Source organism: Enoplosus armatus, chromosome 7 (genome assembly GCF_043641665.1).
Source record: "Enoplosus armatus isolate fEnoArm2 chromosome 7, fEnoArm2.hap1, whole genome shotgun sequence".
In the NCBI taxonomy this organism is placed as follows: domain Eukaryota; kingdom Metazoa; phylum Chordata; class Actinopteri; order Centrarchiformes; family Enoplosidae; genus Enoplosus; species Enoplosus armatus.
Genome location: NC_092186.1, coordinates 19,380,444 through 19,523,573, shown reverse-complemented (window position 1 = coordinate 19,523,573; position 143,130 = coordinate 19,380,444). Strand labels below are relative to the sequence as shown.

Below are 143,130 nucleotides of genomic sequence, written 5' to 3'. Positions count from 1 at the left end.
TGTAAAGGAACTTGCGTGAAAGAGATTAATGTTCTATATTATATTAGCAGGCGATACATCAAACCATCAACACGCCATATAAAAATATTCAATACCTTGAGATGTTTCCCCAGTACCACTCTGCATCTGACAGATGGTTGTCAACAGAGCTGGAGTCGCATGCTGCCATCCCTTTGGTTATGTTGTTCTTGGGTTCTGACCACAAACGCAATAAATCTTTTGGTTACAAATACAGAATTACAAAGACAAAAATGCACAGGTTCAAGTGTGCAAAAGTGTCATATTTTTAAATCAAAAAGCAAGGTTAGCAAGTTTTTATTTCATAGTATTATTAGTATTATGAATGTAACAGTGCATGGTCTGCACTGTCTTGAGATATCAGGGCTAATTTTTGTGTCAAAGGTGGCTTTTGCTTCCATTCCTTCCAAGTATAAAAAAAACTACTTATATAAATAAAAGATAATCCATCATAGTCTCCATCCTTTTTATCCCTTTTTCACTCATTATATAACCATCTCCTCCTTCACAAGCAACAGCAGGTAATTTCCAGGTTTCAAGTCTCGATTTTAAACATGAGAAAACTACGAAACAGGAGAGGCAGTAAATGAGCTAGAAATATGAAGGAAAACCACAGTAGTTTGTGCTAACTCGTTTCTCCTAGTTTGGAACAAAAGTGATTAAATATGCTACGAAAGATCTGTAACACTTCTAACAGGCAGAACAAAGAGATGCTAGAGAGTACCTCCTTCCTTGGCAATGTTGGTTCTTAGGGCGTGAAACACATCATCATGATCAACAGGGGAGGAAAGGTCCTGCATGAACGCTGTCAGGGTGCGAGACTGAGCCTCGCTGTTGTTTTGGCCCATCTCAGGCTCCGAGAACTCTGCAACATCAAGCGTACAACGACCCAGTGTTACTCCTGATGTCGGGCCAGTCTGTATGTGGCTATCTGCACTTTGTGGCTGTTCAGCACACACTGCTGGCCCACTGACAGCGACTCCAGAGGGAGATATCGTTGTGTTGCTTAGTCTTGCACCATGTGGGGAGACTCTGTCCAGACTAGTCTGCTGACAGGTGACACTGTCTGACTGCCTAAAATACCAGAACGGGCACTCCTCAATGCTCAGGCACACTCACGCCAGACTCAGTGCTGCTTAGTGCTCGACCTCGCCTTGCCTCGCCTCGCCTCGCCTAACAAACAACAGCTGTCTGCAGCGAGATGCCATGTCAGCCTGAAGGACTGGAGCTGATGTGCCACTGTGTCTGTTTGTGTTTATTGTTCCTGTGTGTGTTAATGTGGCTTTAGGGAAGCAGGGAAAGGTGAGAACCTGTCTGTCAGGCATTTCCTGAAAGCATTACATTTATATGTGAATTGTTTGTGTTTACAAGTATGTAGCTATGCACACATGCGCTGATACATGTGTGTAGTGAGAGGCATGCTGTTAGCAGTTGATGTAAATCATCCCCTCAGCACTGCTGATGGCATGTCTGGAGATGCATTAAATCGCTGCTGCAGACAGAGCCGTATGTTGGAGGAATCGTACTTATGCTGCTGTAAAATTAGAAAGGGCGTAAAGTCATTAACCCAGGGCCTACAAACAGTGAAGCTCTGTCAAAACTTGCCTGGTATAAAAGCATCTAATAAATCTTGAATGCAGGGGAATCTTTCAACTTACTAAAGCCCCTGAAACCATGTGATCACAGCTGCTGCCACTTTCTTGTTCTGTAGAACTAAAACCATCAGTCAACAGAAAGTGAATTGGTAACTATTTCAGTAACTGATAATATTCACTGATATATAAAATGCCAAACTAGTTTTAGCTTCTCAGTTGTGAGGGTTTGCTGCTTTTCTTTGTCTGTTGTCCTAGTGAACGGAATGTCTTTGGGTTTTGGACTGCTGGTCATACAAAATAGTCAAATTTATGTCATCTTGGAAATTGTGATGAGCATTTTTCACATTTAAAACACTAAATGATTAATTGGTGAATCAATAATTAATTAATCGATCATGAAAACAATTCATCCCCCACAGTCCCCCCAGATAATTTAACAGTCTATTTTCAGTGTTATAGCCATTAGTTATAAATGTTTTGACTATGTTTCTGTGAAGTTTAGAGCCTCTGTGACTATTCCAATGGCAACGGTGCCAGCAAGAGGTGCCGATCAGACCTGTGGCAATTTGAGATATCTAGAAAATAAAAAATACTGCCTCATATTTACTGAATTTATTCGAAACTAAACCAAAATAACAACATAAAGAGATTCAAACTGCTGACTATATTAACTGAGTTCTACAAAGTTTAAATTTGGCATCAGTTGGATGTCTTACTGCAATGCTTCTTGGGTGTTGCAGTTAACTTTCTCCTTTAGTTTTTATGTACAGTCCTTGTACCTAGACTAGATTATTTTCATACCCACTCATTTAATATGTTTCATGTCCATTCAGGCCTTGAAACAGTTCCAACTGCCAGTCAACTAATACTCTGCTGAAAGTGAATGTGGGTTTTAGTCCCTGACCCCTGGATGACTGAAATAACTTCACTGCTCGTTGTAAATGTATGACTACCATCCATCACTGATGTTGAGATAAAATATAATTACTGTAAATGTTAACGTCACGGTCTTCTAAGGATCAGAAGACATATTAGCAAAGCCAAAACCTTTTGTCATGAGATTGTTTCTGCATCAGTTTCTCATCTGTTTATTATAATTGTTTAAATGCATTACAATTACTATTATCCGAATTATGAGTATTAATACTTAAGAATATGAAGTATATCGCCTTTAATCTTACCTCGAACTGCTGGTGAAGGTTCAGGCCTACCCATGGATATGTCTGCCTCCTGTTGTGATTGGTTAAGCGGTGATGACATCATCACAGGAGATACAGAATGGGGCTCAGGATTATCCACCATATGGTTGGTGCTCTCGTTGATGACCACAGCCTCGTCCCTGAGATGGAGGGATGCTAGAGATGACGTGGGGAAATCAGCTGGCTGGAGCTTGTTGTCCTCTGCGCTGTCGAAAGCTCTGAGCTGGAAACCCTCTTCTGACATTTTCACAACACAGACTGAATAGTCCAGCTAGATTTTTATTGAGGTGGTGAAGCAGCAGGATGGTAGGTGCCACGGTGCTGTTGATCACATACTATCAGCTTACAGTTACACTCATGGCTGAGGACAGAGAGGGTGACGGTGCAGAGTTCAGGGCTGCCCTGTGTTGTGGAGGTAGAGCATGTTCCTCAGCCTGGACCCCCGGTTTAACCTCATCACAGAGCAGAGCGATGACATTGCCAGTAGATCCTGTGTTTTCACTTTTATATACTCAGTGGGGTTTTCTATAGTCGAGCACTGTTCTGCTTCACAGTCATTCGCTTAAAGGGATTCATACCTGGGAGCTACCCAGAACAACCACAGTTGCTTACTGAACCGCTGAGTGTCTGCTTCATAGACACCTTGACGCTAGTTATTGAGCTGTAAACCCACTGGAGAGTGACCGACTGAAGCACAACTGTCTGATTTCTTCTTCAAGGACTCGTGCGTCATCGCATATCAGAAAGCCTAAAACAAAAAAAGGCACAAAGTTTGAGAATCAGTGCCGTAGAATGGGAAAATAAGCCTTTTTGCATGCGAACATCAGGCCAATAATAATAATCTGCACTGTTTCACAACTCTGTGTCCTATTCTGATGTATTACTGTTATTTTGAAAAGAGAGAATATTGTCACTGTCATTATGATGATCTCTAGGGTTGGGCGATATGATGATGTATGTTGTTGGACAATAGAAAATGTGTCAATCATAAGAGATTTGTCCAGAAAATGTATCCTGTGTTTCATATCCATTTACAAATCTGGTCATATCAGACCATTGTGGGCAATGCTGCAAATAAATGAGCAGCCCTGCTTCATGGCAATATTTGGTGTTTTTTTTGTTTTTTATGTCGTGATTCTGCATGATGAAGTAGCTTTAATTTTCAGGTATTTAATTCACTTGATGAATAAGTAACATCCATTCCTGTTTGTTTTTTTTCCAGAAACAGTTTCTCAATTGATTTGCCAAGAAAATGTTACCATATCACAATATACATTTATATCTAAAATTACACATACTGTACAATGTTTAAAGACTCAATATCACCTGCTCCCTAGTGTTCACTGTGATCAAGAGGAGCAGGTTAATTTCCGAATAAGCTGAATGCAGAGGCTGGTTGTATTGAGCGCAATTCAGAATACTGGTCATTCTGTCTTTTTTGGTACAACTTGTGAGGAATTTCCAATGCTAAAAAAAAAAAAAGAAGACTAGCAATCATCTATCAGAAAAAAAGCTGTGTTACAGCAAGAAAATGTTAAGAAAAATGTAAGAGGTTAATTTGGTAATGAAATATCTGTGCAACAGACAAGATCTGCTCTAACAGAATAACTGGAAACGTATTTAAGCAGATTAAAATCATGTTGCTTCAGCACTGGACCTTATTTGTCCCTGGATCAACATTTAACACCGTGTATGAATGCAATGATGATCGGCACTTTTCATTTGAAAATGAACTCTCTCACAAGGATTTCTTTCTTTACAAAAAAAAGACACCCCAAGTTTATCTTTCCCCAAACATTTATTTTTACTCCTCGAGTGTCGCCATTGAAAATAAAAGGAAAGAAATTTTCTGCATGAAATGTCCAAGAGAGTTTAAGATATTGCCTTTTGGGATTTCCCGGATTCGTAGGATTTTGCTTTTTGGGAAGTCTGCGTCAACAATTTTTTATATAATGACTGTACAGTGTTATATCATGAAACCCATTACATGGTAAAGAATTCAGGGGGACTGCGGTTAAATCCTCTCCGAAGCATCTGGGATTAGTCAGCGGTTTATTATCCTCCTATACCCTTTACAGTGTGATAGCCTATTGAAGGGATGTATCATCTAACTGCTCTACAAGAGGAAAATGACCATAACTTTATTTGAATCAAAATTTATTTTGATGAACAATTTTTTTGTAAATATGATTTGTCTGATCCTATCACAGTGGATAATGTTTTAACAGACAAACGATAGGTCATAGTTGTTGTCGCTCTAAACTGCAACTGAAAAATAAACCGTACCATTTAACTTCACTGACATGTCATTTTTATTTTTACTTCCAAATGTGGACATGTGGTTTTGGATGTCAACGTTCAAAAAGCCTTGAAAATACTGATTATATGACAACTCAAATGTACTTTATCTGTATCTGTATTCTATAGAAAAAGCATATAGTTGCATCTAAATCTACTGAGTGATGCAACATTGCAGATCAAAAGTCGAAGCGTTGGAAATGGCGTCGGCATCAAAATACTTCGAATGGTACGCAGCCATGAAGTCTTCACGGCTCGATGTTCACGGTACATTGTGTCCAGTTCCCGTTGCGACGATGCGAGATAATAAACATGATTTCAAACGAAGTCCTGCGATTTTTTATCACAAGCCCATTTTCTCATGTTTTAATACTTTTGCACCCCCAAAAGACAAAAAAACTTCCAGTGTGCATCCATCTGGGACAGCACACAGCTGCGTTATTTCTCAACGCAAGTCATGAACAACCTTTTTTGGTATCAATATACATTGCTGTTTATGTTTCGTAAGTCAGAAAAACGTGCTGTCCCAAACTAGGTTGTGTTTTAATGATGACCTAATCATAACAAAGTCAATGGTGTTTGTCAGCTCATGCACTATTATTGGATTGGTGGATCCATAAGGAAAATTATTGATGAGAAGCAAAGTTGGAGTCATAAAAATCTCATTACGTATGTTAGATTTTACAGCAGCGCTCTGCTGAAAATGTCACGTACTTTCACAGAATTGAAATCGTCCATCCAACCTTCCAGCAGATAATGCTGAAGGTGTTTATTTTGCCAACGATGACTGTCCTCTGAATGTGGTTCTGTTTTTGTTAAATATTTGGTTGTAGTCTGTTATTGATTAGTGTTGCATCCCAAAAATGGGACGGCTGATGTGCGCCATATTTCCCCAACGCCTTTAAGCTTCCCATCGTCCCATACCTAAGCTTGGAACGACGAAAAGATATGAAGGCTAAACATGCACGGAACTTTCAAAATGGCAACTTGTGGTGTAAATAACAGCCTGAAAAAAATTAAACATCGTCAGTACACTCAGCAGGACGGGACAGTAAGCACCTACCTGGGCCAAGACAGACGGGACCGGGCGGCAGGGGAAGCCAACATTTCATCGACATCCATGAAGCGGCGAAGAGACGTGGCTGGACGCACACGTGGCTCAGATCAAACCAACCACAGGCCTCGGTCCTCACGCCATCCTGTGTCCCTCCACCCCCCCGCCCCCCCACTCCTCCTATCCCGTACTGCCTCTCCTCCTGTGTCCTCCATCTTTTAAAGATACTCTCCACTTGGTTGTTGTCCGTCCACTCTGAGTGCCACATTTTCCCACGATGCCATTCCTCTTGGTATTTCCTCTCCTCTTCTTCGATACACCTCATGTCTTCATGAAAATCAGGCTTTTTCCAAGACATGTCCCACTTTGTTTTTACTTTTACATGCAATGCACAGAAAAAAACTCCACTGATCTGGGGGGGTGCAGTATAAAAAAAACTATAAAAATATAGCGAAGTATGGAAAAAAATCTATAAAAATGATGTAGGTTTTAGAGCTTATGCAGGTAAAGGAAAGGCAAAAGTAAAAGAGCAGCACGACTCTCCGCACCGTAACTCTTTTTCACAGTTTGAGAGCTCAGTGTGGCTGCACAGTGGGGGGACAGAAGCATGAGAATGAGTCGGTGGGAAAAAAAACTCCTATATAAATAAATAAATAAGGGAAGGATGCCACTGTTGCTATACAGAGCGAGGGGCTTAGTGGTCTCCTGAAATCCTATTGGCCGGCCTGTTGCCATGTGCTCGGGAGTCAGCAGAGATGCTGCTAACAAATCAAGGAAATGTTCTAATATTAGACTGTATGTATCTAGGCAGCGGGAGCCCCTGACCTCTCAACTCCGCCAGCGTTACGTTCCACTTCACAGATCAGCATAATGAAAGAAGTGGTGTGGAAGTAACTGGTTAAAAAAATGTTACTGTTGACAAAACAGCAGACGCAGCCCCCCACCACCCCAACTGCCTCCATTATATCCCAGCCAGAACAGTTACAAACGGACAGAGAAGGAGAAAACAGATTCATCCTCTGTTTGGATTTCTGATATTTATGAAATACAGATGCATGTTGTGATTTCACTGTATTTTGGTTCTCTGGACAATTTGTAGAACATACAGTTTGTGAAATATCTCATTTAGATGAAATGTAGCTCATGGAAACAGCCTAGTTCTAGCGATCTTATACTTCTACCTATACAGGTTCTGCTGTAATAAACTAGGTCCATGCATAAAAAATTAAACTGTGACTGGTGAGCGAGAAAAAAAAAGTAATCTGCTGCTTTATGCAATTTTATCCTATAACCTGCATTTGTTACATATATTATGAATACTATTCTGTCATAGATGATCATATTCTCTGTTATAAAGCTGTTGAATTCTTCAGATAAACTGATTTTGTGTGATACTACTAACAGTGACACTATGGAGCCCAGTAGATGTGTGCAGCTGCCCAGTAAAAAAACCCAAAAAAAAACACTATATGTTTATGTCATCCTAGATTCTTCTAAGGCTCTTATTGGAATCTGGCATGATAACGTCCTCCATAAAATGTGTGGAGTTCCTAAATATCTACTGGTAATTCTTCTATGTTGGTAGGTCTGTTAGGCGATGCAGGTTCGATGGGGTCATGCTGTATCCGACTGTTTCTTCTGTCATCCAATAGAGATAGGATGGATTTGGATTTTTCTGTATGTCCATTCTTGATTAACCCGTATGGATGACTTACCTGGGCTGTGGAATTTGATTTACATGTCTTAATTTACTGATTACTATTTTGTGATTATTTCGACAATCAGCAACAACTGAAAAGTCCAATATGTTTACCTTCCAACATAAACACAGCCTCTCTCACATAAATGTGACCAAATGTAAATAAACAAAACAAAGCCTACACCAAATAATCTGCACATTATAAAACTAATCCAAATTCAAATGTACTATCTATAATTATCAAGGTTTTGTCACTAGTTATGTTTCTTCTGTTCGAATGTAAAAAGAAACATTCTGAAATCACGAAGGACACTTTTAGATAATGTTTAAACTCCATCCTCATTTCTAATAAAATATGGATCTTGACATTTTTAAACAGTATTTGCTGTAAAACATTTAAAGGAAAGTAGAGAATGAAATTAATTTCTTTCTCCACATCATTAATCTCTCAATATCCACAGATCCTCTCATCTAAACTGGGGGATGGACGGATCCCCTGGTTTCAGTATGTAATGGCAGTATAACATATCTTACCTGTTACTTTAAAACAGATTATTTTCTAACGTTTTGTTTTACATTTTACAGATTGTGTCTTTGGTAATCTCATAATTACTGATTTTGTTCACAGATGATTTAGTTACATTATCTCTCTGCAGTGCTGGATCTTCAGCAGCTGTTTAGTAAATGCTCCCAATATGGGGGTGACTTAGGCATCAAATTTAATGACATGATAATTACATGTAAAGAGGTCCCCAAATCTACTTAGCAAGCATGTAAATACATTTCACGTGTTCAACTGATGTGCAGGTCTGGCTGTTCAGAGTTCATATGTTTAGCTATATGAGAGTCTTTCAGTTGCTTAAAATGACACCATGTTACTGTATATTAGTCAACATAAATGTACTTTAATGTCAGGCAGGGACACGTATACATGTGCAGATTTAATACGGTAGAGAATTACATAAATGATGCACTGGTGAATCTTTCAAAACCTGCATGTTATAACTCTGACATGAGGCGACTGGTGCCGTGCAGTCTTTTACTTTTTGAAAATGGGTGTTGCTCTTGTGGTTTTAATTGTTGATGCCTCTTTTTTGTAATAATGATAATAATAATAATAATAATAATAATAATATCAGTACAGTACAACAGCACAGTATATACTTTTTTCCACTACTACATTGTATGACAGCATGAAGGGCACGCGATACCATCTAGAATAACAAAGACATTGTCCTTTTAAAACACTAGGAATAAGGATGAGCACAGACAAAAATACGAATAGCTTTATGTTTATTTTCAATAGAAATTTGTGTTGGAAATTGTACTTAAAGCACCATATAGCCTTAACAATAATTAGATATTACCACCAGTTGTTAATTTACCACTATGTGATTTCACATTCCAATGTATGTTTGGTAAGACATTCCTCATATGTGACATTTAAACAAGCTAAATGCATAAATACATTCATAATAATTCACTGAAAATAATCCTGGCAGAGATGCACAAATCAACAAACAATTCCCTCCCTTGATCTGCCTGCTGATATAAAAACTTTTCACTTCCTCATTGTGAGAAAAAAAGTGCCACTGACGAACGGGTTTTCTGTAACGTGTCCTGCTCAGTACATACTTTGATGACAATACAAACAACCAGATTTAAGGAATCCGTCTCAAAAATATGTATGTGTTTATTTTAAGAAACAAATATTAGCCAGTACTTTTTTTTTATCACATCTCAATATTGGCATTTGCCTCAAGAATCCTTTGGCTTTTTGGCTCTGATTAATTCATAATTCGGGAACCCTGAATAATTACCTTTCCAAAGAAGAGCACCAAGTGATGTTCACAGAGTCCTTGACGACCACCACCAATCAAAGATTGCATCGTTTAAGATATCTGTGGACAGACGGAGTGACATTTGTAAGGCTGTAGGGCAGTCACAAAATATATTAGTCATTCTTTGTACACGTGAAAGTCTGTTTGCACAACTGAAAGTCTTGTTTTCAACAAGATAAAGACAACGTATCTATCTTCACCTTGAGTTGTTTCTTTGTAGCCTTTGGTGAGGAACTGCATGGCTTTGGCTGCACGTAGTGGTGTACGTAGAAGTCCCTCCCGACCGATGTCCTCTCCTTCTCTGCACAAACCGTTGTGTTTAGACTCTGAGGCATTGTGATTCTCCATTCTGGCTCTTTGCTCTGCAGGACACAATGAAACAGGCCCAGTGGTACGCTGTTGGCTCAGTGGTCTCAGAAAGGACGTCCCCAGGAGAAAAATTACATGCAAATAATTTTCTGATTTGAGCTTTTGAGTAGGCTTAAACTTACCACACTGGAGCAGCATTTGACTGATCCTGTGATTTGAGTTTTAATAACTAAACTTAAGGCCCATGCTCTGATTTGACTCTAAGACTAGTCTTGAGTGATTAGAACAACCACCACTCACATGCAAGCCTTGACATGCTTTTTAAAGCCTTTGTCTACATGGAGCAGTGCAGTGAAGTTGAATGAGATTCAGCAGATATATCCCTGGACTCCACCACATTTAGCATTGTACGGAAGTGGGGGCCACTCGTAGAAATGTACAGTTAGTTAATAAGATACTAGAGCTACACCGATGAATTGGCCGATATCTGCCAACATACTAACAAACTTATTGCAGATATCAGTGTTTATGTCAGCCAATAAGTGTCAAGGGAAATGCCATGTTTGAGGTCATTGAGACACATTGTCCCCGTTACATATTACATGTTTATTTTTCAACTCTAAAACGTCCCAGACAGCAGATATCTTGATCACAATTCCTTAAAAAATATAAATGAAAGGCTGCTCATCAAAACTGTTTGTGTTTACATTAAAAAACATGTAACATTGTCAGATATTTCAAACTCCCAAATATCTCCCAATATCACTATTGGCCTCAAAAATCGCCTTTAGAGAACACATTAAATTGCCTTCTCAGTCCCATAGTGTGGATCTTTAATGCAAGAATCTTGACTTACTACTGTCACCTCACATAAGAAGGTCTTAGATTTAAACCTGACCGTGCTGGTTGAATTTGAGGTTTGAATACGAGTGTTGATGGTGTGTAGTTGGGATGAATGTAGATTAAATTTGTACTGACAGTTACATTCGTACCTGAGTGAGAGGTCTATGTGCCCTGCTAGACAGATTAAACTGCACAGTAAAGTGTTAACAGTTTTATGCACAGTAACACGCTTCACAGTGGAACATTTGATGTGAAACAATTAGAAATGTCTTTGACGCAGGGAAGCAAATAGAACAAAGATCATGTGCATGTCAACATAGTTCACTGATTCCATCGTCCACATGATTGGAGCATGAGCTCAGTCAGCTCTTTGTTTTGTCTTGTCTGTATGTTGTGACCGAAAAAGAAACAATTTAGTTTTCCACAGATTTACATGGTTTGTGTTAGGCATGTTAATTTTTGTTTCAAAGAAGTTTTACCTCTTTTGCTTCCAAGAATCCCTATGTGGGTAAAACATCACATTCACTAAAGCAGAGAATAAGTGAACGCAAGAGCTCCGTAAGGAGAAATGATATCCCATAGCAGTACACTTCAATGACTTCAAACATGACATCTCATCATACAGATTCCAGGGCATTGAAAAGGAGACTGCCAGAGAGAGGTGGCAACATTGATGAAAGTCTGAATAGAAGACAAGTTTACTGGATAGGACTGAACGGTGAATTTCCATGGCATGTCATGCTCTAAAGAGTTTCTTGGGGTTCATTTAGACCAAATGTTTTTATTCAGTAGATATTGAATTTTTGTAAGTATTAGTGTAAATAGATGTAATTATGTGTTATAGTGCCACATGTGTTCCTGTTTGTTATTTCCTTCTTTTTTCATCTTCCAAAGTGTCACCATCAATTACTGAGAGACACTCCCACAGGAGATTAATTGTCCCACACCTGTGTACTCGGAATGGCAGGAGCATTGCCTATTTAAGGCAATCAATATTATATGAATTGTGTAAAAATACGCTTGACAAATGTCCAGAGGGACCAAAACGTTGTGTAATATGATTAAATTGTGATGCTGAGCAAGAGCAGTGTGCAGGATCTTTTCTAAGGCTTCCAAGAATCCAGAAACACCATTTTAAAGATATCTGCTTGGTCACAATTTTTATGTTGAGATAAAATACAGATCTATAAACATTTGTTGTGATAATTACAAATACAGATAGATAACCTACTAATCATGTTCATATGCAGCTTGTTATAATAGAATTTCAGCCAATGAGTTTGTCCGATAATGCAGAGCTTTGGCTGTGGACGAGAGACGGCACTCGAAACTGGTTCTGAAAGGGGATTTTTGCCTCTCTGCCTTCCTGTTTGCATACGCATACGCCATTTCCCTCACAAACTGGTGTTCATAAAAGAAGAATGTGCGCTCCTCACTCAAACTTCAGACCAGCCATACACACAGTTTTCTAGAGATAGCTCCGATTGAAATGATTTGGGGGGACATGAAATATAAGGTGAGAGATGTAACCTTAGAGTAAAACATTGTTTATTTAGGTCGCAAAGATGGTTTACAGGTACATGCGATGAGCTCGTGACAGGTCTAATGAGTAGTGGAGCGGACACAAGTATCAATATGCAACCAGGTGTTTAACCTAACTAACTGTGCTAACTGTGAGAGTGGAAAGAAGCCTGTACATATGCACCCAGTTCCACAATGATTGAGATTAATAAAACAGAAGCAGGCGTACGTGCAGTTTTCTAAATCTGATGAAAAGAATGCGTATGCATATTTCTGTCTTTGTGCGTACACAGAGTTTTAGTCGTTAATCTAAGAGTTTTATGCATCTGGACCCTGCTGCACAAGCAGAATATAAACTCGCAGAAATGCAACGTCTACTGTTATGAACAAGCTAAAAAATGAATGCCAACTGTATGTAACTAGTTAAATATGTATCTGAAAATGTGTTGGACTCCCAGAGTCCAGAGTCATCAGCAGCAGAGGGAGGAAGTATTCTGAAAGATTCATCCTGGTACCACGTCACTCTTTGTGAGTGCTAGCCTAACCAATAGCCTTGGTGATTTCAAAGATAACATTAATTTATTAGTGAGTTAATGAGGAGTTTTTATTAAATAACACATTGTAAATAACTTAATAGAAATTGTCTTAAAAGGCATGACTGTGTCGCAACACGTCAGGTTCAGCTTGCTGATTGTCACAATGCTGCCATGACCAATGATTTATGAATACATTTTTCATGCATGGCAACGCATGGGTGTTTTTATTGCCATTTTGTTTGTTTACAGGCACTCCTGGTGGCAGGGAATTAAAAGCAAAAAACTGCACACCAGGAGGAGATGCAATAATTACATAGTGTACCAAATAATGTATTGATACTCACTTTGTGTTAACCAAGTGTGACTGTCATCAGACACACTCATGAGAGCTGCAGGGAGAGAGCTGTTACACTGATGAGACCAAGTATTAAACTCAGTGAAGTCTTTAAGTGGGTTACTGTTACACACATATACATATAACTGTTGTTATGTGTTTGTTTAACATATGAAATAGGTTGGTGGTCTATCTCAGTGGTTCCCAACCATTTTGGCTTGTGACACCTTAAAATAAGGTCTTTATGTGATCCCTGATCTCCAGCTGCGATCAAAAAGGTTCAACTAAGAAGTGATCTTTTTCTTTATTTATATTTTCTCCCGACCCCTAGCTTGGGAACCATTTACATGCATATGAAAAACTTTACAGTGAATGTTTCCACATTCTGTAGCTAAAAATATAACAACAGTTAAACTTGAGACAACACAGTGCAATACAATACAATGTGAACCTTCACAAAACACATTGATTCACTATTAAGATCATACACTAGATGGCAATGAAGGGACATTTGAAAAAAGCTCATGTTGCATTGTAGGATAGGCTTTTTATCATTGAGTTTCATGTAATCACACATTTGGTCCTAAAATGGCCAGGATGTCAACATGTAATATAATAACAACAACTGTTTTATGTTTTACTTACTCAATGAGGTGTGAGTCTTGGTGAGTGCTCCTAACCGGCTTTAGTGATTTCCCAGATAGTATCTCTCCATTATGTAATATTGAGCTGAATAGCAGTGTTGCATTTAATATTCTAATGGCATTAAACACGTTTCATTGGTCATGGCAACATGCTGACAGTCACCTAACTGGGACTGATGAGTCATGTGCATTAAATAGTATAATGTAAATGTAACAGATGTATTGTATTTTAATGTACATTATTTTTGACTGCAAAAATGGGTGACTAATTGGGATTTTGGTTGGACTTTGAGCTGTATTTTTTCATCTCAACATGAACAAAATGTGGCTTGGCATATGTATGTAAATGAATTTTTCTGATCTGATGAATATGTCATGTTCTGTGACCTCAAATCAGAGCATGGGACTTCTAGGTATTTACATTTAAATCGCAGGATCAGTCAAATGCTAATCCATGGCATTGGTTGCAAGAGAATTTGAAATTGATTTCTCCTGCATGGGTGTCTTGAGGCTCCTGTGATGCTGCAGCCTGAAGGCTCCACATCAGGGTATAAATACCAGGGGACGTCCTTTCTGAGACCACTGAGCCAACAGCGTACCACTGGGCTTGTTTCATTGTGTCCTGCAGTGTCTGTTGAAAGTAGAGCAAAGAGCCAGAATGGAGAATCACAGTGCCTCAGAGATGAATGGAGTAGTTGCAGAGTACCTGAACATGTGCATCGAGTCTAAACACAACGGTTTGTGCAGAGACGAGAAGGCCTCCAAGGAGGCTGCAGATGCAGACAAGCTGTCTCACATTGAGAACGCTTACACCACCATACTGAGTGAGCTGGGAGAGGACGTCGACCGGGAGGGACTTCTACGTACACCACTACGTGCAGCCAAAGCCATGCAGTTCCTCACCAAAGGCTACAAAGAAACAACTCAAGGTGAGTACGGTCTTATGAAGTTTTCAGTAGTGCTAAACTTGACTGTCCTGGTCTCATAAATCATTATGTCAAATGCTAGATCCTGATTAATACACAGTCAGTCTGTCAACTTTTTATTTGCTCTAACCTTTAATTTTCTCACAGATATCTTAAACGATGCAATCTTTGATGAAAACCATGAAGAGATGGTGGTCGTCAAGGACATTGATTTGTTTTCTCTCTGTGAACATCACCTGGTGCCCTTCTTTGGAAAGGTAATTTAATGACAAAGCTTTTCAAAGTACTTCAAAACTAATATTTACTTATAATTGATATTAACGTATATTAACAGATAATATCGTTATGCATCAAATTTTGTACAAATCATTTTCACAAATATGTTAAATATACTGCATTTTTAACGTAGACTTCATGATTTGTTCCAATGTGTCAGGCTCACATAGCATACCTCCCAAACAAGAGAGTGGTCGGCCTCAGCAAGCTTGCAAGGTAGGTGATTAAAACACACACACACACACACACACACACATATATGTATAAACATCTGTTTCATTCTCTTCATTTTGTTTTTGTTTTTTTTTTGTTTCAGAATTGTTGAGATCTACAGCAGGCGGCTTCAAGGTACAAAATAACTGCAATAATACCGTATACTCTTATACTCTTATGTCTTCCTTTGTAACAACATAATCTTATCTGTAATCTTTATCTTTTAATTTGTTTTATGTTCCTACATCACATTTAATATCTTCCTTTCTCCACAGTTCAGGAGCGTCTAACCAAACAGATTGCTTCAGCCATCTCTGAGGCGTTGGAGCCTGCTGGAGTAGCTGTGGTGATTGAGGCTGCGTGAGTATTCAGCTGTTGTTGCATCCCTTGCAGTCATTATATGCGTTTGGTAAGAATATACTGGAATGTGTCTTCTTAATCTCTCTTGGATGTAGGTGGTTTTAACGTCTCATGGCTACTTTGATAGTGCTACATGCAGTGTCGAACACATTTGCAACATGCCACATATCATTACTAAGATGACCTACATTACATATCATTTTTACATCACACATCCATCTGTCATGTCTATTGTATTATAGCTTAATTGTAACACAATATGTGGATTTATTTGTAACATGCTTCTGAGAAACATGGAAATGCAACTATAAAACTACTATTAGCACATAAGCTGGTGTAGTAGACAGTATTATATGGTCCCTGTGTAAATCAGTATTTTAAACAACCCTCTTTGTGTGTTTCAGCCACATGTGCATGGTGATGAGAGGTGTGCAGAAGATGAACGCCAGTACTATCACGAGTGTCATGCTGGGAAAATTTAATGAGGATCCCAAGACCAGGCAGGAGTTCCTTGCTCTCACAATGAGGAAGTGAAAAGGTTTTACCTCAACAACAGATCAAGAGAGGGAATTGTATTGTGTTTTAACCACTCACATGTTGTTTGAGTTCTCCATATGTTATACTTGTGTTATACAGTGTTCTTACTTGAGCTGATATCTTTGTTTGTGTTAAGTTAAGGCAGTTGAAATATCAGATACAAGGAATGTGAAATTGATAATTGATGGTAATATTTAATTAATGTAATGGAGTAAACAGTATTATATCAGTTATTTTTACCTTGAAGCCTCCTACTGTAGATCTAACAAAGCTATTTTGAGTGTATGGTTCCATAAAATACATGTTTCATAAAGGCAAATAGATGTGTTGAATCTAATCTAATCTTCATAGCTTGAGAGGCATTAATGTGCAGGCCCACGTCAGGTCCAGCTTGCTGACTGTCACAATGCTGCCATGACTAATGATGCAACAACAATGCAAATTTCCCCACTGAGGGATTAATAAGAATTATCTTATTTTAACAGTACTTTTTTAATGCATGGAGTATAATCTGTCTGATTTTGTTTATTTAAAGACATTTTTAAAGTTACAGCAAAACCTGTACACACTCTTAAACCAGAAGTTGATCTCCCTAAATAAATTCAAAATAACCAAATAATGGATTGATACTCACTTTGTGGTTCTTGTGACTGTTGTTCAAAACTAAATTAACCCTGTTTAGTTACATGAGTGTAATTGACGTAAGATAGTTCTCTAATTATCTCATAATTAGAAGATTTACATGCATATTATACTCTCTACAAACAGTCTGTGGAGAAACCACAGTTCATTGACAATCCTCTTCTAATCTGACAGCCCATCAGAGGATCTGCTGTGAGATAAATGTCCTCTAAAAAATGACTTTAAACTTTCAGTTTGCCAAAGTATTTAGTTGCATGATGGCGAATCTACATTTCAATTAAGTGTCCACTGTAAATGGATTTGTTTGCAGTGCATCAGTGTTAAACATGTGAACCGCTAGTGCTGTAAGTACAACTTTTAGGTATTTATACTATACTTGAGTATTGACATTTTATGCTACTTTATACGTCTACTCCACTACAATTCAGAGGGAAATATTGTACTTTTTACTGCACTACATTTATTTAACAGCTTTAGTTACTCATTACTTTGCAGATTAAGATTTGATATAGAAATCATATGATCAGTTTATAATGTGTGTTATAATTAGTTAATTAGCTTCATCTTGACAAACTACAATAGTAAAATGCTAATAATCCAATAATATAATACATGGTAACACTCACAGGGGCAAATTTTCTGAATTACGAGTACCTTTTACACGTACATTTAGCTGATAGTACTTCTGTTCTTTTACTTGAGTACGTTTTTGAATGCAGGACTTTTACTTTTAATATAGTATTTTTCAGTGTGGTTCTGAATACTTGAATGAGAGGGCTTTATTTGAGAACTTATATATAAGTTATATAATCAACAAATAAATGTATTATTATAGGCTAAGATAAGATTGGACTTTATTGATCCCTTCACAACCTACCCATCAGTATATAAAGTAATTAGAATTAGCTCCATCTTTACCAGCTTCAACATTAAAGTGATGTACACATTAATGTATCAATAATTATAATACAATGATATACATTATACTGAATTGGGCCATTCTGCATAATTAGTACTTTTACCTTTGGTACTTTAAGTATATTGATATTAATACTTTTGCACTTCTACTTGAGTGAAATTTTGAATGCAGGACTTTTACTTATAACAGAGTATTTCTACACTGTGTTATTACTAAGTTTTGAGTACTTCTTCCACCATTGGTAACCCATTTCAGACAAAACTTGCTCAATTTATTCTGTGCATATTAAGATGTGTCATTTTCAGCACAATCTATACAATGGCATTGCTTTTTGATTCGACGTAGCCACAAACAAGTCTTACCTTGTTTACTCATCTTTTTTTCTTTTTTTTCAATTATTTATCAATTAACTTTCAAAATGTATTTATTGTCTTCCGTATTAATTACCTTCTCTAATTGTCTGTTTTCAGATGCTTCAGAGAACAAATAGTTCCACATGAGCAACTCATGGGTCCCTCTGTTCAAAGCTCAGGTAGGAATGTAATGTTTGATTTATTCACAATAAGTTTGCTTACCTTAATGTTAGCTTGCTAAATTGTGAGTTTGCTAATGCTTTATAGGCTGGCTAGGTGGTAGAAAAATGTAGAAAACCCACAGGTGTGACGGTGCTCAACATCAAGACTCCAGTGCATAAAACATCTTCTTTAGAAGAGATAGTCTTTGTGAACGCCACCTTCACTCAGTGTAAAGAACACTTGTTTGTAATGCTTGCAGAAACTTTCTTTTCCATCAACTTTTATGTAAATATGTTTATTTCAGACATGAATAGATATATATATATATATATATACATATATATATTTACGTATATATTTATATGAACATACAATGCACGGACAGTTAGTGCAGACTATGATGGTGAAGAGGTTCACAGATCAGTTAACCAAGGCAGGACAGAAAGGGAAGACGAGAGGGCAACACACACGGGCTGTGTCGAGTCACTTGACGCACACTCTGGACATGACATGCAGACAGAAGTAGTCAAGGCAGAGTATCCAGGATGTGCCAATCCAGGCAGTCAATGCGATACATTTTCTGCAGCGTCGACACTGGGATGCACTGTCAGAAAGTGACGTTTCTTGATGCGTATTGTTGCGTCAGTGTGTGTTGCCCTTAACCGTAAAATATTAATGGAGTGCAAATAATAAATGTAAGGTCTCATCTCCTGTCACAGAAGAAACAAGCGCTGGAGACCTCATTTAGACATGCTAGGAGCTCATATTAGTCAAGAACATAATAAAACCATTCACGACTTTTATGGAAAAATAATATTCTCATATTAACAATACTTATAAATGCAGGACATATGGCAATATATAAATACATATATATTTAAGTAAATTCCAGTGGAGCTTTTCACAGCTCAGATCCAGTTATGTTCGCTGGTCTGTCCGCATACACGAGCGGCCATGATCCTCTCAGTCTGAAGGCCAGGGCTTGTGGGGGCTGGTGGGGCTCCTTGGCTGGGCCTTCGGACTCCCCTGAAAGAAACAATGCGAAGAGCAGGGTCAACTTTTATTCATTATTCTGCAAGTTAAGTTTGAAGGGTTGAGAGCCATTTAATCTTGAGGGAAACACTTCTTTATTGTTGGCTGTTATTGGTATGTTCATTTAAGTGTACTCAAAATTGTATTAACGTTGTAATTTCAGATTCATTTCATGGAAATGTTCAGTAATTACAATATTCAGTTTTCTCCCCTCCAACAGAAAACACAATCTACTCGCATCATTTATATTAATGCCTCAAAAATAATGGTCCCGTAATATAATGATTAAACACTGACAGGGCCCATACTGACAAACGAATACTTACACTACTATAATACTTTTAGTAATTTGAGTACATTTTGCTGATAATACTTTTATGTTTTTACTTGAGTAATTGAGTATTTCTAAGTATTTCTACTTTTACTTAAGTAAATGATTTCAATACTTCTTCCACCACTGCCTTGACAGCACCTATAGGGGGCAGCAGTGCACCTTCAGTCAGTGCTGCCCACACCCAAACTAAAGCTGGAGCGCTGCCGTGGAACTGATCCTTCCCTCTTTAAATACAAGAGACATTGCTCACTGTACAGTTATGTTGTGAGTGTGACCTGCGCTGACTTCGCCTGCTTGCATGCCACCTCCCAGCAGATTTAAAGCTGATGGCTTTCAAACCTTTCAGCTTGTGACCCTAAAAATGAACCACTGCCAACTAAAAAGTCAAGTCTTGACTCCAAATGTTGATATTTATTCTTTCTCTCTTTTCAGGCTGTTAAACGTGATAAAAATGGAACCAGACAAGTCTGCATTAAACTGAAGGTGACTTTGCTGTAAGGTAAGCTGAAGTTTGGGACTCAAGTCTGTAACTTCGTTTATTTCACTGTTTTTTTGTCTTCTGTAACATGTTATACTGTAAAATATAATGATTTAATATGACATTTCCTAGCAAAATTGCAGCCATTTTATCAGTCAAATTCACAAAGTGTGACTGCCCTGTCTCCACAGAGGAGGAGGTGGTGTGGGAGGGTAGACTCACCACAGCAGTCTGGGACTTTGCATAGTTCATATGGGCGTAGAGCAGCACAGCTGTGTCGTTGTGAGACGCCTCCAGTGCGATGGACAGAGCATTGCTGCCATCCTACAGACGGAGGAGAGAGGGGAGAACAGAAGAGTTCAAAGTGAGTTCACTGACCCTTCAAACACTTTCTAACTAGAACAGAAAGCTTTACAGTTTGAGATGGACCGCGTGATCGACATAACACATGGTTGTTCCTTTTTCCAGCCGCTTCAACACGCTCTGCACTACAAGGCTGTTCCTCTGTCTGGATGTGTTACATCACTCCTGTGATGGATGCTGGGATCCTCGATTGGCTAGTCATCCCTCCTGCATCCTCAGCATTTTTTTGTACTTACATCAAACATGGCAGGCAGGATACAACATAAATCTACAGTAAGAAAGATCCGGTGGTTTTGACCTTATAAAAGCTATAGTAAGGAGTAATATAGGTTTCATGTAATGTTGGAAAACCTGAAATTGAATCTTATTCTACAGCTTATTCTTCTACAGTCAGTGTAAGTTGCTCTGATTGATAGTAGAGGTCTACACAAAATCCACAGTTTGGTACGTGACTGGTTCAGTGCATTTTCACTACAGTGGAGAAAAAAGAAACACATAAAACAGCATTTTTATTTCTCCACTGTGGCCCGCTCAGTACATAATCTTGGTCATGAGATTTAAGGGTTAGGGTTAACTCAAGGGATCCTTATAAAATGATTGTTAATGTTCGGCGTTTGTGTCAGTCGAGATATTGTTATCCAATTCATTTCTCATTTATGGGACAGCAGGATTTCAGCCGTGTAATAGATGCATTTGTTGAAGCCGTTGGGAATGGTTTAGCCTATTTGATTTCCTCGGTTTTAGAGAAATAAATACACTCAACTTCAGTTCAACGGGTTGTTTTCATCCGTTCCGCTCTTTGACCAGTGTAGCTATAAACAAAAGTTGTGTACCCTTACACCTCTCGTTAAAAGAGTGCATAAACTGAAAATCGAACTAAATAAGGCTCAGCAATAGCCCTACATATAACACATATAACTCCACTTTGTCTTACAGTCATGGTTTATCATGCTGTTCTGTGTTTTCGGAGGACTGGGGAGGTGGGGGCTTCTCCAAATGTTTTCCATCCCCCCTGGTCCATCTCTCGGTCCAGCTGTGCTGCACGGAAACTCAATCCAGGGGCTGCCTGCTCTGAATGGCCAACTCATTCTGGCACAGATGTGAACGCTCAAATATCTGTCTGCCTGGCCTCTCTTCGAGCATCCAGACCAATCCTCTGTAAAATCGCTTTAAAACACACGGCTGTGCAGATTAACAAAAAAAAAACAAGCGAGAACTGTCCCAAGCAGCGAGAAGATTTTCTGCTATGAGAGAAAAGTAAATGTTCCCACTGAAATTTGTTAGGTAATATAAGTGAATTGGTTGACAACATGATCAATCTTGTACAGTCTGGATCCTTCAGTCACTGGTGGACTTTTTCCACCTTTGACTATGAACTATGAACAGTTGCTGCGGACTTGTGTATGGGTCATGTGGTGAAGTATGCAGAGGTCTCATGCAAGAGCCTGCAGGGCATTGTGTCTGAAATCTGCAAGTCTGCGGTTGTGAACAGAGTTGTGGCTTTTTAATTCATCCCCCGGGGGCTTGTGAGTAGCCCAGTGATTGTGTTTCCTGTAAATAGTGCTGATTTCAGTAGAAGGCAGATGACACTAATCTGATCGTGGCTCTTTAGCTCTCTGCCTGTCTTGCTAACAAAGAAAAACACGAAGGAAGAGAAGGAGAAAAAGAGGTGACAAGGAGAGGAAACTGCATAGACCAATTTCCCATGAGGAGCCGTTTCCTGAGAACAGATTAAGCTGAATCCCAGAGAGCCCTCAGATGTTTTCAGCAGTCAGAGATCCAACAGATGGCTCAATCTGTTAGCTCAGGGTAAGTTACTCAAAGTTTGCATCAGCTGAATGACTAAAATGTAAATGCCTTACATTGTCAATAATCGATATGTCGCAACCAGGCTGTTCCAGGAGCAGTTTGACAATCTCAGCACGGCCATGTTCGCTAGCACACATCAGCGCCGTGGAGCCCTCGTCGTCCTGCACGTTAACATCTGCGCCGCACTCCAGCAGCGCCTGCACCATCTCCTGCCGGCCGTGGCTAACGGCTAGCATCAGTGCTGTCTGGCCCGCCTGCAAAGGTAAAGAATTATGAATGTAATTTATCCTCAAGAAAATACAGTTATTACTATTACTATTTATTAAGTGATGAGAAAAATGTATACCATTTACAGATTGAGAAATACAGCACAAAAAATCCTACAGACTAAGTAACACTGACTTACTGATAAAAGCCCTATGGTCCACTATCTGAAACAATGTGAATGAGGAAATTGTTGACTTTAACTTAAGATTAACTACAAAAGGTAAAGCATTTTTTTACTTTTATTCATACAGATAAAGTTTGCTAAGCACACATGCTTTTTCTGTTTTTCAGCACAACGCTACTTCTTTTTTAAAGCCAAGTGAAGTCCAGCACAGTGCAACCAGCTCCTCTGAAACTGTTGTATCTTCAGAGCATTTCAGTTATTACAATTTATTTACTCAACCCAGATTTTCCTCGTCAGTTAAGGGGTTCAAATTAGTGACGTTCCCACAACAAGCGTGCTTCTGTGGCCCTGTGGGCTGCTGCTTCCCCTCAACAGCGCCCACCGTTAGAGGTCGTCCGCACATACAGACTCAAAAGCTGGGACAGCGATATGCTGCTATTCATTGTCACGGTTTTGCAAGGCAGCTTGAGTTAGCAGGACGAGGCAAAGTTAGGTGACCTTTCAACTTGATGGGAGGATTTTTCTTAAGCTTTGGAGATGGTCTAGCCGATCACACTGAAAAAAATTCAGTCACTAATTCAAAGGAAACGTTAAATAAGTACTCCCCAGTCCAAAAGCTAAACTTAAAAACAAAACACCGCAGAAAATAGTATGACTTAAATTCCTGACTCTAAAATTGCATTGCGTGCCTCATGTTGTTGACCACAGCAACAATAACAAGCGGCAGTAATTGGATTTATAGCCAGTGATGCTATAAATTCAGAGTCCTATGACTTGGTAGTGTGAGAGCCTGTTAGGCGCCGTGTCCAAACATATACATTACACAACCTAATTAGATCAAGCAAAGCGATAAAAACCCCTCAAAAGTCAACAGATTCTCACACATGACTTGTGTGTCACGTAAGGCTACACACATTTCCCTGACCCCATCTGACCTATAACCACTTATAACACTTACCCACTGAAATAAACAAAGAAAGGCATTATCCCCTGAACACTGTTTTTCCTCTTTACCTTCACTCAAACTAGAAGATCACTTATAATTTTTCTAATCTGGCTGCAATATGTTTTTACTTTTATACTGCATTTTTTCACGTTAACAGTTTAATGTGTCTAAATCAGATTGAAGTCACTAAACAAAGTCAGCTGAGCAAGGATCGGCTCTTAAGTGATAAAATGCTTCTGGCTGACGGAGCTGATTACACATTCACAGACGCTCTTTGTGTTCTTTTTTTTTTTTGGTCATTCACATTTATCAGGTGATACTCTTTTTTTAATAGAGAACTGTATTCTTTGCATATCAAATGAAGTTATCACTTGTGAGAAATATTTTCACATTTTACAGCTTGGGAACAAATCTTATTTCACCTACAAACTGTCCCAATCCAATGTTAAAACTGTCATGTGATTTCAGAATGAAACCTGTTTACATAACCAGCAAGTTTTTGGTTTTTTTGGACCTGCAGGACCTACATACCGAAAAATGACGCATATGACAGGACTGACTGCAGTAAAATGACTGTGGGAACATGGAAGGAGTAACAGAAAGTGGCACTCTCGAGCTCTGTGATGAACTGAGTCAGACTTGCCTGGCTGGCCTTGGCGTTGACATTTCCCTGACCGAAGAGCTTCTTGACCACAACCATGTCCTCCTCCTCCTTCACAGTAGAGAGAGCAGCCAGCATGATGGCCGTGTAGCCCGCCTTGTTCTGCTTATCCACGCTGCACACACCTGTAGGGAGCACGGGTTAGTTATACAGAGCTCAGCGCAACTTACATATAAATGCACACACATATACACACTCAACTTTATGGTCATTTTGAAGGCTGCAGTTTTTGGTGCTGTCGAATTGTAATGTGTTATACAGAGAGGTGTTTCTGATATTAAGCCTGCCCTCGTTGATGTAAATGGGGTGGACAAAATAATCGAAACACCTGTATAACAAGAGTTTGGGCACACGTGACACTGAAAACATAAGATGTTTATGTTTAAAGGATATAATATTTTACAATTTATTTCACTTGGTTTTATTGGGCTAACATAGGCTAACATCGCCTGCACTTTATATAAGCATTTTTTTTTCTTTCACACCTAACGCACTACAAGAAAGAATATTTAAGTAACAAAACATTACGTTAACACTCCTTAACGTGTTGAGCAGAGAAACATGACTTTTTAAATTTGGTAAAATAAAAAAATAAATCAAAAAGATACTAATGGAAGTGACAGCTCACGTATGGGGACCCTACTCTCTTCCCATTGGCTCCCTAGACATGGGGTCCGCAGTTTGACCCTTCTCAAATAATTGCTTGGGTTATGAACTGGATTATTAAGTGGGTTATTGTTGTAGGCTGTACGGTGACACTCTGTACTGCTGATTACTCTTAGACGGTCACTGACCCGTGTCCAGCAGCAGCCCCACCACACTGAAGTTGGAGTGGGAGACGCTGTAGTGGAGAGCTGTGTTGCCGTTGCCATCGGTCATGTTGACGACGTGCTCCAGCAGCACTGACGACACCTCAGAGAACGCCATCAGGTAGTCTGATACCCGTGAAGGCTGAGCCATCTTGGCGCTAGAGATACGGAACCACTCGAGCTGGACAGTGTGTGTGCTGGAGAGCTGAAGGTGAGGACAGGAAGTCATGATCAATAAGTAATACTTGTAACGAATGAGCAAAACAGCATCTGAAGCAATAATAAAGCTGTATTTTACTAGTGCTAGTTTCTCACCATTTGGTGAAGTTGTGTATACAGTGTATTTTGGCAGTTTATAGCAGCCTGACGTGCCACTGAATGTTAAGGGAAGTCCTTCTGTTGTTAAACCCAACAATAAGCCAGTTCCTGAGCCTTTTCTCTCTGTTATTGTTACATCAAGTTCCTACTGTTTGCAATTAATGTTTGCTGGTGCTGAAAATGTCCCTAAACAATAAAATACAGTCCCACAGCTTTCATCGACTTTAAGTAATTATGATTTTGCATTATTCTAGTAATGAAGTGATGAAGTTAAATGTGTAACTCTGTGATAAAATGGTTTGAAGAAGCATGCAGGGACGCACCACTTCCTTACTCTTCAGTGTTTTGATGTCATCGTTCAGGTGGTTCTTCAGGATGAGGCAGGCTTCACGCATTTTTGAGCTCAGCTCAAACCTGCAACAAACAACAACGCGTGAAGTTGAAAAACAAAACAAGTTGCTGCTTTCTGTACATAGTTCCTCTTTCTCTGCATTACAATTATATGTGGATTTTACAATTTATGTTTTTATATAATGTATATATATTTACATAATACTTCGAATGCTTCCAAATCGTGTTGCATGGCAAAGACGCACTCACAGAACAACACTTTAATCAGGAAACTATATTAACTCATTCTCTTTAGGCTCCTGACGCGTGAAACTGCATTAATCAATGTAGCAACTTACAAAATGTACTATTTCACACTCAAGTAACAGCATACTTCTCTTTCACAGCATCAGATGAATAATTTGTGGCTCTCAGGGTTTCCTCATCAGTGTCGCTCTCGTCCAGGTTGACGTTTCGCTCCTCCTCAGATGTTTCTTCCTCCAGAGCCACCTCATCATCCTCCTCTGTGCTGTCCAAGCACTCGCCTTCTCCACTTTCTCCAGAAGAACTCCCATCTTCCTCCTCCTCCTCCTCCTCCTCCTCCTCTTCTTCTTCTTCACTGGATGTAGATTCATACCTGGGAGAAACACATATTAGCTGGAATACAGAGCAACTTGTGCAGTTCACATTTTAGGGCCTTGGAGGGTGAGGGAAAAGAGTTTTGTTTCTTACTTGTCAAACCTGTGACCTGGTCAAAGTGTTATTTCCAACCTCTAGACCGTCTGCCGCCCTTCTTTTATTTTTACTGTGGTACAAAATAAAGTTAGGTTTCATGTTACTCACCCTCCATTTAGAATGCCAACAAACTGCAGGCTCTTCTTGCCAGCGGTGCGATTCTCTCCGGAGTTACTCCCATCCTTCCTCTTCATGATTGATTTCAGCATACCTGTTACCATAAAGGAAGCAGATGGATCAAACAATAGTTCAGAGTCCAGCAGAGAAACACATACCTCATGCGACACATGATCGCTGGAGGATTGTGCCATCTCTTTAGATGAACTAGTTTTTGTCTTTCCAGTAGAACTGCTTATGAAACTAATTTGCCAAATTTTATTTTATTTATTTATTTATTTTTTTTTAAATTGCATTCCATTTTTTTCATATTTTATATCTGACTGGACAACGCTTTATTTTCTGCAATTTCTGAATAATTTCTAAGACATTTCATGAAAAGAACAACGTAATTTGTAAGTAATTATAGTGAAAAAATAGTGAGTCTTTTAGCCAGTGCACAGCAGGTCAGCTTGTTGAAATTGCCTACAAGTAAGCATTTCAACATAGAAGTGTCCTCCTAAAAAATGAATAATGACTAAATATTGACTTGGTTATAAATGACAGTTATTTCAAGTACATTCCTATTTTCCCTTTAAATTATTACCAGATTACATAGTCTTTAGTTACGATCGAAGAATTTATTTGAAATTATTCGGAAATGATAAACCTGTAAAATGAATTGCTGCCTTAAGAGGTGATATGTACCGTCCCCACTTGATGTGAATATTAAATTATGTTTTCTCTCTACCACGTGCCCCAGAATGCACTTACTAATGATTGGTTGTTATGTTTTTGCACCAGTGTTATAAAAGACAAAGAATTCTACATTTGATGTAATTTGTGAAGAAAAACACCGAGCATGTTTCGCCCTACAGTGAAGGGAAATACCTCGAAGTTCTCACCTGTCTTGATGTTGCTGGCTGCAGTCTTCTCTCCTTGGTCTTCCTCTTTCTTCTCGGCCGTACTGACCACCTCTTCTGGTGAGACCTTGTATTCAGCGATGGTCAACTGTCTCTTCTTTGGCACTGTAACTTTCTGCTCCTCCATCTTTTCCTCAAACAAGTTCTCCCATTGGCACCCAGTGCTGACCACTGCAACAGGAGCTGGTTCTGCAGTCTCCACTAAAGCATCAGTCTGGGTTCCTTGTTCGATCTGATCTGCTGTTAAACTCTCACCTACGCATGCATCGCTCACCTCAGGACGGCACAAGACTGCAGCATGCTTTAACACGGAAGTTAATGTCTCTACCTGAGCATCCGTCGTGTCTGGTTTTGCAAGAACCCCCTTCTCAAATGTGACTTTGGAGGTTTTCTCATCCATCTGGGATTTAAGGATCACCAGGTCTTTGTCGGCCACACTCAACCGGTCCTCCAGAGCCACAATGGACTCCTGCTGGAATTTAATGGTGTCCTGTAAGGTGTCGATCTCCCGCTGTGCCTCGCTGGTCAGCCCAAGTAGTGACTCCATAACCCAAACCTCAGCCTCTTCTGTCTCCACTCTGGCCTGTACTCCCTCCTCATGAACCAGAGGGGCCTCTGTCCCTGTGCCTATCTCACAAACATTTACCCTGGTGCCCTCAGAGGCGTCTTTCACACCCTGGCTGTAGTAGAAAACAACAGAGTCCATTGGTGTGTCGTCCCCAACAGCCACTGATTTCTTCTCAACAACAGACACTTTTTCTGGCGTTTTTACTAAAACTTTTGATGAAGTTTCTGCAGCTTTCTCTTCCTTCCCCTCAAATTTCTCAGTCAGCCTTTTCAGCTCACCAGATTTTCCGAGGCCTCTATGTCCAGGAGAGTTTGGTGCAGTCAGTCGACTGTGGATACTGTGGTCAGTTTGAAGGGTCTCTGTGGTTTGTGTAGAAGACTCTGTACGAGGTTGCTTCTGCTGGGCCTCTTCCATGACTACTTTCTTCTCCTGCAGTGCTAACAGGAGCATGTCTTTCTCTGCACGAAGCTTGGCCACCTCTTTCTCAAGCGCAGGAACACCCTTTACCCTCTCTTCCATCTCCTTTAGCTGTTTCAAAGCTGTAGCCATCTGCTCTCTAACGGTCTGCAGCTGGCTGGGTGGGATTGGAGTCATTGTGGTGCCAGCAGCTGGAGTGCTCAGCCCAGAGGTCTGAGGACTGGGTTTAGTCCAGCTACTCTGCAGAAGCTGAGTGGATGGGGAGGGTAAGAGCTGTTTGGGAGGATCTGCGAGCTGGAAGCGCCCACCGTTCTGGTGCTGGTGGGTTTGTTCCTGTTGTAGCCGCCGGCTAGTTTCCAGAAGAGTCCGCTCAACTCGGGGATTGCGCTGCGGTGGAGGGGGGGGCACTTTGGCTCCGGCAGACAGGGGAGGAACACTGAGGAGGGTCACAGGGGAAAGAGAGAGCACTTCAGAGGGTGCTGATCCAAGGCGGTTGCGTGGTGGCGGCGGCGGAGGAGCTCTGCCATCCTCGCTGGCCGGGGACGCCAGAGACTCTGTGGATGTCCAGCCACTGGTACGTCCCCCCACACTTGGACTCCTCTGGGAGAGTTTGACCCCTCGACCAGAGCGGCGGGAGCCAACAGGTGCCCGACGGAGATTGTGCCCACTTTCTATCTCTTCTACATATTTGAGGAAGTCCAGATCCAGCTGGAAACCATACGGAGTCTGGACAGAGTAGGAGCCTGGCTGGTCAGCCTCCTCCTGACTGGAGTAGATGAATGGAGAGCCCAGATCTGAAGGGAAAAGGACAACATGGCTACATGCTTAAAGATGGCCTGTGGAGTTTAAATGTAAACAAACAAAACTTATGTTTACATACAGTGTTTTTCACTAAAGCGCATTTTGTGTTTCTTTGTGATTAGTTAACAAGTTAACAACAACAAATGTTATGACAAATGTGTTAAATGTATTTCCTCTCTCATGAAACACTTGCGATGCCCGTTTTTGAATTTTAAATCCTGCATTGCTACATCCATGTTTACTAGCTTGCAGTCTTCTTCTTCCCTGCCTTTGTTGGCACAGTATATGTGTGTCCTTACAAACAAAATGGAGATCTACTCATAAAGCACTCCTCCATAACAAAACTAATGGTAAAACTCCACAGTTTACCTTCAATTAATTATGCAGAAACAGACAAATCTCAAATCAAAATATTACTTCTATTAAATCAGATATAATAGTACTCATGTTTAATATAAATCAGCATACAAAATGTGGGATGTTTAACATGTATGTGCCTTAGTGTTGACACAGTATATCTATTACAGCCAATACACTAAAAGCTGTGTCATCATATGTTGGAGCTGATCTGTGGTGTTTACAGTACAAGCGACATAAAGACACATCAAACGATTATAAATATATTTTGTTTCCTGCGGTTAACACCATTGTGATACCATCTGAACAATCTCAGTGTGGTTAAGTCTACCAAGACACATTTATTACAACAATAAATTGAAGAACTACAGCACACTGCAACGCCCAAACCTCATCTCAAAGAGAAACATAAATATTTACATTTTCACAGACACAAGAGAAACTGAGGTGGAAATAGAAAAACAAAGGCATCTTCATGCAGTTTCTTACCAGGCAGCTTTGGGTTAACTTGCACCGACTGAGTCATTTTTCAGGACGGGGACCTTTCAGCACACACAGCTTCAAATCAACACCTGGCTAAAGAAAACACACAGTGACATGAATGCATTAGTCATGAATGTACTTTCAGACCAAGAGGAAGGAAACAGATCTTGAAAACACTGCACGGTAGTTTGGTAAAAACATTGGCACAAGTCTGTCATTTGTTACCTGCTGACTGTCAACAAGTGTGTTGGTTTTATGTTACCAGTTTTTCCTGTAAGCATCAAAATTGCATTCTCCAAATGTTGGCCATCCCATGAACATGTTTTTGTTAATAGGAGACAGCTTGACACAACAAACAACTAAAAGAATAAAACTTCTAGACGACCCAAGCGGTTCCTTGCTCTCACTTTAATGGCGGACATAGATGCGTCTTTATAGGAGTTGTAAACTTACTACAAAGTGCAGAAACGCCTGAAGAAGTTTACGTTTTCTTCTGGCTGGTTAGCACGTGCGACAGCCTGTGACTGAATTCAAGAGAAGGTGAATTCCCTCCTTTCAGAGATAAAGAGGTTTTGTTAAATGGATCTCTTGTTTGCTTTTCCTCTTAAGAGGTGTTGAAGGACGTTGAGCCTGACATCATCCATACCTCAGAGAGAGTGTATGTTTTCTACTTTGAAGCTCTTGACCCCTTTACTTGTGGTTGCTTGACTTTCTTAACAGTAAGAGTCACTATAAATCACTAAGAGTGCAAGATACATGCCTAAAATTCAAATGTACGTTTGTGTGCGAGTTGTATAAAAACTTCTGGCACACGGTGGAGATTAGCAGTGAGGGGAAACACCGCAGAACAAAGTCAACAATAAAAAGCTGCACAGTGTCCAAAAACCACAAGACAGCTGCTCCATTAACAACAGCGTCACACCATCGAACCCAACTGAAAAACCACAAGACTCTTCTCACCGCTAAAACCTGCCAAACAAACCGCTTCACTGGGAAATCTATTATTTCCTTTGGGCATAATGACACATCGGACAGAGTGGGGACTGACTACATTGTAAAACACCTCAATGCAAAATAATAAACATTATGAGACTTAATTTAAAAGATTAACATGGAAAATATTTTAGTTCAAAGAGGGAAACGATTGATGAAAGTCTGACGGACTGAATCTGTTCAAAATGTCTCAGCAGAATAAACTAAAGTTGAGGGATTTTCTTTGTTCAGAGTAGCTATGGCTGATCATACTAACAACCTGGTTCTTCTTCTGTTCCAAACACGACAGGAAATATAAAACGCTTCCTGTGCTTCAGGAGAAGAGCTACCAGTTAACGAGAGTTCCTAACAGCAAGCAGAGCAAACTGCATCAACTGGATACTTTTCTGGACTTTTTGTCTAACAAGTACAGAGAAAAGACTGAAACACTAACTTAAATATGACAGATTGTAACTTCAGAACAGTACAATGAATGTTGTTGTGTTGTGTTGAAGAGACGTTTACCTCTTTCAGCCGCTCAGGGAGCGATTCATGCAGCTGGAGTTCAGCCTGGTTCCCTCCTCCCTGCTGCACACAGCCCTGAGAGAGAGAGAGACGTAAACCATCAACAACAGCACTGTACAACATATCAACCATACAATACACACAAGTGACAAGTTATTGGAGAACCCCGAATAAATAAGGAGACAAACATCATGGACGCAGATACTTGAATGCATCGTGCGCTTTGGACAAGATCTCAACCCAACTGAGCACCTATTGGAGAACGCTCTCCACCACCATCATCATCAAAACACCAAATGAGTGAATATTTTGTGTAAGATTGGTGTTTAATCCCTCCAGACATGTTTCACATGCTTGCAAAATCTCTGACAAGGAGCATTGAAGCTGTTCTGGAGGCACAACACCCTCTGACGATGTATTAAATGTATATATTTATCACAATTTGTCACCTATGTGTGTTACCCAAAGCTTCAATCTGTCCAGATGTTGCTCAGCAGACAATGTTCTTTTTTAATGTTATTTTCCTATCTTTTGTGGAAATATCTTTTCCATCTCAACATTGGACGAAGAGAAACCTCTAGAAGACCAGAGATGGTGCGTGACAAGAGAAGAAGTCAAGCTAGAGAAGTCAGGATGTGCTCGGTTGAGGGAGCAAGTATTAAAAACGCTGCAACAACAGGACGCTGTAACAAGGTGTGCATCCACCTGCTCCGCCACAAACCTCACTATCGCAGGTGTGTGGGTTTTATAGTGGTTGCCGTTTATGTGTGTTGTGTAAAGCCAGTGCGTTATGGACATAAAACTACTTTTAGTGCAAATCTCAAGTTTCTTTTCTACAACAAAAGAGAGATTCATGCAACACAAAAACTCTGAAACATGAACATACAGTAAGTTGTACCCCCCCGCCTCCCACACACACACACAAAACCTCAGTAACTCAATTTGTTTCAAACACACACAGATGTGTTTTCCAGCAGCCTCAGGCACATTCCTAACACATGCTGTTGCAACACGCCGGTCGTCCTTCTAGCTGACTGACTACTGATAACCTATAAAACACACACACGCACGCACACACACATCATCTGTCAGCTCACACTGCAGCAGACAGGCAATTTATTGTCAAAGTAAAGACCACAACATTCAAACAGACAGAAGACTTATTACCACAAATTATATTAGGGGTTATTACGGACAGCGGATTCATTCAAATACACAGTGAAAAGAAAAGAAAGAATCTTCTGTATCTGATAACGACATTTCTGCTCAGTATCTTCTTATCAGTCGCTGCTCTGTTTCTCCTCTGTGTCTCCGTCAGGTTAAACACAGTGAACGTGATGCTGCAGCGTCCCAGCCAATCATACACACACACACACACACACACACACACACACACACACACACACACACACACACACACACGTTACACAAATGACTTCACCTCGTTGGTTTACTTTGGTCCAAACCAGAGAAAGGTGCTTTACTGTACTTTGAGTTTGTTTAGGATCAAATACAAGCTAACCAGAGCGTATAAACAAGTCACATGACTCAAAGTTAGTTTGTTTATTGGGTAATCAGCAACATGTGATCCTGTGCGTGGTAGGAATTAGAAGAGATTTTGAAGTTGAAACAAACCTGGCTTCAGTTTGTATAACTTTAGCTCCTTGTCTGCACTCTTCTATCCACCACCATGTGTGATAGTGTCACTTTCAACAGGTAGGTTGGATTACACTGCTATTTATGTGAAGACCCAGGAAAAGTTTGTGTCAAAGTTGTTTTCCCTCCTTCCTTTAGGTCCTCCCTGGTAGCATCTCCACATTAACCAGTATGAAGTGGTCTTGGTACAGGTACAATAGAGCTGTGTTATGGTTTGTATCAATGATGAAGTGTGTGTGTTTAAACATAAAACAAAGAGCACAAGCATCTGTGTGGCAGTTTCATCAACAGTTGACTGCGTGCAGACGCTCACTGCAGGCACTACGTCATTCATATTTTGATCGAGACACCAAAGTCAACAAAGAATGCCAAGCACATGATGAGAGTTTCACCCAAACATGCTGCAGATCGTTTAAACCAGAACGTATAAAGTATGAAATCGGATCAGAAAGGCTGGAGGTTTGGGAACAGTCACACTCGGGGACATTCGGACTCAAGTGACTTCATCCTGGATAAACTTCAACAAGCTACACAAAGACATCTTGAAGTCCAGTTTAAGTTTCAGTCCGTTTCCATTACGGGAACTTAACAAGCCATAATTTAAAGTGCAGCAATCAACACAGGTTCTGCTTTTGTTTCCACTGCTCTCCATTTTCTTCGGCGCTGCTCATGAGGTGGTCCTAAATCCAAACACCACAATTAATAAAGCAGGAGGTGTGAATATACCGGTGATCTTCTGACACAACAACACAGTGGAAACACAGCGCAGAACCTAGTTCAGGTCTTGGGAAGCCTCCAGGTCGTGGAAAAGGCTCATTAATATTTTGACAACTGAGTCCACATTACACAAGAGACGTCATCTACACCATTACTTTCATGAAATTGTATAAATAAAAATGTTATTACACCGTTCGATGACATGATTATCCACTTTAATTTCCTTATGTGTCATCCACAGCAGCAAAGACAAACCAAGAAAATGAATTTAAAAAACACAACCAAAAAGATGGCTGCTGCAGACTGTAGACTGCAGCGTTTTACTACCAACAACTAAGAAATATTCTGTAGAGCATTATTCATGAAACTGTGCTGCAAAGTTAACTAGTCTCTTCTCCACATATCTCTCTTCAATTGATTCTTTCATTTACACTCCATATCTTTACTTCCTTTCTCCCTTCTTTATTCCTCACCTCCTCCTTTCCTCTCTTCATCTCTACCCTCCTCTCCTCACATGACTCATTTCTCCTCTCAGCCACCACACACACACACACACACACACACACACACACACACACACACACACACACACACACACACACACACACACACACACACACACACACACACACACACACACAAGCTCCTCTCGAGTGTTTCTGTTTTTCTCTCTGATTTGATGACAGACAGCAAATTACAGAGAAGCTGCATTCCTTCCCTCTACACCCCCCCGAGTCCTGACCAGCTGAGAGCCACGTTGTCGAGTCTCTCACACACACGCACACGCACACACACACACACACACACACACACACACACACACCACCGAGTACCAGTGCTCATAATGACACTTGCACAAGCCAAAAACAAAATGACAAAAATTCCCATAAACACGTACACATGAGCGCACACACAGAAACACAGTTTGACACACTTGTGAACTCTGCATAAACACAAACATATGAGAGTAACATCTAGTCTTTTAATTAGTGCACAGCAAGGCGGCTGAACGTGCAAACATGTGAAACTAAAAGAACAATGAATGAACATTTATGTGGCTCGTCTTTTGATGACTTTTCTATTTTCCTTTCAACTAGAAGCAAATAAAGTCATTAGGAAATTACAAACCCTTAAAGTGACGTGTTACCTTGTCATCGTTCTGAGATAACCTACTCACGGTAATCGTTGAGATCTGGGAACATGTTGGCTACAAAGATGTCCAATGAGGAAAGAGAGAGCAGTCAGATGATCAGACAGGTTGTCAACCAGCCAACAGTTTAGCCAAATTTTCTGAACCACTTTGTTTGGAGGTTTAACTCAAAGCGAGCACATCTGAAATGTAAACTGAGCGGCTACGCAGGCCAGTAAAATTTAGACATTTGAATCTGTAAGCTGAGATGGACGTTGACAACATCGTTAGTCTTTGTGTTGTCTTTCTAACAGGTTTGTCTTTCTTGTGGCTGTTTAAAACTTGTTTGATTGTATGATTGCTTGTGTTTATTTCCCCCCCATTGAACTTCTTAATATTCTGTTCGCAGATCTCAACAAGTAACTCTGTAAGTTACAGTTTTATTGTTCCGGATAGAAATTAGGGCCAAACTTACGAAAATAAGACCCGAGATGTAATAACGTGGAATTAAGGGAATCATGTTTAGCAATGAGAGGATCAGAGCCACAAACCAAATGAGCAGCTCACATTACATTTAAAACAGAATATGTTGTCTTTGTTGGAAGTAACACACACATTTATTTCCATGAAAATAACTTAGATAGATTACTACTTCAGTGACCATACATAGGAACAAGTGACGAGTGGAGAAGCGCCTCACGGACGTGTTACTAATGAAGAGAACATTGGGTTGTCCTGCCTTCATGGAAGAGGAAATGTTGTGCTGGTTCGAGGCTCGGGGCCATGTTTTGAAACAGTGACCTCATCCCCACCACCACCCTTTTCCCAAGACGAGAAGCCAGAGAGAGAGAGAGACACAATCTGACAGACAGGGGGGGGAGTGAAAGCCAACATCCTCTCACTGACAGCAACTTTTACTCTCCGACTGCTTTACATGAGAAAAAACCCATTCAGAAATCTGCACACACACACACACACACACACACACACATAGAAACAGAGATAAAAACTAAAAACCACAAATACAGGCCTCCACCCCTATATGAATACTATACTTGTGAGGACATTCACTGATTTCACTTTCAGTCCAACATAAAACCCAAATTTTATCCTGAAACTAACCACTGATCATTTTCCAAATTTAATCCAATAGTTTTATAGCTGAAACGATTAATAAATCAGTCAATCGAAGGGAACTTTATAGGCAATGATATAATCGTTTAGTTTTTAAGAAAGTAAAAATGCTTCTCAAATTTGAGGTTTTGCTACTTTTCAATGTTTTGACTCAGTAGATTGAATATTTTGGGGTTTCCAACAGTTGTTCAGTCAAAACAAGCCATCTGAAGACGTTGCCTTGGGCTCTGGGAAATTGTGACTGGAATTATTCACAATTTTCCTACAATATATAAATTAAAGCAATCGAATAATGGAAAAAGAAATACTGATTAGATCAATGGACAAAAATAACAGTCAGCTGCAGCGTTAAGTAACTTGTGAATTATAGCAATATTTAACTTCTTTCATTTAACTGTGGGGGGTTTTCTGAACAAATAAAATCTCACTTTTGATCATGTTGCATGACCTCCATCAGCAGAAGAACAGCTACTAAATGGACCTCGAGTTTAAATTATTTTCTCAACTTCCATTTTCCAAAGTCAAGAACGAACTTTGAATCTCAACTTAAACCGACAAGAGGTGGTCAGAAAACATGGAAACATGAACATCTGCGATTCCATGACAACTGGGCAAAATGAGGCTCAACGAAAATCATGTGATGCGATCAAAAGCTCCACAACAGCTGCGAAGGTCGGGAATGAACTTCAAACTTCAACTTATGTGAGGCTTTCTGAAACAGGAAACAGTATCTCAATGAAAACGTCCACTTTAACAAACTTTAACTCTCATCCCAGTTAATCTTAAACCTAAAACCAACTGCTAATCCTGAACTTAATCTCTTCTAGAGGCAAGGAGAAGATTTCTTTCATGTCTTGTGTGTCCTTGTGAGGACATTCAGGCCTAATAGACATAGAAATACAAGCGCACACACACACACACGCACGCACGCACGCACACACACACACGCACAGGAGGGCCTCTCTGCTGCTGGGATAAATCTGCAGTTTCCTGATGGGAAGCCCACTACTCCCCAAATAAATCCCCCTCAGCACTATACACACACACACACACATATATACACACAACCCCTTCATGCCCCTGTGGGAGACCTCCCATTGTCTCCCAGTAGGAACTGGAGGGGGGTGGGGGGGTCCTGCCAGGAAACCCATCGGGCCGTCCTGAAAGCTGCTTCCTGAAGGCAGCAGGAAAACACTGGAGAGAAGACAAGCAGAAACTGAGTGCTGAACAAATAGAGCCAGTGTGACACGAACACACACACACACACACACACACACACACACACACACACACACACACACACACACACACACTGCGGCATCCTGCAGCCAGCAGCACCCAGGCCGACATCACATGATGCATCACACTGAGGTTAGATAACATGTTATCTGTTTTGGCCGAAGACTGGAGTGTTTAAGTGTTTGTGTGCTGAAGCTCTCTCACACACACAGTAACACCTCTATGTTCAGGATTCTGCCACCAGATGCCATTTCCTGTCTCCCATCTCTTCAACATAAACCACACTCTGACGTCACATCACCAGCATCATGTGTGTCCTGCTGTATCCAGAAAAAGATTTTTTTTTTTTTTTTAAATCACATTCAGGTTGACTTCAAACATCACATGCGTCCTGCCCGCCCTCCCTCTTCCTTCCAGATTCTCCAGCAAACACAATCAGGCACATTCAGCCTCCACAATGAGGCATTATGCCTCTCTGGTGGCGACGCTGTTTTCGAAAAGTTTTGTGAGGCCTCGTTGTTTTCTCCACACCAGCCCCCCTCCCCCCCCCCCCCGCACTCCCTAACTTTTCCCCGACTGTGTCCAGGTTCAAAATGTCACAGAGTGGATTCAATAAAGTTGCTGGGGAAGTCCGACAGAGTCGCTGAAGCCCCCCCTCTGACTTACAGCTTCTCATGAAGGACAAAAAGGAGACCGCTGTGAATGGATGCCAACATCCAGTGATACCTTTAAAACTTTGTAGCTCCTCCTCTGTCAGATCTCTTCACTCTGATATTCAACTCATTTGAGATGTTTCATGATGAAATACTTTTAGTCGTCCATCACGTTTTTCTCGGCCTGATATTCAGTCGGACATTATGTGCATGTTAGCCAATTTCCTGTTATTTTGGGGGTTATTTTGTTTTGCTGTAACCAGTCAAGTGACAGATCAGTCTTGCAAATGTCATGTTTCGGTCCACCATTTCTGATTGACAATCAAAAGACTCACGACCATCAAAGACATCTAAGAGTTGTTATGACTTTGATTGTTGCTCCAACTGGCTGAAACAGCTGTCATGAGCACGACAACAGATCTATTTGATCGCTGAAATGTGGGCCGTGATTCAGAGGTCTGGAACCAGACTTTGATCTCTTATGTTTCCCAAAAGGAGGAATTTGGAAATATCCTTTAAAAATCATCCCTCACGGCTGTAAAGAGATTCTCTCTTCGAGGATGAAGTGTGCCAGGAACAGCTTTCTGCATCCGTTGGGAAAACTGCATTGTGGTTTTTCATCCAGTAAAGATTCAAACATGGACATCCACAGAACCAAAGACCTGACTGGACATGAATTCATTCTTGGAATGGCAACATTACATATTTCTTTCTGGAAACAATGGTGTTGCAGCCCAGAAAATCCAGATCCAGATTCAGCTGAGGCTGAGGCAGTGCTGCCTGACGACTGGCCGCCCCTCCCTGAAACAAAGCAGAGTCACAAATCGTGTTTTCCCAATTAGCCTGTTTCCAGCTCTGATGTCACGTTGCTGTTTGGACCAAACACACCTTGTTTTCCCTCCGTGGTGAGAAACAAACTCTCCAGGCCCGTTTCCCCCAAACTAAGCTGCTGTTTTAAATACGTATTTGGCTCAAACATCTCCAGCCCTTTTCTCTCAACTGTACAAATTTGTCTTTCTTTTCTCTCATTTCCCTTTTCTCTAATCACTTCAGCTCTTTTGTGTTTTCTAGCCAAGCAAATAACTCAAATAAACCGGCGTAAGGCATCTCTAAGCGTCTCTCTACGTTGACCTAGATATCAGGTCTTCTGTTTGAGATGCGACCCAGTTGTCTCTTTCACAACAGTAGCAACTGGAGTCTCCAGATGTTTGATAACTACAGAACGAGACCAGATGTCAGCCGCTGCTGCTTTCTGCCCAGAAACAACTGAAATATGTGTCTGTTATCATTATCATTTCCTTCACTGGAGGACAGTTCAGCATGTCTTTGATGGAGAGGGTAATGACAAGGCACTGGGTGCACGGAGGTCTTTGAAAAGACCTGACAAACACACCTTCGTCACCGTGGAGCTGCTCCTGTGGAAAATACATGTTTGAGGGCTCTAATTCAGTTTTCCATTATGCTCTGATTCAGTTAGCGTCTCCAAGCATCGCTACTGAAGTCGCACTGAGAGGCAATTTGATGTCTGCCAGGCATTACGAAACTTCATTGAACATATCGATGCCTTGCAGTCGACTCGGAGACGATCTTACAAATTACAAAGGAGACTCCATTCAAAAAGTCTTCTTCTTCTGCTGCATTATTCATTTTGTCCTTACAGTTTATTATGCAACTGTTTTACCTCCTTGTTTTTGCAGTTTTATTGATCAACGCCCTTTATAAAGGTTTTAGAAGTTGTAACTAATGGCTTTATTAATGGTTAATAAATCATTTACTAATGCTTCACTAGCCAGGTTTCCATCCAAATGTATTCACAAAATGTGAATATTAGACGTTTGTTCATGGAGACAAACCGTCCCTTAATGGCTTACAACTGATCTATAAAAAAAGAGTAGTAAATCATTTATTAACCATTATTAAAGCCAGTTACATACTTTTAAAACATTAATAAAGAGCTCTATTAGAAAGTGGAGCCATTATTTTTATTTTACAATATTTTATAAAGCTTTTTCCTAAAAACAAATTGTAATAGAACATTCTATAAAATGACTGATGTACATAAAAGCAAGAGAAGAGTTTACAAAACAAGAAAGAAGAGATAAAAAAGGTAACAGAACATAAAAATTAGCTAGAAACAACTAAAAATGGACGGGCGGGGATGTAAAAAGGAATAAAATCACGTTGGGTGGCTGCAGTGGGAACTGAACATGGCGGCGTCTGAGCCTTGTTCAGGCTCTTTATATGACTTCATAGGGCAGGGGTGCTTTTCCACCAGCACCTCAGTGCTAAACACAGCATTTGTTCCATTATGAGCCAGTGAACAGAGGTGATCTCTGTGCTGCGATGGGTTTGGGAAACCAGAAACTGGAGTTCAAGGCCTCGCTCTCACTTTGCCCTCAGAGACGTTTCTCAGGCACCAGATTCAAAAGCACAAACAGTGAGAACAAAATCTCAAGACGGCGTCAGAGAAAGTTTGAATACAACCACAAACTCAAAAGTTCTCTCTCTTCAGTGTCGCACAAAACTTTCATTGTTCGATCCAAAAATTAAAACTGGGCTCAAAGGTTTGTGGCATCACAGCGACATGCAGTAAACGTTTCCAAAAGCAGTCGTGGTTTGGTTCTTCCAGGGAGGAGCGGTCAGTTCAGGCAGCATGACAATCTGACCTTTTTGGTGCTCGAGGCACACCTCAAACCTCAATTATTACGGCCTCCAAATCGTGGTCAGTGTCTGGTAGAGTAAACAAGCTCACCAGATGTTGCCAAAATGCAGCAGTGTTTGGTTAGTTTGGAGCTTTTTCCCACCCTGATGTTAGCGCACAGAGTTTGATTAGCGCCTCTTTCCCAAGCTCTGCCGGTGCCTGAGAGTTGACGTGGGTATTTTTAGCCCTGTGTTTTTCATTCAGAGTTTCTCAGGCAGTGGAGATAGCAGAGGGAGGAGCGTCTGGCTGGATCACAGTGGTAGACCTCACTAACAATCCTCTAAATTCATACTATAGTCCTGTTTCACTTTCCTGTTAGTTTCACATTCATCAGAACATCAGAAGGCAAACGGGACGTAAACCCTTCACAACCAATAGACCACAGATAAAGAGCCATGAGAGGTCACTGGTGTAACATTATAAACATCATTTACAACATTTTAAAGGATAAATCGGGTGATATTCTGTATTTTTCTTAATGTCAACAAATCCTGTGAAAAGACCCAGGAGTTCTCTTAGTGGCCTGTCTTTCGGGTTTTGGCTGCTGAAACATATTCTTGATTCACAAATGTATTTTACATTAACGGCATGTCTTCTCAATATCGCCTGACCTCGTAGTTTGTTTTTACTTCGTTCTTAAAACTCTGGCAAAATCAGTATGTTGGCTTCATGGTTGGCATGGCTACGCATCAGTGTCGTCTTAAAATGACTTTAGACTCAGGCGGATAGGTTAGGGAAAATCGACCGGTGTCTCTACATAATACATCTCGGGATAATGGCAGCTTTATGCTTTAATGACCTTTTAATTCTTTTCTTCACCAGCCCACTTAAAAGACGCTCCGAGCTTGAGATAAGGAGTCCAGAGCCTCAGGCGAGGGCTGACTGTGGATCCATTCAGAGAGACGACCTGAGGCTCACTGTCCTTTTCCAGAACAGCAGTCAGTAAATGAAAGTACAGAACAGGGTGGTCTGTTAAGTATGGATATCTTCATCTCTTTCCCTCTCATCACCTCTTTCTCTTATTATCTCAAGACATAATGAACATGATTCTGAGATGCTCATATTGTTTTTTTATAAAGGTCGTTATCACAACTTATCTTTGTCTGGGTTTTGCTGAGATCCAGAGTGACCGTCTCATTTTACTGTCCAAGTCTAATAGGAGAGCTCACAGTTGATTGGATTTATTCAAAAGGTCAAGAGGAAAGACTTCACGACGATAATAAGCAGACATGGACGGATAACCAAATTCAACATCATTAATTTAAATTGGTTAAATTAGATTTCTGCCAAACCGTGAATCGGTCATCTTCAGATGAATTGAAACACGTCTGATATCTCGAGATAATAATTACATTCAAAATCAATCTGCAATAATTGTGTCAAAAGCACCGAAATTGTTTTCTTTGAGTTGCATAAGCCATGATGTCGAGACTGACAGGGGAAATACATTATGAGCGACAGAACCGCTCTTGATTCCTGTAAATATCAAAGTGTCTAAAAACTTCACCAAGAAAATATTTGTCTTTTGCCACAAAACAATGTTCTCACCCAGAACTTCCTTTGTTTAACCATTAAATGTTTGTGTAATTCCTATTTATTACATTTTGCTGTTTACAGTTGTCTTGTATTGTAATTGCTCTGTACTTCCTGACTCTGGAGCTATTGTTTTAAAATAATTGTGCATGTTCTCTGCTACAAAAAAAACATAAACTAAGAAAAATCAAATAAAGACAAGTTGTAAAAACTAGAAAATTCGCAGCTGCCTCTTTCAAACTCATCGAGCTGAACTTCTGAAGAGCCTCTCCTCCTTTCAATTTAGAAAAGCCACTCCAATCAGAGAATCTGGCATGAAGCTGAAAGTGGCAATTTCCATTTTCAAAGCCTGGATGCCTGTTAATTATGATGAAAGCCTGCTGCTATCAGGTTCCACGCAGCCCTGACACTTAAAACTAATTGTCGCCTCAGAAAAGAAAAAAAAAGCTTGAACTTAGACAAACCACAGTGACTTTCATAGAGAGAAGATAATGAACACGTGTTTAAACTCTCCTGGAATTATTATTGTGATTGCACTCAGCGGATGTCAGATTAATGTTTTAATAACAAATAAACAACAGGTTCAAAGTTCCTCCTTCAACCTTTAACTGGAAGTTAAAGAAGAAAGAAAACACAGCCCTCTCATTCAAGTATTCAAAACCGCACTGGAAAAATTGTATTTTTTTTTTTGTAAAATTACAACTCAACTCAAGTAAAAGTACACGTAAAAGTAAAAGGTACTCGTAATGCAGACAGTTTGGCCCTGTGAGTGTTATTATGTATTATATTATTGGATTATTAGCATTTTACTATTGTAGTTTGTCAAGATGGAGCTAATTAACTAATTTCTATTCTGTAAATCTATAACAACACATTATAAACTGATCATATGATTCCTAAATCAAATCTTGATCTGCCAGTAATGAGTAACTAAAGCTGCTAAATAAATGTAGTGGAGTAAAAAGTACAATATTTCCCTCTGAGATGTAGTGCTGTAGAAGTATAAAGTAGCACAAGATGGAAATATTCCACTAGTAAGTAGTAAGTACTTCAAAATTGTACTAAGTACAGTACTTGAGTAAATGTACTTTAGTTACTTGCGCTGTTTAAAAGATTTGGCGGATTCTGCAAATGCAACTAGAGGTCGGTCTGTCCACACCAAGCTCCGCTCAAAGTAAGAGGAGAGGACGCCGGAAATAATCCAGACGACATCCAAAACAAGACAACACAGGCTATTACTGAACTAATATGTAAAAGAGGGACGCTTGTGCACACAGCAGTGATTAAATCATCATTTGCTCTTTTGGATTTCAAACCCACCAAACTACCTGTGAGAACGTGCCGATTTAGTTTCTGATGTCAGTATACAGTCAGTGAGTCCAGCTTCTCTCTTTGCTCCCTGTGTCATGTCACCTCACAGTCTGGAGGCACTAAAATTAAAACCTCTCGCAACAGAGCTAAAAATACACGATGGCATGTATTTTATCAAGCAGCAGCTCTCAAGGGTGAGAGAACAAAATTAAATTCAGTTTTAATTTAATAAACTGTCCTCTTCTGTTCCACGGTGTAAACAAGGCGAGAATGCATGAAACAGGAAGGAAGTGTGTATGAAAGAAAGCTTAACAGGACAGGTATCAGACTGTAACACTGACCCCCGACACCTCTCACTAAACTTACACAGAGTCTATTTCTGAGGCGACAGCAGTAAGTCAAACCCCAGAGTCCTGTTGCAGAAAGACAGTTTCCCCTGAGAGCTGAAAGAAAACTCAAGAGATTAACACTTATTTAATTCCAAGTTTCTGTTTATCGTTCTCTTACTCAGCTCATCCTTGTACAGTACATTGTCCTGTGGTTATCAATTTGGGAAATACTTAGGAGGTTTTTTCTTTCAAAAACAACATTGAGAAAAAACCTCCATCTAAAAATGACAAATTGCAGTTAAGAAGAAAGCCGCAATTTAAAATCTAGTTTCATTTTACAAGAAGAGGCCAAAGTGGAAGTTCCGGACATTCCTCATAAACATTCATTGTTTCTCTTTTAGCCTTTTATCCAATCATTATTCCACATTCTTCCCAAACCAGTCAATTTGCCCACCCGTCACCTTTCTCTATGGTTACCATCAAATAATTGAACATCTCTTTTCTCAAACACGACACAGATAAAAACATCTAAAGTGCATGCTGGTGGTCACAGTATACATAAACAATGTAACCAGCACAACTACAGTACTTCATCTTAAAAGTGCAGAGCAGAACTCCTGAGATCATCAAACATTTCAAATCGAATGCTTCCTTCCTCTCCAGTCTACCTGTGCAGACGCCCCGTGTCACCGAAAGAACAATGATATTCAACGATTCTGCGAACACCTGTGAACCAGGATGTTAAAATCCAACGCCGTTATTTTTTTTTATGATTTTGTACAGTGTCTGTGCACGACAACTACAGTATGGTTAAAGATTAGAGAAAGATGGTGGCTATGGAAAAAACTATGGTTAAACTGGCAATAACTGTTTTTTGGCCACTTGGGGGCAGCAGAAACAAGGTGTGAAGACAACACTGACATATTGTCACCTTTTAAACTGATATGTTGAACTTGTTAGCGAACAGCTGCTCATTTACACATCCAGCAGTTACAGACAAGATGATACATTTGGAGTCGTGTTTCTGGCCACCTGATGAACATAAAGTCCAATATTCACTCTCTTTAAGCTCTGTTTTTGGTCTCCACCAACTCCTGAAGGAAATATCTGCCTCTTTAGCTGCTAAATCTCTCTGTGTTCACCAGCTAATCAACAACTCTGTCTGTTTGCTTCCTGCTTTAGCACTGGACGTAAATCGAGAGCTGCAGATCGGTCCAATAAGACCATAAAACCTAATGTTTCCAAATCAGCAGCCTGTGTTCCAGCCACACAATCAACAAGCTGTTCTCAGATCCTCTAACACTGTCAAAGCTCGTCAATCTGTCACGTTAAATGTATTCCTGGAGTCTCAAGTTAAGGTTGTGATTTCCTGCATTTCCCAGAATCCCTTTCCACAACCCCCCCGGCAAGAGGAGTCAGATGTTTCTGTTTTCTTCTGTGGTGGATTTCTCCCTGGATCATTGCTTTTTGATACTTGGGACTTTTCACTGTTTATGTTTTGAATCGCTGACTCATTTTCTGCTCTCAGTCTTCACTGCAGCTTCTAGAAACATCTGGATGTGACCTTTTCTGCAGGTTGACGTGGTCCATCAGACGAAACACGACCAGCACAGCAGCAGCAGAGAAACGTCTGCTGAGACCGACTTAACATCTGAACATCCAACACCACAGATCAAAACCTCTGAGATGAAGTACGTCGTAATAACAGACCAGAGACCAGCCAGGGGTGGGGAGGGAGGACTTAACACTTCTGACAATAGAGGAGGTCGAGGGGGGATTTCCATCCCATGCAGCAGCCTCACCCATTACAGCATCTGACAAATACTTCTTCTAAGTCTGCTCCACATCTACAAGCAATCAAACTAACTTTATTTATGAAGACCCTTCGACAACAGAAGTGCTTTAAGGGAAAAAGAAAAGGGGATCCCAAAAGAACAATACTATGTCTAAATCTGCTGGAAAGATCAGTATGTGAGATTATAGATAGCAACATACGTTTCTTCTCAGACTATGACACCCAAAACACCATGTTTCAAGACACTGAAGTTCAATGTAAGTATAGAAAACGACCTTTGGTTAGGTGTTACTGGAAAAATAAGTTATATATCATATTTAATATCTTTGACAGACTTATACAGTCAATATTTAATACTACAAATCTGATTAAAAAGAAGCTGTATTAATAACTATGGAAGAGACAAAGTCTTACAGTCACTTTTCAGGTCTATCAAAAGCCTAAATAGACAAAGTGGAAATCCTACATGACCTTAGAAATTAGAAAGAAACTATAAGTCTGTATTGAGATATTAAAGGATTGTTTTCATGTAAGTTTAAAACACTATGAAGCACAATAAAATGATAAGCCCACCCCATGTCCTGGACATGTCCTTCTGAGCATCATCAACAGATTTCCTGCAGCCAGCAGTGATTTTTAATGAAAAGCTTTACACGTCTTCCTTAAAGGCGTTGCAGAGACAATAACATTAGTTGTGCTCAGTAATTCACCATGACACTTTGAGGCAGCTCCTAACTAATAACACACTTCGTTTAATCGCTCTGTCGTTTGTTCACAGAGTCGATCATTCGGGCAATAATCAGCTAATCAATACGTATCAGCACCCTGTGTGTTAATCGATCCCTCGGGCTGTTTCTTACCTTCTGGCTTCTCTCCGTCCAGTCACACTGAGGCTTGTCATGACTTTCAGAGAAGGTAGGAAAAGTTTGGGAGGAGAGGAAAAGAAAAAAACCTCCTACCCCTCTGACTGCTGTCAAGGTACATAAACTGTACAAGGAGTTTCCGGTTTTGGATTTAAAAATAAAACACCAATGTTGAACTGGCTGCATTGTTTTTTGTTTGTGTTTTCTTTGTTTTTTGGAAAGAGGGTTTGTAAATATAATGTCTGTCAGTATTATGGCTATTAGTTTAACTTTCTATCAATACTTCTCTGCTGTTTATACATGCATAACCACCCACTTTATGTATAAAGTAATATTTTACATTATCCATTCTATAGTTATTTCATTGCACTATTTGTATTTGTTTACAATTTAAAGAAACACTTGACTTGTATGTAGATGTTGTATGTTGTTGGTCATTGTTGTTTTTTATATATATACTCCTACTTGTATGTACATTATAGTTATAGTTTTTTATAGTTAAATTTATAGTTACATTTTTTATTACCTATCTTGGTTCAGCTTTGTTGTCCTTGTTTTCATGTTTGTCCATTTTTATCTTCCTGTAAATTGTTCTGTATTTATACATAAGCTGATTCTTAATAAAAACATGACCTATTCAGTTTTCTCTGTTTGGATATGCACTTTATATTGATTTTGGTCACCTGCTATTGTTGATAGTTTGAGGCTGGTAAGCTATTTGAACAAGATAATGATTACACACTATGTATCTTAAAATCAGAAGTGTATCAACCACATGATTATTTTTCACATCACAGGCTACATGTCTGATTATAGAAAACTGTTCACACACTCAGAATGACTCTATCCTTCATATGTAGTTTTATTTTCCTGACAGGATGTTTGACTAAAGAGTGCACTTTTCAGCAGTTTGAATAGCCATGTTTCTGTTGGCTAAAAAAGGTCAGTGGATATTTAAAAGTTAATCTAGCTTTTCTTTAACTAAAAAACCTACATCAGTGAGCTGTTTCATCTACCTTTTTGCTGCATGCTTAACATACTTTTTTTGAACAAATGTCATTTTTACTTATTTAGGTACATCTCCCTCATACTTAGGACCAAACAGGTGTTTTCCATAATTTAACCATACACTTTACATATCAATGTATATACTTTCCAATACCAGTGACCATTTTCCAAAGATCTTATAGTGATTTGTTTTTTTTAACATATCACTGATTACAATCCAATAACATACATTATTCTGAAATGGGACGTTCTGCATAATGAGTACTTTTACTTGAATGCAGGATTTTTACTTGTAACAGCGTTTTTCAACACTATGCTTTTGATACTTCTACTTTACTAAGGCTCATCTTACCTCATCTTTCAATTGACCTATTGTGTGCTTTTATTTTGAAGGCAGAATCATGTGTGATCCGGCCACTTCCTGTCTAACTGCTGATTTTGACGCAGCTTTCTTGAGTTTGCCGCTGGTCACAGCTTGAAAGAATCAATGACAGACAGCTGAATCCTCCAATGAGGAACGAGATCTTGAGCCGGGGCGGGGACGTCAGTTTGGTCAAACGGCGCCAAAGTGACAAGTTGCCTCTTTGTATTTACTGGACACAATGTCGATTCAGCCTTACATTACAGCGTATTTCCTGAATAACGTCAGAAAAACACACAACCTTTTAGCCATGTATCTGCTTTTAGAGGCCCAGTGTTCTTCAGTTTTTTCAGCTCATAGTTTAGAGTCTGAACATCTAATATCGATGTGATTCTTCCGGTCTGTTCATATCAAAGTCAAGCAGCTGCTCATACAACTGTTTAAGTGTTTGCTAGAAACAGTTCGAGACAAATCTGTACTTTTAATATGGAAATAAACACCGTAATAAAGCCTCATGAGCTGCATTATCTTCCATCCAACAGCTGAGGGCGCTGTTGTCTCTCAGGTTGAGGGGCGTCAAAGGATTTTTGTACCTATAACAGTCTGCAACAAATTACTGTCTTTAATTTCTTTTAATTTTAAAGAAAGAGAACAACTTTACTTGAGGTTGTTGAAGAGGTTGTGTTAGAAGTGTTAACTAGCATTTTCGTTTATTTAAAAAAAGAAAACCCACCCCACCCTAAAAAAGCAGTAAAATATTTGAAACCAAAATTAAATAAAATGTAAATTACTGGACCTTTTCAGTGAAGTAAATAATGTTATATTAATAAATCAATCAGAGAAATACAGCCACATGGTGTAGACAGAAGTACCTACTCCAACTGAACGATCACAGATCACTTCATTCAGTTTGTTGTCTGTTGTTTGTGGTCATTTATACAGTGCATCCGGAAAGTATTCACGGCGCTTCACTTTTTCCACATTTTGTTATGTTACACCCTTATTCCAAAATGGATTAAATTCATTTTTTTCCTCAAAATTCTACACACAACAACCCATAATGACATTTTTAATAAATTTGCAAAAATCTCAAAAAAACTTTTTTCACGTTGTCATTATGGGGTGTTGTGTGTAGAATTTTGAGGAAAAAAATGAATTTAATCCATTTTGGTATAAGGCTGCAACATAACAAAATGTGGAAAAAGTGAAGCGCTGTGAATACTTTCCGGATGCACTGTATGTCAAATAAAATCCTTGCAGGACTTTAGCAGCTGTTTCATCTTGGACTCACGCTTCCTCAGCAGGGAGGAATGTGAATCTGACTGATGACAAACAGCAGCAGTGATGATTGGTATTCACATCAAGTCAACAGACAACCAACACTTTTTTATCCTGCTGTCACACAAGAAGAAATGTCAATCAAACACAGTGAGGGTTTCATTTGCAGCATTGTCGGGCAGGAAAACTCGGCATTCCGGTGACCAGAGGGAACAATGCAGGGATCAGCAGCTCGCCGTGACCCAGCAGAAACAACGAAACAACTTTTAAATAAATTAAAATGATCAACGTGACACTGTCAAAACACAGGAAGAGCCAAGGGTTCAACAGTTTATTCCTCTCAGGTGTCAAATCGTTATTAATACCAAACACGAAGTTGCTCTGTGATCACGTCTGAAAGACCTGGTTCTGTGGAAGACCTCAAAATTAATTTCCATCCACTAAAATCTTCCACAAAGGAACCATGAAATACTGAAACTAGAAAAATATTTCCATTGAGCTAACTCCTTCCCAAAGTCAGGGGAGGAATGTAACTATGTACATTTACTCAAGTATTGTACTTAGGTGCAATTTTGAGGTACTTGTACTTTACTTAAGCTTTTCCATTTTCTAAAAGTACTCAGATCTTTTACATAAGTAAAAGTAGCAATACTACAGTGTAGAAAGTTGAACTGCTACTTTTATATTATACTATACTATACTTTAGTAGCAGAAAATGGAATTACTTAAGTAAAAACAAGTACCTCAAAATTGTACTTAAGTACAGCAAGTTTACTTTGTTACTTTCCACCACTGGTGTGGGGTCAGAGGTCAACAGCTGGCCCTGAGCTGCTGTCACTTTTCTGTTGGTTGAATGTCATTTAATTTAAAGCTGCACTGATCAATATCAATGGATCAAATAACAACGTGTATAATGTGTTTCCACTCATTGTTTGGGTTTTCTGGTCCACAACTTTTCTGTTTTTGGTTCACTCTCACAACTCTTTTCAGACAAACTACCAAATCTAGCGACTCGCTAGTGAACATAGTGGATCACTGAGCTGCTGACGAGCCTGATATCTGAGCTAAAAGAGAGTGAATTTTGGACTTATATTTGCCAGGTGGCCAGAAATATGGCTTTAAACAAATAATGACGTTGCTCCATATCTATATAAGTTCATATATAAGTTTTCATGCCACTTTAAGACAGTAACTGTTCTTCTGGTCTGACTGCTGCTGCTGTTAGGAGGAGACTGAAGATGACGTTAATGTCCAGCTGTTTGCCCACAGCGACCCTGACGAGCGTGCAGCAGTTTGCACGAGGACAGTGTTCTGATGGAGCGTACAGATGGAGGAAGTTGGAGGCATTGAGACATTTTATGGCCTCTGTTTCCTGCAGGTCGGCCTGACCTGGTCCAGAGGGCCACACTTAAATCAGACCCAAGAGACATGAACACACCCTCATCCCCACAATGCAAAAATAAGATTACATGAGACAAAAATCAACAGTCTTATTATTCTCCAACAATCTGTGTAGACACATTGGTTTTAATTAATCAAGAGTAATTTACGGTACGGTAAGTTTAGAAGAAGTGAAGTGAAAATGTAAATTTTTTTAATTTCACCAATTTCACTTATTTCTACTTCTGGTAGCTACTCAAAGCTGTGTAGTGTGTTGGCCGCTACAACTGCATTTCATTGTGCAAATCCTGTGTTGTATAATGGCAATAAAGCTGAACCTTGAACCTTAAAGAGTTAATTCATCATTGTACCGACTAATAAAATAATATTGAACAGACGTTTGCTTGCTTGGATTGAGAATCAGACTTTTTAGTTTTAACTTATCTTCAATTTTAGTAAAGTAACTTTATCTCGCTCAAAGCCCTTTTGATGAGAAACTCTTTGCATGCGTTGCGGTTGTAAAGTTATTATGAAGCGTTGTCCTATAAGACCTACAGCCTGTACTGACCAATGTAAACGTTGGTAATAAACATCACTTCGTCCTCCAAACGCACAGAGGGAGAACTGGCTCTGTAGCTCTCAGTGTGAGTCATTACTTCCATGAGTGAGATGGTTTTTATTTATAAGAGTGAAACTTTGACAAAGCCAGGAAACACTCACTCTGGCCGCTCCGTGTTTACTCCACACGACCTGACCTGTATGTATGCAGTGCTGTGCTGTGAAGTAACTACTACAAATTCGAGGTACTTCAGTATTTCCATGTTATGCTACGTTATACTTCTAATCCACTACAATTCAGAGGTAAATATTGTACTTTTACTCAACTACATTTGTTTGACAGCCTTAGTTACTTTTCAGATTACAATTTTTCATACTCTTCCTGTCCAGTGAAAAAAATTGTATCTCCATATTTGGGGATTTTGAATGCAAATGTGATAAACTGAAGGATGAAGTATTCCTTCATTGAGAAAATTCTCCTACTACTGAAGATAAATAAACCATTTAAAACCCCTCTTGGATTCGCTAGAAAATGCATTGTCACAAAGCTGAAAATAGGCCTGTTTTTCTTATGAAAAGTTGAACTCTTTAGACATACGTGGTTCTCACAGGAGAGCGACACTACAAATGTATGATTTGTCGTTTAGTGCTAGACAGGTAGCGTACAGCGGTTAGAGGGAACCAAAACAGCTAAGCAAAACAATGAGTTCAAAGACACTATAAAGCTCTGTAGAGCTGATTAATTAACCACAGAGATAATTCTAGTGAGTAGTCTCACATCACATTATTTGCGATAAGTAATTTGATCCATCATTTATATAAAAATATTGATGAGGGCAGCTTTAAGTGGAAAAAAAAAAATTCTACTTGTATCAAAGAAACTGGATTCTGATCCCCATTAGCTACCGGAGCAACAGCAGCTAATCTGGCGCTCACACTGTGTAAATGACGTGTATTTAAATACATCCAACATCCATGAAACACTGCCATGAAAGGGACAGGATAACTCGACAACGCAGAAAAAACACAAAAGATTGCTCCGAATAATACTATCACCTCGTAGAGATTTGAAGTAATCAGTGAAGCACACATACATCCTATAATCACAAATAATGGCTATTAATAATGGTTCTCTCCACAGATTTGATATATTTTAAGAGTAAAACAAGTCCTGTGTTTCTCCACCTCTTATGTAAAAAAAAAATAATAATCTCAACATTTTATCAAAACGTGCTTTAGAACCTCATAAAGGTATGATGCACCATTGCTCATGATTCATTGTTTGTCTTTGTTAAGTCAGTGTAAAGAACACTGTTGTATCTGCTCACAGCTTTTATTCGTTATCTTTGACCCTTCACCTCCATCATCTATCATCAGTTACTTGCTGTGATTTCAGGATGTTAACTCCTGCTGTTGCTCTCACTGTGAGCCACGATGAAGAAGAGCATCGGCTGAGCAGCTCACAACATTTCATGGTAACTTTGCAGAAACCTTTGTACACAGTGACCGACCGGAGAGGACAAACACCAGCAGCTCTTTATCAGAACAAAAAAACCTGTGAAGTAATTTCCCTGCAGAGCAGCGAGTGGTACTGACAGGATGGAGATAGGAGGATACCTGTCCGTCAGCCCTGACGACAAATCAAAGTCCAGAGACGCTGGCAGCAAAACATGTTTTCTTCACTGAGGGCCTCAAGGAGAGTCCAGGCGGGGCCAAACAGGACGAAGTCATAAACACATCTGATCTGGTTTCAAGGCCTCTGAGGAGGGAAACCAGCTCCTTGTTCGGCTTCAGAAACAAGTTTCAGAGGTCAACCAACTAAATGCAACCAACTAATGTTATTTTCATTATCTTTTCATCTGCTGATTGTTTTTCTATATATCTATGAATCATTTACTGTAGTCTGTATACGGTACTGCCACTTGAGCCGAAGGTGACATCTTCAAATCGTTATATTTTCTAATCTTTGACCAACAGCCGCCAAAAAAAGGTTCAGTTTAAAATCACATATAAACTACAAGTTCAATTAAATGGCAGGATTGAGGATAATCAGGGAATCTTTGCTTAAAAAATGACTTCAGCGAATATCAATGATAATCAAATATTCGATATCTGGGGTTGATGATTTTCAATTGCTTATTGTATTAAAACTAATGTTTGTTTATAAATATCCAAAATGTGTTATCAACACAGGGACAGCAGGCTACAACAGCTTAAAGAGTTTCATCTGACCAGCAGCAAACTCACAAAACTTCACTGAGGAGTAGATGAGAATTGTTTGAGATGATTCGAGTGTCCACAGCCACATGTTTTGATCCTGTCTGCAGCTGGAGGATTTAACCCGAGTTACAGTTGTGTCCTCTCTTCACCGCTTGCTCGAAGACGTCAAACAGCTAAAACTACTCTTGGCTCAGTAAAGGTTCCTCTAGATACATGTGATTACAAAACACAACAAATAGAATTTAACTGTCAAAATGTCAGTGTTTAAAACTGAAACATCTGCGTATTTCATGTCTCTTGATGACATTTTTAATCTTCAACATGAATACAAAAAAACAACAGAAGCAGCAGCAAGAATTCAGATTATTTTCTCAGAATTCAAATATTAATCTCAGCACACCATAAAAACTATAAAAAGTAATTCATTGCTAAGAGAAAATCCACAATCAGAAATCTGCCTCTCTACATATGGTTACAAATAACGTCATTATTTGAGCCGAACATGTAAGGGTTTTTTTCACACGCCTTCGGGCTTTCCTCCTGGTTTCTGGGTAAAAGGTGAACTGTGTAAAGAGAGCGACTTGACCCGTCTCACAGCGGAGGTCACAGCCAAGCAGAGCGTTAAGTAATGTGATGGTGGGTGCAATGAACCAGTGAAGCCCCATGTGAGTCAATATCTGGACTCAGACGGAGGTTAATACCTGGTTAATACTGCGACAAAAAAAGGTCAACCTGGGTTTCATTCTCAGAAATGGAGCAGAGGTCGGCGAGTTATTTATACTTCATGCCATAAGAAACTCAGAAATGTTGAGTTTAAAAAGACAGATTGTTTTTAATGTTGAAACTAAAAAAAAAGTATAATTTCTTTAAAAGGTAGAAATGTCATTTTAGTAATGCAGCTCTTATTTGATTTGCTGACGTGGTGGACAAAGGGTTGAGTTTAGCTGAACCTGAATCTCCTCACAGCAGCACGGATCTATAAGCTAGAAGAGGAGGGTGACAAACAGTTTGTGTACTTCCTGTTAAGACGGGAAAGACAGGGAGGTGTCATGTAAAACACACAAACACATCCTCTGGTTCAAAACAGCCATCAGTTCATTTGATTGCAGAACATCCAGCTGCCTATTCAGCATCAAGACAGCCTGTCTAAGTTGTACACTAACAACTGCTCGACTTAGTCTAAACAAGACTAAACATGTCAGTGTGCTTCAGCAGAAGTGCCTGTCGGATGGTTGTACAACACTGGAAGCCTCCTCCTCACGCAAGCCTTTCCCTGGGCAGAACTGAGAGAGCTGCATCTGATCATTTTTGTCACTTTTCATGTTTACACCTGAGTGCAACACTATGAATGTCTTCCAGGAAAGATGGTCTGAAAATGTTATCTGTTATTACCAATCCAAGTATTGTTGCATCCTCTCTGTCATGGCCGACTGTTTACCCTTTGAGGGAGGCTGTCAATAACAGCTATAAACACTTTGCCTACAGACGTACGTCGTTTGTTTTGAGCATACTCCCGCCTTCATAGTCTTGCACTTTAGCAGCTTTGTGAGGCTCTACTGCTCATTGTAAAGAAAACCAAACTGTAAGATGGAAAAAAGTTGAGGTTGAAAGTTTGTTTTTGATCCTTAGCAGGTAAGTAAATGGAAAAAAAACGAGTGATTGGTATGATTTGGTCACAAATCAAAGTGTTGGACAAATTACATTTTTGACCTGAGGATGGCACCAAATGAAAAGTGAAGGGATCACCAAAGTTATTACAGTTCATCCTAAAGGGAACATGAATGTGTGAACCAAATTTCATATCAATCCATCCAATAGTTGTTGAGATATTTCAGTCTGTATCAAAGTGGAGGACCAACCTGACATCACTGTCCCTACAGACAGAAAATATATAAATTACATGAAAAGCTTCATGACAAAAATATGGCTAAATTTGCTAAAACAAAAAGAAAAAGAACAGTACGGTACCTTTTAAAGTGTGGCAGATAATTTAACTCACAAATAAACACAATGAAACTTTAAAATAAGGATGACGATGATGAACCTTGAGTGATGATTTTCTGCTTCAGGTGCTGATTTAATCACCTAAAATTACACATAGTGTTTTACACACACAAACCTCATTAACACTCTCATGAAAACAGGATACAGTCACACAGCGAACCTCTGACTTACAGGACTACACCTCTGTTACACTCTTTGATTAGGGAGTGGATGCCTTGGGGGGAAACAACCTTTCTAGGTTGAAGTGAGCGGGAAAACAAGGATACGGATGCTGTGTGAGAGTGGAATCTGGGTAAAAGGTCAATGTGATGCAAGTGAATGAACGGAGAATCAACCTTTGAATTGTGAATAACAGCTGCTTTTAATCCCCTGTGACATCAACATATGAAGCTGTGGACGAGCGCTACCTTTCACACACTTTTCTTTTCTGCCAAATGTTGTGAACAGCCTCCCATAGACGTTAAAAAACACAAGAGACAAGCAAAGAACCGAAGACTGCTTTACAAAACTTATATTTGCTGTTTGAAATGAATTCATGAACCAACAAATAAATAAATAAATAAATAAAAGCAAAACATATGAAGTAAAATTAAAGTTTTTTTATAGGATTGCAGAAGATTTGTGTCCTTTGGTTAAAAATAAATAGAAAATTTGATAGCACTCTCACTGACTGGAGTTAAACATAAATGTGATTAAATGCATGTAAATAAAATGTAAAATGTTCTAGTTTACTTTCTAAAGTGAATCAATTGAGGAAAAACGTTTAGATTGTTAAAAACAGTGCAAAGCTAAATGTGATTAAAGTGATAGTTTGACATTTTGAAATACGCTTATTCACTTTCTTGCTGAGAGTCAGATGAGAAGATTGATACCACGTTTGAAAGGCAAATATGAAGCTACAGTCAGTTAGCTTAGCTTAGCATAAACACTGCAAACGGGGAAACAGCTAGCCAGGGTCTGTCCAAAGATAACAAAAACTGCCTACCAGCACCTCTAAAGTTCACTAACTAACATGTTACTGTAAAAATGACATGTCACGATTTCACGGGGGTTATGTGCCGGATTTTTTCTTGGCCGGGCTCCAGGAAGTTACTGGTCCCAGCCAAGAAATAGTCCAAGCCAAGTAACCCCCTGTAAAACCACAACGTGTCATTTTTACACTTGGGATTTTGTACGAATTAAACAAACAAGATATAACGTGTTTATTAGTGCGTTTTAGAGGTGCTGGTCGGTGGATTTTGTTATCTTCAGACAGAGCCAGGCTAGCTATTTCCCCGTTTCCAGTCTTTATGCTAAGCTAAGCTAACCGGCTGTAGCTTTATATGTACAGTACAAACACGAGAGTGGTATTGAACTTCTCATCTAACTCTTTTCAAGAAAGTGAAGTGTATTTCCCAAAATGTCAAACTATTCCTTTCATTTTCTGTTGAGAGTTTTATTTCCCTCGCCTTGTGTTGCTGACTGTGTTATTTGAGGTGACTGATAATGACCTCACAAACTCTCAAGGTTGAAGATCCCGACAAAAACCAAAAATAATTTCTGATCCAGCTGCAGCACTTCTGGATGTTTTTGTCGCTCTGGGTTCAGTTTCTCAGAGTGTTGCTCTCCAGCTGTGCATGTCTGATCCTAAACAGAGTCGGGGGAGCAGGTATTTTCTGCCCTCGAAAGGCTGATGCAACATACCAGACATGTGGCAACACCCTCACCTTTCACACACTAACCCAGTGGTGCCTAAAAACGCTGTCTACTCCCACCAGCAGCCCCTCTGTGGAAGCTCATGTACTGTACATGTGCAGATCTGATGGGGCATGTTGTGTTGTCGTAATCTGCACAGTTAAAGTGCCCTCGAGGTTCATAAACAATCCAGGGATGTTTCAGGATGTGTTAGAAGATGAAATCTGTCTCAACCTCCTGCTAATGTGAGAGTGTGACGTGTTGAGATTCATTATCTGCAGATAACCACACTTAATCTGATGTTTTGGAACTATATTGTCATTTCATTTGATATCTGCCGGTCAGTGTCATCCACCTCTCTCGAATCACAGATACAGAAATGCATTTTAAATCTTGTTTTTATGTTATTATTATCATTTTAAAAGTTTTTAAAAAAAAAGGGATATCACTGCAATCAGCATCAACGTATGAACTTTGCTATACTGACACTCTACTGATATTGTAATTAATTTAAAATGTATGTAAGTTTTAAAGCTTGGCAGACCTTAACAGCAAAAACAAATGTTAAATTCTTTATTTAATCCCTACATTTCCTGTCACTGAAAAGATGCCGGATTCAGTGTTTAAGTTTGATTTACAAATGTTTTAACTGATGAAGCAAACTAAGCAACAAACTTTCTGTAGTCACCTTTCATACTGAAAAGACATGTTTTTGGTGGTGCATCACTTTAAACCTGCATTAATTCATTTTTGTGGGCAGCAAAACAAGCTATGAACACATATATATATAGACATATTGTTTTAGAGAAAGAAAATGTAATCTAGAATATTTTTTACAAGTTAGCCAGTTAGTAAAAACTACAATGGATAAACGGTTAAAGCAAGAACTGCCATTTACAGATAATCTGAGCAAAAATACCACTTAATTACAATCTCTCAGAGGAAAGCGAGAGTTTCTGAGCCAACATTTGGAGAAATGTATTGTTTATTAGCTGCACTCTGTATTTGACAGTGTTTTTCAGAGTTAAATGAGTCTCATTAATCAAGGAAAATAAAGGTGCTGTGGCTTATTTTGAGGTATTTATTTTGAAACTAATTTGCTGACAGTGTCAATAAAAACAAGAGAGTCAGCAAAGTAACCTTGAAAAAATGGTCAAAACGGCGTCGGTGTCCTAACTGGTCTCTTAACATCCTGACTGAGGACTCAGTTACTACATTTTGTGATGACTACCACCACAAATTTAAATGAGGCGTGACATTTATTCCAATTTACAGGAAAACGGCTGGTTATTGTAACTCGGCCAAGGCAGGCACATGCGAGCTGCCACGTCCAAGCAAAACCTCATCTCCAAGTGGGACATTGTGTAAGTGAGGATGGAAAACCACCTCGTCCAGCTGATTCAGGACACAAAGCTCACGTGCAGAGCAGCAGCCTGCAGCACAGTTACGTGCCGTGTGCACAGTCGCGTTTGAGGGCAGCGCCCGGACCTTGACAGACACAAAAAGTGATCATGTAAAAGCAGCTCAGTGTCCTGAAGCTATATTAGGACAAAGACGGCCGTCAGTGTTTGCTTTAGTTTTATCTTACTGCACTTTGTAACTGTGTAAAATGCCGTGCAAATATAGTTCCTCTTTGGCTGTCTGGTTTCGTTTTGAGTCATGGAGGTTTTTCTTCGTCTTTTTACAAATGAATCAAAAGTCGCAGCTGGTTTAAAATGCCTCCACGACACCTGACGGGATATTTGGTTTGCGGGCTGAGTCAGAGGTTGAGAATAGTTCATTCTGACGGCAGAGAGGATTTCACTTTCCGTTTTAGTCTTAGCAAAATGGAGCCATTAGTATTTTGTTTTACACCATAACAACAGTGTGTTACTCAGTGACAACAGTCAAACATTAAACACACTGACTATTTGGTTGTTTTTTCACTTTGCTAGCAGCGGCGTACCCTAACATTTGGTTCAGACATTCATGGTTCACAGAGGATGAATCTGTGCAGGAGGCATAAGCCTTCAGGGTTTTCTGCCAGAAAGACTGTCTGTCAGAAAGGCCTGAGGGCAAACGTCTTCCATATGCAGACTGCTCAATGTAAAACTGATTTCCTGTCAGCCTCAGCAGTACTTTGTGTTAAACGCTAAACTAAGATGGTGAACATGGTAAACATTATACCTGCTAAACATGTTTAACATTTAGCCCAAAGCAAAGCGCAGCCTCACTGAGCTGCTGACATGGCTGTAGACTGTAGACAGATGTGATTTAGTTCTTCATGTTGACATTTGTTTTTTTAGGGCTGCAACGATTATTTTATCAATCAATCTGCCAAATATTTTCTCGATCGATTGATTGTTTGGTCTCTAAAATGTGGGTAAAATAACACAAAAACAACAATTTCTAAAAGCCCAAAGTGATCTTTGTGAGTCTTTAAATAGCTTGTTTTGTCCGACCAACAGTCCAAAACCCAAAGATATTCAGTTTACAATCACGAGACAAAGAAAAGCAGCAAATCGTCACAATTTATGAGCTGGAAAAAGGTAATATTTGTCATTTTTGGTTGAAAAAATTAAAGTATTTATATAGTTTATATATTTTAAAGAGTTTACAGGGAATTTACAAGTGCCCTTTTAATCTCACACAATGTGTAACTTCATGTTCTCTGACTGAAGTCTTAAAAATGCTTCTGAAATGTCACAAAGCCGTGGTTTACCAAAACGTACTGCATGTGTGTGCTTCATTGTTTGGCATGACATCTGTACCTCATCAGTACACCACGTGCCGTGTGTCTGGGTGTGTGTGCGTGTGCCTGCGATTTGCTGGATTTTGTTGTCAGGAATGAGTGTGTAAAAAGGCCTGAGGGCTGAACTTTCCCCTACTTCTCACACTGACTCCTCCATCTTTGAATGTTCTCCAGCATTCCTGCTTCATGCCGAAGACACACAAACTGTAACTGTGTCAGCTTGGGCTCTAGGATACTGTGATGGGCAAGGGTGGTTTTACAGAACAAACTGAATTGAGAAAGTATTTGAATAGCTAATGTGTATAAATTAAAGGAGCACAGCTGGAAAAAAAGACTACTAACATGTAAGAAATGTATACCTCCAACAGAAAAACAAAAACTGTATCACTGGAGAAAAATCAGAAGCTGACATCAGACTTCATCTGACTTCAGTGCTTCTGCAGAAAATCTCAGTTTGAGCTTTGAAAATAAAACTGAATCCATGTCACGTCCCTGAATCACTGAGTGTTTAATCAGTAATTCAGACATTTCATTGCATCATGGTCCAAGTTCTCTGAAGGGTGACCACTGTGAAAGACTTTCCACGCCTCCAACCACCCCTCCATCCCCACCTCCAAGCTCTAACAGCCAATCACAGCAGCCCTCTGCGGCAGCACTGAGCTATAAAATCCTCACAATGCCATTCAGCAGCACACAACAGAGACAGAGAGAGAACCAGAACCAGCTTTCATATTGAAAGAGACCACAGATCCTCAGCAGACACAAAGATGAAGATGCCACAGCTTCTCATCCTCCTGTTGACCATTTTGGTGCACGCAACAGCCGGTTTCCCCACCGACAGAAGAGCTCTGCCTGGCCGGGACAAACACGCCTCCTGGGACGACGTGAACGTGGTGGCTCATGGCCTCCTGCAGCTGGGCCAGGGTCTGAAGGAGCACGTGGACAAGACCAAAGCCCAGATGAGAGACGTCAACGCCAAACTGAAAGCCTTCAACGGCACGGTGGCCGAACTGGAGAGGAAGCAGCAGGAGCAAGACGAAGCTCTGAAGGCAAAAAGCAAAGAGGTGGAGGAGAGGGAGAGGCTGGCGGCAGAGCTGGCAGAGGAGGTGAAGAAGCAGAGCAAGGACATCCACTCCAGGATGGACAGACTGGAGGAGAAGGTGGATGAGGTGCTAACAGAGCCGACACTGGACAACAACAACAACAACAGCGACCACGCAGGAGTCCCATTTATCCAGGTGAGAGAAAAATATTGCTTTCATGTTATTTACAAATTACATGAAAAATAGAAGCTTTTCTGTAAGCAAATATCATAAAAAAAAAACTTGCAGAACTTAGTCATGTTGTAAAAGAAGAGGGATGTTATGTCTGAAACAAAGCTGTATTTCTCTGCTGTTTCCAGAGGCTGGTGGCGGCTCAGAACAAACGCATTGACCTGCTGGTGGAGAAAATCAAGCAGCAACAAGACAAACTGGAAAAGCAAAGTCTGCACCTGCAAGCACTGCAGAGCAAGGTGAGTTACACCCCAATCAATCGTACAGTACACAATACAGATTTAGCTGATGTTTAACAGTAAACATCTAACCACAGGACTACTTCAGAGTTAATAGGATTCATTTTCTGTTCAGATACAAACGTTTAGTTTCTTGACCCTGTGACTCTGTGATCCACCAGGTTTCACACAAGAGAGTGAAATCACACAGACGGAGAGATGAAGAGACGGCGCTGAGAGGAGAAGCAGAGCAGAGCAGAAACACATCAGGTAAGAAAACAGACAAACAAAGGTTTAAAAGTGATGGAGACGAGTCGCTGTGAGGGCAAGGGGAAAAAAGTTGAGACTTTGAGCAGTAGTCATTGTGAGAGGGTTGACCTCAACTGAGTTGAAGATCGCAGCAGATTTTAAACCATCACTCAGCAGCAAGTAACCTTTGCCCTCATTTCTTCTTCTTTTTCTGGGCGTTCCTCCTTTAGGTACTTAGGATATATAAACCAAAACAGTTTATACCAACACAAATCACATATACATACAGGTATTTTGAGGTGAAAACACAGATCACATTAAATAAAACAGTTGTGAAACCCGAGCAAATGTCATTCAGCAATGGAGGGAATTTACAGGCTCAGACACATGAGCTATTGATCATCCTAGAGCACAAAAAGTTCACCTTTGCACCTGAATTTATAATACTTGACTTGCTGGCAGAGCAGCTCACATTACAGTCCAAAGATCAGGAGAAAAGCAGCTTTTAAAACACACCTACCTGTACTGTATGTTTGCACGCTCTGATCTCATGCAAGGTATAAAGAAAGAAGCAAGTGTGTGACATTAAACCAAAGACTCATCAACAACTCAGACTGAGGCAGCAGAGTCAGTGATCTGATCAGAGTTTTCTTTGTTCTGGTTTTCTCAGGTTTGGCCAGAGACTGTCACGATCTGTTTGTACAAGGGCAGCGAGCCAGCGGCGTCTACACAATCCAGCCAGAGAGCTCCCAGCCCTTCAACGTCCTCTGTGAAATGACTTCAGGTGAGTCAAACAGGATCCTTCCCTAAGAGGAGATATTTTAGTCCAAAGGATTGTACACATCAGTGTTATATGATGCCCTAGGAGATATAAGTGGCTCTCACATTTTGCAATTTTGGCCTTTAAAAGCGTAAAGTTCTCCATTGAAGCAAAGTGTTCAAAGCCTCTTGAGCTCAACCTTTTCTCTCTCTGCTCTCTCTGTGTAGAAGGTGGATGGACCGTCATCCAGAAACGTCTCGATGGATCCCAGAACTTCAATCAGCTGTGGGAAAGCTACAAGAAAGGCTTCGGCAGCCTGAACGGTGAGTTACAAACAAAAAGCTCAAAAAGCTCATCAAATATCTGCATCACTAAATCTCAGCGGCAAAAATTAATCTGAACATTTCTCGTCCTTTCAGGTGAGTTCTGGTTGGGCTTGGAGAACATCCACTCTGTCTCCAAACAGGGCCAGTACGTCCTGCAGGTGGAGCTCTCTGATTGGGTGGGACAGCAGCAGCCGGCGGCTCACTATCGATTCCAACTTGAAGGAGAAGAGAAGAAGTTCACTCTCCACCTGCAGGAGGAGGAGTCTTCATCTGGGGTTCAGGAGAAGATAATATTGACCGGAGCCTCAGGTCTTCCTTTCTCCACAGCTGACAGAGACAACGACCTCGCTGCGGAGGTCAACTGTGCTGAACTGCTCTCAGGTAAGACCACTACACGTGCCCCTAAAAACTAAGCTGTCGGGACGGCTTAATACCAGGAAAAATTTGAATAAAACTAAAAGTTGGGGGCAGTCTTTTATTAAAAATCCTCTCTTTTGTTGCAGGCGGTTGGTGGTTCAGCAGCTGCGGTGAGTCAAACCTCAACGGCAGATTTTCCAGAAGGCCGAGCCTGCTCAGACGACAGCAGCCCAGAAGACAAGGGATGTTTTGGACGTCCACAAAGGGACAAAACACCTCAGTGAGGACCACTCTGCTGAAGATCGCACCCGCCACAATAAACCAATAAGCTTAGCAGTCTCAGAGGACCAAAGAAACAAAAGACTGAAAGCATAACATGTCTATTTCCAAAATGCACATTAATGATGTCTCCTGATCATTCAGATATTTCTATGCTATGCTATGCGATACGATAACTCGTCTCAGTGGACGTTTTCAGTCATATTGACAGTTGTAACTATATTCCCTTTATAAGGGTTTTATTTCTTAATCTTGTTTTGTAATACTTGCTGTATGTGTTTTTAAAAACATCTACTTTGATAATGTATAGTGTGTTATTTTCAACATGGATACACTTTAAACTTTTTATATTTCATTTATATGAAGTTTTTAAAAAGGTTTAATAAATCTCGGCTCTTTGTTCAAGCTTGGCAGTGTGACAGCGTACAAACACAACGACCACCCAGCGGAGCCTCGCACCATACAGCTGCTCCTGAACATCCATAAAACAAACACTTTAATGTTTTTACTATGTCACAACATGCGGCAATCAAATTTATCTCCATAAATTTTAACATCTGTTCACACCTGAACATAAGTGTAATGTTGGTGTTTGCTGCAGCTGGACTGACAGATTGCATGTTTATGTGCGTGTGTGGTTGCCATCAAAGTTTTAGAATCAAACTGATTTTCAATCAATGGCTCTCGGAGGCTTCCAACACGCTTTACTGGAGTTTGAAAGAGGTCGACCACGATTTGTTTGGCACTACTGCTCCCTGCTGGAAAAAATGAAAAAATAAAAACACCAGAAAACAACTAAATCTCTCACTTTGTTCACATGTTCTGTTGTGTTTTACGTCTGTGCCTGGTCGGATTAAAACATTGCAGGAGATATATGAAGAGGTTAAAACTCTTTAGTCTTACGCAGGAGGCTCAGTTCCTGAGCTGTTTGGGGGACACCTGACATTGACGTCCTCCAGGATCCATATTCTTCATACGTTTAAATCTGACAATCAGGATGACAAAATTATAGATAGACTGTAAACACCCCATTGTGATATTGGGCTTTATAAATAAAACTGACTTGACCTTTCTGACTACTTTCTCATTCTTACTGCTGCTTTCCCTACAGTATAACTGCAGGCCACAAAAACAACTGCTGTATTGAGATGACTCGGGGGGGGGGGGGGGGGGGGGGGGGTCTGAGGATAAAGAGAGTCTCCTGCAGTCTTTGAGGTAAATGTATGATTTTGGGTCATTAAGATTGACTTGAGAGGAGATGTCCTCATAAGCCCCCTGAGGCTTGTTTCACTCCTCCTGACAAAATACTAGCATTTTGTTTCTGAATCTGGCTTATTCATTGAAGTTGGATTCAATGTGTTTAAGTCACTTTTATTCGGTTCCATCTACCTAAAGTCAATCATATATCAAAAGGCCCAAAACTGTTTGTCTACCAATTGCCTGAACTTTTCTGTGTTATTTTGCAAAACAATATATCTGAAATGCTTTTAAAAATAATATATTTAATTTGGTGACAAGACTTTGAAAAAGATTGTTCACTTCTGTTTATTTCTTCAATATCTGAGAGTACATTTACGCATGTACAGGTCATGATAGCTCATCTTACAGATGGTCATCAGACACAGACACACATGAAACAAGGCATTTCATTGTTGTAGGTCCTCAGACAGATTCCCTGATATATATACTATATGAGCAGGTGCTCTTAAACTCTTGCAAGGCACCTCAGACTGCCAACAGTTGTGTCATACATCATCTTATAGGTCAGTTTGTTGGCACCAAGGCAAATATGTAATATGTGCAAAAGTCCTCAGCAGCAGAAGAAAAAGAAGCTCCCCGGAAAATTAAAGCAAGCGAGTGAGTGAAACAGCAACAGGTCGCTACATATTTCCATTTATGAATACATAAGAATCCATAAAAATATGGTTTTTTAATAACACACAATAAAAATGTGGCATGTAACTTTTTCTTGTAGAACTGCCAAAGTGTGGCACACCACATAATAAGTCATCCGATTTCACATGAGAGCAAAACAAAAAAAAAAAACACTACAGAGTAGACGACAGAGGGGGTTAAGAGCTTGCTTGTATGCTCTTATAGAGCTTTACATTTACTAACTTCACTCCAGTGTTTATTCACAGACACAGGGAAATTATAACTTTATCAGTTGGGTCCCAGAAAAACAAAGTGAGAGTTCAATAAAAAAAAAAAAAAAGACAGCACAAAAAATGAGAGAAATTGCTTCCAAAGCAGCAGGTCCACTTCTATACTGTTTGCATTGCTGACAACGTTCTGTTGAAGCAGCATTTTAAACATTAATGTCATCATTGTGTATTTTTTTTTTTTACTTGTTCCACTGTCTGCCACCACCACAATCTCAGAAAGCTTCAGCCCTGTTTGTTCAGGACGAACAGTGCCCTCTGCTTGTTTCGGGGCTAAAAGCAATCCAAATCCAGCAGACTTCCTATCACTGTAAAACACGGTGAAAAGACTACAAGACTTCACTCAGTGATACATGGTGATTATACTACGGTCTGAACATTAATCTTGAAATGATTTGTTGATGCTAAAATACTTCTGCACCTTTATGACTGACAAACAACTCTTGAGGTGTGATGAGGTTTGGCATAGCTTGAATTTAACATAATAAAATCAAGTGAAAGAGAGGTTGATGCAGGTTTAAATAAATGGAGGAATGGGAAGGAAGAGACAAGAAGAGGAGGGGAGGTCAGTGTGTAGAAAGGCTTATCAGAGGTTCTGCTGGAGGAAGTGCAACAGCGTAATCTCGTAATGTTCTCCAGACTCTGGACATCGGATGCTGTGTCGCTCATTAGGATAAACCTGGAGAGAGAAAAAAACAAAGAAAAAAAACACTTTGTCATTGCAGGATTAACTGGATTCTTACATGTTCTTTAAAATTACAATTTGTCAAATGTTTTGAGGATTTTTTTTACAGGCAATTATCTTTAAGTTTAGAAAGGTTTGTAGATTTACTTTTCTTGAAATTATCAAATACGATTTCTAAACTTTTCCACAGCTCTACTGCGGTCTTGCTTTAGTTTATTAAAAGAACAGAAGAGACCCAAACAAGGACGAGACCATAACAGGTTTGTTTAAATTAAGTTTGTAATGTGCTGTATCATGACACTGAAGCCGAAACGTGTTGGTCTCACATTAAAGTTGTTCTTTATAAATGTTGCTGGAGTTTTGACCTCTTCAGACTCACTTTAGTTTATCAAAAAAAAACATCCAGACTCAGTCTTCACTAAAGTCGGTTTATATGATTAAGTCCTCCCACCTGCAGGTTGTATGGCTTCCCTGCCCGGATGAGTTGAGACACCAGGAAGTTAGTGTGGAAAAAGTGCACATTCTCATCTAGAAACCCATGCAGGATCAGCAATCTGTTGGGCCTGTGTTGAGCACAAAGACAGAGTTCTTAGTTTCTCTACTCGTGTTCACATATAAAAATGCAGGAGTAAATGTAACTGATGCCAAAACTAACAGGAAAGCAGAATCAGATTGTAAACTTCGACCTTCTCCTACATACTTCTTACCTGCACCTACAAATGAACTACAATCAATAGAAACCTGCATTGTTAGATAAAAAAAGTACAGTAAAATATTGCATCATATAGTGAGTGTCTGTCACAGTTGAGTGGTGGACATAGCATCTGAATAGCAACTGACGAACATGGCCAAAGACTTGCACTGATCCCCCCCAACACAAACACAAGTTATACGTTATATTAACGTACACCGCCCCTGTCCCCCCTGCGTTACATTAACGCACCCACCCCCGACTGGACACTTTATTTGGTCATTGCACTGTTTGTTATTTATTTTATCTTCTTTTTTTACCTTTATATTTTTACATGTTTGTTGTCAGCACCATCAGACCACATCAAATTCCTTGTAATGTATGTTACTTGGCAATTAACAGTTTCTGATTCTGATTCCGAATTGCAGAAATACAAAAGTCAGTATTTTAAAATGAGAGCTCTCACTCATTGGGGAGTTTGTCGACATGCAGGGCGACAGAACAAGCCTCGTATCCCTTCTGGTTTTTCTCAGGCGTGTCCAAATATCGCTCTGTGTAGCCGGTGTCATAAGCCATCCACAACGTCACTGGAGCTCCTGCAATGGCAACCTGAAAAAAACAACAGGAAGTCAAACAGAAGCATTTCTTGTTTCTTCCACTAAAAACAAAAAGAAGCTAAAAGTGCAAATTGAGTTTAGAGCACAATGTTTCATATTACCAGATTCAAGAGACCAGAAAAAGAAACCCACCAGAGCTCACAAGAAAAGATAACACAGGAATTTCTAATGAAGTTGAAATGGTAACTAAGTAACTATTACATTGCTCGAGTTTAAACACAATAACAGAGTAAACGTTGGTGGTTTTGACCTTGAAGATGTCAGGTTGGTGGACGAGGCCCATAAGGGAGAGGAAGCCTCCGTACGACCAGCCATGGATGGCAACACGACTCATGTCCACAAACTTGTACTTGTCAGCTACGTAGTGCAAACCCTCCACCTGGTCTTCGATCTCCACCTGACCCTGATTGGAGGAGAACAGGGAGGTAACTCACCTGGCATCAACACCCTTTCTCTACCAATTTACATACAATTTCTTATCCAAGGTCACAAAGTCCTAAAGGGCTGCAACACATACAAAAGTGGCTAAATCTTCTCATTGCAGAGAATAACATGTGAATTCTAATTGTAGTATTATGACAGCATGAGGAAGTAGCTCGTTGCAAGTTCCATATCTATATTGCCAAATTTTGTCAGCAAGTTTATTCATTTCTTCTATAAAGACATTTAAGAGTAAAACATGTCAATAAAACACACACTTTCATTCTGCAGACAGATCATTTATGTAATTAAAAAACTACCATTTTGTCCTTCACAGCTCCTTCAAACGTGAGTCCCCGCTGACAGGAGCCCCGCCCATCGATGACCAGCACAGCGTAGCCCAGAGACGCCAGTGTGCTCAGCCGCAGGTACTTCACTCCTTTATAAGAGTTATTCACTAACTGGACCTGGAAGAAAAACATGTTTACAGAAATGTCATTTGGTCAAAAAACTAAAGCTTTAACTGTCTGTTCCTTTGACATCACAGTCACGTTTTCACAAGTCCTTGATGATCTGCTAAATGCTGATGCTAATCTGCATCATGCCTTAAATCTTGTTCTATTACTGATGTAAAGCAGAACTTTCATGATTTTAGAAAACAGGACACAAGAATGTAACATAACAGCGGGGGAGATCAAACCTGCGGACCGCCGTAAACGAAGACGACGGTGGGATGCTTCCTGCCGGGTACCAGGTTGTGTGGTTTGTACAACATGCCATACAGCTCAAAGCCCGACTTTCCTGTAAAGCTAAAGATCTCTGGAGGAGTGCAGTCGAAAGCAAAACCTGGAAAAAAAAACAGCAGACACAAATAAAAAATAAAAACAATATACAAAACAAAAACAAAACTGTCACAGCTGCCAGACAACATTTCATCTGTTAAAGCAGTTTGTTTTCAGTACCAGAGGACTCCATCATGCTTGCCCAGAACTGCGGCTCTTTGTGCAGCGGGTCGCTGTCTGAGCCGTTCAGCTTGTAGATGTGAACACAGGGTGCTGTAGTCAAGCTGCTGTAATGGCTGACAAACATGTCAAAGGTCTGTATGGAAGAAGAAGAAAAAAACAGGGGGACAGGGTTAAACTGCATCCCCAACCATTTAAATGTCTGCAGACATCTGTGGAGGAAAACTCATGGGGTTTTGAAAGCTGACGCAAATACCAATATTTTTCTTTTGAGGGTACTAAAGCCTGATAATTTGTGCCAATATTCTACATAATATAAATGTGTCAGAAACAGGAGTGAAACAGCATTTAAACAGCATGGAAACACTTAAAACACATAAAATGAACAAATAAAAGCACAGTTTTATGTTTGTTTCAGGTTTTCCAGGCTGTATTGTAGCTGTGGTCAGGCAGAAGCCAGGCAGAATGACTGGCTGATTAAAATAAAAGATGAATGTTGATGAACAGTTAAATCTGTAAAACCCTAGTGTCATTCACAAATTTTAGCTGTATGACCAGTGAACGTAGCTCTTAACAAGTTATATAAACTGCTAGTTGACTTCTCTACACAGGAAAGTAAACATGGTTACTATGGTTAGCATCGGTTATCTGACATTTAAAATAAAGAAAATGTCATTAAAAATGAAATCATACAAATCTTACGTTTGCTGAGCAGCTTGTTGTGCTAATGCAGAGAAAGAAAAGTTCACACTTGCAAAAGCTACAGTGAAACTCCATAATGCAAAGTTATCCCAGAAGACAAAAATGTTTGTGTTTGTGCGAGTTGGAATACCTGGCTCACAGAGCAGCTGTGGGAGAAGCCAGGTTTGGTGAGTCGGACAATTTCACCTGGCGACTCGTAGTTCACAACATAAAGATGATGCTCCAGAGGAGAGTCTTTGGTTCCCTGGAAGTAAACCAGCTTTGCTGCCTCGTCCACCCAAATCTGAGGACTGGATGAACGCTGCACAAACACCACAAATCAAGAAAAACTGTTAAAATCCAGAAAAAAAAGTTGTTTTGAAGTTTCTTCATTAATTTGCTTCAGTTACTGTACATGCCCGTCTTATTCCTTTCTTAATTTGTTCTTATACCTTTGTACTGTTTGTTATATGGTGCTTTTATTTTTTAAGCATAATAATGTATTTTATCTAAATATATAAATGTCTTATTTAAAATAGTAAAAAAAGATATGGAACCTAAAAACAGGGTTCAGTGCAGCTTGTGATTCAATACTCTCTTTATTGTCAAAACTGTATTTTTGAGATTAAATTTAAATAGTTTAATGTTGAGTATATTCTTCACACTGACAATTGTCATGTGTACACACACAGTTCAATTTTCACACTCTTGCTGTTTTTGTGCATTTTCCAAATTATTAAGACCTTATAACTATCTAATTGATTACCTAATTGACTTCTTGTTGCAGAAGCCCTGAAAAACAAACTCTTCACTGAGATATACTGTAAGTGGACATCATGCAGCACATCTCAGATGTAATCTACAACTCATTGTATTGATGAGTGGATGTGGTGGGACAGTTAAATGCAGCCTTGAACAGATATGTGGGCTTTACCTTCGCTCCGTGATTGGCCAGCACCTCCCACTCCCCACTGGTTACTGTCACCTCCTCTTTGACCGGACACTTGAAATCATCTGGTGAGAGAGGAGAGAAGATGAGTGGATAAACTGATAAGATCAACTGACTTAACTGACAACGCAGGGAACATTAAATGACTTAACCTTCACACAACCAGTTTCCCATTGCATGGCATAAGTGGTCTTAAAATATCTTTGCCTGTGGTACCTTCTTTTCTGAGTGAACTCCTACATGCTAATTTTCATATTTGACGTGTACTTCGTCTGCTGGACCAGACATTTGCTCATTTTCTCAGCAAAAAGAATAATCTTGATGAACTGGAAAGAGCACAAACCATCCTGCTTTGCAATAAGTAACTGGTTGGAGGACTATCTTGATCTGTTAAACATGGAGAGAGCAGCAGCCCTTCTTAAAGACTTTGATAAAGGCCTGAGCAGCCATTGGGACAAGGTTAGGAACTCCATGGAAACACACCATGTGACATAGTCTTTACTGTATTATCCCATCAGTTACCTCCCCTCCACCCTTCATATTGTGTCTGTGTTTGTTTTCTTCTGTTTGTTATATTTTGTCTTGTGTGTAAATAAAATCTTTAAGGAAGAAGGTTAAGGATTTGTTTACATAAATAAAAACAAATAAAAACTCAGGTCATGAAAATTAAAATTACAATAGAAAACCAATAATTATTCAAAAAACTGGAACTAAAAAAACGTTGTGGTTCATGAATCATCTCTTACATAAACCAAATCAATTTTCCTAACCAAAGTCATTAAATAAATAAAGCAATGCTACCTTCTCTGAGGACATTTTGTCTGGTACACCTGGACTATGTATTTGTGACACCAGCCTGTGCTTGCTGATAGCGTTACCTTCAGAGTGTGTGTAGCCGCTGGCCCAGTTGTAGCTGCCCGGCTGTAACAGCGAGGTGATCTTATACAGGTGGCAGAAACCGGTTTTTGATTCGTTGACAGTTATGAAGGTGATCTCATCATCACTGGTTTGGATGAATGGATGGAAGATGTCATGGACCTAAAAGACAAACAGATGGTCATGGCCACTGAAAGCTGCACTGAGCAAGATGTTAAACATCAACACACCTTTTCAACATAAATCATGAAGTGGGGCTGTAACAGAGGAAAGAAATCCACAACAAATAACAGACTAAATGCGTCGCAACTGAGTCAGACATGAGGGCAAAAGCTTTTGGCTTCAATGTGAACTGAGTCTTAGTAAGACGTGGTGCTGGGCCTCACATTGATCCAGATGTCACTGGTCTCCTGGTAGATGATGAAGGGCTGGACGGTGTCTCCGAGGGCTCCCAGGCTCTCATACCTGCTGGCCTCGTCCTGATGTGCAGGGATGAACAGCGCTGGAGGCAGCAGGACCAACTGGAGGCGCTGCTGCCGTCTGTCCATCATGACCGCCCATGCACTGACACACAGAGAGGAAAAGTTGTGAGTGTGAGTGTGTGCAGCATACTGACTCCATATTACTCAAGTCTGGAGCTTCTCAAAGTGTAAAGGCTATTAAAATCACAGGGTGTTGTGTTTTTTCTACCTTTCAGAGAAAAACAAAAACTTACTATCGGCCGTCTTTGGTCCATCCAGCTCTGGTGATATATTCGGCACCAGGAAACAGGTTGGTGAAGGGAACAGGCAACTCCTTTTCCTGTGTGCTGACAATCTGAGGGAGAAACACCAACGCAGAGTTGACAGTTGAACATTTCTCTGAAGAACTTTCTGGTAAACTATTACGTTTTGTGACAGTGAACAAGCACTCACTTTGCCAAGATTGTCCGTCCTGATTTCTGCTATTTTGAGAGTAATATCGGGATTCTTGCTGCCTGGATAACAAACAAAACTGAGTTACGTACCAAAATATAAACACACATGAAACCTTTCTCATATGAACAGAATTCTGGATAAGCAATGTGAGAAGGAGTCCTGCTGTACTGACTGAGCTACACAACAAACATGTAAAAAGTTTAAAAAGGATTCTTGTGGAGATTTTGACATCTAGTAGCGCTCTGGAGTAGCTTTCTTTTTAGTGGGTCACCATTTTGTTTGTTTCATGCCCCTGCAAAAGCAGGGAAGAAGAAGACTGCTGGCCAGTAAACAGGGATGTAAACAATGCAGGTTTCGGAAAACTTTCGTTTGATTACAAGTAAAATTACACAGAACACATTTAAACAAACTTTTTATCATAAATCCAGGAAACAATAAATGCATCACATTTTTTTTTACTGTGTGTGTGTGTGTGGTGTGTGGTGTGGTGTGGTGTGGTGTGGTGTGGTGTGGTGTGGTGTGGTGGTGTGGTGTGGTGTGGTGTGGTGTGGTGTGGTGTGGTGTGTGTGTGTGTACCTGCACGTGGGTATCGGTAGACATCCGTCTTACGCTCCTCCAAAGCCGGAGATGGAACATGAATGATCTCAACCTCAGACTCGTCCACCTCCTCATACAGAATCTGCAGAGTCTTACCACCATCTGATTCTACACCAGAGAGAAAGACCAGTAAAACCAGACAAAGATGGGTTTGCTTACAGCACTTTTGAGACACAGGTAAACTCATAACATTCTTGTTATTTATGAATCTAATAATATATCTTGATTTGAAAGCTAATATTATGATTACAATGATTGTTAATTGTTAAACTGTATGACTCACTCACCTTCACGAGCAGCTGGTGACCACCAGTATCCGGTGAAGCGGTCAAACTCTTCCTGTGTGACAAAAGTGGCTACACCAGCAGATTTGGGGTCCTCTTTTGGGTTATCAATACCTAAAATAATACAGAGGAAAATAAAAACACTGTGGAAAACAGTAGCACGTCAGACTCTCTTCAGGATCATCTGATCATCTCAATCCTGACCTTTATGGCAGAAGGTGAGCCTCCTTTCTTCACCCGTCTTAATGCTGGTCACCCAAATGTCGTTGTTGTTGATGAAGCCGATAAAGTTGGGGTCCCCGGAGCAGATCTTGGGGTCCATACGTGTGCCTGAGCTCTGGCTCTTAATCTCAACCGGCTGCATAGGAGAAGTCTGCACAAACACACAGAGAGGATGGAGGACATCTGGGGTCACAGCTGGTTCCACAACAACTATAACCGCCCCAATTCTTGGTTATGAAATAATTGTGACTAGAGCTTGTTTTTTTCCAGCTTTATTTGTTCAGGGAGGAGTTTCATTGCATCGGCAACGCCCTGACCACATTAACTTGTTACACATTCACACCTTCTGTGAAGCTGAAGCTGTCCAGTACAACCAGTCTGACAGTCTGATCTGCTGGCCACTGAGCAGCTCAACTGGAGCAATTCTGATAATCAATTAATTGTATACGTAATTCAAATCAAAGCAACAAATACCAAAATGTACATGTCCCAGCTTTAATAATGTGAGGATTTGCTGATTTTCAGAGTCACTAAATATCTTTGGGATTTGGACTGTTGGTCAGAACAAGACATCTGAAGATCTTTTCTGACATTTTACGGAAAGAAACGATGAAATCAATCTAGAAAATAATCGATCAAGATACAGTGCATCCGGAAAGTATTCACAGCGCTTCACTTTTTCCACATTTTGTTATGTTGCAGCCTTATACCAAAATGGATTAAATTCATTTTTTTCCTCAAAATTCTACACACAACACCCCATAATGACAACGTGAAAAAGGTTTTTTTGAGATTTTTGCAAATTTATTAAAAATAAAAAACCTGAGAAATCACATGTACATAAGTATTCACAGCCTTTGCTCAATACTTTGTTGATGCACCTTTGGCAGAAATTACAGCCTCAAGTCTTTTTGAATATGATGCCACAAGCTTGGCACACCTATCTTTGGGCAGTTTCACCCATTCCTCTTTGCAGCACCTCTCAAGCTCCATCAGGTTGGATGGGAAGCGTCGGTGCACAGCCATTTTCAGATCTCTCCAGAGATGTTCAATCGGATTCAAGTCTGGGCTCTGGCTGGGCCACTCAAGGACATTCACAGAGTTGTCCTGAAGCCACTCCTTTGATATCTTGGCTGTGTGCTTAGGGTCGTTGTCCTGCTGAAAGATAAACCGTCGCCCCAGTCTGAGGTCAAGAGCGCTCTGGAGCAGGTTTTCATCCAGGATGTCTCTGTACTTTGCTGCATTCATCTTTCCCTCTATCCTGACTAGTCTCCCAGTTCCTGCCGCTGAAAAACATCCCCACAGCATGATGCTGCCACCACCATGCTTCACTGTAGGGATGGTATTGGCCTGGTGATGAGCGGTGCCTGGTTTCCTCCAAACGTGACGCCTGGCATTCACACCAAAGAGTTCAATCTTTGTCTCATCAGACCAGAGAATTTTGTTTCTCATGGTCTGAGAGTCCTTCAGGTGCCTTTTGGCAAACTCCAGGCGGGCTGCTATGTGCCTTTTACTAAGGAGTGGCTTCCGTCTGGCCACTCTACCATACAGGCCTGATTGGTGGATTGCTGCAGAGATGGTTGTCCTTCTGGAAGGTTCTCCTCTCTCCACAGAGGAACTCTGGAGCTCTGACAGAGTGACCATCGGGTTCTTGGTCACCTCCCTGACTAAGGCCCTTCTCCCCCGATTACTCAGTTTAGATGGCCGGCCAGCTCTAGGAAGAGTCCTGGTGGTTCCGAACTTCTTCCACTTACGGATGACGGAGGCCACTGTGCTCATTGGGACCTTCAAAGCAGCAGAAATTTTTCTGTAACCTTCCCCAGATTTGTGCCTCGAGACAATCCTGTCTCGGAGGTCTACAGACAATTCCTTTGACTTCATGCTTGGTTTGTGCTCTGACATGCACTGTCAACTGTGGGACCTTATATAGACAGGTGTGTGCCTTTCCAAATCATGTCCAATCAACTGAATTTACCACAGGTGGACTCCAATTAAGCTGCAGAAACATCTCAAGGATGATCAGTGGAAACAGGATGCACCTGAGCTCAATTTTGAGCTTCATGGCAAAGGCTGTGAATACTTATGTACATGTGATTTCTTAGTTTTTTATTTTTAATAAATTTGCAAAAATTTCAAAAAAACTTTTTTCACATTGTCATTATGGGGTGTTGTGTGTAGAATTTTGAGGAAAAAAATTAATTTAATCCATTTTGGAATAAGGGTGTAACATAACAAAATGTGGAAAAAGTGAAGCGCCGTGAATACTTTCCGGATGCACTGTATGTACTGACAGGGAAATTTTACAGTTGAAAATAGTTGTGGACAATAATGAGACGGTATATCTTTGTTATTTCTGTACTGCAACTACTTGTTACTTACCAGCAGACATGTACGCCAATACTGATATATCTGTGACAAGCTAACATTGGCAGGTAATTATATTAGCATGGCTCTATTCTATATCTGCACATCCTAAACTGAGTACAGCCAATTTTCTAAGTTTAAATGTAACTATTCATATTCTTACTGGGAACGACAAGGGACTTAAAAACCCCAGAATTCTTTCCCTCTGGCCCAGGAGTTGTTGAGGATTGTCCTATTCAGCAACCTCATCAACCTCTGCAGGTCTGTAACAGTCATTCTGTGCTGTGTAGCAATGGAAGTCTTACTTAACGATTCTTAAACTCACAATGAAGCTGTTGTTTCCACCATCACGGCAGTAGTACAGACTGCTGTTGGCCTGGAACAGGAAGAGGCCGCTGGGTCGGTGGTAATCATATGAGGTGATGCCAGACACCCCCAAACGCTTCCTCTCTCGCAGCAGCTCCTCCTCCCGCGAGAAGCCCCCGTGGTGGGGGCTGGCCTGAGGTCAGGGGTGACAGGAGGACACACAACGTGACAATGCTGGCCGAGTGAGGTCAAAGTCAAAGAGTTTGTTCGGGGCATGGAAAACAAACAAGCGGTAAGAAAACTTTACCATACTAAATTAAAGCGAGAATTACAAAACAAATGAAACCTTTTCTCTTCTCTCTCTTCAGCAAGAACAAAGTCTGTTTATGAAATCAATGCAGCCAAGTGTAACAGCTGGATAGCAATGAACATCAATTCCGTTATAATATTTTCTTGTGTCCTCACAATCATCCTCTAAACAACAAAATATTCTCTTTAAAAAAATCTGGTTCAGAGTGCAGGAAGGGAACTAAAAATCCTCCTCACCTGAAAATGATCCAGCAGCTGTTTCCACGACAAAACCAACAGAGCATCTTTGCGGACCTTCTTGGGAATGTCCGAGTAGAGTAATGCGTTTTCCCTGCTGGCATAAGGCATTCCTGTAAGAACAGAAAACACAGACCAGGTCAAGTTTGAAAACAGTTGCAAACTGTTCTCACCAGCAACTCGGACTCACCAGCTGTATCCACAGATTATTCACAGACACATGCTACATTTCAAACTGACTGAAAGGAAGCTACTTAATCTGCAGGCCAACAAGTCAGCGGCCGCTAAAAGCACCTCATCTGAGCTGGGTTTTATTCATTTTTTGACATCTGTTGTAGAAAAGTACGTTGTTTGACACTCAGTATGCTTTAATTTCAGACCCTACCTGAAAATGAATACATTTTTCAACAACTCCCAGCATTCAGATCCCCGAGCTCACCAAGGTAGTAGATGCGGTGGGAATGCGGACTGATCTCATCCTTCTGGATGAACTGGAAGTCATGTGGTGCCTTGTTGATGACCACGCCTGTGTTCTTGCGGCTGTTGTGGATGATCTTCCGCAGGCCGTCCCATGTATGCTTCTCCACCTGGAACTGGGTGGGATTCACGTCCTCCATCTCCACCACCTCTGTGCTGTCCGAGAGCTCATCCACCCCCGTCATGCCTGCCAGTGTCTCTCTGACGCTGTGGACAGACACTCAGACTGATCAGCTCAGATACGTCTACAGTAAATCATGATGGGAAAGTAACACTAGCAAATTGCCAAAGATAAAACAATTAAGCACAATAAAAATTAAATATTTAAATAAGAATGAAATAAATAAAAATAAAATACCCAACAATAAAATATTAATTAGTTAAAAAATAAACAAATAGAACAGATAAAACATATTAGAACTACAATGAAACAAACAGATGACATTTCATTAATACATTTCCTCTGCACTATTAATGAAATTTGATTTTGCCCTTCATGTAATTTTCTCACAGACAGAATCTGTATTTCAAGCACGATGGAAAAAGCTTGATTTGACTAAACTTTTTCATGTAATCAAAATGAATGAAATTAAAACCAAATAAACAAGGTTCAGACATCATGGGGGGGGGGGGGGGGGGGGGGGGGGGGGGGTCCCATACCTTTCCTGGCCGTCTTCTGTTTTGTCTTCAATTTTCAGCCTCTTTACTCTGTGCATTAACCGTTCAACAACCCTGGACCAGACCTGACACCCTGTGGGAGACCAGGTAAACACATGAGCACTGAAGAGGTTTGTTTCAAGTTAAAACTACTTCCACACCGTTTACATGGTAGCAACTGGTCTAACTGACAATCAAATCATTTAAACAGATGTGTGAAAACCTAGACCATGCCCTAAGCTGAGCTCGCATGCTATGAACAGTGAAACTGTTACTGAGGTGACGGCCCCATTCAGGGCAGACGTCTCTGTGCTGCTTCATCGAGGAGCTGCTGCTGCTCTTCAGTCGACCGCCGCCACACTACCAGCTGCGTGTTCCTGATATGGAGTCTCACTGAGGGTGACTCAGCTGCATGATGCTGGCAATTCAACGTCTGTGTCATAACGGTGGCAAATGTTACACTTCCACTCCACAATTTACTGTAGGCTGGTCTGTTGCCTGGGGCCTAAATGAAGTGCTAATTCTACAGATGTTCGTTCCCAGAAGACACTACAGCCGCTCTGTGAACACCAATTCATGTGCCATCAGATGTGTCAGAAGAACAAATCTCATACTTGGAAATCTGAGTTGATTAGAGTGAATTATGATGCAGGGAAACTTGACCAAAACTGAGTCTGAATGTTCATTTTCACACATATACGACCACACGTAATCACATGACGATCACTGAGCCATCTCCATGACAACTGATGGAACTCCTTCTGCTGATGAAGGCCGTGAGATGGGGTTAAAAGCTCCAGAAAAATCTATTAAGTAGACCTTGAGTTTAGATTTAGATTACATTTTTGTCAAATGACTAAAACATCTGTTTGCCGTCTTATTTATGGAGAATGAGAATTATGTGTGGTGCTTTATGAGTCTACTTATCTATCTGTATCTGTCTACTATACTCATAAACATTTGGACACTGGTTTGGGTCTAACTGATTACTGTAAACATGAGACTTCAATAACTAGTATTGACAAACCTTATTTTTGGATATTTTGTCATGAACTCACCAAATATGACACCCCATATTAAAAAGAAGCTGATTCTGCTATTTTCCACACATTTAACATGCATATCTGTGGCATCATCCTCCGCCATTGTTTGCACATATTGTGTTTTCAAATATCCACGTAAAAGTCATTTTGTTTGTTACAGACAACAAATACTTTTAGTTTCATTTTTGACACATCAGCTAGATGAGGCTAAACGTCCACAAACTGACCGGCTGCCTCTCACCACACAGACATCTGGCTAAGTGCGTCCTCCCCATCAAACCTGACAAATCCTAATCACACAATAATTAAAACCCTCTGTGTATACTGTACGTTGCTTGGAGCTAGCTAGTTAGCCGCCCATTAAGAGGAGACTGGCGACTCGGTACCTAACGTTACCAAAACAGCACTTCTTGATGGAAACATATCAAAACAGTAAACACTCATTCATTTTTAGCTTACACTTTCTGCCCAAGGACCTTGAGAGCTTTTCTCCTTTTGTCGAAGAAACGCCCGTGTTGAAACCAACCGGCCAGGGTCTGAATAAATTACAGAAGTCAACTACTTTCCAGATAGCAGGTAGCTTAATGCTAATATGCTAACAACGCGGAAATAGATGGTGGAATCAAATGATCCAAGATTACAACCTTTAACCCGGAAATGATCCGTCAAATTCGTATCTGCCCATACCGTGAATTTATTTGCATTAGCAGGTTTTATTTCTCGTCACTTTTTTAGTTTACAGCAGAAATAACTCTCCTGCTAGTCTCTGAAAATATCAAAAGATATTAATAGAAATTTATATTTCTTAAAAGCATCTGAATAGTGGCGAGTTTGTTTAAACCTTGGTTTGATCTCAGAAAAGGTACAAATGACTCCTCATATCAAAAAATAGTGAAAAATGTCCATCTCTGCTTTTGAGTGCTCTACAAATGTCTTGTTTTGTCTGACCAACAGTCCAAAACTCAAAGATTTAATTTACAATGATATCAAACAGAGAAAAGCAGCACATCTTCACATTGACGGTGCAGATTAAATTTAAAGTCTCTTAGTAAATTTAAAATCAGTCTACTAATGGATTGATGGACTAGTTGTTTCAGCTGTAATTTTCAGGTCTTCCACTGAAACACCAGAAGCAAATACATCCACAACCAAATACAAACAATCAGGGACAAGCTCTGTATCCTTAAAACATTTATTTTTGTAATAATTTCTCCTTTTTTTCTTTTTGCGTAAGTGCAAAAAATGCACCCAAAAGAGCCACCTGAGGGAAGTCTACATCTTTAAATAAAAAAACAAGCAAAGTGTACATTTATAGTACAAAATTCTCTTTTTAAAAAATTGCACAGTTTGTGTATAATATATATATTCATAATCTCCATTTTAAACAAACTTTAAAGGCTCAGAAAGTAAACAAAATTCACCAAATGAAAAATAAAAACATTTTTTCCCTAGAATTTAAAGCTGAGGAAACTTGAGACCCTGTTTTCATTTGTGTCCACCATAAATATACATATTTATATGCAAGTCTCTTTACATATAGTCTCTGTGCTAGTGTTTGACCAGACAATCAAAATTATTGCAAAGTAGTTTAGTCCTACTATAAAACATGGGGTGGGGGGGTGGGGGATAAAAGCTTCTTTCTGCTGAAGGTTCCTTAAGTAATGCAAAAAAAACCTGGGTTTCTTTACACCCCTTTTGAATTTACTGGAATCCCTGCTTTCACAAAGGTTTCTGTTTCACAAACTGTGTGCATTCAACATTCCCATAAAACAATCCAGAACTCCAGTTTTGCTTTTTTTTTTTTTTTTTTTTTTTAGCAAGAACACACATTTCCCTGACTTATTTTTTTTTGTTTTTGTTTTTGAACTTTACACAGCGGCCCTGCCCAGAGGTGGTGGTCAGCGTCGATACGGGTGGAAGCCCTGTACGTTGTGGTTCTGCCCTCTGCCAAATGCAGTGGCGGCAGGCTGGGGAGCAGCGGCGGGCTGTGCTGTTGGGGCCCCGTACGAGGCTGTCGGCTGGTTGGGGTCTGCAAAGCTGTGGCCAAAGGCTGTCAGGTCCTGCCCGTACCCTGAGGAAGACAACAGACAGGAGAGAGCCGGAGAGAGACGAGAGGATTTTAATGTCAGGGTCACCACACTGTGTTCAGGGAGAAGCCTTACTGCTTTAAAGGTAAAATGGTTTAAAATTTTAATGTCAAGGAAAAATCCACCCCCTTACCCTTACACAATATAGCGTATTCCAATTGTTACTTTGGGTTAAATATTTTAATTTTTGGAGATCAATTGTCAAACTCTACTGCAGCTGTTGGAAGTGTTGGTACAGCACATCAAAATGATGATTATCATGCTGCCTTCTTGTTCCAATTATACCAACTTTGTCGCAGCATCTACTTTATAACCAGCCTTAAATATTCTTGAATTTAAATTTTAAGTTTAATAGGCTGTTTCGTCTTATCAGAAGTTTTTTATTGTGACTGTAATTAAATATTCACTAAATCTATATATTTTAGATATATTAGGATCTAAAAAGATCTATTTCTTCTTATTGTTTATTAGTCTATGAAGTGTTCAGAGATGTGTTTGGGATAAAGTGCTGTATACATAAATTAACTGTAACACACCAAACAACTAAATGAAACAAGAAATGAAATGTGCATTTTGAGTGTTTAAAGGTTTCATAGTGGATTTTTCCTCTAGATTCAAATACTGTATTCCTTCAATGAGCCCTTTAGTGTTGAATATTATTGTGCAACAATGTTAAAATGTATAGAGACAAAAATGACAATTTCAGGTGAATTTAATTATTTGAATTTAATCATTTAAAATGGGCTTCATTGAGGAAAACAATCTCTAGATTCTCTTGATGATCAGTGCAACACGCACAATGTTCCTCTATTCAGACACTGGATGGCACCACCTCCCTGCAAACAGACATGGGAACCAAAGTGACACCCAGGGAAGGAAACTAATCTGCCTGAAAAAATGGCTGGTACAACTCAAAATTCAGCTGCCGCTGTCCGAGCCAAAGGGCCTTTAAGGTTTGCTTCCAAATGGCTGGTAAAATATGAAAACCAGTTGCAGCCAAATCTTTCCAGCATTTTGCTGGCGACTGGTTATTTTCCTGCCCTGGTAACATCCAGTTAGTACTGATTTTGAAATGTCACCAATAAATTATACGTTATAGATAACTAGAATGGAAAGACAAGAGATAGAAAGACAGAAAGAAAGAAAGAAAAAAGGGGGAAAAGTTAGAAAATACGACACATTTCTTTCGGGATGCTCAAAGTGCTCCATGAACGGAACAAAAGTAAGAAATCTGAAGAACAGGGAGCGGTCCCAACAGGACTGCCCGACAGAAGAATCTGAGAGAAATTGGAAATTTACTGGCATGGTGTCCTTCTTTAAATCTTCTTTCCTTTCTCACCCCTTTAGCTATAATGTGGAGACAGTACATGGGGGAAAAAAACAACGGGTGAATGGACTGCTGACACATAGGGACAACTGAACCATGAACACATTTTCTGACAATTAGATCATCCTTTTACAATCAGCAAAGCAATGCGGACAGAGAGAGTGGACAAAAAATGAGGACATGGATAGTCTTGGTATAGTAAAAGCTACAGCCACTGAGAGAGAGGACATGCTTAGAGCTCTGAATGCCAAGCTTCAATGTAAATGTCTTTCAAATCCACTCAGCTGTGAGACAGTCAATGGCTGCGTTTTACTACACAAGAGTACACGCAGTAATTTGTATGTACATGCAAAATGTACATGCAAAATACGGAACTGAGCAAAAGAAAAGAGGAAAAGAACCAGGTTGCAGCTCTATAAACACTACAGTACTGAACAAATGCTACTTTTGTGGTTGGAGAAGACGATGCTGGCACCTACCTGCACTATATCCTCCCTGCTCATCCTGACCATAACTGTGAGAAGGACGCGTTGGTCCGTAGGCAGAGGGGTCCTGAGGGTAGTTACCCAAGCCTATCAGGGAGATGAGGAGACCAGGTTGACTGAACCCAGATACTGCTGGCCGACTACTTTACATAGTTCCCCCCTTACTGAGCTAACAGAGCTGTAGATTTACACTCATTTACTGCGTCTGCACTATGCTGGGAGAGACGTCACTGCTCAGCTTCATCTGGAAGTCAAAACAAAATTGAGTGTGAGTGTGTGAGCTATCTGCTAGCACGCCTGACGTTTTATCATGCCAGCCTGGTCTCATGAAATTTTGTGAAATGTGCATGATGTGCTAAGATGCAAGTAACGTGAGGAATATGTTTTCCTACCAAGAAAATATTACGAGAAGGAGGCAACTAGTAACAGGAACTAGACCAACCATACCAGTGGTTTTGCATGTTGTAGTCCATAAAATACGACTTGTATATACGTCACACATTGCTGCCAAACATTTTCCAAAGAATGCCGTAAGTTTCTAGATTGGTCTCCTATCTTTTAACTTGAAATTGACTTGAAACTTGATTCATCTTTGTGTCACATTACGTTGTTTTGAGTACTCCAGTTGTAAGCACTGGCCATTTACCATTGGTTCTGAGTAGCACGACATCAGAACAAGTGCTATGAGAACTCTCTCTGCTGGATAATTCAAGGACATTTCAACATCCCAAAGTTGCCAAAACCCAATCCTATGAACTATATTGTTGAAAAAAATCTAATTCATAAAGTCTACATGGGCATAACTCAAGGGGCAATATGTTTCTTGCATTAATATAAGTTGCTCTTCAGCAGTAAATTCTCAAATTTCAGATGTCACAGTGTTCTTGAACGCACCAAGAATGAGTTTTGCCCAAACAAAAGTAAACAAAATGTTTACTGTGATGACTAACCTGTGAATGGAGTTTCAAGTTTCACAGTGTACTGTAATAAAAGTTTAGCCTTCCCGGAAGGTGAGAATCACTAAAAAAATATATGGTATGCATTCGAAAATGATTGGTATTAAATTAAATAATAATGAGTTAAAACATGCAAAGCGACTGGTTTGATCTTTACTCTAACCAAATTAGTTTAACTCCCTAACTCCACATTAGCCAAACTTAACCTTAACTGAAACCAAACTTGCTTTTTTTGTTTGACCTCAACCATTTACTAATTTTACACAAGTAAAAATATCATATCCAGTTCCTGCTATTGTCACAAAGACTTTCATAGTTTCATAGTAGTTTCATAGTAGAGATGTGTGATTTCTGTCCACAACATCAACATCACCAGCGTTTCTGATTTTCTGCTCATTTCACAAAAAACGTTGTGAGACTGTGTTGCTACTACTGACTTTGATTACTGGGTGCCTGAACAGGCAGCGGACACTAAATGCAAAAAGCTGGATGGAAGATAAGCACAAGCAGGAAACACTGAACACGATGGGCACCTGTCATGACTGACAGCGATCACATGACTGCTTTAAATGTAGATCCAGCAGTGTGAAGCAGCTGTAAGCCAAGTCAGAAGAAAAACACCAGCCAGCCAAAAAACTGAATGTAGCCTCTGAATGAACATCTGACTCTTATCTGGCTGTGTGCTTATGTGACTGAATGGGTGAATGCTGAATGAAGACTGAGCTTATTCCTTTTCTATGGATGCTGGTTAGTTTTCACAGTATCTCAGTCTTCATTTTGGTTCAGAGCTGAAAACCTCCAGCCTCCTCTTGCGCTCTCAGCATGATCTCAAGCCCTTAATCCTGCATGAGTATCCCCTAAATGTTTTAAATGACAGAAATTAACAAGGCACATCGTTCTCTAAATTAACACTAGAACTGCTTGAGGAAATGTCGTATTTTCAAGTCCCTACACAATGACTGAAATCTGGCCAAAGGTAATATTAGACTAGAGAACAGTCCAGCTCAAGGACCACAAAGACACAGAAAGTCAAACCTACAAACACATCAGTCTAAAACTTACTTGCACATAACTCTAACTAATATCTGCATTTATCTACAAGGCAGAGGGGCAAACTTCACATTTTGCAGACAAGCATGCAAAGCTACGGAGTGATAAATTGATGGACATGTTGAACATTTTTTGATAGGTAGCTTGGCAGGTTGGACATGCCTAATTCCAGAAATAACGTTTCATGGGCATAATATTGTCATGCTGGTGCTCTTCTATGGCGATTCGTGCCAAGACCAGGAAAAGAAACCTGCACAGTCATCAACAGGGAGGAAGAGGAGGAGGTGTAGGAGGGAATAATTGAAAGGTAGGAATATTTGAACCAAGTCAAATGTCTAGTACAGTCGGTCAGGAGAAGGTTGCACTCCCTTGAAAATTAAAATAAAATAAAAATGCAAAACAAAAACAAAAAAAACATTGCAAGGCAGGATGATCTAATTCAAACCTACCAATCTTTTTAACAATCCACAGCCCAGCTGGAAAGACTCGACAGAAATGACTGCTGAAGACTCCTGGATATGGTGAAACTTCAGCAGCATCTTCAAGGCGGAGCCGGAGGGGTTCATGTTTGCAAGAAGCATGTATGCACGTGTAGCTGTTCAAGCTAAATGATACCAAGAGCAAGATGCTGCTTGTCTAAGTGTTGTAGATATGCACTTAAATGAGCTGTAGTTGCATCCAATAAAATATCCAGGAAGATGGGCAGGGCCAAGGGGTGAAGAAAAACTTAAATGGGAGAGAAAGGGCAGCAAACTGCTTAATGCACAATGCTTTTCTTACCATACTGGCTATAAGGGAAGTCAGGCTGCCCAGTGGGAGCTTTGCTCAAGTCCTGAGTTGGTGTGGTGGCGGGGGCAAAGCCAAGCGTTGCAGTTCCTGGAGTGGTGGGCGGAGGAGGAACCTGTGGAGCATACTGGTCTGCTTGTGGTGTGCCGAAACTGTAACCTGTTGGAGAGTAATAAGATAATTTCTATGACTTTTACCTTCAGATCATTTCCTACCGTTGCTTTATCACAGACGGTATCCTACAGTATGTATGAGTACAAAGGCCTCAGACCAGATGGCCCTGGTCAAACCCCAGTGTTGGTGTCCCTGAGTAAAACACAAAATCTCTTCCACAAGTTCAGTCTTCAGTCACAAAATCTAGTTGACCACACCGTACCGTCACACAAAAACTTGTCAAGGTATTAATCCATTTCTTCAGCAAATCTCATTTTAGGCTGTAAGAACACAAGTTGTACATCCACATCTTTTAAATATCAGCTGCCAGATCAAATTGTGACCACTCTGCCAACACACTTGTGACAGATCGTTTTGGGCTTCTTTCCCACTGGCTTTAGCTTCGTATATCTGCTAACAGGTTTAAGTGGCGGAAGGTAATAATCCCCTCACAGGCTTTATTGCAGCATTTAATGAAATGCTGCATATCTGCGAGTCACGCTGTCCATCTCTGATAAGCGGGAGGTTCCTCCCTGACCACAGCAACAGCAAAGCTGCCAGGAAAACCTGACACAGATTCAATGAACACATTTTAGTAAAAATGTAGTTTCTGAGGCTTTTGCACTCTGAAGAAAGAAACTTCTAGAGAACACTTTTTGGCAGAGAAGTAGAATTTCAACACAGCTGATTATCTGTGACAAAACTCAATATCAGTTTTCAGAAATTCCTTATTCACGGTGTTACCTTTACTTATACCATATTACCTGTAAGCACTTTGTAGTGAAGTCAAAACAACACCAAAGTGTAATGAGCGAGTGTATCAGTATCACTGACCAAACTGTGGTGCTGTGCTGTAGCCCTGCTGAGGGTAGCCCTGAGGTGCAGCGAAGCCGCCCGCCGGGGTCGTGACCAGGAATGCGTTGAAAGGTGACGGAGGCTGTGTGGGGGTCCCACGGCCTGCTGACAACGGAGGTCCATACCCCCCTGCTCCAACACAGAACAGATCTATTTTATAGAGACGTTTTTACATAAATATATGTACATATTATATGAATTAACAGGACTTGAATTAAGTACACATTCAATGTTGACTGTGACAACAAAATGTACTGTCTCTGCACTGCATCAATTTGAAAGTCAGTCTTATTGAACAGCTGAATAACAGACAAAGTTGATAAATAAATGGTTTCGCAGAACACAATCTGAAGCTGAATGAAACTGAAGTATCTTCTGAATTAGCACAGGGACAACACTGCAGTGAGCGTTGCAGGTTGACCCGGAGGTGGTGATATGAAACCGAGCCTGACCAATAGCAGGGGGAGGCTGGAATCTATTCAAGGCTGCCATCTGTCTCGAGCAGCAAATTATCAGCAGCCTCAGCCATTATGAATCAGTGATAACACGTGCTGTTAACTGTCATCAGACTATTGGCCACACAGAGTGCAAGCTCACTTCTGTGACACAAGCGCTTCAAGATGAGCACATGATCACATGGCAAAGACACAAAATCTATCTGCAATTTGATCAATTCATAGTTAAGCAACATAAAGAAAAACAACTAATTCGCTAACATGGAAAGAAAGGATATTTTCTGTGTGCTGTCAAGTGGAGGTTGAACACCTACCTATGGGTTGGCCAGTAGTCGACACCCACACTCCTTCAAGAGGAGGGAAAAAAAAAAACTTTAGACTGAGGACAATTCTGTTGCCTGAAATGTAAAATGTTCACAGAATCCAGTTTAACAGTGCAGGCAGTGACCTAAATGCACACGGTTGATGTTAAAAAGCAGAAGGTTTAACACATTCAAACAGTTACTACTGGGTTTTCCTCTGAGCAGTGAGCCCCGCTCGCTCGGACTTGTTCCCACTCACCCTGTGGCCCGTAAGCCTGTTGCCAGCCCTGGGCAGGCTGTGTTGTCCAACCATTAGCTGCGCTCAAGATGCCCCTGGGTGCCCACTGGCCAGGGCCAAGCTGGCCAGGAGCTTTGCTGTCACGAGGCTCAGCCTTCTTCACTTCCACCTGGACAAAGGACAAGAAGGGCACATTTGGCAACACCAGTATAAGGTCCATGACGTCGCTCACCTAGACAGACCTGTCCTACCACTGATTATTTAATCTCAACATTTTGGGCCAGTTTGAAATCTTTCACGTTATGTTCATTAGAATAATGAGGGGTTGTTGATAATTAATATTACTGTGTAGCCAGGTGAGCTGTACAGCTATGTGTCTCAGGTACTAATTATCAAGCAGGAATTTCACAGTGGCCAAAATCATGTTGCAACGACAGTAAATGATACACATTTATTTTTAAATGCATCATCTCCAGATCACAGCCTCTTAAGATGTACCTGAGAAACACAGATTTATTTCTATAAATCCTCGAATGAATTGCCCTATATATGATAAAGACGTCTAATGGAAGGTCAAGACTTACCTTTCTCCGGCTAACGCTTACAAAGAATCTCGTTTTTATTTTATTTGGAATAAGTTTTAGGGGGGGAAATGGATGTAGAGAGAAATTTGTATCTCAGTTCTAACAGATATATATAAGGTAAACATGCAAATAGTATAAATAAACTTTTTCAGTCAATCTAAAATTGAATCTTCATACTGTGCCAAAGGTGAGAATAAAATGCTCAATTGAGTACAAGTGACTGATACACTTTGACCCCAATATAATGTCAAATTGCTGCTGGAGGACAATGTCTTTATACAACTAAAACCTCAAATATTAGAAAGGTGATCTCTAAGTTTCTTTTTGATGAGAATTCAATTATAATAATAAAGAACGCTTATTGTTTGGGCATTACTGCCTTATACAATTTAACACTCGTAGTATACGATATACAATAGTTTACTGCCTTCTGTCAAAAATAAATGTACTGCCCCAATAACAAACTTTCCCTCCTGTAACTAGGCAAAGCTACCAGCAGTTAACCAGAGCAAAGAAACAGGCTGAGACTAAGGGGGAGCCAACCAGAAATAGACTGAGGGGTTGAGTTATTGGGGTCACCTTGCAGGAGAAAACGAATCACAAATTCCTCCCAGCTTTAAGGTGTTGCCACCTTCCTCAGCCTCCCCTCTTCCTTCTCTGTCGACCTAATTACATGCACATGTTTCCGGCAGTGGCCCCACCGCCGGCGGCAGCTACCTGAGCACTTTCTCCCGTGGGCATCACAGCTACAAGTGATGGATACCATGACTTCTGTACAGTCCCCAACAGCAGAACTGGGATTTGTTCCACAGTTTGATGTGCTCCAATTTCTAATTTTGTAACTCATATCTCCCAGTCTCCCTCAAGTCCCAGCGTAAGGTAATGTCAAGTCAAGAACAATGGATTAAGTCGAGCCTTGATTCCTGCTGGAAACCAGGGCAAAGTCAAGGGGGGGCGGGTACCAAGGGGAGTATACAGGTTGGGCTTAATCATTTACCTTGGAAATGGGATTCGGATCTTTTTAATGTAATAATCAGCGACATTTCAATACAAATGTCTTGTGTTATTACTCAATATTATTGATTAACATAATACAAATCCAGGAAAGCTTTTACAAAACAATCTGTCTCTCTTCTGGGAAAAAAATTAATTGGCACACAAGAAAACAACTCTTTTATTTATAGTTTGTTCACAATAAAGAGAGGAGGGGCGTCTCAGGGGTCAAGTGGTTTAAGGTGCTGACCCCAAACCACTCCAGCCTGGGATACACTCTCTCTCTCTCTCTCTCTCTCTCGTCATTGCTCTACTGTCCACTCTCAAATAAAAGCACCCAAATAATACTTTTTTATCCTTTAAAATCCCCACGACTTAACAAAGAATGTGCCACCTACAGAAACTCATCAAGGCTTCATCAAGACAAAAATCCGAGAAAGAAAATACAAGTACTTTACTACTACTCTAGGAAGTGCTACAACAATTTGCACTTTTTAGCAAAAATGGACGCTGCTTTAAGGTTGTCTATAAGAGTTAAAAACCTTAAATAAATAAAATATACAAAATATACACAAAGGTCTTCTGAGGGTAAAGTATCAGACAGACTGGCCAAATATTTAAGACACTAACGCAGCCATGTAAAGATCAAAGATAGAAACACGTGATGATGTATGATAGAGTGGATATAACTACACTGTGTTTGACTTTGATCATTTTCTCATTTTGCCCACAAATCTTTACGGTCGGCATGGGCGACAGAAAGGAGACAGCCTCTCTTCTGTATCTCTGTAGAGTGGTTTAAAAGCTGCTAATTACAAAATGTCTATTGGGGAAAAGGGGGTTTGTTAATGAATGAGAGCTTTAAAAGTACATTTGTGTCAAGACCAATCCTAGCCAGATATGCACCAAGTAGTGCTTTATTTCACTACAGTACTACAGTTCTTTTAATGGTTTGTTTTACTCAGCTGGGGTGCCAGATGGGTGGTGTTTGCCACATGCAACAGAATAGAAGGACTGCCAGAAGGTTAGGAGGTGTGCTTGAATATATAACAGCACAGTGAATTTATTGTTTTTACCCGGATGGACAGCTTACCTGACACTATCTGAAATGTCTTTGTGCAGTAAACCTCATCCATCTGGTACACACACTGAGTTAAAACAAATACCAAGAAGTGACATGCAAATATTATTGTGCGCCTCATGTCTCATCCTAAGCAGCATTTAAGAAAGAAATGCCAATTGTTATTTAGAAAACTGACAGACACAGTATGGAGATTCTTCAACTGAGGTCACTGAGTTGAGCTTTTTCTTTATCTTTTCAAAGAGAAAAAAAAAAAAAAAAAAACATGTTGACGTGTAAGTGACCTGCCAACAAAATATCAGAAAACAAAAGAAACAGAACTGATTGGACCAATCCTTTAGGTGATATATATTCAGTGAAATTCTGTGAGCTTTTAAGTCTCAACATTTCTTTTGCTTTATTATCTTTTAAATATCAAAAACAGACCAAACCATGTAACTTTAATATTTTAAGTACAATCTAATGCACTTAAGACATCCTAAAGGAGTGGTCAATTTAAACAAAGCCTTGGGTGACAATAGAAACTGTCATATAACAGCATTTGTGAAGGATCATTGTGCCTCTGGAAACTACAAGCCAAAGCAGTAAGTGTAAGGGTAGTAGGCGTTTAGTAAAGTAAATGAATTTAGTGGCATGATCATTTTAAGATGTTAAAAGCTAACTTTGTGCTATATGATGCTGCGGTCACTAATGGGAAGCCACTGGAAAATTAGCTCTAACTAATGAAACAGCATCACGGTATAATTCTCACTCTGTCGCCCAAGCCTCTGTTTGATCTTAAGGGTAAAATAAAACTACAACTACACACTTTTTTGCCCATGATGTCGTGAAAATGCATGTTGACAGCCTGGTCCACTGATTGTTCGGCCTCGAAAGTAATAAATCCAAAACCTAGCCAACGACCAAGAGTGAATCAAGGTAGCAGGGGGGTTGTGACAACACAAGATGAAGAACAGTATTGGGCTTCAGCAGAGTGAGGATCCGTCAAGACTGAGCAAGAGGCTCCTGGGGTTCGGATGATGTCGCAGACTTGCAGAACAACACAAATCCAAGACTAAAGCCTGGGGGATTGAAGGAAACTTTTCTCTTTACTGTGCAGTGAAATATTTTGTGAAGATAACAACACAGGACTGCTTAACTGCTAAACATGAAGACTGATGAGCGTAGCATTTGATTTAATGTGAAATGTCACATGAAAAAGGTCAATTAAGTCCATCTTCCACCCTTTAACATTGATAAATGCCAATTGAACCAATACTACATTTTGTTACTTCATGCCGTTTCATCCAAACCCCACCTTGATCTGTCCCTTGGTATATTGCTGTGGAGCACACACTCGCAGCAGCCATTGTTAATGCATCACAAAAATATGGAGAAACACAAACTGTAGAATGCCTAAAGCTTTCTCCAAGCTTTCCCAAATTCAGTGTTTTACTTTTGAGTCAGCCAGGATAAGCCTAAAATGGACAATTAAAATATTGCTCACAACGGTAACACAAAGATATAGGCCATAACTGGTTTCCCAAAGTGGCGAGTTTCTGATTTCGATCACAAGTTTTCATGGGGGATATACAAAGTTCATCAACAAGAAGGCAAAGTCCAAAGAACTTTCTGGTCCAACATTTCGGCCACGACAGCTGCTGAGTAACCTTCTTTCATCCAACTATCTGGAACAGAACTTTTCAGAGCGTTAGCGCGCTGCAGTGATCTACTTTCAATTTGATTAACTTTCTGCTATGGCAGAATTGGGTTGTGTGCACAACTCCACTTAGGGACCTAACCTGAATCCAATTAAACGTCCTACGAGACAACTGAGATTTTCGAGACCTCTAGTACCATGCCAAGCATTCCCAAGCCTCACGATCTATTGCTATTAATAACATCTGTCAATGACCCGTCCTTAATCTAAATTTAAAACCAAGTTGACACATTAAAGAGTTTGACATGTGTTAGTTACAGTGACTTGGCTACACTCAGGTTTAAATTTTAAAGACTTGTCATTGAAATCAGATATGAACGACTGATGAAAGTATATTAGAAGACATGAAAATAAAGCTTACTGTGGACTGGCTATCACTCAGACTACTGGAGGTAGAACTGGGAAACAATTTGATATCAGCATTTATAGATCCGCAACAAACTATTTCATGGTTGATTCGTCAATTGACAGAAAATCAACAATCAACTATTTTGATAATAATAATTTAGAAATGTTTACGCAAGAATGACAATAATTTGCTGAGTTAGGCTTCTTGAATATAATTTTTTTTTGTTTTTTATGACTATACGCTGAATATCTTGGAATATCTTGGTTTTGGACTGTTGGTCAAAACCTGACATTTGAAAACATTATTATAATGAACATTCTTCACTATTTGCTGAAATTTTATCCACCAAACAATTAATCTATTAAACTTGTAAATAATTGGTTAATAATTAATCGATAATGAAATTATCATTAGTTGCAGCCTTAATCATTTATTCTCTCTATAATTATGTTATTACACAATTATCTGATTACAGTATCTAATTCTTGTAAGACACCTAACAAGCATTTGACATTTTTTGTGGCATGTCTATTTTTACAGATATTGGTCTGATATTTACACTGATATTGTCGGTCAATCAAACTAAACATCTTAATTTAAAAAATAATAACCATTCAAAGGATGCAAGTCAACATCGGGTGTCATTTCCCATCAAACACACATTTATGAATGAAAACTTCAACTGCTGGTAAACTATCGCTAAAATAACTAAATATATAACAAATCCCCAACACACTCCTTTTCTCTAAATACAGAGAAATATCAACTTATATCAATTTGATGCAACTTTGTGTACACCCCATTTTGACCATGTACAAAAATTTGGATTTTTTTACATTTGGCCTGTACCTCTGTGCTACCAGTCTATGCACAGTAACCTAAAGGAGAAAAGACAAATCTTAAGAGACACCGTTAATCACATTCAAACCATTCACAAGGAGAAGGGGGACAGAAGAAAGAAAAATAGAAAGGACTTACTTACAAAAATACTTAACTTTCTACATATGGGAAAACACATACTATGCCATTTAAGATACATGTATCAGTTACGTCTAAATCAAGGTAAAGAAAACTTATTCCAATGTTGAAAGACTAATGGTTTTAGTAAAAGAAAGCTGTTTATACTATTAAAGATTATGTAATGGTTGTTACTGGTGCAATACATCATGTTAAATTCCAATGACAAACTATTCTGGGTTTCTCCCAATAGAGAATGAATGGGGGTTTTGAAGGGAGAGCAGTAGTACATGTTGTGGGTCAGTGGCCGCTGCATCATTGCTATGTAGGACAAATGCAGATGAAACAGCTGTGACTGTAACTCAGCGGGCAGAGTCTGACACCAACACTGCCGGTGGCGTGAGGTCTGATTCCCTGTGAGGCCATCCATGCTAAAAGTGTCGGCACATGTCATAAACTCATGATACAGTTATGATTAACTGGACAAACTATTTTCTACTGTCTCTCATTTCTACTGACAGGAAAATATATTAGAGAGACTTTTGAAATAGCAAAGGACACGTAAAAACCTTTTTATATGGTTCCATTGTTCCAGTCATAACAACGTAATATTCACCTTCAGCGTTTGGGCTGAAACCAACCTCTTTGAAGGACAAATCCTTAGATACTCAAACTGTGCTCAATATGCCAGTTACATGTTGTGATAAAGTACTGTATTTTTTGGAGCACCTACTTTCCTGAAACCTGCCTTCTCTCCTTCAGTTAGTGGTTTTCTTTGCTTCCCAGAACGCCTTCTAACAACTGTCCAGTTAGATGCATGAACTTGCATTTAATAAGTTTTAGTGTAGATATAAGTTTCAGGGGGTCACACTCCTTAAAACATGATACATCTTTTAGCTGTATTGCAACCTGCTTTATTGACGCTTCTGTAAGAACAAACTGGCATCCCTGCTTCTGAAACTGACTTTTCTTATTTTTATCTTTGATGGACTACATAGCTTAAAATGTTCAATTAGATCAATAAGTTGATCTAATTTTGCTTAAGTCATTTTTTAAGCAAAAATTCAATGAAGGTGGACTGTTATTAATCAAAACATTATATAGGCAGATTAATCAATAATTGAAAAAAAAATAACAAAAATGCAGTAACATCTTGTTTACATTTGGCCAGTCATCCACAGCAGTGGGAACAAAACAAACAGCAGAAAGGAGCTAAACATTGAGTTCATCACCAGCTAATGCCACCATTTGTTTTAGGGTGCTCCCGTTTGATTTGACTTACTCAGGCTGCTGAAGACTCATATTAGCTTCAAATAAACACTTGAATACATTTCTGCATAGTTTTTTTTTGCAGTTTTTGGATTTTGTACACTGGAAACATGTTAGAAGGGGATCTCTTAACGTCCAACATGAACAGGAGGAATAATTATACCAATTCTTTAAATGTTCATACGGGCACCAGACTATTGTTTTAAGACAGACTTGAAAAACTGTGAGTCTCTCCTTGAACACATCAGATGCTTGTGGACTTGTAGAAAATTCATACGTCCTCAAACAAACCTGAATGTTTCACTGAGCTGTTTGAATCAGACAAATTTTCCTCATAACATTTACAAGAGCCCTCTGTGCACCTGGGTTAATACATTTTGATGTAGTAATCATAATCATTCCAACAAGAATACTACTCATGTAGTGAGTCCAGGGAACCTTACAGTGCTCTTGAGGATGATCATTTTTAGCATTTCCGCCCTGATAAAGACAGGTTGAAAACCAGTCTGTGTTTTAACCATTATTCTTGACTAAAAGCTTTTAAGATACCTTGTGTCCTTGCTCTGCCTGAGAGTGCCTGAAGAACACTTTTATTCTGAAAACAATATATTCCATGGAGTAGAAATGTGTCTGTGGAGCAGACTCATGTTGTCACACAAGGTCATGAAGGACACTGCATCAGTCCGAATCAGAGCCTGCGATTTCTGAAACAATTTTTAGATTTGAGCATGTGACAAAGGCTGAGATGTGGTTTGAAGGTGCCATCTACTGTTGTATTATGTGAGCAAATTATGTGTAACATTGTACAAATTTATAACCACCACATTAACTGAAGGTGCCCACCTTGATGCCTGTTTAAGACTTTCATGTATTTCACAGGAGAGCAGAGTTTTTCGCATTACACTACGCTTTTCATTTCACCTCGAGAAATATCAAGTTTTATTTTCCATCTGATGTACCCTGTGGTGACTTGGTACAAGGTTTTATTTAACAAGCTTTTGTGTTTAATTGTGTGTCCTGTTCCTGTTATGGGTGACAGTGTTTAAATTGAATTGAATATCTGGGGCTGAATGGGCTTTTTCTCTTTGGGCCAGAATAGTTTGTCATGAGATTTAAGATGGTAAGGTATGGAGAGGGGAGGAAAAAAAACGGGATCAGCTTTTACCTCGGGGCCTCTGCTTCTCCGCATCATAGATCATTACCACCTCTGTGACCTTGAATGGGACAAAGGGAAACAGTGGCTCCATTTAGAAAATCAGACAGGGTCCATTCTTAGTCCAATTAAATATTCTGCTTCAATTTGGACAAATAATTAATTGCGCTATCCCATCCCACTAAATTTTAATTTGATATACTGTAGTATTGACCCTGTTCAATGTCACATCCATTCAAGCAGTCTTAATGACGATATGAACTGACTTGCATTATGCACATGGCAATACTCACCACTCCGAATCTATTGAAATAGTCCCTGAGTTCAGGCTCGCCGCAGTTATGGGGGATTCCACCTACAAATATCTTCTTTGATTTATTGCTATCAGCTTTGCTGCCCTTCTGAAAGAAAACAGGGAGTGTATGGATTTCAATGTCTGTTAAAGGATCACTCTGGGAAGGGGCCATCATCTATTCAGACAGTGCAGAAGACAAATTAGGTTCTCCTCTTGCCCTGGGGTATAATTCTTAACATGTCATGTCAATGCAAACACTAGTCTCCACAGATCAGAGAGCACAGCTCCCTCCACTTACTCTCAACCACTAAGCATTTCACCATTGCTGTGCACTGCACTCATGCTGTAAGGGCTAGAGGCTGCTTACGACAATAATGATTTTTAACAATTACATCTTCTGCTTTGTTAGTAAAACATTCAGCAGCAGCTGCATGGCTTGAAGTCAGTGAAAGGAGTCCTGGTAGCGGGCAAAGGGCCTCATTTATAAAAGCTTCTGACTTACAATCTATGCTTGCAGCCAAATATGTGACTTATAAAAATGTTTTATTGACAGCAAAGGTGCAATAACTAAAATCTTTGCTGCCCAAAGGGAGAAAATTACTATAATAGATCTGCAGTGGCTTGATAGCATTGTTGATCGACCCACAAATTGCCCAAGTTGCTGCAGAGATTCCTGCCTTTCAAAAAAAAAAAAATCACTGCTGAAAGCAATTTTCTGTACCACACCAGCCTGCTCGTCTCCTAAAGCTACTTGTGTTTTCTCAGTTTTATTCAATGAGGAAGGACAGTTATGAGAACAACTTACTTTAGCTAAGAAGGCAAGAAAATTCTTCTACATTTTCAAAATCAAGAAAACTGTTCCACATTAAAAAAAAGGCTGTGCAAACGCGTTGCTATAATTTCAATATTTAGCATGGTTATACAGGCTTACAACCTCTTCATGAGTCATGTTTGTTACATTTGGGGAAATTGTGACCTTATTATGTGTCAATCCAAGGTGAGTAATATCTGCTGATATTGTTGCAGTCCCTTGATCACAAATAGAGGTCGATACAAATCATAAATTCGTTAATGCTTCTGTGATTTATCAAAACCCCAAACTAATTTCTAGCATTCTCAAAGGTATGAAAGCTGTACACTGTGATCATTTAAAAAAAAAAAAACACTCTCTGAAGACAAAAAGAAAAAAAAACAGAAAATTAGATTTAGGTCAAAGTCAGAGTGTTTTTACAAATGGAGCTCAAGGTCTCCTCATGGCCCCTGAAAAGGAACTAGAGTCCCACCTCAGGAGGAGGGAATGAAGAGACCAAGTCTTATTCCAGCAGAAACACCTAGCCTAGCCTCCCCAGTAGAAATCAGGTTCCTCTTACCCAGCCCTCCTTGGTTCGAGACTTTTCAGGTTGCATTCCTCTGGGAGTGCATGGCTTCGGGTCAATCTGACAGCAGAGAGAGAAAGCGTTTGACATTAGCCCCAAATAAAGGCACCTTCAAATGTTCTTCTTCACTGAATCCATTACATTATACTGGCTCGCCTCACGCAACAGTGCATCATATATACTGACTGACTGACACACATTCATTTGAAGATGTGGCCAATAAAATGTTATGCCCTTCTCCACTTCTGTGAACAGAACAAAGGAGGTAATATGTCATTCATGCAGAGCTGCCTGTATGGAAGCATTAATGCTCGCTTCTTTTCATCTCAGAGAAATCCAGTTTTAACTGCCAATTTTGGAAATTTGACTTTAAACAGGTAAGTCTTGTTGGGCAAACAAATGTCAAAATTTTGCAAGCGTGCATCATTGTTACTAATGTCTGCAGGCAGGTACAACCCAAAGCAAAATTGTACTTCTCCTTGAATAACTTCTAACTACTTTGGGTGATGAAATACAGTCTGAGGTTTTTCACATTGCTCACACAAAGCACAGCCAGATTACTCGAGTTGATTTGACTATCTGCTCCTTTGATTTAAAATACTCACATTTCTTCCATCAAGATTATGCGGCTTTGTCTCCAGCACTGTCCGTACACAATTGGGGTCTTTGAATTTGACAAAGCCGAAGCCTCGCGACTGATTTGTAGTTTTGTCCTTCATGATGACACAATCTACTACTTCCCCATACTGTGAGAAGTAGTTTCTCAGTGTCTCTGAGAAAAGAAAGAAAGAAATGACATAACAGTGGTGCTTCATGACAATAAGCACAGAGCCAGCAGCAATACTGCACATGTGAAATTACAATTGGACATATAACTCAGCTCAGTTTACCTCATGAACACAAAGAATTGTAGTCATGATTTATAGGACTCATGCTTTCATAATGATAAATGATGCAAAGAAAATATCTTCAGCACTTTAACCTGCACTAAAACTGTAACTGGGACCAAAACACATAAAAATTACACAGAGAACACTACAAGTAATTTAGTGACCTTGATGTTGTCTTATGGCAGAATATTGGGAATTGTAACAACATTTTTTTATCTAAAAACATAAAAACACAGTGCAGTCACACTCAAGTCACATATCGACACTCTGAAAGAGCAAACACAGCACTGACCCACTGTCATGTTACATAGCACCAAATGTACATCCAACTACTGTAACGCCCGCACACGCCCACAGAAGCAAGGCGTGCAAGTTTTAACAAATGAGGACTCACTTTGGAGAGGGTTATCGTAATTGCTTTTCTCATTGCTGGGAAGCCCTGGGGCATCGCCAGGGAAACAAGCTCAGAGTTACACAGCGCTGCGGTTCAGATCTTAATGTTAACAGTTCTGTTAACACAGACAAGCCCTTGTGCAAAGTTACACAATGGCCAACCAAGCATGAGTCAGTAAAGGGATTTAGACAAACTAGACCATCTCTGGGACGATGTATACGCACACCTGGTGTAGCCTGTATAATATAGACTCTACCAGAATATGGACTCTGTTTGCTGTTTGCAACTGGTCATCAGTAATTATGCAATGTGAAAAGGGAGAAAGTATCAAAACCACAATGACATATTCCAAACACAGAAAACCTCATTAATAAAGAGAAACAGTGGCCACAAGTAGACTCTACCGACACTGTCTGGTGCATGAACACACAACAAACTACAGACTCCAAAAATGTATTTCAGTCATTTAGTATTGCATTGTAACACGTTTCTATTATTTTGTGTACTTAATATCATGTACTACTACTACTACTAATAAGTAATACTGTACTTACCAACTACTTAATATCTTATGAATATTAATATGTATCAGTGGTGTTATATTGTCCACTCCATGTCACATCAGTAGATCAATATTATCATATAACATTTGATATCATATGACGACATTAGGGCTACATACATTTCGTTCCAATAACCAAAATTATGCTTTCAACACCATACATTAGTGAATACAATACATAGTATAATATAGTGGTGTCTTAACACATCTGATCAAAGAATAAATTAGCAAAACCCTATCAATCTGCTAGACCATCATAGCCATGTTAGTAATGATAGTTATGAACATTTACACACCCTTATTTTAATTATTGTATGAAAGCACCAATTGTCATAACCAAAATATCCTATACTGATATCAATACTGATATCAAGGCAGGAATAAAAACACTTTTATATTTTAATAATATTCCCCTGGTCTACTCTGTATTTCATAGCTAAATATGACCTGATAATCTTTAAAGAGTTTCTTCAACTTTGATTCAAACTTCAACCAAGAGTCCCAGTAAGCTACCAGCCAGATCCTAACAAACAAAAATTTAACAAATAATGCAGCTACAGCTACATCAGTGTCACCTAGATACATCTTCTTGATTAAAAACACTTTCTGCATGAAGCCTTCACAGATTAAACAGTGTAATTTACCTTGTGTGGTACTCCAGTCCAATCCACCCACAAAAAGTTTCCTGAAAGAGTGTTAAGTCAGTCATTGATCTTTTAGTCAGAGTAAATGATAAACTGTTATACAAGCATCATACAAAGAAATGATAACAATCATGGGAGAATTTTGCCTGTCCAGAGGCCTTAAAAGACGTCTTGGTGGAGAAGATTGAAAGCTCACTTTCAGAGCCATAACTCCGCTACAGCTGACTAAACAGCCAAGTACACAGATATTACACAACACGAGGCAACGCTGCTCCCCAAGCTGCTGCAGCTTAGGGAGATGTACAGACAGCTCCAGTTAAAACGCCTGTGTTTCATGTGACTCATGTTAAGTTCCAGTCCGGGCTGTGGATGTAACTTTGGTCTTTTAATACTGCATGCAATGGCCTCGACAATAACGGTCTTTTTACGAACCTCCTGCCACGTAAGTTACCTCGGGACAGAGCCGTAGCGTTTAGCAAGCTAACACAACACTCAGCTGACAAACTGACTCCAGGAGCTGCAGCAGCCACTATCTACCTCCGGCACCAGCCTACACCGCTGAAAACCCAAGTATATTCCAGTCAGTGCGGAGCAGGGGAGAGGAGAGGAGAGCGGCTGCTCGGCTCTCTGCATGCGGACCGGTGAACTCGGATGCTGGTTGCAAAACTGGAAGTTTAACGACAGTTTAAGCGGCACTACTATCAAACTAGCTAACGAGTTAATTCATGTATGATTAGGGATGTAACGTTGTGTATACCGGCAGTGGCAAAACAGGAGGGTTATTGCAGACGAAGATGCTCCATCCTCCAGCAGTGCCCGCTAAATGTCCTCGCATTGGCGAAGTCAAGAAGAGGAGACTTTCGCTTCGCTGGCAAGCGTTAGCTAAGCTAGCTCAGTTGCTTCGAGCTAACTGAAAGCAGCACTGAAATAAGTAACTACACTTTCACACATTCCCTTGACAAGCTAAGTGACAGCACTCCAGACAAACATAGCCTGCATCGCCGTTAGCAGTAACAGTAATAACTGAGCTACTTTCATGACTACTTTCACTTTTTGGCCGTCTTTCCTCAGGCTAGCGATCTCGCTAAGTTACTGAAGCTAGCTTAGCTTGCTAGCTAACGTTAGCTGTCAAATGACAGCTTGACAAGAGAGCACGCTAACTCTAAGTTACAATGCAGTTTACAGTTCAATGCGTCCGCAGCGGAAGGCTTTGTTAAATTGATCTTACCCGACTTCATCTCCGACTAAGTTGTTGTTCATTTCTGAGGCTAAAGCGGGGGACTGTAGGAGCTGTGACCGGCTTATTGCTTCAGTGCTGCCCCTCTCAGACTGAGAGCGGAGGAAGGTCACTCCGCTTTTTGGTTCAAACTGTTCTGCGCAATGACGACGCTGCAGGGGGCAGCGGCCTTTAAAGGAACATTACACCCAACCAGTCCGCTCACTCACTCTCTTTACTATTTTTATCTATCCCAGGGGGGTAGCTAAATGCTTTAAACCCGGAGGTCTTTTTATTTCGCACTTAGTTCATTAAGCATTCCTATCTGGAAATAGCTTTTACAAGGAAAGCCTGAAGAAACAGCCCTAAGAACAATAAATGATAGCTAATAAAAACATTTAAACAACAGCAGAACAATTACAAGCAGACAGGCCACTTAAGACATAATGGGTTGATGACAGAATATAAGAATATCTGTGTGGAAAGTTAATGTGTTTACCAAAGTCAATTGTTTTCTTCCTGTTGAAAGCATTAACATAAGATGAGATAGAACTTTTGAGAGAAAATAGAAATAGTTGAAGAGTAATTGTTGTAACAAAGTAGTAGTGCAAATATAAAAATATAAAAAAAGGTGCACAATGCCAAAAATGTTAACAGGTTAATGGTAGGGATCATAGCTATGTATGAGAAGTGGCATATAGCTATATTTACAATATCAAATCTTAAGTGCAGTTAAGTGTATATGGTTAATTAAAAGGATTATGTGCATGATGCTACATGTAATGTCCCATTATTGCATGTTATGTCCCACAGTCAGTCAATTATGTCTATAGGAAGATACAATGTTATCTTATGTTATGTTAATCCTTTATTTAAACAGACTAATTGAAAACAAGATGTCTTTCAAGAGAGACCAGTGTCCAAGAAGAAATAAACCACATACAGTATAAAAGCATAAACAAATAGAATGCAATCACAAAATTACATACACAATCCTAAATTAAAGAAAACAATAACAAGTGGCATTCAGAGTGCCTGAGTGTAATGTTTTGAAGTCAAATGGAAGAAGAGATTTTAACATTTTTGTTTGAATATGAGATACAGCTAAAATTAAAAGAAGATGCACCCATTACCAAATTTCCCCATAATAATTACTAAATTATCTCATATTATCTCATATTTCAAAACTGAAAGTTTGCTCAGTGGCCTAAAACAAAGGTCCTAATGAGCATCCTAGTATCTAATATCTAAGGGTCTCCTCCTATTTGCTTGAATGGGCACAAGAAATGTCCAAATCCAGCCATTATTTTTCTGTTGCTGTTACAGCACAGAGATGATCGCATGGCATCCCCTATTTGGCTGAGTTAATAAAACACCACGCGAGTAAAGTGAAAGACATTAAACAGTGACATTTAAATCATGAATCTAAGTGACAGAGGTGACACATAATGTGGTGTGATTAAATAACACCTTTCAGGCACAATGCCCATTAATTTCCTTTTTTAAAAAGCCTGTGACAACATGAGCAACTGAAGTCTGAAGTCTCACAATACAAAGTGTGTAAAACGGTGCTCATTTTAACAAGCCACAGATGTACATGCATGAGAACTAAACCACTTCCAGATACTGCATTCATTTACATATAGAGACAACAGATCTGGACAATTACAGTACATACAGAAACAGTGATAAGTGTAAGTTAAACATAATTCACTGTCACATTTCTACATTACTGGCCACATTACAACTCCCAATGTACTCTTCTATCTGCAAATGTAAAATAAATGAGGTAAATACCAGTAACTTACTTTTTACTACAGTACATTTACTCAAGGACTGTATTTAAGTACAATTTTGATGCACTTGTACTGTACTTGAATATTTTCATTTTATGTTATTTTACACTTGACATTTCAGAGGAAAATAAAATACTTTTTACTTTCCACAACATTTATCTCACAGCTGTAGTAGTTACCTTTCAAATTAAGATTTTACCCACAAAGCAAACAACTCTCATGATACACTGCTATTGATTAAACTATCCAACAGTATATAAAGTACTTCAAATGAGCTCCACCTCAACCAACTATACCTTCAAATTCCTGCTTAAATCTTAATAGATCAATAATAATTATCCAACAACACGATAGTACTGACAGGGACTACTCTGCATAATGAGTACTTTTACTTTTGATACTTTATTTGATACTTCTGTACTTTCAACTGCAGGACTTTCACTTGTAATGTAGTATTTTTAAAGTGTGGTATTGCTACTTTAGTAATTTATCTAAATACTTTTTTCCATCTCTGGAAAATACATTATATATTGCCATATGTGGTTGTGAATAATCCTATTTAGTTACTATACTTACTGTTTGTATCCATATTCTCTTTTTCTTTTGCGTTTTAGTTATTACTTGCTTCTGCAATGAAGCAGTTTTTGATGGGGATCATTAAAGTTTTATCATCAATCAACAAAATAGCCTACATTTACTTATAATACAGGACTGAACTATTTGGTTACAAGCTTCTTAGGTATAAAAATTTAAACGTAAACTGGAAGGCTTTCATTTTCAGGGTAAAACTGTGTTTTTTTTAGAGAGGGAAACTCATATTGTGTTAGACTGAATGTTTCAGAGAACAGCCCTCTGTGCACTTTTCAGTTTTTGAATAGTTTAACATCCTATCATAGATGTTTCATCTAATTAACGCCTCAACACTTCCTGAAGGTTCAACAATACCTGCATTCAAGTCATGTCCGATTTAGTGAAAAAATGTTCTGCCAGATGGGAAAAACCATTAATAGTAGCAGAAGTAGGACATTTCTCAGAGACTCATATATCAGGAGTTGTGGACCCTACTAAAGTTGGCTTCCTTTACTTGCAAGGTCTTTGAGAAGATATCTGTTAATATAAAAATACCTTGTGTACTACTTAATTATGAAAACTAGGCCATCACATTGGTACACATGCTGTCTATCGATCTGCCTGTTTATCTAGCTATCTAGGTGTGTCATTTAAGGTGTATGCAAAGTCAAATATGTCGTTTACTTCATGCAATAACTGTAGAACAAATTAACAACAAAAATAGAAGTACACGTCTATCTATTTGGTAGTATTCCCCAAACTTAAACAGAGCTCCCACTGGAGACTATAAATGTCAGAATGAGATTCATCTTCTCATTCAGTGTAATGTTTGTGTCTGAAGGATGTTCTTGTTTCTCTTTATCTCTTTAACATCATTTTTAGAGGACAAAATGAGGTCACACCTCAGTGTGTCCAGATTTATTACAGACAGTCCTCTGGGACTGGAGTCCATCAAAACAGGTTTTTACAAATTACAATGTATGTGGGGAAAACAGCTCGGCTGAGGAGATTGGCTCGCCTGTAATGGGTCCTGTATTGTTAATATAGAGTCAAAATAGAGCAGGAGGAGGAGGAGAAGGCAATGTCACAATGATGTGATTACCTCATGTCCTCTGGGTTGTCTGTAACTATTCCCTGTTTAAACTCTGGTTATGTCAGAAAAGCTGTTGAGTTATAATCGTCAATCAATAATCAGAACTGTCAGATTATGTTCAGCTGCATTTACACTGCAGATCAAATGTGTTTTTTATTTTATTTATAGGGGACCATGTGCAATATTAAACATAAGTGTTACCATTTGATGTATTGTACCAGAGTTAGTTTATAACTAATTTTCATCTGCAGTCTACAGTGGCCCTGAGATAAAAAACACGACAATTCACAAAACACAACAGCAAATCACAAAACACAACTGTTGTGTTTTACAATCTTCTGTTGTTTTTTGTGATCTTCTGTTGTGTTTTATGATTTTCTGTTGTGTTTTTCTCTTTGGGGCCACTGTAGAAGTCCCTATGCAGATCACAATTAGTACATAAGCGCAGACAGAACTACACATAACAAACTAGACAAACAGGGCAAATAATGCAAAACTGCACACATTACACAAACCTGCCATGTCAGCAGCACGTGTATGTTAGACAAATTAAAAGAAAGAATATTTATATATAAAGCAAAGCCAGTAAAATGCAGAGTCGGTGGTTACAGAGCTGAGAAGCTTTTAGCAATTTGGCTTTAAAGCCACAGACAGAACTGGAACTCTGTGTGAAAATGGAGTCAGTTCGGACATTTTCCCCTCACAAGTGACACAGATACAATGTTTTCAGTAGGTCATATTTTTTAATTCCAATCTGATGGTAACTTTGCAACACAACTTTTGCATGGAAGTCAATCTTGCATCGTCCATCTGAGACAATCATCACAACACCACAAAGCCACAGACTGCCATTGCCATATATTATTTCTCAAGCTTAAACTCCATTGGCTTTGAGGAAAAAAACAGCGCCCTCCTCCTGTTGTGTGCTGCACAGCAATCCAGCAGATTTCCCCCCAAATCTGAGCAAATGGTACGTTAACCATTGGAGGAACAAACCAACATGAGAACCGGTCAAATATACATTCACCACCACTGTTAATGGGTCAGCATGTGTTTTGCAAACTGTGTCCATCAACCTGCTCTCGACAGCAGTTTGCCACATGTCTGCTTGTCTGTGGTATGACAGGGTGAACACGGAGTCACCATAAGGTTATTATAGTAACCCTGTAACTGAAGGAATACCATAAATATTTCTCAGACTTAAAGGGTCAGTTCACCCAAACACACACAACACACAAAAAGCAGTTTCTCACTGGTACCTATCCATGCAGACAGGGTTTTATTTTTACAGGTTTTGAGATGTATGCCACCACCCATCCAACTCAGCAGAGGAAAAAAACATTTGGTTTGTGACTATCACAGCAACATCTCTTTCAAAAAACAATATCCTCGTTACTCGTCTAGATAATTCACAGAACACATTGTTAATAGTTTTCACTGATACAAAAATCTTTTAAAATATACACATAACTACTATGACTAAAATTCAATAAATAAAACCAAATTTACTGTTTAAACAGTTGACTGAGTATACTTATCTGTGCCTGACAACTGGTTTAAATTGTTCTTTACAGTAAACCTCATGCACACTGGACTCTGAGATACTACAGTTGACTGATTCAAATGTTTTAGTACCTCTAATTAGGGAGAAGATCTGTGTATCGAGGGTCTTGGCTTATGATGTGGTCCTAGTTCCGTCATATCACAACATTAAAACAACATTAGTATGACATCTCATTGTTACAACTGCAATGTTTAACTTCAAACATGTACATCTTAAATAATTAGTATTTTTAAAACTTAAAGTCAACCATAAATAAACCACAGCAGATACCATCCATTTTCACAAGTTGTATAACAGATCGTTTTGATTTTTTTTAAAGTTTGGTGGTTTTGCTGCATTCATCAAAGCCTGTTTTGACACATTTTCACTATTTGTGCTGCCAAGTTGGAGAAATCAGAGTGACACATATCTTGATAGTAGCTACCACCAGGGGGCTGCTGTCCATGGTTTGTTCCTGTTGGAAAAATATTATTTTCGTAAAATATGATACAACATAAATTTGTAATGTGTTTTTAAACCCAAAGCAATTTGTCATAAACCTGATGGACAATTAAACTCAATCCATAAATCATATTATGACAAAAAGGTTAACATATTTAATTCTGCTACTAAGTGAGTATCAGACCTCATGCAGATAAAAATACAGTATGATAGTACACATAAACAACATAAGTCGATACCTAAAGTGACAACATACTGATCCAGACTGCAAAGATATTTTTCTCTATCAAACACAATCTAATCCTCCACCACAGTTTTCTGTAACTCTACACAAGGTATTAAGGATTTTATTTTCAATAACGTTCGGGAAGATGTGATTCACATGATTGTTTCTTTGACTCAACTCTGTCCACTGTGATGTGAATTGAAAAACCACAAGGGAACTCTGAACCGACTGATAACGCAACTAGGGATTATCAGGCTGACCCGTGGAAGACTTCTTCTGCCCTTTGACTCTGATTACTGGACGTTACCTTTCACATGAGCCGGAGAGAGGAATGCTGAAGACAGCAGCATGTTATATGGGAGGTGGAAACAGCGAGAGAGCAAAGCAGGAGACCTGTGGTGAAACAGGTCACTACTAAAGTAACTAATCTAACACTGCGATAAATGTGCGAGAGTCGAACTAAGAGGCAGGGTGATAAAGTGCATGTTCTGCACCTCTGGAGAAGATCTACAAGAATGTTAGAAAAGGTTTGTTTTAGGATACTCAAACTGGTCCCAAATACTTTGTGATGAGAGGAAACTATAAATACTATTGAGATATTATAATGTCATTACAGTTAAATTAAAGTAATATTGGGATACCAGAAGTTAATTACATCATGTAAGGTTTAGGAGTTATTGAGTGGCCTTTGACTGTGTTTTCAATGAGTTCTTTGAGTGGTAAATCATTAAATAAATATCAGATGGTACTGTTTAAAATATTGTATTTTAATGAGAGTATTCTAATCCTAGTTTGTTTTATGCTGTTGTTTGTTTTATTGTATGGGTATTTATTTTCTCTGTTTTGGTAATCAGTGTTAGTTGATTAGGATGGGAGCGTTGTCATGTCAACAACATGTGCAACAATGAAAATCTGTGTTTTAAGATTATTGGTAGTATTTTGCAGTGATTTAGCTGTCATGTGGCTTTGAGAAATGCTAATCCAAGTAGAGAAGGAAACAACAGCAAAGGCACGTCCACCTTGAGGTTTTAGTTTAGACCAGCTAACAGTCCCTGCTCTGAGGACCTGAGGGTCTTTACAGTGTGAAGGGTTAGCAACTGTGTAATGTTTTGTAAGTCCTCTTAATGCATTAATATAACTGCTATCCTTGAAGGTACTGGAATTAAAATCACTGGAAATGATCCCAGTTAGGTTCCACACTTGTCTGCCCAAGTAGCTCTGCAATTCAATACCAACATTTACCAAAGTGGGACATTTCCTGGAGCTACATCTCATCAAAAGGTTTCTGATGGGCTTTTGGGGGTCTGTGACATGACAACGTTTGAGAACGGCACAGAAAGAGTAATGGTTTATTGTTTCCCCGTGTCAGAGTGCTGTGGTTGCTGCACGAATGTGAGCTTCTGTGGAAATAAGTATTATTCAAAGGCAGTGCGAATGAAGAGCCTCATGTAAGAGTGGTAGGTGGATGAAAACCTGCGATTTGATGAGGACCCTCACTGAGGAGGCTGTCCCACTCAGCTTCACCTAATGGGACTGAAGTGGATGATGGGTAACCAGGGCAGAGGGGCTCTGAAGATGATCAGATGATCCATTTTTGACTGTTGTTCTGTCTCATTGTGCAGTGAGTCATGTAACACATAGGAAAAGTGACATTGATTTTATTTTATCAGGGGTTTGGGGGCAAAGTGGGCCTTGTTTCCAGGTCCCCTGTCATTTTAAGTAAAATGTTTGACACGAGTGAAAAATGAAATATGATCCTAATACTATTCCCATAGTGTAACTGTATTCTTGTGGGAATTTATGACAACCCATAATCCAATGCTACTAGGGCTGCACTAACAATTCTCCATCTATCTATTCTTTTCTAGATTCATTGAAAAATTGTTTAGTTGTCAGCAAATAATAGAAAATGTCCATCACAGTTACCCAGAGCCCACAGTGACGTCTCAAAATGCTTGTATTACATTTGCTATTATAGAATTTTATATATAATATAGTTTCTATTGTACATTCTATTGTTATTTTAGCTTTATAAACCTCTTATTATTTATTTCTTTACTTTCACTATTTATCTGTACTGCAACAACCAAATTTCCTGCTGGGAATCAATAAAGGTTTATCTTTATCTTTAACTTGCTCATTAGTATTGTATAAACTTTTATGACCGTTATACTCCTGTAATACACTACACAGAGAAGTGCAGAGTCTGTGGTAATCAGTTGTAAATGTATAGTGACCTTATCACACCTAATGCTAATTTCATACAATGATATCAGGAACTTCTGCATCAGTTATTTTACAAGACAGTTTTAAAATATCCAAAACATTGAAGCTTTTAATAGGTCTAATGAAGGCTCTTCTTATGCTACACATCCAGCTCATCAAGCTGTGCAAATAATGTTGTGCAATACCGGCACATGAACATGTGTGAATAAGATCCAGTGTACTGGTTGACTTCAGCTGTCGACACCAACACTCAGAGAGCAGAAAACGACAGAGAGCTCTCACTCTGCTGATCCTTCTGGGTACCACACAAATAAGCCACAGTCTACTCCAAGACAATCCCACGGCCCACGATGTGTGTGTTGTCCTTCAGGGTGTCAAAATAAATGATGGGTATCATCAGAGATAGACGAGAAGATCGATACCAGTGTTATATCTCTGCAATATGAAGCTACAGCTAGGTGACAGTTAGCATAGCTTAGCATAAACACTGGAAACAGTGGGAAACAGCCTGTCCAAAGGTAACAAAGCATTGTACACTAGGGCCCATTTCAGAATAATAAGTATAGTATATTATTGGATTATAATTAGCAATGCATGTACATAACTTTAATGTTGCAGCTGGTAAATGTGGAGCTAATTTTACTTTACACACTGCTAGCTTGTGAATTCCCAAACAAATTTCATAAATTTGTATCTTATATTTTGTATTATTAATCTGAATCAGGAAAGTGACTTAAGTCATGAAATAAATGTAGTGGAGTAAAAACGACAATATATCCCTCTGCATTGTCGTGGTTTTGCTGGGCATACTTGGGAAGTGTTGAAGCTGCTCGTTAGTTTGACAAGAGGAGAGGAAAAAACTACACTGGACATGGGCACTATATAAGGAAGGACCCAAACACCGACACGTTTACCGCTGAGTGAATCATCTTCTCTCCGGAGGATCTTGGGCCTTCTCTGGGAATGTGTGTGTGCTTTTGACCTGTAGTGAAACTCCGGCGGTGTCAGCACTTCTGAGCCAGATATAAACCGCAGCCTCCTGCCTTTCACCCTCTTCTGTGTGGAGACAACAGTCTGCCAAACCGTTTACCACAACCAAACAACGACCACCGCCTCCTCCGTATCACAACAACATGACCTCCGCTGCTCAGCCCATATTCTCCAGGGGAGAGGACTGCAAGGCCTCCTGGCACGATGCTAGCGCCGGCTACAATGAGACGGACACACACCTGGAGATCATGGGCAAACCCGTGATGGAGCGCTGGGAGACCCCGTACATGCACTCCCTTTCGACCGTTGCTGCCTCAAAAGGTAAAAGTGGCAGTTTGGGTAAATCGACGGTGAACGGCATCCATTATCGGACATGGTCCTGTAGTGATGGCTGCGTCCGATAATGGAGAATAGACTCAAAATAGCCGTGTTGTGAGGGTGATTTGTAATATCAAATTAAGTGTCACTGAGTGTCATTGATCATATCTAACCCTAACCCTTAGTTTTGTAAACCGGTATATGCCCTTCGTATGTTACCATATCAATCAAAATATTGCTTGCTTTCAGGTGAATATAACCTCAATACACAGAAACCAAATAGTTAAGCTATATATTAAATAAGCATACTACAAAAAAATATACAAAAAATGTTTTAATCACTCATTAACTATAAACCTCAACATTTACTTTAATAATAAAAAGAAAAAATCATAATCATTCTTTAAAAAAATGCATTTATAACATTTTAAGACTTTGTCAATACTCATGTGTGTGATTGTTTATTTTGTTCCAGTGCATTTTTTTTTCTTTACACACATTTGAGCCTTAATTTTCTGGTAAATGATCTTGAGGACACATGTGAGACTGTGAGCAGCGTGGTGCTCAGTGCTCTGTGCATACTACAGCAGCTGTTACTCTACTCATGGGAACCGGCCAAGGAGTCTGCAGGGGGAAACAGCTCATCTGCTCTTGTGAAAATAGACTGATCCACACACCTCGCAGACATGTGGGAAGGGACAAGCATGCGCACTGCAACTGTCTACACAACACTGTACCCATGCACATTTCTCTTGCACTTGTATGAAACATGTAGTTTAATTGGGAATGAACGATTGACTGATATGCCTTAGACAAAACTAACACAAAAAGACACACACAAGACCTTAAACCACATGTTTTTTGGACAATGGTCAGTTTGGGAAATGCCACATAATAATTTTCCAGTCTAAAAACTAATTTCAGCGCCATGCAATTTTCTGTCAGTTTTCCTTGAGTGTGTACAAAATTTAATGAAACTAAAATGTGAATATTACACTGAGCTGCTGATTAAAGGCCAGTAAATCATTATGAAGGGGTCAGGCAACAACAAATAGCCTTTACCCCTCATCTATTTATATGCTTCTCTGAAAGGAAATGAAACCCTTTGGCCTTTCTGTCGAACCAACCACATGTTACAACCAACTGGCTTTCCCTCCACACCCAGCAGAGGGAGAAAACTCAAACCTTAAGAGTCAGAGAGGTCTATGGTCTTGCTAGTCCTGAAGAGCAATGGCTTAAAAATATTTCTGTCACTGAACCCCAACAACCTGCTCCATCAGTGGTGGGCTTGTACAAGTGGAACCCAAATGACTTGTGTTTCATGGACATTCAGTAGTTGCAATTCGTCACAAAAGTAGAGAAATGCCACAAACTCTCTGCCTACTGGCGTACACACAGTCACACTGCATCCAAGCTATACAACAAACATTTTCTGATTGTGTTGTGTTGTTGGGTTTTGTCCGGTAGGTGGTCGGGTTCTGGAGATCGGTTTCGGCATGGCCATCGCCGCCACTAAGATTGAGTCTTTCCCCATCGAGGAGCACTGGATCATCGAGTGCAACGACGGCGTCTTCGCCAGACTGGAGAACTGGGCCAAGTCTCAGCCACATAAGGTCAGTAGATATTTTCTGCCTATATTGGATTTTCACAGATGATGCACTGCATGCCTTGAAGATGTATACCTGCTTGCAGGTCTCGTTTACTGTTGCTGTTATTAAATGTGAAGATGCAGATGACTGAAGTTGGTGTTTCTGTTGCTGCAGGTCGTCCCTCTGAAGGGCCTGTGGGAGGACGTTGTTCCCACCCTGCCAGATAACCACTTTGATGGTAAGAAATCAAGCCAGTCGTGGGGAATCTTTCGTCACATGTGGAGATATTCAGCTCACAGTTTTGCTTGATGCACAATCCTGAGTTTACAGTTGGATATGTTTTGAAGAAAAGCGGAGCAGACATCTGGCAGCTTATAGTTTAAAGTTATTGATTGCTGAAACTCAGTGTGAGGATGCATAATACATTTAAGGGTCCTCAAACTCGACCACTGGTGTCTGAGATCTCATGTCAGATGAACAAACTCTGAGCCATTGTCCCGTTTCACTACTTGATGGATGAAAAGATATTAAGAAGCCATAAAAATGTACTTGCACACTGCTAACACTGTGTCCCTCTTCTCCCAGGTATCCTGTATGACACATACCCTCTGTCAGAGGAAACATGGCACACTCACCAGTTTGACTTCATTAAGGTAGGTAGTTAAAATAAGTAAGTTACACACACCCCAGCAGTGTGACTGTAACTGGAGGAGGATAATCATTGAATACCTGTAAGTGTCTGTATGAAAAGTAGATTAAAGATACTGAATAATAGTAAAAAAACAAAAAACATGTATCAATAAACAGTATTAATGACTTTGGTGTAAAGATATTGGTATAAGTCTTTACAACTCATAACAGTCAAAGTGTAGTTTGGACAGAGCACAGATACAGTGAAAGCATTACTGTAGACTGTCTGTCTTCTTCAGGTGATATCCCAACAGGCTGAAGGACTGATTGATTTGATGGTGTGTCTGTGTCTGTCTGCAGGGTCACGCTCACAGGCTGCTGAAGGCCGGCGGCGTCCTCACTTACTGCAACCTGACGTCCTGGGGCGAGCTGCTCAAGGACAAATACGACAACATTGACAAGATGTTTGAGGTTGGTCACCTTCATTACCTCCAAGACATTTAAAACTTTAACTGTATTGCTTCTGCTTTAATGCATTGTGTTCTGTGTGAGTGTAAAATCACTACAGTTTTAGGGAAAACGAGAGGTGATGTAGCATGTATGATGTATGACGTCGTCAAACAAACTGCGACTTTAAAATGTCACTGCCGTTTAAACTTCACAAAGATGTCCATACCACTGTCTCTGTAGAAGAAAGACAAAATGTCTCTTCCTTTTGGTTTTCTAAGAACTTTCCGAAGCTGTTTCACCAACATTTACAATATATTATAATGTTTTACAGCTGTGAGTAGCTCCAACATTTCCTTTGTGCACTGCATTGTGGGACAATAGTATCCATCAACAGCACACACGAAAATTGAGTGGTTTTTAGTATGAATACTGACTTTTTCACTATGAACGCACTACATACTTACAACCTACTTTGAATTAGTATGTAGTGTAGAATTGGGACACAGCTATTGTCGTTTAAGTTATTTCAACCACTATTCTTTGTCAAGATTATGATCATGCTGTACAGTACAGTATCTTCTTCTAATTCCGACAGTCATAATACATATCAGAGTCATCATTCAGTCACTGATATTGGTTGAACTGTACTAGCTTTAACTGTAAATCATGTGTTTTCTGATTATTGTTCTTGGCCTGGAACGTGTGTTTCAACAGGACTGTTTAGACTCTTCATGTAATATTTATCCACGGAGCACTGAGTGCACATCTCCATCAGAGTTAAGCCGACCTGAATTACGTGCCGCGGTAGTTTCATGGTTAATGATAAACGGGGTCTGGTTGGAGGGGGGCGATAAAGCCGTGAGCCACCTCACGCTGACCACCTCTGTTAATGATTTTCAGGAGACCCAGGTGCCTCATCTGCTCCAAGCAGGCTTCAAGAAGGAGAAGATTAGCACCACCACTATGGACATTGCACCACCCAGCGAGTGCAAATACTATTCCTTCAAAAAGATGATCACTCCCACCATTGTAAAGGAGTAAAGTCTGAAGACACTGCTGCAACCTTTTTCTTTTTTTTTACTGATATGTGCCTTCTCATCTGACCCTCCCGACCTCCTCATTCTGTGTATGTCGCTGTCTGCCATCTTTCAATAAACCAGTCCACCCCAACTCAGTTTACAAGCTGCTCATATTTATTATACATTTATTTCAGCACACTTTCTTTCAATTTCAGAATTTCAAGCTATTTACACACTAACTTCTTGATTACAGTAGAAGACTGTGCTACATCTATTCATTGATACATGTTGTTCTTCACAGCAGCAAATATGTGACACAACAGCAGCCTGAAACCAACAAAAATGCATTTACACCCCACTGAGCCTCATCTCATTTAAGTCTTGAATCACCCAGTGGCTTTCTTGCCACACACATCCCAGTTTTAGACAGAGCTGTAGATGTATCACCACATGTTTAAATGCTTGCTTTGTCATGAACTTCAGAAAGTATAGTCAAACATTCAGACATCCTCTCTGCTCTCACTGTTCAACACTACAGAGCCTCCTGAAACTGATGAAAACCTGAGTGAAATTAGCAGGTTAACTGACAAAAATCCATAATTTGACTTATTATACAGCAGTAAAGTGAGAATTAGACTGCTGACGAAAGGCATAATTGCATTGTGCACTGGTGTCATACACCTTTAACAAGTCCACTCAGATAGACACAGCGTACAGTACAGACTACAGTCTGTTTTCATTTATGGTCATAGATAACAGGGCGTGTTATCTGAACACGTGGGAATAAGTCACCACCTGGCGAGGACACATTAATCATTAGATGGTCGGGTGACGCAACACCAGGTTGCAGTCAGGTGGGAAACTACAGCAGCTGGCAGACCTCAGATCTGAATCAGGAGCATGTGGCTCATAGTTTAAGAAGTTAAGTCGACACGTATACAGAGAAATATTAAGAGGCAAAGCAGGTCTTATAGCTGAGAGGGCAAGAAGTTACTGAAACAATAAGTCGATCAGACATTTTTCAAACAAAAATTCCAACATGGTTTCAGCTTCTCAAATGTGGTTTTACTTCTTTTCTTTGTCGTATGTTGTAGTAAACGGACTATCTTTTTATACTTTTATTCTTTTATTGGTCAGATAAAACAAGGGATGTGAAGGGTTTCAAATTATAACTGGCATTTTTCACAATTTTCTAACATTTTACAGACAAAATAATTAACAGTCAGTAGATTGACTGATCATAAAATAGAAGTTAGTTGCCGGCCTAGACAACACCAACACTACAGTGCTTCTACTTAGTTACCTTTAGGGGTGGGCAAATACTTGATATTGCGATATATTGTTTGTGGTATAAAATCTCTTGTGATACACTAGCACAAATATCTTGATATGTTCTGTTCTATGATAATGAAGCTGTGTATCCATCTTTACTATTTATGGCTGCTACACATGATGCGTGACATGCTGTGTGTGTGTTAAAGCCCGATCAATACATCAACACGATATTATCAGAACCAAAAAACAAATATCAGACTTTAACTTCGTATCAGATATTTTCTTTACTTCTTTTCTAAACATCCAATATCAGTCAATGAGATTAAAACTGCAAAAATACAGTTATATGGTAAATGACTGATTCCCTTTAACTGGGTACACATTATGTAGAAGCAGTTTTAAAACATAACACATCAATCTTTAACAAGTACATATGGTCATTCTCTTCTCTTCTAGGTGCACACGAGCACAGTTATTCAGACCAAGGATGTAGGCAGGAAGGACTTCAGTGTCTCACTCAAGAACCCTTCAACAGCACAGAGGACTGTAACTGTGATTCTGTTGATTCACTCTGAAGATGCATAAAAGCAACTGTGCTTTCTCTCTTTGCACACATAACACAAAAGCAGCTGGTTTACGGTTCTAGCTGAATGCACAAAATACTGCAGCTGAGTTTGTTCAGAAAAATATTTTCACACAGATTTGAAGCAGAAATTCACCTTTGACTTGGTATTCTGGTATTTCACATTGTGGGTTTGCAGTGTTTTAGCAGACAGTTAAAACACAATAAAAATGTATTTTGCTTCTAACTACTACTGAGTGTGGACACAGAACAGTGAAGGTCAGAGTTGGTGATCACAGCAGCCACCTAGTGGCTGAAACTTGGCTTCAGCAGTCACAGTGGAAAGAATGACGCACCAGATGTTAACATAATGTGTGCCCAGTTTATTTAACCTAATATTTAAGATAATATAGGATGACACTCTTATCTTACGGTCATGACTAATTGAGAGTTTGATGTTAAAAATGAGAAAAACAATTACTGCTACTTGAATAGAGATGAATTACAATTTAAACTGGTTTAAATTCTGACAAACCTTGTGGGTAACAAGCTGACACGTTTTTCCTGTTACAAACTGTCTCCAGATATTAATACCGAACTAAAGAAGCCATTGACCGCTGCTGTGTTTTGCTGAAAATAAGCAGCAGTGCACGGTGTGTAAATTATAACAATGATTTTATTGAGGTTAGTTCCTGCAGCTCTACATGGAGGAGGAGCAGCGCTCCAAATGAAACCCGAAATACAACATTTACATACCAGATACACACACGCATATAACACATTCACTTCCGATACCAGATCCTCATCTTTTTCTCACGCTTGATTTTCTTCTGCAGCTGTAAAGTCCCGTAGAGGAGAGCCTCTGCAGTGGGGGGACAACCTGAGGACAGGTGGGAAAAAACAGAGTGACTCTTAAATGTCATTTCAATTCAGAGCCAAGATGCCACAGAAGTTTAGTCCTACTGATGAACAGCATCTGATAATCAATTCTCTGGTAATTCATTTATATATTTGGCTTCTGATGTCAAACACTGATCTTATCAGTCTGCATAATACCACTAAATAATGACTGGACATCACTATGCATCACTATACATCACTATACACACAATATACAGCATGCAGGCTGCTTCTGTATTTGCCGTCATACTGACAGCAAGAAAACAGTATCATGTAGTCGTCATTTATTTCCACTATTTATTACAATGACACAAGTACTACCAGCATACTAACGTTACCAATATTTGTTAATAATCCAAGTGTTTGGTAATAAATCTACTACTGCTACATTACAGCCACCACCAATAGCAATAATACAATTACAAGTACTTTTAGTTAGCTACTACTGCTGTTAATTGTACTACTACTACTTTTGTTCCTATATGTTACCCCCGCCCCCATTCAGCCACAAGAGCATCAGCGAGGTCGGCCACTGATGTTGGGTGATGAGGCCTGACTTGCAGTCAGCATTTCATTCCATCCCAAAGGAGTTGGATGGGGTTGAGGTCAGGACATGTCAAGTTCTTGCACACAAAACTCTAAAAACTCATTTATTTATGGATCTGACTTTGTGCACGGAGGAATTGTCATGTTGAAACAGAAAAGGGTCTGACCCAAAGTGTTGCCACAAATTAGAAGCACAATAAAATATCTTTGTACGCTGTAGCATTAAGATTTCTCTTATTGGAAATAAAGGACGCAGAGCCCCAAAGCTGTCCACATACTTTTGGTTTATAATTCCCATATTGTGCATTAAAGTTTACCTGGAACATAAATGTCCACTGGTACGATTCGGTCACAACCTCTGACGACAGCGTAGGAGTAGTGGTAGTAGCCTCCTCCATTAGCACAGCTGGAAGAGGAAAATTATAAGGACAATTTTAGTTATTGAGACACTTTCTGTAAAAAGGTTTACACCCTAAAACAAAACCCATACAGTAGGAATTAAGACAGCTATAACAGGGAAACACTAAATGTCAGTATCAGATCAGCTGTGGCTACTACACTGCTAGTATATGAATCTCTTCAGGAGTTAACTTACCTTCCCATAGAAATGACGTATCTGGGCTCAGGCATCTGGTCGTACACCTGTTGGAAAGAAGACGCAGTTCAGTCACTCTTATATAATGTCTGACTAACAACTAATCTGTCCTTTCAGCTGGAGGAAGGCTTCATGCCAGTCTACCAATCCACCAACAGGCTGGTCATAATCCATCCAGCGTTTAAACAGCTATACTGTTCTCAGCACTCCATCCTCCAGACAGAAAAGTCTGACAGAGAGCACTTGCAACTGACAATATCTGAGCAGTGCAGACAAACAGGTTTTCTTTCATTTCGCAGACCTTAGGGTTGGGGCGTTGTTTGGAGCATCATTAGGTGAACTACCATGTAAAATGGTGGTGGTACCAAAACTGCTGTTGCATCCCACTCCTTCCCTCCCTCACCTTCCGCAGAGCCGGAGCCATCTTATTGGTCAGCGTTCCTGCCACGATCATGACATCAGCCTGTCGGGGACTCGCTCTGAACACCACTCCGAAGCGGTCCATGTCGTAACGAGGCGCCGCCATATGCATCATCTCCACTGCGCAGCATGCCAGGCCAAAGGTCATAGGCCACAGAGAGCTCTGAGGGGACAGCGGAGACAGGATAAGTCAACAAAACACTAGCAGGGAGCACATGTAGACTAGAGATGCATCAATCTATATTGTTAATATATATGAAATTATTCTCTCTGCTGATATTTGGCAGATTGAAATGAGTTATGTTTTTTTAAATTGTTTCCCAGGAAGACAGGGCATGGACAAAATAACACCTGAAAATGCCTCAGCCCAGCAGTAAATAACAGTTTGATATAGCTCATGAGGGTCAAATTCTGTTTTATCGAGACTGAAGCCACAGTTTGTGGTGCTGTTAAGGAAATACCCCATAACTGCATATCAGTCAGCGGTTTGGCATATTGTCAAGACTATTCAGATTTCCTTTGTGGCTACATTACATAGTTGTGCTGTGTTTGCATCTACAGACACAGAAATTCAGGCAACAACTCTCTGGCTTGTCAACACACTCTCCAATTTGACTTTTGTTACCTTGAAAACTTAAGAACTGTGACTGTCAGACCTCTGGTACAGCTGACACATAGGGTTTGGTGGTATTCAACTCCGTATGACTCACATATTTGGCTGCCTTTGTTATTGCTGGTGTGAATAATAAACTACACTAGCAAGGAATGTATATATGTATGTATGGTTTTATTTTAGGTGTGCGACTTGAGATCAAACAGTCTCATTCTCAGCTGGACAAATAAGGAACACTGCAGACTTTAATCCCCTCAACATACAGTATGTGGGTGTGAACACAGCCAACATCCTCTCATCTACTCACCCTGCGTGCCCAGTTAACCAAGTCGTCCAGCTTAGTGATAACATACTCCCCCTTGCTGCTGGCTACAGATGCTGGTTTGGCTGCTGCCACTGCCGTGCTCTTCTTTCTGACTGGAACCACACTGCAACAGAAGGACGGAGGGCATCTTTACCACAAGCAGAGTGTTTTCTGAGTGTTTGTTCTTCATCCTGATATTTACACCTGAGTATTTCTGGTAAATTCACCTCGTGGAGGTATTCTCGCTTTTTGCACTGCTGTGCAGACTCTTCTGTTGAACAGCAAACACTGTGATGGGCCTGTTGGATGGAGAGCAGGTCAGACAATTAAAAATGATTTAAAGTCAATGAATTGCATGACCCAAAAGGTAATGGGAAATGGGGATGTATGAATATTTTTCAGTTCCAAAAGAGGGCAATATTGTAATACTATGGTGTGAAATTTCACATTTCAAGACTTTGTGTTTGATGGACAAAATGTATTGTGAGGAGATGATTTTTTTCTGAGCTTTATAAACTTGATGATGCTTTTAAACTTGACTGCTCCTCTGAGCAGCATATAGGCTGAGCGCTCCTACTGCCAAAAAGACTGCACAGCCAGTGAAGTATAGCAAATGTTTCAGCACTTGATTTTGAGTGAGGGTTGTTTCAGCTTACTATTCTCTTCAATGGGATATGATCTGATCTCAACAACATTTTATATATATATATTCTAAATATATTTTTGGTGGATGTTCCACCCTGCATTTACTTCCTACTGAGATTTAATTCAGTTAGTTGGACCTTTATAATAGCCGAGTAATAAACTTGTTTCTGTGATATGAAAAACCCACTTCTCATCTGTAAATGTTAGAATACTCAAGCAGCTGTAGGACCTGCTGGACAGAGCTGGGGTAAATTAAGTTTAGAAACAAGGAACAGGATTAGAAGGTTCTTACCTTGTTGAAAAGCAGCCAAACATGGCCAGGCGAGGCGCTGCAAAATAAATGCATTTAACAAACTGAAGAAATTTTATAATACTACAAAGTACTTCTGATGGTTTAACAGCTGTATTGTCCAATCACTGACTAAAGGGTGACCTTGTTTAAACAGAGCTTTCAGGTGTGATATAAATCCTTTCTGTGCTAGCAAGCAGCACACACAACTTGATCGACACAAAAGTTTAACCCTGGTGAGATTTACTCACGCTGCAAAGTCTTGACATTGTAGCTTCACACACAACAAATCATGCTGTTGTCACTATAATGTACATATTTACAATTAAATACTACACAATACCCCATTTACGTGGTTTTGTAATGTACCAGTGCAGTCAAATGTTTTATGGACAATGTTTTACCGGTTCTACTTTGTGTGTTTAATCCATGCCGAATTGCAGAGTTGCCCCTGGTGATTTTTAAAAGCCCATAAGTGATACTTCATGGAGGATACTTTTCGCAAATACAGGTGAGAACCCCAAACTGGTAGGGTTTTCAAGAGGCGTTTGGTTTGACAATCTTATCCATAGCGGATGACAAGCACTGGGCTAACAACGTCTCATCTGGTATGGTCGTCCACCCACAATATAAATGAACTTTTTTTAAATAACAGACAGCCCAGTTTGTTTAAAGATGAAATAATGTCACATGTGTTAGCTTGCGCTTTCACTGCTACTACAATTGCAGCTGGAGTTCACGTAAGCGCTACTGCTAGCTAACCTGGTTAGCCTCCATGCTAACGCAGACAGAGCAAGGTCAGTGTGCGCATTCACTAAAAGTTACAAATCCGATTACCGACACGGTCAAACCACAGGGCAGATCACTTTTGTGTGCATAATTTTTAAATTCTCTAAATAACACAAGTTTGAAAACACAGTAATGTTTACTAAAAGCGTATCATTTTAGTCAAAACATCACTTACCAGCTAACGCCGCCATCTTTTATATTCTGGTTACGTCAGACTGCTTCCCGTGCCTGTACGAGCTCGACCTGCAGAGGGCGCTGCTGTAACGTTGACAACCAGTTTATATAAACCAAAGAAGGTCAAAATGTGATGCTTCTTTGCTCATAATATAGAGGTTTATATGGCATTTGAACGCCCTTGATTACCATTGGATAGCTGATAATATTTGCGCCATTTCATCCCCAAGACATTTAGTTAATACAGTTAATCCACTGAAGCCGGATTTAGTATCAGGGTTGGGAGGGTGACTGACCAGAGCACTCATCTAGGCTATTCATTGACCAGGTAATTCAAAAACACAATTAAAAACATAAAAACATTGTTTAGAGAAAGTAGAACTGCATGTAAGCAGTGCCCATTTGAGAATACTGAGGTCAAAAGTCCAAATACCCCCAATACACTAATCCCCTCAGAAAATAGTGACTAGATACCACAAATATTTAACTCCCTGAAACAACACTGAAGACATGTCCTCAGTGGTAGCTACAGCTCTGAGTTGGACAACACTGACATACAATGACTGGATTCACTGTTTATTATAGTCTTTATCATAGCTGTTTAGCTCCCCCCAGTGGGGTGACTTTAAATGGTCTGCATTTTGGGAACTGTTATGTGACAGACTTTAAAGTGTTTTTCAAATAGATGTTTAGATGTTACTGTCACTGACACATTTTTACATTTTTTATGGAGGTTATGTTCACAAGTGTATGTGAACATGAGGTGCAGAAGCAGAGAGTGGCTGAACTATGGGCAGCTGGAGACCAGAAATAAAACAGCCTGTGTTATGTCATGTAATGTATTTTAGAGCCCTTATTGGCCTAATCTTCCTGGGGTCAATGCAACACACAATATTTGAGCATATAATAAACTAACTTAAAAACACGGAAACAGTCACTTCCACCAAAACCCAGCATGAGGATACATCACATATTTTTCTGCATGGATTAAACTAACAACTGGACTTTGAGAGTTGATTATTTATTATGAAATACATCACAGAGAAGCCTGAAGTTGTAGTGCAATCTTGAGGATGTTCCCTTTAAATGTGCTTGGATTATTTATTCCCTTGCAGGCCAATATGTGAGAAATCTTTCCTTATAAACATGATCACAACTTTGGAGCTGAATCTACACGAGTTACTCACAGTGGTCTTCAAAAGAACTGATTTTGTGCTTTAGAGGTTAGTGCTTGAGTTTGTCTGACCCAGACAATTTGATTTGGAGCAGCAGCCCAGCTCCACTGGTTGAGCTGCATTCATGACGTATGTTGTCATAACAAACACACTTATTCAATCATACATGTCAGAATCAAAATACACCTCCCATGTCAGAAAGAACTAAGAGTATGATTTATGAACCCTCACTGTAAAAAACCTCCACCTGTTACAACTGTGGTTGTATTTTTTGTGCTATTACTATGTGCTCCCTCCATCCGTTTGAATGACTGCATTTGATCACATCACCAGTAATGTAATGGTAATCTTTTTCTACATGTCACAAGTAACTATCAAGTGTTCAAATCCCCAGAGACAGTGAGATGTTGTTAAAAGCTCCAGGCAAAGCTCATAAGTGAGATCAAGAATTAACTGAATTATTACATGTTTTTATAAAACAGAATTACCACCATAGCTTTCATGTATTTAAATTAAGTTTAACTTAATTTGTAAATAAAAATAGGGACCTTGTGAGACAGGCTGCAGTTTCTTTATCTCTAAAGTGGTTTTACTGGGCAGCTTCCAGAGGAGAGAGCTGATGAACATCTTTCCACGGATTTAAAAGAACATATCTTAAATCCCATGAGGTCGTGTCAAAACAGCCTCGCAGGCATGGAGCAGAGCAGCCTGGCACTGCAGCTAATGGAGTATCAATTAATCTGTTTCTGATCAATCGTTTAGTCTTACGATCAGATTACCCGCAAACAGAAAAAAACAACAACTCTCAGTTGAGACTGTAATCTCATGCTTAACCCTGGAAAACCAAGCTCACCACAAAGTCCATTTAGTAGCTGTTCTGGAGCTTTTGATTGTATCAGACGATCTTCCATAGCACATGGAGTTGGCCCGAATGATTTTTCTGAGCATTTTAAGGACTTCTCGTCTGAAGGAAGATTGTGTTTTTCCAGTGTTAAGCATTAAATTTCAGTCTCAACTGGAGTTTTATTTTTTCTACCGAGTATTCACCCTGACCACATTAAACTCCATCCACCTCTCTTTAAATTGTCTGTCCTACAGGTCAAGTTTTCTTTTAGGTTTCAAAAGATACATTTTGGTGTCAGAGTATTGTCCTACTTCTGTCCCTTTTATGGGTTGTCTTTATTGTTTTATTTTCTGTACTGTTACCTTTGTAAGCCAAACTAATTTCCTATTTTAGGTAATAAAGTTAAACCAGCAAGGAAATTAGTAAATCTGTATAAATCAAATTAGTATACTTATATTAAATTGGTAAAACCTGGTGCGTAGGAAAAAAACGTGAAAGAAAGAGTTTATTAGAGACACAATGTTTCAGGTCTGTGTGTGGGAATCTTCTTTCATTAAATTGGTAAAAGCAAGTAAATTTGACTGAATTTGACATGATAAATACCTTTAGTCAAATAAACTGCCTTTAATTTAAGTCATTTAGATAGCTCTTTAATCTCCTTTTCAGAGTGGTCAAAAAAGAAAGAAAATAAGTGCAGCCATCTTTAGCGTCCTGTTTTTGATTTGGCCTCACTTTTGCGCCACAAACCAAGCGAGCAACATCAGCAGCAGAGTGGACGCCAGCAGGGTGGAGATGGAGCGCAACCGGAGAACATGGAGAGCATGTTAGCACATAATGACAGTCCCAGCGCTGAAAACACACACTGCAGTTTCTCCAGGAATAGCTGGTCAAAGTCAAAGTGAAGGAACTGAAAACTGGCTGGAAAAGATGAAAAGACGTTTTTTACAAATGGCTTTTATTCTGTCTTCATCATGTACAAACTGTTTGGACAGTTGAAATAATAATAAAGTCTGACAACTGAAGTTGCTTTGCTCGTGGTTTTTTTAAGGTCAAACCAAAGTCAGCCACATATATAGCAGAGCATTTAAGTACTTAGAGTTCAAAACATTAAATATAGGCACTGGAATAGCTTAAAAGGACAAATGTTTTAAGACTACAGCATTGTTCAAAGGCTTCATCCACCACTAGCAGGCAAAGAGCTCTTGCATTTCAGATAATAAGCATGAATCCACATAAAAAAAACAGTCCTGTATAGGAGGAGCAAAAATACAAGTTAAGCCGTCACAGACTTGGAGGTTATAGTTGCAGCGTGTGTTGCTGTGCTGAACTGCAGACCACAGGAATGGCCTATTTTTGGAAAGATCTCCTCCTCTAAAAGAAGAAAGCGCAGCTCGCCTCCTCACTGAGCATCCAGGATGTCTGTGGGTAGGATGTCTGGTTTGCCACTCGGGCTCTGTGATGTCTCCCCTGACCAGGAAGAGGGGGTGACCTGATTATAGAGGACGTCCTGAGAGCCAAAAAGTGGCTCTTTGAGATTCAGGGTGTACATGAGGAACAGATTGAGAGCCACCATGGCGAGGAGCGGGAAGACAGTCAGGCCGGAGCCGAAGCCTCGCCAGGAGCTGCACACGTTCAGGCTGACCCAGTAAACAAGCCTGTGGAGGATTAAACACAAAACAGGAAATCAGATCAACTTCAAACTTCACTGATAAACACTCACAACCTCCCTGACGGTGTTTCATAAAGCTAAACCAGGCTCACCGATGCAAGTGGTGGAAGCAGTATTCAGAACCAGAGATAAAAGTACTAATACAACAATGTCCTGCGCATGAGTAGCATTTTACTGCTGTAGCTGGTCGAGTTGGGACAGACTACTTTATACTGTGTACTGTTAGGTAGTTTAATATAGTGTTCGCAACCAGATAAGTCACCAGTCACCAGATAAATCTGAGGGGTTGTGAGTTGATTGATAGAGTAAGAAAGAAGAATAAATAAAGTTGTGCAACTCGAATATATTTTCATTATTTGGGCTTTTCTCAAATCTTTGCTTTTATGTGAAATATTGGATAAATGTACCTCTTTGAGACTCGATATATACAAATTATACTATCTGAGAAGTTTGCTCTAAGGTGGAAATGCAAACAACAAACAAACAAACATCTGAAGCATGCAACAACAGGCCCCAAAGTACCCACAGCTTTAATGTGAGGGGTCAACAAGCCAAAAAGGTTGGGAAGCTCTGGTTTAATCTTCAACAATTGTATTTTATAAGTTCATCATTTTTTTTAGTGTAAAATCTGAAAGGTAACCAGTTACTACAGCTATCTGTAAAGCAATGACTGGGACCAGTTACTTTCTGGAGTCTTCACTGGTTGCCTAGAAACTGCTCCAAGCCTCGAAACAGTCCAGCATATAAACCCCCAGGTAAAATGGTGAACTGTCATTTTTACACTTTGGTTTTCATACTGTACGGATGAAACAAACAAGATATAACCAGAGTCAGGCTAGCTGTTTCCACCTGTCTCCAGTCTTTGTGCTAAGCTAAGCTAACTAACTGTCCTCTTGTTCACAGACATGAGATTGATATCTATGTTCTCATCGAACTCGGCAAGAAAGTGAATAAGCACATTTCCCAAAATGTCAAACTAATCCTTTAAATAAAATTAAAGAAACTCAGAAACCCATCAATTAAAAATACACAAGGAGCAGACAGCCAATCAAACAAGGCTATCACCTTGTGGAGGTTTAAGTGTCACTTGCACAAATTAAGTACCACAGTCCAGCTCAACTTTATCTGCTTCCTGTGAAATAAAGGACTTGTCTGAATTCAATTCAATATGTTAAGCACTTATGATTCAAAGAAAATTCACTCACTCTGTACATGAAACCACACTGGCTTGATTAGAGTCCTGCAACAAACTGAGCTAATAGAAGAGTTCAGTGAGGCTGAGTTCATCTTGACTTGTGTCACAGTCTGAGTTCACTGCTGCTCCACAACATGCTGCCAAAAGTTCTCTTTGGCTTTGCTAATGACAGTGGTTGAGTTCGTTTTTAGCCATGCTAGCGGCGTGGCTCCAGGGACGGCAATGTCAGTCCACCACTTTGGTCCAGACTGAAATATCTCAACTATTGGACGGATTATCATGAAATCTTGTACAGACATTTACGATCCCCAGAGGATGAACCCTACTGACTTTAGCGCCACCAGCAGGTCAAATGTTTCACTTATTCAGGGAAATACCTCCACATCTACTGGATGGATTGGTACAAATTCCTGTACATTCATGGTTCCCAGGGGATGCATCCTACTGACTTTGATGCTCCACTACACCACTTGCTCTAGCGCCAACATGAGGTTGACATTTGTGGTTTTGAGTCAAATGTCTCAACATCTATTGGATGGACTGCCATGAAATTTGGTACAGACATTCATGGTTCCCAGAGGATGAACTGTAATAACTTTGGTGATCCCTTGACTTTTCATCTATCACCAAATAAAAAAATCTTTATTTTTTAATTTTTAATTTCTCCAATACTTGTGAGCAAACACCTGCAAAACCAATGGCATTCCCATCAGCCTCAGCTGTACTTTGTGTTTAGTGCTAATTAGCAAATGTTTGCATGCTAACACCCTAAACTAAGATGTTGACCATGGTAAATATCATCTGCTAAACATCACCATGTTAGTATCGTCATTGTGAGTATGTTAACATACTGATGTTCGCAGTACCGCTGTAAGTAAAGACCGGCTAGCAATGCTGTAGACTCTTAGTCTTGTTCTATTCACAGTTTCGTCTTTCCATGTCAGGTTTCTTTATTGTGATTGATGTGATCAGTCAAGAAGGAGCTGTTTTAAAACCAGAACAAATGGTTTAATCCTGGATCAGTTTGTTAGGTTGTTTCTATGAGCCACCTTCATCTAACACCCTTCTGGTCCACATTTGAGCCTCACCTTCCTAAGATGAACATGGCAACCAGGATAGGCACCAATTTCAGCTGGTCTTGAGGCAGTAAAGCGGCCATAACGACGAGGTTGAGGACGTAGAGGAGTAACTGCTCCAAGGACGCCGTGACAAACATCTGCTGAATCGCCCGTCTTCTGGGAAACGACTCCAGCAGATTGAAGGAGGCTGTGCAGAACTGGCACGCTGCACCCATGAGCATCACTGCGAGGGGAGCAATAAGCAATAATAACAGAGCAATAAGTCAGTTAGCATCTTGAATCTTGGCCATCTTTCCACAAACGACTCTCAACTTTAAGTGACGCCTAGCTGCACTTGATCTTCATCTGACAGCATACTTTGTTTTTATATCTTCATTTGAATACAGCAACTGCCAGCAGAATGGCCTACATGCAAATACTCGTCACTGCCATCAGCTTGACAAATAGGTGAGAGGAAAACGGTCTGAACAGGCTTTGGTTTGGATGTTTTTGCCACCTGCCCCCTCGATCTGGTCGCCCAGGTTGGGAAGTGATTGAATTATTCTGAAACAATTAGGCCACAGCCTGGGAGACGAGAGACGCAGCCAACCCCTTATTGTAGTTTCCATTTAAAGCTATGTGCAGGAGAAGGAAATTATGCTTCTCTCCAGAGGCCCCGGGAGACGTCTGCTACTCTGGGGTTGAAAGCGCATGAAATTAAAGGGGACAGGAGACAGTGAAACATTCCAAGACGAGGCGGCCAGACAAACCAAATCCTCTCTTAATCTTTATCTTTCACTTGTGAAGCTCACTGCTGCTTTTGAATGTCAGTGTGCAGGTGTTTGAAGCATACCGAGCAGGACGGGGATGGACGCCACCACACAGCAGCAGAAAGTGAAAACGATGCGGCTGGCTGTGTCGGGGCAGTCAGGGGGTTTAATGGGGACATAGAAATAGAGTGCATAGAGGATCCCGGCTGCACACAGAAGAGAGGCCAGGACTGACAAGAAAGCGGGAACTCGGCCACTCTGGCAGCATTTACACTGGCAGCAGCGGCAGCAGCATCGCCCCCGATCTGAAGCCTCCTCTGTGGTCTCGCAAGTCTCTCCCCGCCCCTCTGAGTGCCACACAGTCAGCTCCACGCTCTCTGGCGGCGGGCCTATCAGAGGTCGACCCTCGTCCACAGTGCAGTCCAGATTGGTGGATTCTGGACTCCATCTCTGTGTGTCTGTGCCGTTGGGAATGTCTCCCTGAGAGGCTGGGGTTGGACAGCCGATGCAGTTTTCCGTGGCAGCGTCCAAATTGAGCGCTGTGATGATCGGAATGGAAAGATTCTGATCCAGCTCCCCCTCCTCTGTCTGATCTGCTCGTGGCTCCTCTGGGAGGTCGTCGCTGGGCTGCTGGTGGCAGGGACCAGAGCCTGTTCAAATCAGAGCACATTTTAATACACAATCCAAAACCAGATGAAAAAAGCAATGAACTGCAGAATCGCACTAATCAATCATTCCTTTACTGCATGTCAGGTCTGGGTCTCATGTAACAGTCTGGAGTGGTGGGCATATGGCTGGATTAACCTATTAGGAGGACCAGGGGCCAAAAATTGCTGTTGGGCCTGTGTTGACCCCACCCCCCACCTTCTATGCATTGTGTTTGTACCCTGTCCCCATAGTTACAGAGGCCCAGTTTCCTTTGTGTCAATTAGTTTGTGATAATTTGATTAAACAAATTTAGGAAAATGCACAATGAGAACACACAATATAAACTGATATGACTACAGTCTTGAAACTAGACCCTCTACAACACAGGACCACGTGAAAAGGTCAGGGTGCAGGACTGACCTCAGTTGAAATTGTACTTCGTTGACAAAATTTGCAATTATTCAAATTTCCAAAAAGACAATTGCCAGCAACCCTGGTGCTTGTGGGGCCTCTGGGGATCTGTGGCCGTGGTATCTTGTTAATCTGGTAAAGTAGTGTTTCGTCTTTGCTTTTTAATAGAGTCAATTATCCAGTTTCTATCAAGAATCTAGTGGCACACGTGGCAATGTGTAGAAAGAAGAGGATACATCATTCATGGAGCAATTACAGACATCTGTAAATGTTCTCTCAACTTTTCTAAAGGTGTTCTCACCGTTGCTGCAGGCTATTATGTCTTTCATTCATTCATTAAACATCTAAATGATTTCCTGGTTGAAGCACGAGCTACCAGGAATGCTTGTGTGTTGGAGAGGGTTGCAAATGTTCACCCACTTCACATTCACATTCAACTTTGTCTGTTTTGACTTAAGGCCAAAGAAAACTGGCTAAGTTAGTTAGTTGTGTTATTTATTATGTCATGCACATGCAAGTGTCCAACCCTCATGGACTTTATACTTCCTCGCTTCCTGAAACACTTTTTTAAATACTACATCCAGAAGAACTCATGCAGGACATTTTTCTAAAACGTGCAGTCCTTAAATCATCATATAATGAGCAATAAAACATGACATGGACTTCAAAACAAAGCCTTTTCTCTCCAGGGAGACAATTAAACCTGCTTGTTTGTAAAGCTAATGGTGATGTTCCTGAATGTGACTGTATTGGATGTTGACTTATTACAGATTTCACCTTTCCCACCCCATAATGCTTTGATATGTCCTCCCCAGCACTACAAACAGCTGCACGAAGGATTTAAAGGTCCTAAAACTTTTATGCATGGCATGGATATTGATTTATTCCAGAGCTCCTGCAGGTAAATCTACACGTCTGCTCTACCTTATAAAACAGCATTATTTTTTTTAATTAGAAAGACATGTGCACTCCTTACTGACTGTTGCTCCTCTTTTATCAGTCCTGACTCTGCCTGAACTCTCTTTGGATCCAGTCTGGACTCAAACTCAAACTTTAGCTTTTGCTAATTTGCTCTGGCCTCCCCTCAAATCCTACAGCTCCGTCAGACAGACAGTAAAAAGCCGAAGTAATAACTCACTCCTCGGCTGATTGGTTGCTGGTGTCGGTTCAAGGGAACGCTGGGAGCCGGAGACGGAGTGGGAGGACGAGTGCAGCTCCTCCACCGAGGACTCTGGACTGTCTGACACCGGCGCCAAGGAGATCTGAGTGTCCAGGTCCAGGAAGGGGGAGAAGGAGAGCCTGGTCGGGTCGATGTCCTGGAGCTGGTTGATGATGTCACTGATGGACTCCTTCATGCTGTCGAGCTCCTTCACATTCTGCCGGTTAGTGGCCTGAAGCCCCGAGGTGCTCATAGTCACACAGCCTGAGAGGAGCAGGAGGAGGTCCAGACAAAAACCAGGCCAGAAACCAGTTAAAAACACCAAACCAGGGAGACACGGAGCAGCAAAACCACCTCCACTCTCCAAGTGTCAAAGAAGCCAAATCAGTACACAACTGAACTGTAAAGCCGCAGTGTTTCATCTTTACTTTTTACTAAATAGCCAATTATTCACTTTCTTTCAAGCATCTGGTGGCACATGTGGAAATGTGCAGAAAGAAACCACATCAACATAAACCCTGACTGAAAATTTAAGGTAATTAAAAAAGCTTTGGAAAACTGTTTTGAACCTAAATGAAAAGTTATTCAAATCTTGATTCCCCCAAAATCACGGAGGAACTATAGAAGCTGGAGTCGCAGAAGTCTAAGAAGAGTATAATTTTACTGTTTTCTGTGTTTCTTTTATCTCATTTATTCTCATTTTCTTCTACCTGCAAAGCACTTTGTAACTGTTTTGCAGGTACAATTTGTTATTGACGAGGATGGCAGGTAGGTATTGAGTTAATCAGGTATAAACCCTTCAAACCAAAACTTTACTGGGACTCCATGTGGAGTGATGAAACTGGTTATGTTATGTGAAGGAAAGAAGCTTTTTTGGGACAAAAGGAAATCAGTGTTATGAGTTTATGTCTGTGGTTGTACAATAGTCATCACTGACAGGAAGTTTATCTTCCTCTGCAAGGTAATGCTGCCTGTGCAGGTTTGAATTGTTATCATTGAAGTTTCTTTGTTTTCTTGAGACCTTTTCTCACAAAATGTAAACGAAAATGATGTCATTTTGACCTGAGATAGGATGGATTAACCCAGACTACAGCTTGACAGTCGTGTGCATAAAGTCCAAATACCATAAATCTTCTGTAAAATGTATAAAAGACTAACACAGACTACATGGAATACATATTTCTAACCCTGTATCCAAAAGATACTGCACATGTAAGACTGCGACGTTTGATCATGCAGCCAGGACACTGAGGTCATGTCCTCAGTATTATAGTTTATACTTTTTTTTAATTAGACAATTAAAAACGTATTTTGGGTGGGTATTTTGCAGGCTGATTCGTCAAAATATAAAGTATTGGAGAATGAGGGTTAGATATTAATACCAGTGTCTGTAAAAGACTTATAGTAGTAGTAATAGTGTAGTAAACTAATATTTTGGGGACTAATAACCTGTTTTGACTTTTTTTCCATTTAAAGGAGTAGTTTGATTTCAGCTTTCTTGCTGATTGATACCACTCTCATATCTGTCCGTTAAATATGAAGCTATAGCTAACAGCCAGCTAGCTTAGCTTAGCATAAAGACAGGAAATCGGGGCTAGCCTAATCATTTTTATGATTCGTTTTTTGTAGGGATTAAACAAATGAGATATAATGTGTTGATTAGTGAACTTTAGAGGTGCTGGAAGGAGTTTGACGTCTTTGTACTCTGTTTCCAGTCTTTATGCTAAGCTAAGCTAACTGTCTCCTGGCTCCAGCTTCATGGACACATGTGAGAGTGGTATCAATCGTCTCATCTTACTTTTAGCAAGAAAGCGAAAAAGCATATTTCCCAAAACAATTTCTTTAACTAAATGTATTAAACTGCCAAATCAATCAGCGTTAATAAGAAAGCTTTGCTTGTAGACAATATGGGCTGAAGGTAGAGAAGTTTCTCTGACCAAACATTAGATACTAACATTAGATACTAGTTGATATTTGTATTTCACTTATTTTAAGTATAAATCCTTCTTTATAGGCCTAGAGTAGTGAAAGTATGTATTTCACAAGAAAATAGCTAAATTAGAAAGTAATGAGAAAAAATGAATATATTTCTAGACACAATAGATGTTTTTTCTTCTTCATCTCTTCTCATCTGGTAACCCCTCAGATTTATCCTTTGAGGGTTCCTGAACTCCACTGTAATATCAGATAGGATGATCAGAAATAACACAAGGCAGGACTACATCACTAAATACAGTGAAAGTTAATGTACAAGAAAAATATTATCTTATGGGAAAATACATTAAATTACATTTAATCAAGAAGATAACATCATTTGGTTTCCTGTAGTGGAAAGTAAAGTACATTCACCCACTTGTATTATTTGGGTATTTCCATTTATTGCACTACATATTGTATTTCTACTCCACTATATTTATTTAACAGCTTGCCAATACTTGCAGGCTGCATTTGAGTAAAGTTTTACAGCAGGGCTACTAGTTGTAATGGAGTATTTTTACAGCGTGGTATTGCTACTTTTACTTAAGTGATCAAAATACTTCTTTTCTCACTATTAGTTACTTTTACTGTAGTACTCTTACTGTAAAAAATGAAAACACTTCACATACGACGATTTGTACAAAAGCGTCCGACAAATGAATGTAAAACAACACCAATCACGCGCCTTTGTTGGTCTGCCGCCGTTTGAGCTGCGTGGTGACTTTCAGAGGCTTTCATTAACATCTGCAGAGTGAATCTGGAGCATTTTCTTCTGGATGTTTTTGGCGCACATCCAACGGTGGCGCAGAGTCGGCACGCAAAATCTGCGGTGAGGCTCTTTCTCCAAACAAATGCGGACTTTACCATGTATAGAGCGCAATTAGGACTCGTCTGGCTTTTCAGGTCGGAGGGGAATAAATCTTATCAGAGTTGGCGTGCATGTGGAAACGCGCGTAGGGGGGCAATGTGCTTTTACTCCCCGCTGAAAAAGAACCTTTCTCCCGCTGCTGAGCAACTCTCTCTAACAAATACTTATTACAATCCCTCTTCCACAGAGCAAATAAAGTCTGCTCTTGTCTGGTTCAGCATGGGGGCTGCAGGAAATGCCTAATTTGGTGATAAATAAATCAAATGAGGGCAAAATGCGCTCGAGCCCGCATTAAATCTGTGCGTAAAGGACACACGAGTCATTCTGGAGCAGCAGCTCTGAAACCTTATATTTAGTGGCCATTCAGCAGCAATTACAGCAGTTAACAGTCCGATTTCAAAGACAAATGTGGATTAATGTAGCTCCATGAGATGCCCGTCTAAGCGCCTTATTCAATTAGAAACATGCCTCATATAAATGGACTTACTTTAGTCGGAGTTGAAGAGTATTTGGTGAGTTTACTCTCCTCGCAGTAAAAAAAACCCTCCGTCCTTCTCTGTCTTTCTTCCCTCCCCCTCCGTTTGCTTTTTGTCTTCCAGGATCCTGAACTTCTGAATCAAATTTCAGGACGGACAAAATACTAGGCTTTTCCTCCGCCCACACAGGAGGTTTTTTTCTCCCTGGGTACCATGTCAAACACCATATGGAGCAAATAAAGCCGGAGCAGCAGCAGCAGGAGGAGGAGGAGGAGGAGGAGGAGGCACTTTCTCTCAGTTTACCTTCAAATTCAGCATTAAGAGTCGCATCCATCACAAACACGAGTTTATCTAAACAGGAGAGTAAACATTTACACTAAAGCTAAACCTCAGCTCTAATACTCATCCAGGATGATCGTGTGTACTACTGTGTAATGACTCTATTCAAGTCCCATATTTATTACTTTTTTGTGTCTGTGTCGATTATTCATCAACCATTAATCGTTTGAGTCATTTGTAAAGCATAAACGCCAAACATTTGCTGCTTGTCTTTGTGGATTCAGTATATTTGTGTTTTGGACAAAGAACATGCGATTTGAACACCTCGGGCCATTTATCTCTATTTACAAAGACTTTATAGTCTAAATGAATCATTGATCGAAAAACTACAAGACAAATGAATCTATAATGAAAATAATCCTTAGTTTCTGCCCCATAGTCTGTTTTTTGGTATCACTATTTTAAACTGTTAGATATCGTTTTGTTTTGGCATCTTTGTTATTCTTCTAAAACTGGAGAGGTTCATTTATATAAACAGAAAATTAAACTTCTGGTTTTGTCTAATTGAACGGTTTTTAGGAAATCAGTCAAAAATCGGACACAGCCAGAAGAAAGCGTTTAATGTGATACTAATATTCCTATATTAATACACTGATAAGTGAGCCCACCATCTTTTCCATTTGCTCTTCTAACACTCTGGTGGCTCCTTCCTGCTGCACAGGAAGTGGTGAGGTTTCAGCAGCAGGAACATTTTTTAGGAAATAAAAGGACAGCATGCAGCGCTACAGTTGTGACACCACAGACAGTCCAGCCAAAATCCAGAGATGATCACAGGTTCAGGCAGTCCTGAACGAATCTCATCATTTTACAGTGAAGTGTGATTTTTATTCACTGTTACCCCACTGATATTCACAGCTGTCCACTTTAATGTCCTCCTCCTCTGCCTCAATTTGAAGCAGCTCTCATGACAAGTCGCTCACCTCACGTTCAGAGAAATCTATCATTAAATCAAACATGATTTCAGAGAACTGAAACAGATAACACAGTATGTGCTGAAAGTGAAGCCAATATAACTGATAGAAGTGCTTTATTTTCCCATTTATTATTAGGGTGATTTTATTGCATAAAAAAAGCATTTCTAAAATATACAGAAGACAGCAGTTGATTAGCAATATAATCAATAAATAAAAAATCATGTCTATTAACAACATATTTCAAGTTTTTTCTGAAAGATATACACAGACTGGGTAGCAGCTTACTGCCCTGTGGAATGAGTCTTGGAGAAACGGGGGTTTTGGTGACGAACGACCAGCAGCATGTTTGAAATACCAATCTGCCGTCCTTTAAAGTCATCAGGGAGGACAGAAGAGGGCGAGCAGGTCCACAAACCACCGGGCTTCAGGTTAGCAAAGTCCAACTGTATTCTGCTTTTAGCCAAAGCATAAAGAAAAAAAAACACAAGCTGTGAAAGTCACATAAAGTAGTTAAAGTGTGTGTGTGGGGGGGGGGGGGGGGGGGTCCTGCTAGTCCTCTGACAGCAGCCGGTGGAAGTGATCCTTCCTCTTCTTCAGCACCTCCCGAAAATCCTCCTGAAAAAACACAACAGGAGATATTCAGACTGAATGATGAAACCGGGGGAGGAAAGACGGCAGGCAGATGCTGCTGCAGATAACCAGCTGTTTCATGCACAACTGACCGTCTGGTGAAACACTGAAACATCTAACCACGACTGTAGGAATAAAACTGATGTGCAGAAACAATCCGGTTCACACTCCAAACAAACAAGTCAGACGTTTAAGTGTTCTACATGTTTACGGTCACTTCTTTAAACACTACAAAGGGACGCACTGATCCAACTTCTCCTCTTATGATAACGACATCCCAACTCAGGGTGTCTTCTAACACCGATTACTGATCTGATACCAGTTCTGTCTTTCTTAAATCTGTTGGGCTGCGACTAACGATTACTTTCATTATTGATTAATCTGCCGATTATTTTCCAGATTCATCACCTGGTCTATATATTAGAGCTGAAACAATTAGTTGATCATTGGATTAGTCAATCAACAGAAAATATTTAATTTACTCTCATGTAAGACCAAGAAAAGCAGCAAATTCTCACATTTTAGCAGCAAGAGACATCAAACCGTCAACATCTTCATTTAATGACTTAAACAATTAATCATGAATAAAATAGTTGCCGATTCATTTTCTTTCGATTCAGCTAATTGACTGATCGTTGCAGCTCTAAATATCTGTAAACTTCACTGCATGGACATCATTGGAATAATTTTTATGCAACGTGAGGCCAGGGGTTTCTGTACCGCCTCTGTATTTATTAGGGATCAGTCACGTCGCGGCTGCTATTGATCCAGTGTATCAGGTCGGTGCATCACCACACATTTTGCTGGTGATAACTATATAACTTAAATCCCTCATTTATAGGATCTGAACATTTCTGACTTTGGCGGCTCCTAGTGTTAGTCTTAAACAAGACACTGAGGCAGAAGCCTACAATCTGATGCCTAGTTTATTGTCACACCTCTAACTAAAAGAAAACTTCTACTTTCTTCCTTGAACCTTAAGATAAATTTTAGGATACGTAAAAGGACACATTCTCATCTGTGCATACAGGATGATTGGGGGACACAGCAACTACTTCCTGCCACAAAACATACAAGTATTAATCATAACGGCTGATAATGTGACTGACGTACCGCTGCAGACAGTTTCTCCATGGAAGGAATGAGCTTCTGGAGCTCTCGGTCCTCTGACTCCCCGGACCAGCTCTTAATGGGAATTGTGTTCATCAGCTGCAAAAACACCAAAAACTCAAATGAATGAAAACTGTCTTTTGTCTGTTTTCACTGTGCAATTGCGAGATGATAATATAGAGGAATTTTACATACAAGTCCCAAGTTTCCAGCTCTATCCATTATAACCCCTTTAATAAATTTAATAAATTGAATTGAATTGAATTGAATTGAATTGAATAATGACACTATATATTTGTGTCCCAGTTTTAAAAAGTGTACGTCTTCAGTAAGAACCAGCGGGCTCAGGGCAAAGAGACAAAGACCGGGAGTCAGGAAGTACTGAGAGACGAACTAACACAGATGGTTTTGGATGATAATAACAAAACTATAGAATATCACCAGCTCTATACATTAAAAGCAATGAAAATGGCACAGTATTAGATTTTCAACCGGCTCCATGGTGCTTACATGGTACGGGTATGTGTGGGGAGCGTTGTCCAGGACGACTGTCTTGGCGAGATCTCTCCCCAGGACGCTGAGATCTTTGATGTAGTGGCCGAGAACGCAGGCGCAGTCGTCCTGATACAGACGATGTCTACGAGGGAAATCATCAACATGTTCAAAACTGTGAACCAAGTGTGTCACCGTGTTGTCCTGTAAGAGGTATGTATCTCTGCCACATATGAGCAATTATTTAAAAATCATAGCAAAGACTTTATGAAACTCGAGTGGAAGCAGATCTTAAGGAGACATACCGAAACAGTTTTCTCTGCGGGTCCAGGATGTTCAGTATCTTCTCAGCGTACTCCTTCTTTGCACACGTGTAAACAAACAGCTGTAACAGAACACAAACAGCAGCTGGGACCAGAACTCAACAAAAACTACATTTAATTTAATTTCACACACAAAGAAAAATAAGATAAAGGCGGGAATGATTTGGTTCAGATGAATTAAATCAAAATAAAAGGGAAGGTATGATAAAAGTATCTGTGCGTAGAGGGAGAGTGTACAGGCTCACTTCATCAGACAAGCTTAAAATATTCCAAGTTCCAATTTTGCAGAATAAAATGTTATATTATTATTAAATGATTATTAAGTTCACCTCATCTCACTAAAAACAAACCAAGACTGTAGATAGCACTTGTCTGGAACCATTGAACTGCCCCAATAAATGACCAGACAATTTAATTTCATATAAGATTAACACGTACCTCATAGATCTTTGCCATGGACTGCAGAAACTCTTTGACATGTGGTCGTAGGATCATGTACACCTGTTGATAACAGAGGAGCAGAGAGGATGAAAGAATAGTTGTTACGTTAATACATATTCTCCATATTCTCCTCCTCAATTCCTACTGGTTCTATGCTAAAATATCTCTTTTCTGTGTCTCTCTGGATAGCAGGCACAGTTTAAGCTGAATGAGTGTACATGTCCCATCAGTGTCCATCATCCTTTCGCTCTTGTCATAGGCTGCAGCCATCTCCTCAGTGTGCTTCAGATTCAAAAACAGGTTTGTGAACAACAGCATGCAGTGGGTGGTTACCTTGTACTGATGGTCCTGGAAAGCTGTATGGAAGGTGTACTCCGCTTCCTCAATCACATTCAGAGAGCTGAACATCAGGGTCTCCTCCTGGAAGGACAACGTGACTTAGTTTATGGAAGTATAAAAATCCAAGACTGCTTTCTCAAATTTAATTGTTGTGCCCACGTGTGAGAGCAGGAAGCTTCGTTAGGGTCAAACTCACCAGGTCGACCACCAGTGTGGCCTCTGGCGTGCTCCTGGTCTTGGGGGGAACGTCTCTGAGCTGGGGTCGGGAATGCTGAGACTGTGACGGTATGTTCTTGATGAAGGTAAAGCTGGAAAAGAAAACAATGCTCTTTGAATAGAAAGATAAGGAGAGTTATGTACAAAAGGACATGAAACACGGAAGCTGTGATCAGCTCTGGCACTGTAGAAATCAAGTCAAAAAGCAACACTCAAGAGTGTTGGCTGCATCACTGATGGATTTTAAAACTTAGTTAGCCATTGAAGTGGCGCTCGCCACCACTTGTGACAGAGAAGTTATTCTATAGTGAATACTGCTGCCTGTTTTACAATATCCGACAAGCAGGACGCCAAGTTGGGACTCTGGAGTGAATGAACATTGATACATGGAGAGACGGTCAGATTATTATCGTAAGAGGTTTGCCCCGGGTGCACCGCAAGGGGAAAAGAGTTTTAATCGACTGATCTGAGAAGAATGAGCTTCAATGCCTTAATCTTTCACAATGTATGACAGTGTTTATTAAACTGATATTGCGCATAGTCTGCGATGATTGAGATAACAAATGTATTACAGTGATCTTACAGGACAGTAAAAGGTGTGCATTTAATCTCTCTCTCTGTGAGTTTCACAAAGGGGTGCATATCTGAAAAGGGGTTAATACTTACGGATTGAAGACATCATCATCCTCGTCTCCAGCCAGAAGGTCAATGGAGCCAAAACCAAACACACCTTGTTCTGGGCTCATCAACACGTTGTTTCCAGTACGTGCACACTTGATATCTTGACAGAAAACAAAACATGTACAAACTGTAAACAACACGAGTCAGTAAAACTTCATGCTTAGCAAAGTCAATAGATGCCAATGGGATTTCCCTTAATAAACAATGAGTCTGCCTAACAAGTGTACAGAAAACAACATAAATCCAGCAAAAGTTATGTGATAAACTATAATATGTATAAATTCTCTTAATGACAGAAGCTCTGAAGTGATTTGTTTCCTGTCTATTCTCACTCTTACTGGACACTTTATTATCTAATGTAACACGTCAAATATTATCAATGGGATGACCAAAACAGAACATTCCAGCAAAACATACATACAGTTTAATTTCCTTCAAATGTTGTAGCTGCACCTGACCACAACATGGATGCAGCTGGAGCCTCTCAAATAATGCACAAACCAAAACAGGGAGACTCACTTACTAAAAGCCGTTCACAGCGTCAACATTGGGGAATGGTAATGACTTATACTGGATCTGAATTATAACAGGACACGGAGTCCTCTACCAATACAATAAATACCAACTGTCAGCTCACCACATTAAAGCCTGCCGAGCAGTTCAAGAGGCCCATGATGTTCTTTCTATTTGATGCACCCAGTGTGGGAATTCACCACAAGCCACCAGAAAGATGCTGGAACATTTATACTGCGGTTGGTTGGTAAGTGAGTTTACTCCACCAGGCGCTTTGGTCATAAGAAAATAAAACAATCTTCAAAAGGATGACTGCATGTCTTCCTACGTGAATGGTAAAGCAGTGAAAGTGTCGAGTGGACTGAGTACATTTTTACTGTCCCACAAGGCATAGTTAAATAAAATATCTGGAAGGGTTGTTGACGACTTTTTGAGGTCTTGCATTCATACAAGTTGAGTCAAGCTGCATTACGACCCCTAAATAGAACGCAGACAGTGTGCAGACAGTAGCTGTACTCACTCTCTTTGCTGGGTGTGAGGAAACGCACGATGGGTGAGTAGATGTTTCTGGCTGTTGTGTTACGAGGAGACCCCGGGCTGATCTCTGACAGTATGTGCTCACGGCGCATGATGGGCCTGATCGGAGTCTTGAAGGCCAAATCTAGACCACAAGAAGACGATCAGTGAGTAATCTGACAAGCTCATTCATACTCGTATTCAGGGAAACAAAATGTTAAAATATATAAAAAGAATCCTTGAGAATAACTGGAAGCTGCCAAACACACCCGCTTCTCTGTCATCGACAGCGATGGCTCTCTTCCTTGGCCGGCCACGGGGCAGCGGTCGCCTCACCATTGTCGGAATTTCGTCATCTGAGTGGTGGGAGTCATGATCCAAGGTCTCTTCACTCTACACAGTAAAAAAAGCCAACAAAGTCATTATAAACAAAAAAACTAGTTTTCCCAGCATGTTTGAATGTTAAATTATGATGATTCACAAAGAACACATCTGACTATGACCTTTAAATATGTGTTCCAAGTTAGAGAAAGTCAATACTTACAAAACTGCATTAAAATACTTGGATATCACAGTATATAGATATGATGAGCAGATATTTATGAGAAGACACAAAATTAAATGTACACATAAGAAAATCATTAGTAATGTAGATATCACAGCCAACCACGTGTTAATTGTTTTTTTTAGAAGAGTCGGGTAAGACAGAAATTGGTGTTACTGAACTGTAATGCAGTAACGCTGTATTGATAATTTGAGAAAGAAGCTGGTGTTCATGTCCCTGTTGATTCAAATCATATTTAGGTCTGGTTTCAACCTGTGATATCAAACTGATGAAGACTAGAAGGAGTGATTGTCAAGATGTGTTCAGACCAAAATACACAAAATCACCAGAAATGTTTCCCGAAGAGGTTTTATTTTCAATCAAATGTAACAATGCCCAATGCCATTCTACTATTTCACTAAAATGGTACCCTTGCCACTCGAGTAAGTTTGCATACTAAAATATGTAAATTGCAATATTATCATCTAAAATACATTCAAATATCTGAGTAACTGAAGTGATAAACATACATCTAAACTTTTATAACCTTGAAAGAAGCAGGAATACTACAGTACTTCACTACCTCAATTGTTCTTAGTTGTATAGTTTGTGTAACATTGTGCATCAAGTCTGAGCCTCTGACACCGACAAACACCAACATGCATACTACAGGAGCGTGCTATAATTCAAATGCAAAACACAAAAAGACATAAGGTGTAACTACGAAAAAGCAAAACCGTGTCTGCAGTACAGAAAAGCTGCACAAAGTAACTTGTATTGCCAACAAGGTATTATAATGGAAATAACAGTGTTCAATAATGTATAGCAAATCATAATATAATATCTATATTAATATTGCAATATTATGCATCACTATTTGTTATGCGTTGCCTATGACTGTCAGTACCAGGAACTTGTTTGCATCATGAGACAAAAGTCATGTACTATATGACATCTATGTTGTATTTTTCTTGCTTTTTTCTTTAATTCTGCAACAGTCAACCACAAAGGAAAATGCCCACGTGTAAATAAATAAATAAAAAAATAAAATTACTCAAGAGAGTCAGTATACATTGTAGGAGTCCCAAGTGTAAACACAGTCCGCATGCATGTGCCCTGGTGACCTACTTTTACAGGGAACCTCTATCACACGCAAACGGGCTGTTTAATCCTCTGCTGCTGCATAAATCCTCTGTCAGACACAACGTCACAGAGCTGCATGTCTGAACCTTACAACCCCATACAGGGATGAAACCCTGGCAGAGCATCACAAGGGACGGCGCTAAGGTCTGGTGATGCTGTAAACATTCGTTGACTGCAATGGATTTGTAGCAAAGTCTTGAATATGACTGGCTTGTTTTGTCTGCTCCACTAAAACTAGAGGAGGATGTAATGAGTATGATACAATGTTTGTATGATGCGGAACCAGCCTCCAAAATGGTGATTACGTTGAATCAATACCTCTATAAAACAAAAACGGAACATTATAACCTTCATGGAGGCAGGATTTATTGCAGTGCTGCTGTTAGCGTTAGTTTTTAGCACGGTGTTACACAAACTGGAAACTGCATCTAACTTATCAGGTCTTCTCACAATATTCAACTAACGTAACGCTACATTACGCCGCAGTTTTGGGGTCTCGTAAACAAAAATGTATTTAAATAACTCCGGAGATAATACGAGTTGTCAGTCAAGTAGCTAGAGCAGGGATGCCACCTATCGTCACCAAAAGCTACCTATAGTTCAGCTAGCTAACAACAGCTAGCAACGCCGCCTACTATTTTGTTATGAGAACACTAGCTAACCAACGTCCGGCTAACTCATTAGCATAGCATCACGGAAACGATGACTTTATACTACTGAATCCAGCAACTAAACACAATGTTTACTAGCACCACTAGCATTAACCTATTACAAGGTTACTGGCTGAGAAAACAACCGTAGCAAAAGGTGTTACCTTGGTTTGAAGCGGGCTTTCGGTCACCGATAGGCGCGTTCTTCTCGGCGTCGCTTTGTTGGGACGTCGGCGGTTGCTCCTCGGCGTCTCCGAGCAAGGTGTAACAGTTTTTTGAGACCTGAGTCTCATATTTCCTCTTCATATGGGACTTTTAAACATCTACACACAAACTCCACTATGATGAAGGTATTCAATTTGAGTCAGATGCTTTGCTTTTCTATTCTCCCCCACCAGGCTAGTTTCAGTAGCGGAGAGTCGGTGTAGCTCCGCCCCGCTCATCCCCGTGTCTTCTCGAATCGGTTTGTGTGTTTAAATCTGCCGGGGTGCGATAGGTTCACCTCTGCGGACACTGTTATTGGGCGGTGCTTAAGAAAACTCCAGCGTCAACGTGAGCCGGGAGTCACGTTGCACTATGATTATGCATTGAGCGACGATCTAGATCAATACAGAAACCGTCTTTTAAATGCAATTTCCCTTAAAACCTCTTTTATTTCATTTGACATAATAGGTTATGTTATTTCATTTTACATAATACGTTAACATGTCAGGTAACAAATACCTGGCATAAAAATACATACAAATTCGACAAAAAAGAAAAGGAGGAAAAGAAACAACAAAACAAACAACAACAAAAATATAGTCAATAGAAACAGGACTTTGTATTAGTATTCTATGTAGTAAAAGATCTGTATACTTCTACCACCACTGCAATTTAGCAACACCCTACTATAAAAATACCAAATTTGAAGTCCTGCATTCAAAACATGAATTAGCAACAAAATGTACTGTTTTATGTATTAAAAATAAAAGTACTCATTATGCAGTATGGCCCCTGTCAGTGTTGTATTATTACATTATTGATGCA

The 143,130-nt window shown here is 39.9% G+C and overlaps 10 protein-coding genes across 16 annotated transcripts in view; 3 read left to right on the top strand and 7 right to left on the bottom strand.

Annotated features, from left to right (window-relative positions):
* The window catches only part of LOC139287461 (phosphatidylinositol 3-kinase regulatory subunit beta-like), a 4,735-nt gene extending 4,566 nt beyond the window's left edge, over positions 1 to 169 (bottom strand). The window contains exon 1 of the mRNA XM_070908494.1: positions 96 to 169. Within this exon, the coding sequence (XP_070764595.1) occupies positions 96 to 169 (74 nt within the window). The remainder of the gene's footprint in view (positions 1 to 95) is intronic.
* Positions 170 to 14,549: 14,380 nt separating this feature from the next.
* Positions 14,550 to 16,200, top strand: LOC139287914 (GTP cyclohydrolase 1 2-like). Its single transcript, XM_070909129.1, has 6 exons — positions 14,550 to 14,820; positions 14,965 to 15,074; positions 15,254 to 15,309; positions 15,410 to 15,441; positions 15,582 to 15,666; positions 16,071 to 16,200. The coding sequence occupies exons 1-6, from the start codon at positions 14,550 to 14,552 to the stop codon at positions 16,198 to 16,200; spliced, it is 684 nt and encodes a 227-aa protein (XP_070765230.1).
* A 2,377-nt stretch (positions 16,201 to 18,577) lies between these two features.
* On the bottom strand, positions 18,578 to 46,706 carry kank3 (KN motif and ankyrin repeat domains 3). The gene is made up of 12 exons (XM_070908678.1): positions 46,685 to 46,706; positions 31,628 to 31,702; positions 30,137 to 30,223; positions 27,487 to 29,283; positions 26,594 to 26,696; positions 26,145 to 26,387; positions 25,744 to 25,834; positions 25,088 to 25,307; positions 24,276 to 24,418; positions 22,349 to 22,549; positions 20,346 to 20,447; positions 18,578 to 19,305 (listed from the first exon to the last, which is right to left on the bottom strand). The coding sequence occupies exons 3-12, from the start codon at positions 30,171 to 30,173 to the stop codon at positions 19,243 to 19,245; spliced, it is 3,000 nt and encodes a 999-aa protein (XP_070764779.1). The 5' UTR covers positions 30,174 to 30,223; positions 31,628 to 31,702; positions 46,685 to 46,706; the 3' UTR covers positions 18,578 to 19,242.
* Positions 46,707 to 60,650: 13,944 nt separating this feature from the next.
* Positions 60,651 to 63,441, top strand: LOC139287272 (angiopoietin-related protein 4-like). The gene is made up of 7 exons (XM_070908237.1): positions 60,651 to 61,139; positions 61,304 to 61,414; positions 61,576 to 61,663; positions 62,313 to 62,426; positions 62,630 to 62,725; positions 62,822 to 63,109; positions 63,232 to 63,441. Exons 1-7 carry the CDS (start codon positions 60,669 to 60,671, stop codon positions 63,411 to 63,413), a joined length of 1,350 nt encoding a protein of 449 aa, XP_070764338.1. The 5' UTR covers positions 60,651 to 60,668; the 3' UTR covers positions 63,414 to 63,441.
* Positions 63,442 to 64,891: 1,450 nt separating this feature from the next.
* LOC139287271 (dipeptidyl peptidase 9-like) lies at positions 64,892 to 79,405 on the bottom strand. Its single transcript, XM_070908236.1, has 21 exons — positions 79,280 to 79,405; positions 77,781 to 77,871; positions 77,083 to 77,327; positions 76,644 to 76,756; positions 76,117 to 76,290; positions 73,410 to 73,578; positions 73,209 to 73,319; positions 72,901 to 73,029; positions 72,322 to 72,383; positions 72,123 to 72,223; positions 71,794 to 71,971; positions 71,410 to 71,569; positions 70,517 to 70,596; positions 69,734 to 69,904; positions 68,902 to 69,037; positions 68,640 to 68,785; positions 68,260 to 68,406; positions 67,770 to 67,922; positions 67,369 to 67,511; positions 66,663 to 66,774; positions 64,892 to 66,205 (listed from the first exon to the last, which is right to left on the bottom strand). The coding sequence occupies exons 2-21, from the start codon at positions 77,834 to 77,836 to the stop codon at positions 66,113 to 66,115; spliced, it is 2,679 nt and encodes an 892-aa protein (XP_070764337.1). The 5' UTR covers positions 77,837 to 77,871; positions 79,280 to 79,405; the 3' UTR covers positions 64,892 to 66,112.
* Positions 79,406 to 80,008: 603 nt separating this feature from the next.
* dazap1 (DAZ associated protein 1) lies at positions 80,009 to 101,072 on the bottom strand. Of its 6 annotated transcripts, none has more exons than XM_070908791.1 (14): positions 100,989 to 101,072; positions 99,761 to 99,801; positions 97,876 to 98,042; positions 97,265 to 97,330; positions 95,893 to 96,000; positions 95,612 to 95,660; positions 90,981 to 91,063; positions 87,536 to 87,683; positions 87,289 to 87,321; positions 86,499 to 86,648; positions 85,506 to 85,670; positions 82,714 to 82,806; positions 82,207 to 82,254; positions 80,009 to 80,891 (listed from the first exon to the last, which is right to left on the bottom strand). In XM_070908791.1, the coding sequence occupies exons 1-14, from the start codon at positions 101,018 to 101,020 to the stop codon at positions 80,719 to 80,721; spliced, it is 1,356 nt and encodes a 451-aa protein (XP_070764892.1). In that variant the 5' UTR covers positions 101,021 to 101,072; the 3' UTR covers positions 80,009 to 80,718. The 6 variants fall into 6 exon arrangements, with proteins under 6 accessions (XP_070764892.1, XP_070764897.1, XP_070764893.1 ...); XM_070908796.1 differs by lacking the exon at positions 82,207 to 82,254 and adding an exon at positions 84,688 to 84,710 and having other exon boundaries at positions 82,714 to 82,848; positions 85,511 to 85,670; XM_070908792.1 differs by lacking the exon at positions 82,207 to 82,254.
* An 8,814-nt stretch (positions 101,073 to 109,886) lies between these two features.
* On the top strand, positions 109,887 to 114,039 carry gamt (guanidinoacetate N-methyltransferase). The gene is made up of 6 exons (XM_070908800.1): positions 109,887 to 110,203; positions 111,668 to 111,813; positions 111,964 to 112,027; positions 112,375 to 112,442; positions 112,780 to 112,890; positions 113,770 to 114,039. The coding sequence occupies exons 1-6, from the start codon at positions 110,026 to 110,028 to the stop codon at positions 113,908 to 113,910; spliced, it is 708 nt and encodes a 235-aa protein (XP_070764901.1). The 5' UTR covers positions 109,887 to 110,025; the 3' UTR covers positions 113,911 to 114,039.
* A 2,344-nt stretch (positions 114,040 to 116,383) lies between these two features.
* Positions 116,384 to 121,308, bottom strand: ndufs7 (NADH:ubiquinone oxidoreductase core subunit S7). 2 transcript variants are annotated; one of them, XM_070908798.1, is made up of 8 exons: positions 121,293 to 121,308; positions 120,041 to 120,077; positions 119,331 to 119,402; positions 119,107 to 119,227; positions 118,170 to 118,349; positions 117,767 to 117,813; positions 117,489 to 117,577; positions 116,384 to 116,605 (listed from the first exon to the last, which is right to left on the bottom strand). In XM_070908798.1, exons 1-8 carry the CDS (start codon positions 121,306 to 121,308, stop codon positions 116,508 to 116,510), a joined length of 660 nt encoding a protein of 219 aa, XP_070764899.1. In that variant the 3' UTR covers positions 116,384 to 116,507. The 2 variants fall into 2 exon arrangements, with proteins under 2 accessions (XP_070764899.1, XP_070764898.1); XM_070908797.1 differs by lacking the exon at positions 121,293 to 121,308 and adding an exon at positions 121,002 to 121,044.
* A 3,110-nt stretch (positions 121,309 to 124,418) lies between these two features.
* On the bottom strand, positions 124,419 to 133,338 carry LOC139288322 (transmembrane protein 79-like). Its single transcript, XM_070909624.1, has 5 exons — positions 133,262 to 133,338; positions 129,909 to 130,193; positions 127,795 to 128,361; positions 126,972 to 127,185; positions 124,419 to 124,674 (listed from the first exon to the last, which is right to left on the bottom strand). Exons 2-5 carry the CDS (start codon positions 130,180 to 130,182, stop codon positions 124,419 to 124,421), a joined length of 1,311 nt encoding a protein of 436 aa, XP_070765725.1. The 5' UTR covers positions 130,183 to 130,193; positions 133,262 to 133,338.
* A 1,295-nt stretch (positions 133,339 to 134,633) lies between these two features.
* Positions 134,634 to 142,495, bottom strand: ctdspl3 (CTD (carboxy-terminal domain, RNA polymerase II, polypeptide A) small phosphatase like 3). The gene is made up of 11 exons (XM_070909422.1): positions 142,266 to 142,495; positions 140,034 to 140,157; positions 139,769 to 139,909; positions 138,721 to 138,835; positions 138,035 to 138,146; positions 137,833 to 137,919; positions 137,497 to 137,559; positions 137,041 to 137,120; positions 136,754 to 136,880; positions 136,247 to 136,342; positions 134,634 to 135,118 (listed from the first exon to the last, which is right to left on the bottom strand). Exons 1-11 carry the CDS (start codon positions 142,392 to 142,394, stop codon positions 135,053 to 135,055), a joined length of 1,140 nt encoding a protein of 379 aa, XP_070765523.1. The 5' UTR covers positions 142,395 to 142,495; the 3' UTR covers positions 134,634 to 135,052.
* Positions 142,496 to 143,130: the final 635 nt, after the last annotated feature.

Bases quoted from the DNA above. Each gene is read 5' to 3' on its own strand.
- LOC139287914 (XM_070909129.1), top strand. From the start codon at position 14,550: ATGGAGAATCACAGTGCCTCAGAGATGAATGGAGTAGTTGCAGAGTAC. The intron at 15,075-15,253 runs GTAATTTAATGA...CCAATGTGTCAG, and splicing joins TGGTGCCCTTCTTTGGAAAG to GCTCACATAGCATACCTCCC. The intron at 15,310-15,409 runs GTAGGTGATTAA...TTTTTGTTTCAG, and splicing joins GGCCTCAGCAAGCTTGCAAG to AATTGTTGAGATCTACAGCA.
- kank3 (XM_070908678.1), bottom strand. From the start codon at position 30,173: ATGACTCAGTCGGTGCAAGTTAACCCAAAGCTGCCTG. The intron at 24,419-25,087 runs GTCAGTGACCGT...TGCTCCCTACAG, and splicing joins GGGGCTGCTGCTGGACACGG to GTGTGTGCAGCGTGGATAAG. The intron at 20,448-22,348 runs GTAAGGCATTTA...CTCCGTCTGTAG, and splicing joins ACATATCGATTATTGACAAT to GATGGCAGCAATGCTCTGTC.
- LOC139287272 (XM_070908237.1), top strand. From the start codon at position 60,669: ATGAAGATGCCACAGCTTCTCATCCTCCTGTTGACCATTTTGGTGCAC. The intron at 61,415-61,575 runs GTGAGTTACACC...GTGATCCACCAG, and splicing joins TGCAAGCACTGCAGAGCAAG to GTTTCACACAAGAGAGTGAA. The intron at 62,427-62,629 runs GTGAGTCAAACA...CTCTCTGTGTAG, and splicing joins CCTCTGTGAAATGACTTCAG to AAGGTGGATGGACCGTCATC.
- LOC139287271 (XM_070908236.1), bottom strand. From the start codon at position 77,836: ATGCACAGAGTAAAGAGGCTGAAAATTGAAGACAAAACAGAAGACGGC. The intron at 77,328-77,780 runs GTATGGGACCCC...GTCTGTCCACAG, and splicing joins ACAGAAGACGGCCAGGAAAG to CGTCAGAGAGACACTGGCAG. The intron at 66,206-66,662 runs GTGGGAGGACTT...TTCTCTCTCCAG, and splicing joins GGAAGCCATACAACCTGCAG to GTTTATCCTAATGAGCGACA.
- dazap1 (XM_070908796.1), bottom strand. From the start codon at position 101,020: ATGAACAACAACTTAGTCGGAGATGAAGTCGG. The intron at 87,684-90,980 runs GTGTGTAGTTGT...TCCTTTGTCCAG, and splicing joins ACGACATCATGGGCAAAAAA to GTGGAAGTGAAGAAGGCTGA. The intron at 87,322-87,535 runs GTGAGTGGGAAC...CTCCTCTTGAAG, and splicing joins ACAGGCTTACGGGCCACAGG to GAGTGTGGGTGTCGACTACT.
- gamt (XM_070908800.1), top strand. From the start codon at position 110,026: ATGACCTCCGCTGCTCAGCCCATATTCTCCAGGGGAGAGGACTGCAAG. The intron at 111,814-111,963 runs GTCAGTAGATAT...CTGTTGCTGCAG, and splicing joins CCAAGTCTCAGCCACATAAG to GTCGTCCCTCTGAAGGGCCT. The intron at 112,028-112,374 runs GTAAGAAATCAA...CTCTTCTCCCAG, and splicing joins GCCAGATAACCACTTTGATG to GTATCCTGTATGACACATAC.
- ndufs7 (XM_070908798.1), bottom strand. The intron at 119,228-119,330 runs GTGAATTTACCA...CTTCTGTTGCAG, and splicing joins AGCGAGAATACCTCCACGAG to TGTGGTTCCAGTCAGAAAGA. The intron at 118,350-119,106 runs GTGAGTAGATGA...CTGTCCCCTCAG, and splicing joins TGGTTAACTGGGCACGCAGG to AGCTCTCTGTGGCCTATGAC.
- LOC139288322 (XM_070909624.1), bottom strand. From the start codon at position 130,182: ATGAGCACCTCGGGGCTTCAGGCCACTAACCGGCAGAATGTGAAGGAG. The intron at 128,362-129,908 runs GTGAGTTATTAC...TGATTTGAACAG, and splicing joins AGCAACCAATCAGCCGAGGA to GCTCTGGTCCCTGCCACCAG. The intron at 124,675-126,971 runs GTGAGGCTCAAA...AATCCTCCACAG, and splicing joins GCCATGTTCATCTTAGGAAG to GCTTGTTTACTGGGTCAGCC.
- ctdspl3 (XM_070909422.1), bottom strand. From the start codon at position 142,394: ATGAGACTCAGGTCTCAAAAAACTGTTACACCTTGCTCGGAGACGCCG. The intron at 140,158-142,265 runs GTAACACCTTTT...TTTACTGTGTAG, and splicing joins AAAGCCCGCTTCAAACCAAG to AGTGAAGAGACCTTGGATCA. The intron at 138,836-139,768 runs GTGAGTACAGCT...TTTTCTGTCAAG, and splicing joins CCTCACACCCAGCAAAGAGA to ATATCAAGTGTGCACGTACT.